The sequence below is a fragment of the Borostomias antarcticus genome, assembly GCF_949987555.1.
Source record: "Borostomias antarcticus genome assembly, chromosome: 8".
Classification (NCBI taxonomy): Eukaryota; Metazoa; Chordata; class Actinopteri; order Stomiiformes; family Stomiidae; genus Borostomias; species Borostomias antarcticus.
The window spans coordinates 13,301,594-13,445,772 of record NC_140241.1 but is presented as its reverse complement, the minus strand read 5'-3'; the positions used below and the strand labels follow the sequence as shown (position 1 = coordinate 13,445,772).

The window sequence follows — 144,179 nt, the reverse complement described above, 5'->3', positions numbered from 1 at the left end:
TTACCGAGATAGATAGGCTACTGTAGGCCTAGATATAGGTGTTCGTAATAATAAAATTACATCCAGATGGAGAAAACATGTGTTTGAGAACAAGGTATATAGCACCTTTCATACAGATAAATTCAGCTCAAAGTGCTTTACAACAGAGTATTTAAATTAAAGAATGTGAAACTTAATGATGCTTCATTCGTAGACTATAGGAGAAAAACACTGAGCCCAGCCTGCTAAATCTACTCAAAGACGCCACCTGGCGGTGGTGCATCACTAAAACGAAATAACACCCGTCTGAAATCCCACGAGATTTCCAACGGGATTTCCCTGCCAAATACCGCGAGGTGAAATGCTGCAGCATGTGACATTTCTAACTTCCCACATCTGTATCTGGCGCAGGGTTGAACAACTTGGGACAGATGACTGTGAGTAGCGATAAATGTACTAACCCACTTAGACAATGTTAACCATTGCTAACGTTAATGGTCTAATGTTAGCTGTTGTTGTAACAGTCTGATTTTGCTATAGGCTATAACGTTATCAGAAACCTTCGTGGTCATTGTGAAAACAAGTAGGTTAGCTAACTCCAATCACTGCTGTCTGCTGCTATAGCTACGCTAACGGTACTGCAAGTTGGCCTCTAGCCTATTACAGAGTGGTCTACAAGTCACGTTAGATCTAGACCATCCAGATTTATCAGGCTACAGTAGGGACCTAATCATAGCTATTCTACACAGTGATCTCCCACACCAAAAAGAGGATTTATGCAGACAGGCTCTTCAACAGGCTCTCGTGCTGTGCTGTCAGCATGTTCGGCTTGCCGTCATTTGATTGTGACGTGCCTGTCAGACCAGAGAAATCTGCAGAAAAATCTAAATATTTGCGGAAAAAAAAAACATTTCGCTTTTGGAACACGGAAATTTAGCGCTTGGTGTGAAGAGACTAATTGAGAAATATGGGTTTTGATTTTATTTTAGTTTTCTTCGCAAGAATATTCGTGTTTGGTGTGAAAATACCTTAATACAGGAATATAGTGTGCATGTAAACGTAGTTATGTTTTTAGAGTGGTGGCAGCTGTTGCTTTGAAAATATTCACACATTTTGTAAACTGCTGGCACTACTAGTTTTGAAAGCTCACACACATATTATACATAAAAACGTTCACACAACTGTGCTGATTCATACAATGTAAGTATCCAAGCTGTGTGACTTACAGTTTCTGAGGTATGACGATTTGTTTGGCAACTGCGCTCCCCATTGAAACATATGGCGAGTGAGTCAGCGAATTCTGTTCTGTGCTTTGGTGCTGCAGAGCTGTGCTGCTGCGCTGTGGTTGCTATGCTGACAGTTCACAGGAGAGAGCTTTAAGAGGCCTTTAACTACTTCTTCATACTTTGTGCTAGAAACTTCATTCACACTTTAAAATGTTCATGGTGTTTAGCTGTTTCCCGGATGTATTCAGATTTTTTATATTTTTTTAAATAGTTTTTTAGTCATTTAACTTTGAATAGTCATTTTTGTACCATAGAAATTGCTGGTGGAATGTTCAGTAACTTGATGTTTTTAGAGTGGTGGCAGCTGTTGCTTTGAAAATATTCACACATTTTGTAAACTGCTGGCACTCTTACAGTTTTACCAGCTCATACACATAGTATACATCAAAATGTTTACACAATTGTGCAGATTCATACAATGTAATTATCTAAGCTGTGCAATTTATAGTTCTTCCGTTATGACCATTTGTTTGACGACCATGCTCACCATTCAAACTAATGGCGCTCCACTCCTAGCTTTTGAGCTGCTAATTCTTAATTTCTACCTGTTTTCTAACCTGTCACCACTCATACAGTTTTCAAGCTAAATGGACATATTGTCCAATGTTCAGCTGGTTCCCAGGATTCCTATGACGTAAATATCTAAGCTGTGACATTTACACTTTTTGAGCTGGAGCTGTCTGAAGCTGGTCATGCTTTCCCATACAAACAATTGTTGGAATGTTCAGTGTCAGTTGTGATTTGAACTTAGGTGCATGCGCAGCCTCCCTTAAAGGTACAGACACCCTTAGGTGCGTTTCCGATATTTCTAAAGTTTCGACAAAGTACAATTGCGACTTGCAGGTGTTTCCATTGAAAGGTGTTTTGCGCAAGAGACGTCATTCCAGTAGTCTAGTTTCCTGACACCACACAATTCACGCAAAGCGCAACCAGGAAGTAAACAAAGCGTTAAGCGTGAACTTTATTTTAGCTTTCCCCCCGGCTCCGCTCTTAAACAGCGCGCGTTTCTCATCTAAGTATCCCTACTAACACACGCAGGTTGCGCAAACGTTCTACATACGGCCGCTATAGGTGACGATTCATCTGCGCCACGTGCGGAAATTACGCGGCCATTAACGGAAACGCGAGATCTGCCGATTAGTAGCCGCTACGTTAGAACGACACGTAATTCAGAAGTTGCGGCCGCGTGCAAAGAACGCACGTGATCACGTGGGCAGGAACTTCCGTTATAAACTCACTTGGCTGACACTAGATTTACAGGTATTTATATGTGACAGCGGCTGGTGATTTGGTCCGCAACTCGGCAAACCCCGAAATGCGCTAGGGGGCAAAATACATAAAAAAACGTTTTTTTTCGTTTTTTGTTTTTTTGTGTATTACCAAAGTTGAAGTTGTGAAGTACCTACTTACTATAACAGACAACAGTTTTAGGTTCACGAAATACGTTTAATTAGTCTGCAAACTAAGCTCGTTTTTAGCTGATTTCGAGCCGGGCTTGGGGGCGGGCAGATCGATTAGCATGATTTGGTTTCATTGGCTATTGCTTCCGGCTGTTGCTTCCGGGTTCTCCGCCCCCACCCTTCCCAAACAACACGCCGGCATTCAGTCCCACGTTCAACCATGGATGCTACAGCTTTTGCTAAAGAGAAGACGGGGATGGCATCCAGGACATGGAAAGAGTTTGAAGAGCAGCTAAAACTCCAGCAGAGCAGGACTCGTTCGTACACGGAGTTTATTCTTGATGACCTGTGATACAGAGATGACTGTAACAAAGCAAGCTGCTACCAAGCGACGAACGACGTCCCAGATTCACACCACCGCCAAGCATTCTGCTCTGCTTTGGGGTAAGCTGATCTTTATACTATCTGTGCTGTTTACATTACATTAACGTTAGTCGTTTAGCAGAAGCTCCTTTCTAAACAAGTGACTCAGTCTAGCTAGCATAACAGGCACTAGCACTAACTAACAAAGGCTAGCTAGCTAACGTTAGCTAACATGCTAGTTAGCTGAGCTAGCCCTTTGTTCCTAAACTAGCCAGCTACCTAGCACAGGGACATGGCTAGTTAGCTGAGCTAGCCCTTTGTTCCTAAACTAGCCAGCTACCTAGCACAGGGACATGGCTAGTTAGCTGAGCTAGCCCTTTGTTCCTAAACTAGCCAGCTACCTAGCACAGGGACATGGCTAGTTAGCTGAGCTAGCCCTTTGTTCCTAAACTAGCCAGCTACCTAGCACAGGGACATGGCTAGTTAGCTGAGCTAGCCCTTTGTTCCTAAACTAGCCAGCTACCTAGCACAGGGACATGGCTAGCTAGTGAGCTATCCCTTTGTTCCTAAACTAGCCAGCTACCTAGCACAGGGACATGGCTAGTTAGCTGAGCTAGCCCTTTGTTCCTAAACTAGCCAGCGTGGTAGCTAATATCTAGCTAGGTAGCTATATTATAGAGAGAAACAGAATGAGAGAGCATGAGAGGTATGGTAGTCTGACACCTTTTTCTTTGTTTTGTTTACAGGATGAGCAAAAACCAGCTCCAGCTTGTAAGGAATTGCAGCTCTCCCTTCATACCAGCCAGCAAGAAGATCACTGCACTACAGCTTTGATTTTGCACAACAGGTGAGAATACGTTCATCCTATCATGCATTAGCTAGTCTATTTAATCAACACATTCTTGTACTATTTTATCTATATGGAGTGCCAGTACTGTGGGCAATAGTTTAATGTATTTTCCTCCTTCTATTCTATTGCAGTTTTGATGCTGAGAGACCTGGCATGGTTGTGGCCAGAGAACACCGTGATGCACCGGCACCGGCGCAAGCCTGATGTCCTGCCCCCCAGAGAAGGTCTTCTTGTGCAAGCCCCACCCGGACTGGACATGGCCAGACAGACGTATCTCTTTGACAAGATCAGAGAGTTCTGTTCTGATGAGGGACGAGACGTCACATGTCCCCCGCCAAACTCCACAGCAGCTCAGAACAAGACTGTCCGCTTGTAGATTCACTGCAGATCATCAGGACGGACAGCACTGCAGGAGAAAGGCCACAGCCTTTCCTGTTTTCCTGTTTGTATACTGAAGCGTTGCTTGTTCTCTTGCACAGACTTGCCCACACTTGCACAGACTGCATTGTTAGAATATTGAATACTGAGCTGAGTACTGTTGTTATTACCTTGAGTATTGAGCTGGGGACTGTTATTACTTTGTTGTACACTTGATCACAATGAACACTATGCACCTTGTCTCTAAAACAGACAACTGACTGTACACTTTAACACTTAGACTGTTGCCTTTTTTTGTACACTCAACTACTTATGCTTGTACTTTATATCATGTATGTGACAATAAAGAACGTTAAATTTGAACTTCATCTCATATTGTTCTTAACTGCATTCACAACACAAGATTAATACTGACTCAAAGAGTGTGGGGTCATCGGTGAGAGAGCACCTCACTTGGCAGCCTCTCAGGTAATACCCCAAGTTGACAGCCACTCTGACAGATAATGACAGATCGTCCAGTGGGGGAGTGGCTGGGGGTGCGGTTACCAGGCTATTGTTCACGCCCATTACCTGGCAGTCAGAGGGGTGAAATGTTGGAGAACTTTGGAGGGAGATTTCTCAGCTAAGTTGATTTGGCAGTACTAGCATTCAAATAAGCATATCTTCTTCAAATATGTTCAGATTTCAATGTATGAGACCTCATTTGAAAGCTTACAATCTGCACTTTCATAATCTGTAAAAAACTGAAAAATGAAAATGCCTAGTTGAGGACCAAATTACCAACGGCGGTCACATATGACTTGGTCTGCACGTCTTTTTCGCACGGTGCAAATATGGTTGCGGCCGTGTGCAAAAAAACGTGGGCAGGAACTTCCGTAATAAACTCACTTGGCTGACACTAGATTTACAGGTATTTATATGACTTGGTCTGCACGTCTTTTTCGCACGGTGCAAATATGGTCACTTACTTACTAAACCCTGACCACTGGCTATATTTAGCATTTGCAGTACCACTGGCTATATTTAGCATTTACCAGTACAAAAACAAATTAATGCTATATGGGGATATAGCAGCAAGCATTATGATACAAACCAATACAAGACTGAACACCATTAAGAGTTTAGAACATTTTATTACACAAAGTACATTACAAATTAAAAGTATACATATTTACAAGGATGAGGTTTACGGTCTGTCACATTACGCATAGCCAGAAAAGCAAAAAAAAAGTATGTACAAGCTCTGGCTAGCAACCCATTATCTGACAATTGCAAAAGTTCTAAAAACAAAAATGAAACAAAGTGCGCATTCTGTGGCAGGCAGACCGGGAACAGACCGTTGTGTCCCACAAAAAAAAGGTTAAAATTTACAAAAACTATTTACAAAAAAGGCATCCATCCTGGCAGGCTGGAAAGGCAGGTTTAGGGAGACGGGCTGGGGGTCACCCACATCTGAATCGAGGGTCTGGGCAGAAGAGGTCATCCTCATCTGAATACTCCACTGTGGTCAGGGCTGGAGCTGCGGTCAGGGGCTGGGCTGGGGAGGTCAGCTGGGCTGGAGCAGATGCCTAAGGACATAATGAAATGGCTGTAAAAGCAAGTCGCATACGTTCATTGGAAGCGTGCCATGTCACTGGATACGAGAAAATTAACTGCCTGACATCGCATACCTTTTTGCATCGAGCAGGGGCATGTTTCAGCATCTCCTGCAGCTGGGCAGACACCTCCGTCACAGTGGTGCTTGGCTTACAGGCCATAACTGCACCTTTTAACCAAAAAGGGAATGGTTTCAATGCACATGGCATGAAGCAAAGACAATGTATTATTTTGCGAAAATATGAACATTCCCTTACGTAATATGACATTGTAGAGGGTCATATTCTTCAGAGGCTTCTTCCCCCTCTTCCCATGGACGCTGTAGACACACCACACTCTGTGTATGGCAATGGCTGACAGCACCCGCCGGACCACATCTGGCAGATCTTTGCCGCCAATGGAACTCAGATATCGTGTCTGCAAAACATAAAGACAATCATTTACTTTTACATTTCCTTAACACTGCAAAAATAAGGAACAAAGTTCTGCCCTGAAGTTACTCACCATCTTCCTTTGATGATCCTTGTCCTTCAGCTGCTCCTCCAAGACCAGCAGCTCCTCCGTTTTAGCAGGGTGCAGGTCATCCAGTACTGCTCCCCGATAGCTGTCTGCAGACTCGCCGGACAGTCTCTGCTCCAGCCTCTGCTCCAGCCTCATCATTGTCTGTGCCATCTCCCTCAGACTCTGCATGACGCTGGAGAACTGCTGACACATCATCCTCTGGAAGTCTGGATATTAAACACAGATGTGGCTATAAGTAATTGTACGGTCCCATAATGGATATTCAACTCAAAGTATATCCCTACATGCAGCATGAAGTAGTTCACAAAATTCAGCATACCAGCATCTGCAGAGCTTGATGGCAACACTGCTGGAGCTGTTGGTCTCACAGGCGATGGCATCAGAGAACTACCTGAAAACCAGAGGATAAAGGGATGAGCAGGAAACTATGGTGTTGGCGGCGTAGTGATTCTGGCATAAGGGGAAGAATCAACTCGACATGAGACATGTCAGACCCTGACCTGGTCTGGCCGGGGTGCTAATCGCTGATGCATGCTGCTCGTGCCTGGACGTCTGAAGGGCTGAAGGGCCTGGGCTCACAGCGCCTTGGCTCAAAGGACCCGGGCGATGAACATCTACTGCCGAGTAGTGAGATGTGAGATAAGTGAATTAGTGAACTGAGTACATGAGTCTTCAGAAAGTCCTGAGTTAACTGTAAGTGTGTAAATATGCATAGACATTTCACCAACACAAACATGCATGGATACCTGCATTGATAACTGGCAGAGCAGGCCTTCCGGCTCTGGCACCTGGCATAGCTGGTCTGGTCTGAGTTCTGCCGACCGGCTGCCTGGGCACTGGAACATATAGTAGAGGTAAATTAGCTCAGATTAGTCAACTCAAGTAGTACTCTTTTGGGACTGTTGAATGCCCTTTATTATATTACCTTCGTCACTGGAGTCATAGCGCGTGTTGCGCTGTCTCTTCCTTGTGTCTTGGGAGTTAATCCATTGATGACTGCTGCTCAAACACCTTCGCCAAGGCACTGGCTACTTCATAATGCTCTGTGTGTTCCTCAGCAGAGACAGAGGTTGTCATGGCTCCTCTTGATGTGCTTGTGGAGGTAGATCTGGGAGGTATAGGAGAATGGGCACTCAGAGCAGGAGAACACCCAAGTCTTGCACAACTCTAACATCACAGCTAGGAGAGCGAATGAGAGAGACCATTAAAAAGGATTATCTCACCTGTAGTACAAGTTCAAATATAGAGTGATTATACGTCATTGTAAATGAGAGCTTACTCTCAATTGATTCACGAGGTTAAATAAAGATTGAATGAATATGTAGCTAGTGGGGGGTTACAACCACACAACTGTGGAGAGAGAATGAGACACTTGGTTCCCTCCTCTACTGGTGTTCATGGCCATGGCAACACACCTGGAATACTCCAACCCTGATTTAAAGGCATAAAAGTGGGGAACACATTCTTGAGACGGTTCCTAAAACTGGAGGGAAAAAAAACGGGAAAATGATCTTCCCTCTCCTCATCACTCACTTCTGCATGGGGCTGAGCTCTACCCTGTCAGCAGTGGCAATACATGGGATAGCGGCTCAGCACACAGGAGAACTGCACAGAGAGGAAGGAGGAGAGAGAAAACCAACAACAAAAAAGGCAAGAAGGGTTAATAACTGAGCGAATCTTGCAAGTTTGCACTACAGGGAAGCAATTGCTCAATTTCCCTGATATTGTGGCGTCACTGGCGTCAGTGATGCGTCTTATGAATCTCACATGTCTACCGCTAACATTAACTCAATATCAATATTCCCATTTGTTTATCCCGTCTATGGAAACGTATGTGCATTTGTACTTACGTGTGCCTGCCTATATTGATGATCAGGTGTTTCTCCACCTAAGGGCTGGCCAGACAGAACCATCAGAGACCATTGGGCTGAGCTGAGGAGAGAGCGACATGTTAGAGTGTAGGTGTGCATATGTATATGGTGCTCTTCTGTTAATACTCATGAGGGCATTCAACTGAACAAGACTCACAGAGCCTGTGGTGCTGTCCCAGGACTGCCCCTGGCCACGCCTGTCCCCGTCTTAGCGCCTCTTCCTGTCCCGCCCACCTGCTTCTTGCTCAGTTCAAACAAGAACTGGGAGGTTGGCAACTGAGAGCATGGGAGGGGAGAGAGGGAGAGAGAGAGAGGGTGGGTGACCCTCTCGTTGGCTGACATGCACACTCCACAGGACCACGTGATTTCTGACACGTTTAGAGGAACAGGGCAACATATCTACCACCCTTCACATTCAGTAATTAAATAGATTTTGCAAGACACTATATTAGTAGTCCACATCATGAGTACCTATTATGCAAAATTTGGATTTAGGTGAGTGAAAACGTAGTACACAATTCTTTACCCGTTTTACAGCATGAGCAACCATTCCAACAGTTAAGAGTAACATGAAATCACATCCCAAAACCACCAAGATGGCTGCTGTAACCAAAAAAGCCAAGATGGCTGCTATAACAAATCCTGCTAGCTAGCCTAGCTCCGTTGTTGGGGCTTCTAGTATTCTGTTAACGTTAACTTCGGAAAAATGAATGCCTAAAAACAAACACATACTAACGGTGTCGTGGGTTAATGCGAAATCAATGAGTAAGCTAATTATCGCATTTTATTCCAAGCGATGAAACAGTACGAACGTGCAGGAGCTCGCGCGAGCCTGCTAGACTTGAGAAGACTCCACCATTGCCCGTAATTAGGAAACAATGGCCCACGACAACACTTCATAAAAGTTATAGTGTACACAACTGAAATATTCTCACGTTGCCAAGCCAACAATATAATTTAAGCTACAATTACACAAAAGCTAAAGTTATAACAATAATTGCGACAGAGTAATTTAACGTAGGCTACTTAGCTAGCCATGATGTACAGAAAAAGGCTAATTGAGCAGAATCACGTTAGCTGGTTAGCTAGTTAGCTAACATTGGAAAGAGAGCATCTCCATATAGATAATCATTACAAAAGGGTAGCTTGCACATAACGTTGGTGTTTTATCTGGGACGATACCAAAATACATAGCTAGCTATGTATACATTGAAATTGAGATACTTACAGGATCTGTGTTGTCGCGAGGACAAAGACAGCGTGTTGGTCTTTCTCAATTGTTTCTGTTTCGAACGGAAGTCGTCGTTTTCTTCTTCTTCGCTGGATTTAGTGGCGGATCGCAAACAACTTTAATGTGCATACAGCCACCTACTGTACCAGAGTGTGTAACTTGTTTGTCTAGTTATTCAATTGTGTCACCTAAGAAAGTAGCCCAATGCCTTGCATTCTTTGTTTTACGTTCACTGCTCAGCGTTCATTGCTCACATTTAGGTTGCAAAATTAGGACTTTATTCATAGGCATATTTTTTATCATTATTTTTATTAGGCCTAGACTGCAAATCTTTAGTGTTTATATTAACTGTAAATGAGAAATTACACACAAAACAGACATGCAGGATTTCTCCTCATTATTACAATTCTGTAACTATATGACTTCAAAATTTATTTTAAAACCTAAGTAAACAAATGTTCTGACCCACTGTGACACATTTCCAATAAAGTCAGATTTGGACTGTTATCCCTACTAACACAGTGGGTTGCAGCAACGTTGCACATAAGTTGTACTTAGGTAAGTTGCAACGTTACCATCAGGCATCTAAGGTCGAAAATAACTTTACCCTCCTAAGTCTAATTAGACTTTTCTGCAACGTTGCAGAAACATTGGCAATATGGGTCCCTGCAACGTTGCAGTGACGTTGGATTAAAGTCCTATTAGGCTAGCATTAGGATTGCAATCGGGCTATCCCGTGACGTCACTGCTTGCTGGTTCACAGTTAAAGTAGGCAGGATTCTTTGCCAAACTGCTCCTGTCTTTTTTTTTTTCTTTTTTTTTTTTCGCTTATATCCTTCATATTGAACTGTATGCTGAGGTTAATAACGCATCTTAGAAAAGTTATTGATTGTATATTTCCCTGTTTGTTATAAATTGAATGCTTTTTCATTAATTAAAAAAAATTCTACTAACTTTTCGGTGTCGACCAAGATATCATTTTTCAAAAGACGTGTCGAGAAAACCCATTCATTCTCTCGGCATTATGGAAAGCTTCCACTAGGGGGCGATGAGATTACTTTCCCTCCCTATGGATGGGTTCGCCGCCTACGTCACAGCAGCCCTACTAACACAGTACGTAAAACTGACGGGACACATTGGTGTAATTGTGGTAACTTTGCGACGTCACCAGCAGCGGACCTAGCTGACACCTAGCTGACACTTGCCTTTTCAGTCGCAAAATAACCAAAATAGCCGTCCTCAAGTACACTGTAAGGGAACGTAGCCGCCACTGCTGCTTAAATCCGTAACTACGATGTAATTAAATAACGTGACAATGTGGTTAGATCACAGTCCCAATCTGACTTTATTGGAAATGTGTCACAGTGGGTCAGAACATTTGTAAATTACTTAGGTTTTAAAATAAATTTTGAAGTCATACAGTTACAGAATTGTAATAATGAGGAGAAATCCTGCATGTCTGTTTTGTGTGTAATTTCTCATTTACAGTTAATATTAACACTAAAGATTTGCAGTCTAGGCCTAATAAAAAGAATGATAAAAAATATGCCTATGAATAAAGTCCTAATTTTGCAACCTAAATGTGAGCAATGAACGCTGAGCATTGAACGTAGAATGCAAGGCATTGGGCTACTTTCTTAGGTGACACAATTGAAGAACTAGACAAACAAGTTACACACTCTGTGCCAGTAGGTGGCTGTATGCACATTAAAGTTGTTTGCGATCCGCCACTAAACCTAGCGAAGGAGAAGAAGAACGAAAACGGTAAACTTCCGCCCCGTTTGAAACGAGGCGAAAGACCAACACGCTTTGTCTCCGCGACAACACAGATCCTGTAAGTATCTCAATTTCAATGTATACATTAGTATGTATACATACATACTATGTATTTTGGTATCGTCCCAGATAAAACACCAACGTTATGTGCAAGCTACCCTATTGTAATGATTATCTATATGCAGATGCTCTCTTTCCAATGTTGGCTAACTAGCTAGCCAGCTAACGTGATTAGCCTTTTTCGGGCATGGTGGAGTCTTCTCAAGTCTAGCAGGCTCGCGCGAGCTCCTGCACGTTCGTACTGTTTCATCGCTTGGAATAAAATGCGATAATTAGCTTACTCATTGATTTCGCATTAACCCACGACACCGTTAGTATGTGTTTGTTTTTTGGCATTCATTTTTCCGAAGTTAACGTTAACAGAATACTAGAAGCCCCAACAACGGAGCTAGGCTAGCTAGCAGGATTTGTTATAGCAGCCATCTTGGCTCATTTTGTTACAGCAGCCATCTTGGTGGATTTCATGTTACTCTTAACTGTTGAAATGGTTGCTCATTCTGTCAAACGGGTAAAGAATTTTGTACTACGTTTTCACTCACATACAAATCCAAATTTTGCATAATAGGTACTCATGATGTGGACTACTAATAGAGGCGCTAAGACGGCCCCAGGCGTGGCCAGGGGCAGTCCTGGGACAGCACCACAGGCTCTGTGAGTCTTGTTCAGTTGAATGCCCTCATGAGTATTAACAGAAGAGCACCATATACATATGCACACATACACTCTAACATGTCGCTCTCTCCTCAGCTCAGCCCAATGGTCTCTGATGGTTCTGTCTGGCCAGCCCTTAGGTGGAGAAACACCTGATCATCAATAAAGGCACACGTAAGTACAAATGCACATACGTTTCCATAGACGGGATAAACAAAAGGGAATATTGATATTGAGTTAATGTTAGCGGTAGACATGTGAGATTCATAAGACGCATCACTGACGCCAGTGACGCCACAATATCAGGGAAATTGAGCAATTGCTTCCCTGTAGTGCAAACTTGCAAGATTCGCTCAGTTATTAACCCTTCTTGCCTTTTTTGTTGTTGGTTTTCTCTCTCCTCCTTCCTCTCTGTGCAGTTCTCCTGTGTGCTGAGCCGCTATCCCATGTATTGCCACTGCTGACAGGGTAGAGCTCAGCCCCATGCAGAAGTGAGTGATGAGGAGAGGGAAGATCATTTTCCCGTTTTTTCCCCCTCCAGTTTTAGGAACCGTCTCAAGAATGTGTTCCCCACTTTTATGCCTTTAAATCAGGGTTGGAGTATTCCAGGTGTGTGGCCATGGCCATGAACACCAGTAGAGGAGGGAACCAAGTGTCTCATTCTCTCTCCACAGTTGTGTGGTTGTAACCCCCCACTAGCTACATATTCATTCAATCTTTATTTAACCTCGTGAATCAATTGAGAGTAAGCTCTCATTTACAATGACGTATAATCACTCTATATTTGAACTTGTACTACAGGTGAGATAATCCTTTTTAATGGTCTCTCTCATTCGCTCTCCTAGCTGTGATGTTAGAGTTGTGCAAGACTTGGGTGTTCTCCTGCTCTGAGTGCCCATTCTCCTATACCTCCCAGATCTACCTCCACAAGCACATCAAGAGGAGCCATGACAACCTCTGTCTGCTGAGGAACACACAGAGCATTATGAAGTAGCCAGTGCCTTGGCGAAGGTGTTTGAGCAGCAGTCATCAATGGATTAACTCCCAAGACACAAGGAAGAGACAGCGCAACACACGCTATGACTCCAGTGACGAAGGTAATATAATAAAGTGCATTCAACAGTCCCAAAAGAGTACTACTTGAGTTGACTAATCTGAGCTAATTTACCTCTACTATATGTTCCAGTGCCCAGGCAGCCGGTCGGCAGAACTCAGACCAGACCAGCTATGCCAGGTGCCAGAGCCGGAAGGCCTGCTCTGCCAGTTATCAATGCAGGTATCCATGCATGTTTGTGTTGGTGAAATGTCTATGCATATTTGCACACTTAGTTAACTCAGGACTTTCGGAAGACTCATGTACTCAGTTCACTAATTCGCTCATCTCACATCTCACTACTCGGCAGTAGATGTTCGTCCCGGGTCCTTTGAGCCAAGGCGCTGTGAGCCCAGGCCCTTCAGCCCTTCAGACGTCCAGGCACAAGCAGCATGCATCAGCGATTAGCACCCCGGCCAGACCAGGTCAGGGTCTGACATGTCTCATGTCGAGTTGATTCTTCCCCTTATGCCAGAATCACTACGCCGCCAGCACCATAGTTTCCTGCTCATCCCTTTATCCTCTGGTTTTCAGGTAGTTCTCTGATGCCATCGCCTGTGAGACCAACAGCTCCAGCAGTGTTGCCATCAAGCTCTGCAGATGCTGGTATGCTGAATTTTGTGAACTACTTCATGCTGCATGTAGGGATATACTTTGAGCTGAATATCCATTATGGGACCGTACAATTACTTATAGCCACATCTGTGTTTAATATCCAGACTTCCAGAGGATGATGTGTCAGCAGTTCTCCAGCGTCATGCAGAGTCTGAGGGAGATGGCACAGACAATGATGAGACTGGAGCAGAGGCTGGAGCAGAGACTGTCCGGCGAGTCTGCAGACAGCTATCGGGGAGCAGTACTGGATGACCTGCACCCTGCTAAAACGGAGGAGGAGCTGCTGGTCTTGGAGGAGCAGCTGAAGGACAAGGATCATCAAAGGAAGATGGTGAGTAACTTCAGGGCAGAACTTTGTTCCTTATTTTTGCAGGGAAGTGTTAAGGAAATGTAAAAGTAAATGATTGTCTTTATGTTTTGCAGACACGATATCTGAGCTTCATGCCATGTGCATTGAAACCATTCCCTTTTTGGTTAAAAGGTGCAGTTATGGCCTGTAAGCCAAGCACCACTGTGACGGAGGTGTCTGCCCAGCTGCAGGAGATGCTGAAACATGCCCCTGCTCGATTCAAAAAGGTATGTGATGTCAGGCAGTTAATTTTCTCGTATCCAGTGACATGGCACGCTTCCAATGAACGTATGCGACTTGCTTTTACAGCCATTTCATTATGTCCTTAGGCATCTGCTCCAGCCCAGCTGACCTCCCCAGCCCAGCCCCTGACCGCAGCTCCAGCCCTGACCACAGTGGAGTATTCAGATGACGATGACCTCTTCTGCCCAGACCCTCGATTCAGATGTGGGTGACCCCCAGCCCGTCTCCCTAAACCTGCCTTTCCAGCCTGCAAGGATGGATGCCTTTTTTGTAAATAGTTTTTGTAAATTTTAACCTTTTTTTTGTGGGATACAACGGTCTGTTCCCGGTCTGCCTGCCACAGAATGCGCACTGTTTCATTTTTGTTTTTAGAACTTTTGCAATTGTCAGATAATGGGTTGCTTTTTTTTGCTTTTCTGGCTATGCGTAATGTGACAGACCGTAAACCTCATCCTTGTAAATATGTATACTTTTAATTTGTAATGTACTTTGTGTAATAAAATGTTCTAAACTGTTAATGGTGTTCAGTCTTATATTGGTTTGTATCATAATGCTTGCTGCTATATCCCCATATAGCATTAATTCGTTTTTGTACTGGTAAATGCTAAATATAGCCAGTGGTACTGCAAATGCTAAATATAGCCAGTGGTCAGTAAGTGACCATATTTGCACCGTGCGAAAAAGACGTGCAGACCAAGTCATATAAATACCTGTAAATCTAGTGTCAGCCAAGTGAGTTTATTACGGAAGTTCCTGCCCACGTTTTTTGCACGCGGCCGCACCGTATTTGCACCGTGCGAAAAAGACGTGCAGACCAAGTCATATAAATACCTGTAAATCTAGTGTCAGCCAAGTGAGTTTATAACGGAGGTTCCTGCCCACGTGATCACGTGCGTTCTTTGCACGCGGCCGCAACTTCTGAATGACGTGTCGTTCTTACGTAGCGTCTACTAAACGGCAGATCTCGCGTTTCCATAAATGGCCGCGTAATTTCCGCACGCGGCGCAGACGAATCGTCACCTATAGCGGCCGTATGTAGAACGTTTGCGCAACCTGCGTGTGTTAGTAGGGAGAGCGAGCACGCAGCCTCTCGGTAAAAAGGAACGAGCGAACGAGGAACGAACTCGCTAGCCACAGTAGCCAGGAGCTCCGTTTCATGTAGCTAATTATGCCTCAAAGCTGCTGTGCTGTGAACTGTACAAACAGAAAAGGACAAGATGATGGCCTCAGATTCTTCAGCATCCCCTTGAGATGTCACCCTTTTCACAGGAACCACCGAAAGCTGTGGTTTAAAGCCATAAAGAGAGCAGATTGGGGACCAACAAACACAGTGTGGTGCGCACTTCATCTCTGGTAAGTTATACCAGTTACCTCGGGGTTTTTTTCTCATCAAATTACATTGATTTGACTGTTGGTTTAGCTATTTATTTGTTTACTTACCGGTAATAATTTAAGTAAACAGAAGTAACTCATAACCTGCACGCTAAACTAAGTTCAGGAATTGGAAGCCCAATGCTAGCTAGCTAACGTTAGCTAATGCTAGCTAGCACGCTACCTAGTGCTAGCTAGCTAAGTCGAGGCCCGAACTTGGCTAACGTTTAGACAATATTGCAAATACTCCGACAAACTATTGCAAACCTTTTTTCTGTTACTGCTGGCTTTGTGTTCGCCGCGAACATTTGCAGAAACATAAGCGAACGGTCTGAGCTGGTAGTTTGTGTTAGTTAACGTTACTCTAAAATGGCCGCTGGATTGAGGGAAATGTGAATTGTTTGTTTGACTGTGCTGAATTTGAGACTCACATTGGGAGCTCGCTCGTGTCAGGCTTTCTAAGGACATCACGAATCTTAGGCTAATTTTACATAGGCAAAGGTGAAGGCGAAGCCAAGATAATGCTTTATATATTTTCCATTTGTCTGGAAAGTGGGAGACTGAGAACAATACCATCCACGAGGTAAGCGGGGTACCATGGACGTTAGCTCGAAACAAAGATGGAGGCAGCTTTGTTTGCCACATTAGTAGTATCGGTGTGTATTGTTGGAGTTCGAGTCAAAAACAGGCGTTCCTGTTAAAACTGCGAGTAGTAACGCGTGATTCACGGGCCTTATACATTTAATCTGTGCACTGCAGTGGCTAATGCCTAAACAAGCTCATGTTACCCACACTGATGATTGACCACCATTGACCGCATCTGTCCTGGGCCGGCAGAGAATCAAAAAAAAAGAATAGTATAGAATAGTGGCGTGTCACTAATTACTTATCGGCTGTAATGACTTGTTGAATTGTTGTTTTAGTCGCTTCTTCCCCTCTGCCTACTTTCCCATAGGGTCCTTATGTGTTTATAAACTTAATATTTTTTTGTTTATTGGGCAGACTATTGCAGTGTGGAGTTTCTGGGGGAGGACACTGTGTCGGTTGTCCCAGTATCCTGGCTCTCCAAAAAGGATGGGGTAAGAACATGTTTGTGTGAACAATGTTTCTGATTGGTGTGCTACTTTTCAATTGTACAGGGAAGCGGGTACTAATGGTTTCACTCACAGTTGCAGATGTGTTCCTGGCCAATGAATGAGTCAGCCAACGGATAAAGAGCTGTGTGGAACCTAACCCTGGCTGGGCGCTCCACAGAGTCCGGGTTTTCCCAAAGTCCACAACTGGTACTGTTTGCATTTTAAGCTATTAAAAAATACTGATGGGGGTGGGGGGAAGATCATGACTCATTATTCTGAGGAAAAAAGGATGGCTGAAATGTATTGATTATGGTACTTTATGCACACAGATCATTACGAAGGTGCCAGGCTCATGGCAAAAGTCTTTGAGCAGCAGTCGTCAATGGACGAGTGCCAAGACGTTCGAAAGAGACGGCGCAACACGCGCTATCACTCCAGTGACGAAGGTAATATACTAAAGTGCATTCAACAGTCCCAAAAGAGTAGTACTTTTGAAATCGAGTAATCTGAGCTAATTTACTGATATTCCACTAGATATTCCAAGCCCCGGGCAGCCATTGGTCCCCACTATGCAGGCCAAAGACCAGGTGCCAGAGTTGAAAGGCCTCTGCCAGCGGTCCAGTACAATCCACGTGTGCTGTACAATCCAGGTATGCATGTTTGTGTTGAAATGAAATGTCTATGCCTACTGCACACTGATAGTTGGACTATTTTTTATTTATTTTGAATACCATTTTACTCATCTTGCAGATTTTCCAAGCTTGTCCCATGTGGGCGAGCGGGGCCCAGGCCCCATGTATAGCACCCCAGCCAGATCATACAGCACCCCAGCCAGACCAGGTAAGAGTGGCATGTACTGCTGTGGTGTCTACCTGTCTTGTCTTTATTTAGTTTCCCTCCAAATGCCAGAAGCCAAAGCCAACACCATAAAGTTTCCTGCTAATCCCTTTAGGTTTTCAGTTAGCTCTGTGATTGGCTTTTTTAGATTGAATACCATTTACTCATCTTGCAGATTTTCCGAGCTCATCCCCTGTGAGCGAAAACCATGCGAGCCCAGGCTTCATGTATAGCACCCCAGCCAGACCAGGTAAGAGTGGCATGTACTGCTGTGGTGTTGTGATGTCTACCTGTTAATGTCTTAATTTATTTTCCTTCAAATGCCAGAAGCCAAAGCATGCTGCCAACACCATACAGTTTCCTGCTAATCCCTTTCCTTTATCCCTTTTGTTTTTCAGTTAGGTCTGTGATGCCGTCGCCCAATAAAACGGCTCCAGCACCATTGACTCCATGTACCCCTCTTCCTAATCGATGCTGCTCTGCAGATGCTGGTACGGGACTACTTCATGTTGCATGCAGGGATATATTTTGAGTTTCATTTAGTTTTATGTCAATGTACTTACAGCCACATCTGTGTTTATCTAGATTTCCAGAGGTCTGTACATCAGCAGTTCTCAAAGATGCGGGAGCAACTCCGTGAGCTTGCACGGACTGTGAGGGAACTGGCCCAGAGCACGCGGCCTGTGGAGTCTGGAGCCCAGGGAGAAGTGCTGGATGTACTGAACCCTGCCCAAACGGACGAGGAGCTGCAGGTCTGTGAGGCCAGGTTGAAGGACCGGGAACATCAGAGGAAGATGATGAGTGTCTGCAGGGCAGAACTTTGTCTTATTTTTGCAGTGCAGGTAAGGGTACAGTAAATGACTGTCTGTGTTTTGCAGACACAATACCTAGGTGCCATTGGTGGCAGAGACTTGGCGGACACAGTCCGGCGGGTGCTGTCAGCTGTAGCCACACATGCGGTGTGGAGCACCTACAGTGTGCACGGGAAGAAGGGGAAGAAGCCACTGAAGAGTATGACACTCTTCAATGTTCTAACACGTAAGAAATGGTTCATATTTTGAATATTTTTTAATACATCGTCTTCGTTCCATGACCGATGTGAATTGAAACCATTACCTTTCTTGATAACTTAAAGGTGCAGTGATGGTCTCCATGCCAAAGGCTACGATGGCGGAGGTGGCCGCCCAGCTGCAGGAGACATTGAAACATGCCCCTGCTAAATGCAGAAGGGTAAGTGATGGTTTCTCCTACCCAGTGACACTGCATGGTTCCAAATATTGTGTACCACTTTTTTGTGCATGTATGTGCGTTGTGTATTTACGGCCATTTCATTGTGTCTTTAGGTATCTGCAGAAGTCCGCCTGAGCACAGCCCATCCAAGAACAGTCCATCTGAGCACTCCCCAGCATTCTGATGAGGAAGACTTCCCTTCCTAGCTGCCCCCCAGCCCATCTGACGCCCACCCGCAGCCCATCTGAGCACAGCCTGCCATTTTTTTGTAAATAACTTTTTTTGTAAATAACTGTTTTTGTATTTTTTTTTTTTTTAATCCTTTTGGTTTTTAAACTTGTTTATCATGTTGCAGGCCAGACATTGTGTACTTTTTTAATAAAATAAATTGTTCTTGACTGAATGGTGTTGTGTCATAACTTTTGTACCATAATTTTGCTTGCTGCATTGACTATGACATTAATAGGCTCTTTGCACAAGCTCCACTACTTCCTGACACTCTACAGGCGTATTTCTTTCCTGTCCTATACTAGTGGATGGAAGTGATTGATCAGGTGTGCTGCACACCGGATTCATCGCTATTGCTATCCAATAGTAAAGGACGGTAAAGAAATATGCCTGTAGAGTTTCAGGAAGTAGTGGAGCTTGTGCAAGGAGCTGATTTGTTTTGTAATGCAAAGTATATATGTAGCCAACGGAAGTGTAATATATAAACGTGTATACAACGTTGCAGCAATATATATATGCAGACACGTTGCAACGTTGCAGCAATATATATATGCAGACAATATATGCAGACACGTTGGACCTGCACGTTGCAGCAACTTGTGTGCAGATACCGCGTTTGCGTTGCATGCACGTTTAACTTGACGTTGAGTGGACCATACAAAAGTCTAAATTGCACGTTTCTGCAACATTGCTGCAACCTGATTGTGTTAGTAGGGATGTAACCACAAGGGCTGATTTGTGGGGTCCGTGGCGTGGATAGTGGCGTGACGGCGAAACTCCGCCCCCTCATGTCATAGCAGGTCGGGGACAGTGTACCCCTCTCCGGGCCACCCTCATTCACTGGTGAGGGAGGGTGGCCCGGAGAGGGGTACACTGTCCCCGACCTGCTATGACATGAGGGGGCGGAGTTTCGCCGTCACGCCACTATCCACGCCACGGACCCCACAAATCAGCCCTTGAGTGGGTTAGAGACACACGGTCTTCGCCGGTGGGTGCATGGAGATTGCCCGGTCCATAGTAGTACAGTAGTTGTTACATACAGCTGCAACAGCTAGCCCAGCTCACATTTTCTCCAGGAAATGTATTTTCTAGTTTTTAATACATTTGCAAAAAATTCTAAACCTTTTCACTTTATCATTATAGATTGATGAGAAAAATGAATTTAATCAATTTTGGAATAAGGCTGTAACTTATCAATGTGGAAAAAGTGAAGGGGTGTGCAGACTTTCCGGTCTACTACTGTTTTGTAATGTTACAAAATGGATCCTTGTGACTTAAACAACCCCATTTCTCATGCTTCTTTACTTAAGAACAGAAATAAGTAGCACCAGGAATTGTCTGTATACATCCACCTTGAGCTGTTCTGAGGGTCCTACAGTTTCTAAAGGTCAAACCACATCAGCTCAGAGTTGGTTTTGAGAATGTGGCATGCGTGCCCAGGCTGCGGAATCTCCCAGGCCTTCTGAGGAAGCTGGAGACAGATGCGTTTCTTAGCCTCACCTGCCACCTGCTGGAGCACACATATACAGCACACATGATGATCATCATGCAGAACAGTTTGTCAGCGAAATCATACACATTGCCTACTGCGCAGTATTGGGACAAAGGTCAACACTATTTCCATGGTTGGCCTTTGGTTGAACATGAATGAAAGTGCTTCATGATGTAGTTGGGTGTATTATGCATGAGTTGATGAATCTGATTGGAACCTGATTCTACTGAGGAGAAGATGTGGCTTCCTTGTCCTCTAATGTATATCATAAAACTGGTTGTATAGAAACTCTATTTTTAGTGACTGGTGAATGGTGTCCAATTTTGTTGTTTAGTAGTTTGTTGTTTAAAATGGTGTGGCAAGGCCTAGTTGTCCCAATCATCATAATGAAATGCACTGAAAACATACGTCATGGAAAGTGTAGGCTATTGATGCCTCTGAGGAACAGCCACATGCTGGGAAATGACTGTTTTCAGGTCAAGTCAGTACAGCAGGTCTACTATACTGAACGGGCATTGTTAGGTGGTCAGAGAAAGAGAGACTGTGCAAAAAATGTCTCTCAATCCCTCTCTTTCTCAGTGTGTGTATAGTCACATCATTGAACAACTGATTACTTAAAAAATGGCCAACAAGAAGCAACACAACTGTCAGTAGCATGAGCTTCAATGAGAAACTAGATATGTAAGTAGACAGGTAACCTAAACGTATTTTGACTACTAGGCTTATCCTTGAACATTTTGACTATTGCTCAGCCGCCTACTTCTCAGTCGAGTCCAGTATTCCCAAAATACTGCGTCATGCCTGTAGTAGCCTACGCCTTAATGACCACTGAGGGGCAGTATAACCCCACCGAGTCGCGCCTGCAAACCGTGATGACAATGAGCAAAAGGGAGACATCCTCAAAACATTTACATGCCTGAAGTAATGTTGTATCAGTGTGTCAGTAAAAATATACTTTAATATATGGGCCATTCCAGAATTGGAGGACATTTTCAGTCCCAGCCATGAAATGTCATATAATATAAACAAAAATATTAAAACATGACATTGTTATGTAATTTATACTTGTCCTGAGACCAAACATAAATATAGTTGTTGAAAAAATTATTCCGAAATATTTTTTTAAATACCTAATAACTCTCATGCACCCCCCAAAACAGCATTTTGCTCTTGCCCCGCCTTCTTGTTGACCAACTTGCATATCAAATATAACATTAAAAATGTTTTAAATTTACCTTTCTTGCTATTATTTTCTTGATCTATGTCTCTTATAATTGTTTTATTATTATTATTATTATTATTAATCAACATATTTTAAATAGTTGTAATAATAAGCTTAAGTTGTGTCCCACAACATACAGGCAACCCTGTTACTTAAACCTATTTAGCCTAGCAGAGGAAGAGAAAAAACTGTGAGTTAGATGTCACACAGGAAATTACATCATCAAGACATTAGGTAAAGAAATGGCAAGACCAAAGGTAAGTCCTCTCTTCGACTTTTCATATTTTTCAAATCTTTTCAGCCTTGATTGACAGTGTCACTCTAACTAATGCAATCCTGTTACTCATATTATTAGAATAAGACAAATATTTTTTTTTATTTTCTTTTTTTATTCATATAACTGTTTGACCTCGACCTTGATGCTAACAAACATTACTCCACTAGCATCTGTTCCTGAGGTAAAAGCTAACATTAGCATGGATTTGCAACCCTGTTACCATAATTTGAGTAACAGGGTTGCGCTAGAGTAATCAATCAATCAATCAATCAATCAATCAATCAATCAATCAATCAAAGCTTTATTTGTATAGCGCATTTCATACCCAGAGGCAACACAATGCGCTTTACAGAGAACAAGGGAGGTGGGCATATGACCCACTCTCTACATATTCCAGAGGGAAGCAAAAAAACAGTAATCACCCGGGGGCCAGATAAGTGAGCTGTAAAAATTCTTCCCTGACCCCTCTCAACAAGGCGATCGAGCAAGCTCCAGGAGTATGTTTGTCTACCGGCTAAGAACATTTATAAAGCAATACATTGCATTGAATTACATTTCAGAGTGAGAGAGGCTAAAAGCATCATAGGAGAAAGAATATTCTACGGACATGCTACATCATCCACAGTAGACACAGGGGTATCTATCGGACTTCGGGAGGTCTGCTGGTGACAGTGGGGCATCCACTGGACCTGGTTAGAAGATAGGAGGGAGAGAGAGAGGCACTAGGGAGAGGGAAGGCAGAGGGAAGGCAGAGCAGGGTTAGTAGCACATAGAGCCATACAGACCACACAGATATTGAAACAGGCAACCTGGGGCAGGCTCCTGGAATATATTTGTCTAATGGCTAAGAACATTTAAAGAACAATAAATAATATTAAATTAAGTTTAAATTAAGTTTTCGGAGCAAGAAAGGCTAAGAGCATCAGGTCCAGTAATAGGGTTGCATAAAATTAAATGTGTATAATCTCATTTTATTTGAAATGAGTGAGTATTCATGGTGAATGTGACTTTATTTACTTAATGGTATAATGATTTACTGAAAAATATTTTAAAATATACTGTTTTCAGGTTCCTGAGTTTTGGTAACAGGGTTGCGCCAAGCATAGCACACAGCAAATAAAACCTCTCATAAAAAGTGAACCTTTGATGCCTGAGCTGGACCAATCACATTTTTTATGTTTTTTTCCCTGTTTTTCTTAAATACATAACAGAAAATGGTAAAAATAAATGGTCAGTTTTTCAAAAGTGTAGATGCCTAATTGTCCTCCAATTCTGAAATGACCCATATTTCATTTAATTCATAATTTCTGACAAATGCTTGTAGGCTTATTTCTTTTTGGCTTTTTTTGTTTTGTTTTAGGATTTCAGAGCTGTTCATTCGTTTGGGCCATTCGTAACAAGAAACTCACGTGACACACCTTCCCCTCTAGAATGTTCTGTGTTCGAAATCCAGAGCGGTTTAAAGATGAAAGTAGGCTAGCTTAGGCTACATGGACCGAAGGATGTTAAATTTGAGACATACATTATTTCGGCCTACCAACACCTCAGAAAGACAGTTCACTCACGTCTGAGACGAACTCTGAAAGGTATGGCGTTCTTCTGTCAGTCTTTAAAGGTGGCTACGGGAGGCTGCAGGCCAGAGGAGACAGCAGGTTTAGGCTAGGCTTCTCTGACCCAGAGACGGGTCACAGTTAGCCTCGTGAGATCTCCAGAGCGAAACTGAATGTGGTCTCCCTAGCTCTGTCTCTCCCTCTATCCTCCTCTCTGGACATCGTCTCTGAGCTACAACAATGGATCATCGTCCAGACAGGAACCAGCTGCTTCAGCAGCTACGGTAAGCAGCTACGATAATATCCTCCCATGCTCATTGGTCCACTGACCATTCTAATCAAGTCACAGAAAACAAGCCCATCGCTCACGTAACAGAGAATGTCAATGTCATTTTATTTATATAGCACCATTCATACAAATCAATGTAGCATAGTGCTTTACATAAAGATGTCATGTTGTTGCCTCAGAGATGGTGTTAATAGGTGCCCATCCACTATATGTCAAAGGTCAAATCCTAGAACATGTGCTTCTGTTTAGGAAGATGACCAGCCTCACCAACTGAACGATTACATCAACTTCTGTCATCCCAGGCACTTTACTGTACATTGGCTTTGTCCAACGGAAAGAACAGACAGTTTGTTTGGGAATGAGAAAAGGAAGCCAAATCCTGACAAAGGCTCTAGGATTACAGCACCAGACCGAACACTGGCACCATGCTCCGCGGCTGGAACAAGCCGTGCCTGTTTGTGTCACGCCATGAGAAACCACTGTGAGGCTGCAGCTTCTTCACATTGTTAGTAGCAGGAGTGATTATTCAGCTCCACTTCCTTCTGCCAGGGTTTGTCCGCCAGAGTTGCTGGCTCCCTATCAGATGCCCGGTGCTCTTATTAGTTTGGATTTAAAATGCTACCTTTCAGCCTGAGTAACGACTAGGCCTACACGGTAGGCAGCCACCACTTTCTCTGTTGTATCTCAGAAAGCCGTTGATACATAAATACACAACCAATTCATTGTTCACTCATTAGACATGGTGAGAATGATCAGACATGGCCTCTGGGAAAGATGCAGAACATTGGGTGGTCATGGTAAACAGGCCACCTGCTCAGTGTAACTGACAGAAAGAAAAACAACTTTCATAATACTTTGCGTGGGAATGTTGGACATAGGTCTACAGTAGCACTTTACAGTTCAACTAGACGACAATAAAATAATGATTTAAACAGTGTCCACTAGCCTTAGCTTGTAAAAAATGTGTTCCATTAAACACCTTTCTCAAGATAACAAGCACACCACACTGAACCATTTCTCTGTAGCTGAGGAGCAAAAGAGAATAGTTTGTTATCTACAGTATATTGTTAGCAGCAGCAGGCCAGTTCCCCGCACGCTCCAATCTCCAGCTAATCTGATGAGCAAGCAGCTACACTATCAAGAAAGAGTCTCTATTTCCAATGTTGAAATTAGCATGGTTAGCAGTCTCTGGACTGTCTGGTGCTGGGCAGCTACAGGGCTAGAGCCTCCGTCACGGTGATGCGGAGCTCGGTCCACAGCAACAAGCACATCACAGTGAGTGCTTAGAGAGAGCGACGCTCGGCTTGGAACAATGGAGCTGTGGAGCAAGCAACATCTCACTGGGAGCTGCAGTTCTGTGATTGACAGAGCATAGAATATTCAACAGGAAAATATATGAGTGGGATAACTGTAAAAATAAACCCACTGACTGCCGGTGGCTCATGTTCTCTCTGGCACGTGTTCCTAGCACGTAGCTCGGGAGGTAGAACACCTCACAGCTAGAAAAGCGCATTGTGTTGCCTCTGGGTATGAAATGCGCTATACAAATAAAGCTTTGATTGATTGATTGATAGAAGGTCTCTGGGCCTTTCGGGCCAGAGTTTGCATGTTCTCCCCGTGTTCGCAAGGGTTTTCTTCCAAGCACCCAGTACAAAAAAACATGCAGAAGAACAGATGCTCTTCAGTCTGGTCCCTGACCAGGACCTGGACTGAGCACTTGGACTTGGTCCCCGGACGCCACTGACGAGGCTGACCACTGCTCCTGGCTGCCCCTGGAGTACGACAGCATGGATGGGAGAAATGTGGAAGACAATTTCCACCGACGACACCTGGAGAAAGCATGTGTGTGTTGTGTTCTGTGTTCACCACTCACACGTGTAGTTACTGTGTAGTTACTGGAAATCGGAAGGTTCCTGGTAAGATTCCAGCTCTGCCCGGCCTGGGCAAGACACTGACTGAACCCCAATGTGCTCTCAATGAGCAGGCTAGCCCCTAGCATGGCAGCTGCCGCCATTGGTCTGTGAATGTTAGCCTGACTTCGCCGGCCTGATCACGTGAGCTTCCATTCTGTTTCCCTCCACATATCAGTCTGATCATACTCCCCTTCAGATTCAGACTGCTCTCGACCTGGCCAATCACAGCCGTTTATCTATTATTGGGCGGGATTTGATACAATGACTGTACCCACTTGATACGATGACTAACCCACGTTTTATAGCTCTGATTGGTTACAGGTCTATCCAGTTGCATCCTGAGGCATTTTGATCTACATCCGTTGATAACACCCCTTGGAAAATGAAAATAAATTCCGCATTTCTAGGCCCTTTGCATTTTTGAATTGGGTCTAAAGTGCATTCTATTTAACAACTATACAACCATATCAAGATTATCATGCATTGGATAAAAATAGATCCCTGGCAAAGAGGCTACCAACAAATCTGTCAGAGGGCAAAGCCACTGACCTTCAGGATGGACGGAGGTTTCTGGCCTCGGATATCAGATTACTGACTCAGGATTGCGCATGGACAGGATTTGGGAGGAGGTGGAGGGACCGTGCCCTGCCCTGTCCTGTCCTATCCTGTCCTGTGCTGCCCTGTGCTGCCCTGTCCTGCTCTGTGCTGCCCTGTCCTGCTCTGTGCTGCCCTGTCCTGTCCAGCCCTGTCCTGTCCTGTCCAGTCCAGCCCTGTCCTGTCCTGTGCTGCCCTGTCCTGCTCTGTCATGCCCTGCCCTGTCCTGTCCTGGGGGTCAGGGTCTATGGGGCGCCACCGGTCATGGTGTGGGGAAGTAAAGGAATCTTTGCCACAGCACCTAGGGGTGGTTGTGTGTGAGGGCAGTATAGAGGGGTGTGTGTGTGTGTTACAGTGCAGAGGGCATTATAGAGGGGTGTGTGTGTGTGTGTGTTACAGTGCAGAGGGCATTATAGAGGGGTGTGTGTGTGTTACAGTACAGAAGGCATTATAGAGGGGTGTGTGTGTGTTACAGTGCAGATGGCATTATAAAGGTGTGTGTGTTACAGTGCAGAGGGCATTATAGAGGGGTGTGTGTGTGTGTTACAGTGCAGAGGGCATTATAGAGGGGTGTGTGTGTGTGTGTGTTACAGTGCAGAGGGCATTATAGAGGTATGTGTGTGTGTTACTCAGCTCACAGCCATCCGAGGTCTTTGAGCAAAGGTCCCAGGCCCCTCTCGCTGCGGTGTGTGACGATAACCAGACCCTGTGTAGCTACTGTCACTGGGCATCCCAGTTTCATGTAGTTGGAATCCAAGTCTCTTAGGTGAGCTTGTGCGACAGTAGAGCTTTCACAGATGTGCCTTGTAAAACCATACATCTACATTAAATGGCTTCATGTTTTTTTCCTCTTTTAAAATAACAGGACATTCATAGTCTGTTGTGCTGTAAGAGAGGGATGTTACGTTTTATTGCGTGTAGCTTTTCTAGGAAAATGCACTCCACTTGTCAGCGCAGATCAGGGCAGTACGCTAGAAACCCAGGGACAAAAATAGATGAATGTGTTTGCCATACTTATCAGCTGTGGGTGCATGTCTGTGTATACATTGGTGTGTGTGTATGTGTACATGGGTGGCTGTGTGTATGCTTGGCTGCTTCTGTTCATGCATGAAGGCAGTGTGTATTGTGTGTAAATTGTGTGTACTTGCACCAAACATGTCTGTTTGAAAGTGTATGAATGTGTGTAATCAGTGCAAGCATTAGAGTACTGTAGCTACTGAGTATGTGTATATTATGTGAACGTACGTATGTGTGTGAACGAACTTCAGCTATTTCCCTAGGTCCTCTCCACCTCTACTGGGTCTGAACACAGTAAACTGATACTGAGGCTTCTGAAACGGCTGGGAAACCCAGACCCTGCTGTTGCTGCCCTTGAACAGTAACACAACGAATGCCCACCATACACTGGAAGACTGCAAGAACATCAAGACGAGGAAAATACTGACTCAGTCCGTCACCTTACACCAAACAATAAAGATGGCGGGATTGTGCTCTGACTAGCAAAACTTTTATTTGATTTTATTTTATTCCGGCATACTCTATCTGTGACAGTGAAATCAGGTGAGAAATTGTTTGGTGTAAGGCCGGCATTAAATGTTCAACCTCCTGCCTGGAAAAACCCTGGACTCAACTAGGACATCAATACTAGATCTACTGTACCTAGGACATCAACACTAGATCCACCTAGATCAACACTAGACCAACCTAGTTCAACACTAGATCAACACTAGTTCCACCGTGGACATCAACACTATATCCACCTAGATCGACACTAGGTCTACCTAGGACATCAACACTAGATCCATCTAGATCACCACTAGATCAACCTAGGACATCAACATTAGATCAACCTAGATCAACACTAGATCTACATAGGACATTAACACTGGATCCACCTAGGACATCAACACTAGATCCACATAGACCAACACTAGATTCACCTAGGTCATCAACACTAGATCCACACTAGATCTACCTATGAGACCAAAACTAGATCCACCTAGGAGATCAAAACTAGATCCACCTAGGAGATCAACATTAGATCCACCTAGATCAACACTAGATCTACATAAGACATCAACACTAGATCCACCTAGATCAACACTAGACCCACCTAGTTCAACACTATATCTACCAAGGACATCAACACTAGATCCACCTAGATCAACACTATATCTACCTAGGAGATCAACAATAGATCCACCTAGATCAATACTAGATCCACTTAGAGAACAACACTAGATCCAACTAGATGAACAGTAGGATATCAACACTAGATCCACCTAGGAGATCAACACTAGATCTACCCAGGAGATCAACACTAGATCCACATAGATCAACACTAGATCAACCTGGGTCAACAGTAGATCCACCTAGATCGATACTAGATCTACCTAGGATACCAGAACTAGATCACCTAGGAGATCAACACTAGATCTACATAGGAGATCAACACTGGATCCACCTAGGAGATCAACACTAGATCTACATAGGAGATCAACACTAGATCCACCTAGATCAACATTGGATCCACCTTTGAGATCAACACTAGATCAACCCTAGATCCACCTAGATCAACACTAGACCCACCTAGTTCAACACTAGATCTACCCAGGTAATTAAAATTAGATCCACCTAGATCAACACTAGACCCACCTAGTTCAACACACTAGATCCACCTAGATCAACACTAGATCTACCTAGGAAATCAACACTAGATCCACCAAGGTCAACACTAGATACACCAAGATCAACACTAGACCCACCTAGGTCAACACTAGATCCACCTAGATCTACATAGGACATCAACACTTGATCCACATAGGACATCAACACCAGATTAACATAGACCAAAACTAGATCCACCTAGGAGATCAGTACTAGATCAACCTAGAAAATCTACTCTAGATCTACTTAGATCAAAACTAGATCCACCTAGGAGACCAGCACTAGATTAAACTATGAGATAAACATTAACTCCACATAGATCAAGACTGGATCCACCTAGGAGATCAATACTAGATCCACTTAAAACACTAGATCCACCTAGGTGTTCAAAACTAGATGCACCTAGGAGATCAACACTAGATCCACCTAGGATATCAACACTAGATCTACAGAGATCAACAGTAGATCCACCTATGATATCAACACTAGCTCCACCTAGATCAACACTGGATCCACTTAGGAGATCAACACTAGATCCACCTAGGAGATCAATACTAGATTCACACAGGAGATCCACACTAGATTCACCCAGGACATCAACACTAGATCTACCTAGATCAACACAAGATCCACCTAGGAGATCAACACTCAATCCACCTAGATCAACACTAAATCCACCTAGATCAACACAACATCCATTTAAAGACCAACACTAGATCCACCTAGGAGATCAGCACTATATCAACCTAGAAAATCTACTCTAGATCTACCTAGACCAAAACTAGATCCACCTAGGAGACCAGCACTAGATTAAACTATGGGATAAACATTAACTCCACATAGATCAAGACTGGATCCACCTAGGAGATCAACACAAGATCTGCCTAGGAAATCAACACTAGATCCACCTAGATCAACACTACATCCACCTATAGACCAATACTAGATCCACCTAGGAGATCAGCACTAGATCCACCTAGGATATCAACACTTACTCCACACAGATCAAGACTGGATCCACCTAGGAGATCAACACAAGATCCACCTAGGAAATCAACACTAGATCCACCTAGATCAATACTAGATCCACTTAGGAGAACAACACTAGATCCACCTAGGTGTTCAAAACTTAGATGCACCTAGGAGATCAACACTAGATCTACAGAGATCAACAGTAGATCCACCTGATATCAACACTAGATTCACCCAGGACATCAACACTAGATCTACCTAGATCAACACTAGATCCACCTAGATTAAGACTACATCCATTTATAGACCAACACTAGATCCACCTAGGAGATCAGTACTAGATCAACCTAGAAAATCTACTCTAGATCTACTTAGATCAAAACTAGATCCACCTAGGAGACCAGCACTAGATTAAACTATGAGATAAACATTAACTCCACATAGATCAAGACTGGATCCATCTAGGAAATCAACACTAGATCCACCTAGATCAACACTACATCCACCTATCGACCAACACTAGATCCACCTAGGAGATCAGCACTAGATCCGGCTAGGATATCAACACTAACTCCACACAGATCAAGGCTGGATCCACCTAGGAGATCAACACAATATCCACCTAGGAAATCAACACTAGATCCACCTAGATCAATACTAGATCCACTTAAAACACTAGATCCACCTAGGAGATCAATACTAGATTCACACAGGATATCCACACTAGATTCACCCAGGACATCAAGACTAGATCTACCTAGATCAACACAAGATCCGACTAGGAGATCAACACTCAATCCACCTAGATCAACACTAAATCCACCTAGATCAACACTACATCCATTTATAGACCAACACACGTTCCACCTAGGAGATCAGCACTATATCAACCTAGAAACTCTACTCTAGATCTACCTAGACCAAAACTAGATCCACCTAGGAGACCAGCACTAGATTAAACTATGGGATAAACATTAACTCCACATCGATTAAGACTGGATCCACCTAGGATATCAACACAAGATCTGCCTAGGAAATCAACACTAGATCCACCTAGATCAACACTACATCCACCTATAGACCAATACTAGATCCACCTAGGAGATCAGCACTAGATCCACCTAGGATATCAACACTAACTCCACACAGATCAAGACTGGATCCACCTAGGAGATCAACACAAGATCCACCTAGGAAATCAACACTAGATCCACCTAGATCAATACTAGATCCACTTAGGAGAACAACACTAGATCCACCTAGGTGTTCAAAACTTAGATGCACCTAGGAGATCAACACTAGATCTACAGAGATCAACAGTAGATCCACCTGATATCAACACTAGATTCACCCAGGACATCAACACTAGATCTACCTAGATCAACACTAGATCCACCTAGATTAACACTACATCCATTTATAGACCAACACTAGATCCACCTAGGAGATCAGTACTAGATCAACCTAGAAAATCTACTCTAGATCTACTTAGATCAACACTAGATCCACCTAGGAGATTAACACTAGATCCATCTAAGAAGATCAACACTAGATCTACCTAGATCAACACTAGATCCACCTAGGAGATCAACACTAGATCCATCTAGGAGATAAACACTAGACCTACCTAGGAGATCAACACGAGATTAATATAGATCAACACTGTTACGGCTCGCATGCCCTCGCCTCCACAACCGCCTCCCTCTCTCCCCTCTGGGCCCGCTCCGCGCTCGGGGCGTCCTACGCGCTCTACCGCACGTCGCATCGGCCCAGGCATGCAACGCTCTGACTCTCCGGAGTTTCCCCCCACTACCGGGCATTCCCCGTCTCCGGCCAGCTCCGCGGACTCGGCAGTCTCCTCCCACTCCGGTGACGAAGAGTCGGATCCCGACATGCCCAGCACATCGGCCCGTGCGCAACGACAAGAACGGCGCGCTCGTCTCCGACGATGACGCGGGCGCGGCCCTACTCACCGGTTTCCAATTCATCATCACCACACCTGTCCCTCGTTCTGCAATCACCTTCAACCCCTACAAGAACCTGGTCTACACTCCACTCATCGCCAGATCTTACCATAACATATGTGATAAAGTATAGCCTAGCCTACGACATTACTTACCTGTATTTTTGTAGTGCTTTTTCTCATTTCCTGCTCGTGATTACCATCACTCACCCTGCCTCTCCTCCTCGTCTCTCCAGTTTCCCGGACCCCCTCTGCTGAGTGTACCAGCTAGCAGAGCCCTCACCCTGCTCCACCTCCCGATCCCTCCGGCTCCCTTGAGCCAAGGACATTTATTATTATTTAGTGGCAGTTTAGTGGCTCCTATTATTTCTATCCTATTATATTTTTTGGCATCCTCTTTTGTGGCTCCCCCTTTGTGTTATCTTATTAAATCGCCCCTCCGGGCTTTACCGTCCCTTGCCTCCTCCTTTCCTGTTGCGCCTGGGTCCCTAACCAAACCATCACAGTAAGATCTGGCCAGTTTGGACCCAGCCAACATGGAGGAGAGACCTGCACCTCCCGGACTACTCCAAGCCCTCCAACAGACCCAAGCTGAGCAACTGCAGCAGGTATCCGCCCAACAGCAAGCCCAGGACGAGCGACTGAGGGGCCTCGCTACTCTGGTCTGCACCCTGTCCGACCAGGTCACCGCGCTCAGTGCCCGCCTGGCTCCGTTCCTGAACCCCACCGCTCCACCAAACCGGGAGCCCCATCTCGCCTCCCCGGCCCCCTACGATGGGACGTTCACCCTCTGCCGGGAGTTCCTCATGCAGTGTGAGTACGTGTTTGATCTCCAGCCAAGTATCTACTCCACTGCGTCTGCTCGTATAGCCTACATCGCCAACCTCACCACGGGACGGGCTCGCCGTTGGGTCATGGCGGGTCGCGAGGGCGCAGCTGCCTACATGCAGGACTATACTGCCTTCGTGACAGAATTCAGGACCGTGTTTGCCCACGAAGTCCATGGACAGGACGCGGACGCTGCTCTCTCCGCCCTCACCCAGGGTTCCAGCTCAGTAGCGGACTACGCCACGGAGTTCCGCATCCTCGCTGCCCGTTGCTCCTGGAACGAGTCTGCACTGTACAGCGCCTTCCGACGGGGCCTGGGGGACGCCATGAAGGACAGCCTGTCTGGAAGAGACAGACCAGCGACCCTGAACCAACTCGTCTTCCTCTCCATAGCCATAGACGAGCGCGACCGGGAACGCAGGCGCGAGCGGGCGCACCAACACCACAGCGCACCCAGACCGTCTCCACCTCCCTCTACCGGTCTCTCTCGGCCTGTCCCGGCCTCCCTCGCCCCCCCAAACACTGCTGGAGAGGAATCCATGCAACTGGGACGGACCCGACTGACCCCTGCAGAGCGTGAGCACCGGAGTCTGAACGGACTGTGCATATACTGCGCTAGCCCAGCGCACGCCGTCGACTCCTGTCCCTCTGCGCCTCCCAAGGCGGCAAAAAGAGTAGGCTCACTCGCCAGGGGGTACCGGGTAAGCCGGCTCATCCATCCCCAATCCCGGACCCTTGCCGCCAGGTTCACTGTCACCCTCGCCTGGCAGGGGCACACGCTCTCCGTCCCTGCCCTCATCGACTCCGGTGCCGACGAGAACTTCGTGGACGTCCAGTTCGCCCACAAAGCGGCGCTCCCTCTCTCCCCTCTGGAGAGGCCCCTCTCGGCTTTTGCCCTGGATGGCCATCCCATGGGCCCCATCACGCACCGGACCCTGCCCCTCACCCTCACAGTCTCGGGTAACCACGTGGAGGACGTCCGCCCCTTCGTCATCCACTCTCCCGACGCTCCATTCATCGTAGGTAGGCCCTGGCTGGAACTCCACACCCCTCATGTCTGCTGGAGCTCGGGGCACATCCTCAGCTGGAGCACCACCTGCCACGCCCGCTGCCTCCGAGCTGCTCAGACCTCCACTCGGGTTGACCGGCCCCGTCCCGCTCCTCCGGACCTCTCCACGGTCCCTTCGATGTACCACGACCTCGGAGAGGCCTTCAGTAAGGAGCGTGCACGCACACTCCCCCCTCATCGACCCTACGACTGCGCCATCGAGCTCCACCCTGGCGCCCCTCTCCCAGCCAGTCGTCTCTACAACCTCTCCCTCCCAGAGAAAGCAGCCATGGACACCTACATCTCCGAGTGCTTGGCCGAGGGTCTCATCCGACCATCTCGATCCCAGGTGGCAGCGGGGTTCTTCTTTGTAAAGAAGAAGGGAGGAGATATGAGGCCTTGCATCGACTACAGGCTGCTCAACAACATCACGGTGAAGAACAAATACCCACTCCCCCTCATGAGCTCCAACTTTGAACCCCTCATCAGTGCCACCATCTTCACCAAGTTGGACCTCAGAAACGCTTATCACCTGGTGCGTATCCGTGAGGGGGACGAATGGAAGACCGCCTTCAAGACCTCCCGTGGCCACTACGAGTACCTCGTCATGCCCTTCGGCCTCACCAACGCCCCCGCCGTCTTCCAGGCCCTTATGAACGACGTGCTAAGGGACATGCTGGACGTGTTTGTGGTCCTCTACCTGGACGACATCCTTGTATTCTCCAGGAGCGCTGAGGAGCACGTCCAACACGTCCGCATGGTCATCCAGCGTCTCCGGGAGAACCGCCTGTACATTAAGGCGGAGAAGTGCACCTTTCACTCCTCGTCAGTGGAGTTCCTGGGGCTCATTGTGGAGGGAGGCCTGACGCGACCCGACCCCCGCAAAATCAAGACCGTGGTCGAATGGCCTCAACCCACTACCCGGAGGCAACTCCAGAGCTTCCTTGGCTTCGCTAACTTTTACCGCCGTTTCATACGGGACTACAGCCGGGTAGCAGCTCCCCTCACCCACCTCACCTCATCCCTGCGTCCGTTCGTCTGGACACCGGCTGCCAGCGCCGCCTTCTCCGCGCTCAAGGAGCGCTTCACCACCGCTCCGGTCCTTCTCCATCCTGACCCCTCCAGGCAGTTCGTGGTTGAGGTGGACGCATCGGACACAGGCATCGGTGCTGTTCTGTCCCAGCGGTCAGTGGAGGACCAGAAGTTGCACCCCTGTGCCTTCCTCTCCCGCCGGTTCACCCCAGCTGAGGTCAATTACGACATCGGGAACAGGGAGTTGTTGGCGGTGGTGGGGGCCTTGGAGGAGTGGCGCCACTGGCTTGAGGGCGCGGAACACACCACCCTCATCTGGTCGGACCACAAGAACCTGACCTTCATCCGGGCGGCCAAGCGCCTCAACTCCCGCCAGGCGCGGTGGTCACAGTTCCTCGGGAGGTTCGATTTTACCCTCACCTTCCGGCCCGGCTCCCGCAACGCCAAGGCCGACGCGCTGTCCCGCCTCCACGCGCCCGAGGCGCCCCCCGCGGAGCCTGAGACCATCCTGCCGGCCTCACGTGTCATAGGGGTGATTACCATGAACATCGAGGCAGTGGTGAGGCAGGCCCAACGCGCCCATCCCAGTCCGGCCAACGTCCCTCCTCGCCGGCTCTTCGTGCCCGACTCGGTCCGGTCCCGGGTGCTCCAGTGGGGCCATGCCAGCCGGTTTGCGTGCCATCCCGGGGTTCACCGCACCCTTTCCTTCCTGAGCCGACGGTTCTGGTGGCCCTCCATGAGGTCCGACGTCCGGGAGTTTGTTGTCGCCTGTCCCGTCTGCTCCCGCAGCAAGGCGTCCCACCAGCCCCCGGCTGGCCTCCTGCGTCCTCTCCCGGTCCCCAGCCGTCCCTGGTCCCACATCGCCCTGGACTTCATCACCGGTCTTCCCCCCTCCAGGGGCAACACGGTCATCCTCACCGTGGTGGACCGGTTCTCCAAGGCGGTCCACCTGGTGGCGCTCCCCAAGCTCCCGTCCTCTGCGGAGACCGCCGAGCTCCTCGTCCAGCACGTCTACCGGCTCCACGGCCTCCCCAGGGACATTGTCTCGGACCGTGGGCCTCAATTCACCTCCCAGGTCTGGAGGGCCTTCTGCAGGGAGATAGGCACCACCATCAGCCTCTCCTCTGGCTACCACCCGCAGACCAACGGCCAGGCCGAACGGGCCAACCAGAGCCTGGAGTCCGCTCTCCGCTGTGTGTCGGCTCTCCACCCCACCTCCGCCCGTTGTCGCCGTGTCTGGAGGGAGGTCCGCAGGGCCCTGCTCCGCTCCAACGAGCGCTCCTGCCGCGGGGCCAACCGCCGCCGCACTCCTGCTCCGGCGTACCGGCCCGGTCAACGAGTCTACCTCTCCACCGCTGACCTTCCGCTCCAGGTCCCCTCCAGGAAGCTGGCTCCGCGCTTCGTTGGGCCCTTCGAGATCGACCGTGTCCTGAACCCAGCTGCGGTACGCCTTAAGCTCCCTGCTTCCATGCGGGTACACCCTGTGTTCCACGTGTCCAAGGTCAAACCTGTCTCCTCGAGTCCCCTCATGCCTTCTGCCCCAGCTCCTCCGCCTCCCCAGATGGTCGACGGGCATCCCCAGTGGACGGTTCGGCGGCTGCTGAAGGTGCGCCGCCGGGGTCGGGGATTCCAATACCTCGCGGATTGGGAGGGGTACGGCCCCGAGGAGTGCAGCTGGATCTCCAGGCAGCTCATCATGGACCCGTCTCTCCTCCGGGACTTCTACCGGGCCCATCCTGACGCCCCCGGTCGGTCGCCAGGTGGCTCCCCTCGGGGGGGGGGGGGGTCCTGTTACGGCTCGCATGCCCTCGCCTCCACAACCGCCTCCCTCTCTCCCCTCTGGGCCCGCTGCGCGCTCGGGGCGTCCTACGCGCTCTACCGCACGTCGCATCGGCCCAGGCATGCAACGCTCTGACTCTCCGGAGTTTCCCCCCACTACCGGGCGTTCCCCGTCTCCGGCCAGCTCCGCGGACTCGGCAGTCTCCTCCCACTCCGGTGACGAAGAGTCGGATCCCGACATGCCCAGCACATCGGCCCGTGCGCAACGACAAGAACGGCGCGCTCGTCTCCGACGATGACGCGGGCGCGGCCCTACTCACCAGTTTCCAATTCATCATCACCACACCTGTCCCTCGTTCTGCAATCACCTTCAACCCCTACAAGAACCTGGTCTACACTCCACTCATCGCCAGATCTTACCATAACATATGTGGTAAAGTATAGCCTAGCCTACGACATTACTTACCTGTATTTTTGTAGTGCTTTTTCTCGTTTCCTGCTCGTGATTACCATCACTCACCCTGCCTCTCCTCCTCGTCTCTCCAGTTTCCCGGACCCCCTCTGCTGAGTGTACCAGCTAGCAGAGCCCTCACCCTGCTCCACCTCCCGATCCCTCCGGGCTCCCTTGAGCCAAGGACATTTATTATTATTTAGTGGCAGTTTAGTGGCTCCTATTATTTCTATCCTATTATATTTTTTGGCATCCTCTTTTGTGGCTCCCCCTTTGTGTTATCTTATTAAATCGCCCCTCCGGGCTTTACCGTCCCTTGCCTCCTCCTTTCCTGTTGCGCCTGGGTCCCTAACCAAACCATCACAAACACTATCCATATAGAAGATCAACACTAGATCCACCTAGGAGATCAACACTAGATCCCACATATGAGACTCACCTAGGTGAACAACACTAGATCCACTAAGGAGATAAACACTAGATCCACCTAGGAGATAAATACTAGATCCACCTAGGCTATCAACACTACATTCATTTAGATCAACACTAGATTCACCCAGGATATCAATACTAGATCCACAGATCAACACTTGATCCACCTAGATTGATACTAGATCTACCTAGGAGACCAAAACTAGATCCACTTTGGAGATCAACACTAGATCCCACCTAGGAGACCCACCTAGGAGAAAAAACACTAGATCCATCTAGGAGATCAACACTAGATCCACCTAGGAGATCAACACTAGATCCACCCAGGACATCAACACTAGATTCACCTAGGAGATCAACACTAGATCCAACCTAAACTCAATTCAATAGACTGACCATGTTTAAATAAGGGATAAATACAACTGCAGGGTGTCAGAATACAGAACTGTAGATACCTGCATTGCAGGTATACTGGGCCTACATTTAAACATCTACTGGGCCTGTATTCTCAAATGTGACCATAACATCATCATAACAGAACAGATGCACCATACCAGCTGTGTGTTTATTCTGAGGGTTTCCAGGAGTTGACAGCTACAGTAAAAGCAAAAGTGCTATTTAATTGGATTTTGTTTTTTACTCGGTCAGTAGAAATGTTTAACAGTTATAAATAAAACAACTGTCACATCACTGAAGTTGATCTATGAGGGTAATTCCATCGAGGCCCATTTAAAACACTGGTGGTGAATAAGACTGAGGTGGCTGTGGTGGTACAGTAGTTCACCAGGGAGGAACGCTTTATGCACTGTAGAGAAAGTGAGCAGCAAACAAATATTAAGAGTATAACTTAACTTTACAGTCCTGTTTCAGCTACAATGTACTTGGTATTTCAAAGAAATGATACAGTATGGTAACAACAGCAACAGTGATTCCAAGGAAATTCAACACAAGGTTATTTATTTAGCAAAATGAATCCCAATGAAAGAAAGGAATTTAGGCCATTTTGTATTTACCAGCTTACCAAGACATTCCTAAATCAAGTACAAAGTATATTTATACAGAGGGAGGTAAAATAAAGCAACCATAAAAATCATAGAAACAACTTGGACAGCCAGAGGTTGAGGAAGAAAACGCCTGTCCTTCTGTTGACAGATTGAGGTACAGCCACACAGAACATCGTTTGAGCAGACTTGAGTTCATCAGCAGGAATGGCTGCATGTATAACTATGAGTTCATCAGCAGGAACAGCATCAGCAGGAATGGCTGCCTGTATAACTTTGAGTTCATCAGCAGGAACAGCATCAGCAGGAATGGCTGCCTGTATAACTATGAGTTCATCAGCAGGAATGGCTGCCTGTATAACTATGAGTTCATCAGCAGGAATGGCTGCCTGTATAACTATGAGTTCATCAGCAGGAATGGCTGCCTGTATAACCGAGTCGCCTCACATGGAGAAGTGACCGTTAATACTGGACATGTTATTTTATGATCACACTGTGGTTATTTCGCTAAGCAGGTTGCTGGTTTGTTTTATAAGACTTGGACTGCCATCCTCGGACCACACGCACACGCACGCACGCACGCACACTCACACAACACACACACACACACACACACACACACACACACACACACCGAGGTTTACATTCTCTATCTGCTCCTCCATCTCCACAGTAACTCCCCAGAGGAGGAGTCAAAGGTCCCTCCTCTTCCACATCACATCTGTACAGTCAACTCAAATAGACACCATGGACAAGCCTTTACAGTTTTTTTCCTTTACAAAATAAATCATATACTATTTTGGCAGACAAGGACATGAACACGTTTATTATTGTAAACAGCTCTTTTTTTTCTTCTGTCTTCCTCAGTCCCTGTTTCCTGTTACATTCACAGCTCCAGATTCGGATTGGTCAGAACCCTTTAAAATTGTGCTTTAGAAACCCTTGGACCAATCAGAGTGCTTCTAGTAGGGTCTCAGCCACAGTCTCTCTGTGGTCAGTCCCTGTGTTAAGTGCTGCAGGTTCACCTGGCCCTCCCAGCTCACCTGGAGGGTACCAGAATGGGTGGGGTCTGAATGAGATAGGGACAGATCAGGGAGTGTGAGTGTGTGTGTGTGTGTGTGTGTGTGTGTGTGTGTGTGTGTGTGTGTGTGTGTGTGTGTAGAGCTGTTGTACAGAGAAAGAAGGGTGTGTATGGCACTATGGTAGAGCAGAAGTGTTTGAGTGGGTTGGCTAGGGAGAATGCGCTGTGAGAACAGCTGGTCTGAGAATGGCACTTAAATTGGAGCTGTGGAGAAAATGTGCTTTTGATAAGAAGTATGGAGCTACAGTTGGTACGTGATACATTAATAAAATTAAATGTGAGTGGACTGGAATGGGAATGGACTCTGTGTGTGTGTGTGTGTGTGTGTGTGTGTGTGTGTGTGTGTGTGCATGGTGTGTATGTATATGTGTGTGTGTGTGCATGGTGTGTATGTATATGTGTGTGCGTGTGCATGATGTGTATGTACATGTGTGTGTATGTGTGTGTGTGTGCATGGTTTGTATGTACTTGTGTGTGTGTGTGCATGGTGTGTATGTATATGTGTGTGTGTGTGTGCATGGTGTGTATGTATATGTGTGTGCATGGTGTGTATGTATATGTGTGTGTGTGTGTGTGTGTGTGTGTGTGTGTGTGTGTGTGTGTGAGTGTGTGTGTGTGTGTGCATGGTGTGTATGTATGTGTGTGTGTGTGTGTGCATGGTGTGTATGTATATGTGTGTGTGTGTGTGCATGGTTTGTATGTATATGTGTGTATGTGTGTGTGTGTGTGCATGGTGTGTATGTATATGTGTGTGTGTGTGTGTGCATGGTGTGTATGTATATGTGTGTGTGTGTGTGTGTGTGTGTGTGTGTGTGTGTGTGTGTGCATGGTGTGTATGTATATGTGTATGTGTGTGTGTGTGCATGGTGTGTATGTATATGTGTATGTGTGTGGCGTTGGACCCAGGATGAGGGTGTTTCCTCTTGGGGGGGGGGGGGTAGTTGAGTTCAGACGTCCTGGTCAGAGAGCTCCTCCTCTGCGCTGGCCTTCTCTGGGATGGCCTCCAGGCTGCGGCGCCCCCTGCTGGAGTCGGAGGCGGCCGGCGCTGTGCAGTCCTTGTGCAGGCCACAGGTGAGCGCGGCGTAGTGGATCTGCTTGAGGTTCTCCTGGACCTCGCTCCGGGCGTGCTTCAGCAGGTCGGCTTGGCCCTGTGGTGGTGGTGGGGGGGGTAGACAGGGGTTGTTATGACAGTCCAGACCGGGGCTTTATAGAAACCTCTGGAGGAGTCTCCTTCCTGTGTATATACACTCTGTCACTATGTCCATACTGCCCTCCCAAGTCCACTGTGTAAGCAGACATAGTAGAAAGGGGTGAGTAGAAAAGCTTGAAGAGCCCATGCTCATATTGAATTTGTGACAGCGAAATGCTGATGTTAAATGTTGATGAATGTTTAGGCCCGATCGATCATACACTGAAATGGGGGCTCAGAAGAAAGAGCTTCCTGTACCACTTCGCCTTCAGCCTCTGTGTGTGCGCTGCCTGCTGGGTAACGTAGTCACCACATGTACACAGCTTCACAACGGTCACAAACCGCTGGACCTGTCTTCATAATCAACCAAGCAACACACTCCCTGGTCCCAACTAAACAGCCCAAGGACAACGTCTCCGCCACAGCCGTGAGACGCCCGCCTCGTCATGTGAGTCAGCATGCGAGAACCACACACAGATATCCGGAAGGTCATCCATCGATGATTACCATCTGGACGGACGCTTTTATTTATTTTTTAATTAACCTTTATTTAACCAGGCAGGCATTTAAGAACAAGTTCTTATTTACAAAGGCGGCCTGGCAAAAAGCAAAAAGCCTCTTGAGGGAAGGGGGGGTTAGGGGGCTGAAAAATAAAACAAGGTTAAATATAAGACAGTTGAAGAAAAACAGCATACATTGACACATCACATTGACGCTGGGGGGGTTATGTGAGCAGCACGGTGAATACCTCAGGCTGAGGGAAAGCAATCAGCAAGACGGCGAATGCTATTTCCCAGGACTAGAGCTATTCCCCAGGACTAGAGCTATTCCCTAGGACTAGAGCCGGCAAATACATCATTTCACTTTCACACAGAGTGTATGTACACAGGAAGGGGACTCATCCAGAGGTTTCTAGAAGGCCCCTGAACCACCGGGCTGATAATCGGCCGTCGTGAACGTCAATGAGCATCCTGAGTGTCGGTGGCCTGAGGTGGTGTGTCGCACATCGTTGGGTACCTGGGGACATTTTCGGGATGAGTTAGGACAACTGGGGCATGTTGAATCGGTCAGTGAGCGGGCATGTCGGGAAAAGAGAGATCACTCTCTTTGGCTTGGCTTTACAGAAGTTACAGGAGTGACCAGCAGTATCCTTTTACCCCCAATATTGAAACACATTACAGCTCCTTGAAAGAACAGACATAGGACCAATATAACATGTAGGCTACAGTAACAGGGTATGGTAGGCATGACTGTAATGTAATGTACTAGGGGCAGGAACCAACCTAATACATCCATGATCCACGAGGAGCTAGCGGGCTCACCTTGAGGATGGTGATGTTCCAGGTGAAGCTCTCCATGGCCTTGTGGGTCTTCCTCCCCCTCAGACCCTCCCTGGCCGCCAGGTCCTGGAGCTTCTCGTGGAACTCCATCGCTGAAGAGAGGAGAGCGTGTTATTTCACAGTTTGAGGGGAGGGGGGGGGCAGTGATATCCAGTTAGTCAAGGTAATCTGCCGAGATTGCCGGTGACGCCTGTGGAGTGTGTGAGGTTGAGACGCCGCTGACAAAAGCTTCTCCGGTTCCTCAGCAGGCCTCCACAAGGAGCAGACTCAGCAGAAGTGCTGCAGGGTGAGGCCACGGCCAATGACAGAACAGCAGGAAGGCCGAGCGTGTCCTGTGTCTTCCTGTTTCGGAGCAGACCGCCTGGTCGCAGGTGCTCTGTTTGTTGAAGACAGAGCACATGACGTCTGGCCTCGAGTGTAGTCGAGAAGTGACAGCACCCCCCCCACGTGACGGTGGAGTCCAGGAGACGTGACGAAGGAGGCGTACAAAGCTGGAGTATGGTGGAGAGAGAGAGAGAGAGGGACACAGAGAGAAGGAGAGAGGAGAGGGAGACAGAGAGAGGGGAGAGATAGAGAGAAATAGAGAGAGGGGAGAGAGGGAGAGAGAGAGGGGAGAGAGAGAGAAATAGAGAGAGGGGAGAGATAGAGAGAAATAGAGAGAGGGGAGAGGGGAGAGGGGAGAGGGAGACAGAGAGAGGGGAGAGAGAGAGACAGAGAGATGGAGATAGAGAAATAGAGAGAGGGGGGAGAGAGGAGAGAGGGAGACAGAGAGTAGAGGGAGACAGAGGGAGAGAGAGAGGAGAGAGGGAGATAGAGGCAGGGGAGACAGAGAAGAGAGGGAGATAGAGGGAGGGGAGACAGAGGAGAGGGAGATAGAGGGATGGGAGACGGAGGAGAGAGGGAGATAGAGGGAGGGGAGACAGAGAAGAGAGGGAGATAGAGGGAGGGGAGACAGAGGAGAGAGGGAGATAGAGGGAGGGGAGACAGAGGAGAGAGGGAGATAGAGGGAGGGAAGACAGAGGAGAGAGGGAGAGAGAGGGAGGGGAGACAGAGAGAGAGAGGGAGTTGGAGAGGTAGAAAGGGCATGGGTCGGCCAACATGACGTCCTCTCAGCATGGATTAACATCAGATCTCTGAGCAGAGAGGAGCTTTGTCTCCTGAGGAGCTCTCTGCCCCGTCCCCTTAACTGGCCTCTCGTGAGGACTAGCCGGGCCTGTCTGCTGGCCTCTCGTGAGGACGAGCCGGGCCTGTCTGCTGGCCTCTCGTGAGGACGAGACGGGCCTGTCTGCTCGCTGCCATGGCTGATCGGTTTTCACCGCGATGTCCTCCCAAAAAAACAGAGTAACATCTTCCCCAGTAGTCTGGTCAACGGGTGCTCTGGTACAGGAAGTAACCTGGCAGAGACGCCACATCAGGCTGTCTGATAGCTATCTCTCTCTCTCTTTCTATCTATCTAGCTCTCTTTCTATCTCTCCCCTTCCATCTCTCTCTCTTTCTATCTATCTCTCTCCCTCTCTCTTTCTATCTCTATCTATCTCTCTATATCTCTCTATCTATCTCTCTCTCTCTCTCTCTCTCTCTCTCCCTCTCAGGTTTGTTGCCATGGCTGGTGTGAGAGTGTGATGTGATTGGTTGTGAGTGTGATGTGATTGGTTGTAAGTGTGTCTGCTGGCCTCTCGTGAGGACGAGCCGGGCCTGTCTGCTCGCTGCCATGGCTGATGGGTTTTCACCGTGATGTCCTCCCAAAAAAACAGAGTAACATCTTCCCCAGTAGTCTGGTCAACGGGTGCTCTGGTACAGGAAGTAACCTGTCAGAGACGCCACATCAGGCTGTCTGATAGCTATCTCTCTCTCTCTTTCTATCTATCTAGCTCTCTTTCTATCTCTCCCCTTCTATCTCTCTCTCTTTCTATCTATCTATCTCTCTCCCTCTCTCTTTCTATCTCTATCTATCTCTCTATATCTCTCTATCTATCTCTATCTCTCTCTCTCTCTCTCCCTCCCTCTCAGGTTTGTTGCCATGGCTGGTGTGAGAGTGTGATGTGATTGGTTGTGAGTGTGATGTGATTGGTTGTAAGTGTGATGTGATTGGTTGTCAATTCGGGAGAGAGTGTGTTATAGGCGGTCCAGGGAGGACGAGCGAGTGAGCGTGTGTCTGTGTGTGTGTCAGAGCACGTGTTCTCTGACGTTGTGCACGGCCAGAAACGCCCTCCCACCCGCCCGGAGGTGGTGAGGTGTAGATACAGAGTCAACGGCATACACAACGACTGTGCTGGAGATCACACACACACACACAGTGGGTGTTGCTTAGCAACGTACTGAGTTGGCGAAAGGAGGCGGAGGAGGAGAGGGGGGGGGTTCATTCCGTCTTCTGACCGAGGTCTTTCAAACTCAATTCCCTGTGAGGCTGTGCTCCCCGGCGGAGCCAGCAGGATGGTCTGTCCGGCCTCTGAGAGCGGCGCGATGATGGCCGCAGCGCGTCACGAGCGAGGACAGGCTGCAGCTGGCCGCCCAACCTACACGCTGGGTCATTCTCTCAGCCTCGTCTGCCCGCAACTCAGGAAAACACTCTGAATAATTGACTTGGACGTGGGCCGCCTCGTCCCCCTGGGGCAGCCGGCTTCCTGTCAGCTAGTGAGGCTAGCGGTGTGTGGTATGAGACGCTGGTGAGGCTAGCGGTGTGTGGTATGAGACGCTGGTGAGGCTAGCGGTGTGTGGTAGCTGGTGAGGCTAGCGGTGTGTGGTATGAGACGCTGGTGAGGCTAGCGGTGTGTGGTATGAGACGCTGGTGAGGCTAGCGGTGTGTGGTAGCTGGTGAGGCTAGCGGGGTGTGGTATGAGACGCTGGTGAGGCTAGCGGTGTGTGGTATGAGACGCTGCATGTGTGAGGGACAGCTAGGGTTTTATTGAAATGGTTCAGAGAGGCAGGAGGCAGGAATCTCCAGGTAACATCCTCCTTCTGAAGGAGTGGAAACACGGCCACTGGGGGGCAGTGTTTGACCCTGATCAACTGAAATTCTAATAACTCTATTAACACGCATGCACACAGACACACCACACACACTGCTCACCTATTAAAATAGTTTATTTTGTGTAGTTCCGCGTTTTGGTTGTCATGAATGGTATCTTGTGTGTTTTTAATGTTGTTACCTCCACCCCAGTGACGGCGTAGGGCGAGAGGTAATGTTTTCGGTGTCGTGTGTGCATGCATTTGTTTGTGTGTTTTTCTGTTTGTGTGTTTTTCTGTTACCCGAGTAGGCGATCTGCTAGTGGGAAAAGAAACACTACTCGGTTAATCTAAAGGCTACAATATGGCCTGTTTGGCCGTGAAAGCACGCATTTCGAGCACCTGTGCCCATTTTCAATTGTTACCAAAGAGGATAGAGCGTTGGCGGCTGCCTGGAGAAAAGCGCTGTATACGGAGTCTTCTTTCGAGCGCTCCGGCTTTTTGAAAACATTGCCAACTCAACTTTTCAGAAAGGTGCTGCCAACGTCACTGCGGCTCTTTCAGGCAACCAATGATCAGATATTAGATAGGGCATGACTCGTCAGCTGTCTGGGGATCCCGGGGGACCCCCCTGCCTGGATATTAAACGGAATATCTGAAAGTGCACCAATCGTAAAAATAATAAATGCAGCCAGCTGTCAGGGGCAGTGATGACTGATTACTAGTTGACTATTGTCTAGCCAGCTAACTGGTTACGTTTTTAAAGCTATATTTATTTACATGGACACAGTTCTTGGGTGCAAAGTTACGTGGTCACGAAATCTAGCAATAATTAGCCCATGGGCTTGCTAATGCTAGCCATGGTTCGGTTTTCCGTACTGTTAAGCATTTTCGGATCAAACTACACCGTGGTTTTGCATAGTGTTAAAGCATTTTATGAATTGAGCCTGTTCGACTTTCAAACCTGTTACAGCGTAGGTAGCCTATGAAAGAACTAGTGAGTATATATATTATGCCACTTCATTTGTTTTGTTTTGACAATTAAACGCTGGTACCGGGTCTCTGATTTTGCCGGGTCTCTGATTTTGTTTATCTGCATACTGTGCATAGTAGGCAGTGGTGTGAGCGGACTTTGTACTCTGGCTCCACGCAGCACTCCCATCATTTTGCGGTAGGCTAATCATGTTGGTAATGAGCCCTGAGGTGGTGCTGAAAAAGACAGCCCCCATGTGCGTATAGCCTACTCCTATAGTTCTATATCGTGGAGCTCCGCCCCACAGGCTTCGCTCCTAGTGGCTTGACCAATCGTAGCTAGCTACGCGCACTGAACAATTTTTACTATGCACGCACCTCGACCAATGGGAGTAAACCGGTGCCTTGCCAGAAAACCCGCGAACCCAGGGTATAAATAGCCTGTCATACCATCAGTTCGGCTCCTTAAAATCTTCAGCTCGCGAAAGAACAATGAAAGAGAAGATTCCTCCGATTAAGAGGATGCCTTCGGCGGCGCTGGCAGCATCAGCGCCCCCGCCGCTACCTTCTTCTTCTTTCCGCTGCCGCTGCCCCAACCCACGGCGGGCAGAAGACCGGCACTCCCTGTGCTTCATCTGCCTGGGGCAGCGTCATGCCACCGAGGGACTGGATCCCCCTCCTGCATGTGGGGAATGCCGTCTGCTTCCTGCGGCGGCTAGGATGGAGCGGGCGGCGTTTTTCTTCAAGCAACAGCCAGAAGATACGCTGGACCGGCTCGACTCCTTCCAGCCCACACCTGCTGTGGATACTACACTCCCGGCGTGCCAGCTGTCACCGCCGGCAGACGCCGTTTCCGTCCCCCTTCAACCCCGACGCCGTCAGTGATGAGGAAGGGGAGGAAGTTTGCCCGGGGCTGGATTCAGAGCTGTCTGGCCCCGAAGATTCTGCCGCGGTTTCCGACGCTGGGGCGTCCACCGCTCCCTCTGCTGCTCTGGGAGACGACCGTGAGTTTCGCCGCGACCTACCGCTTCTCATCGGCAGGGCGGCATCCCTCCTCGGTGTCCAGAGTCCGGAGGATGAGGCGGAAGAGGGGCTTCCGCTCTGGAGTCTGGTACGCTACGGCCAACCCGGTCGGCGTAAACGCCAGCTCCTACCCGCCATGCCTGGCCTGGAGGTCTGGGTCAGGGCGGAATGGGAGAGCCCTATCAACATCAGGGCTCCCCTCAGGGCTCACGCTGCAGCTACTCGAGTCCACGGCTGGAGTGCCTGCTCCCAGGCCGTCTCCCCGCCGCTGGAAGCGGAGCTTGCTGCGGTCCTCGTCCCTGGTTCTTCTGCCTCCAAGAGACCTTCCATGCCTGCGGCCAGGGATAAGACCACCATGGCCTTAGCGGAGAAGAGCTTCGAACTAGCTGCCCAGGCAGTGGCAGCCTGTTCATCCATCGCTCTTCTGGCCTGCTACATATCCAACCTGGTGCTAGACGACAACAACGCTCCAACTGAGTCCCTCAAATCCGAAGTCGCAGATGCGGCGGGAGCCATCAGCAGGCTGGTCACCACCAACGCTTCCTGCCTCGGGGCAGTTATGGCTTCCAGCGTGGTGCAACAGCGCCATCTATGGTTGTCACTCACCGGTCTCAAAGAGGAGAGCAAGGCTGCTCTCATCAACAGCCCCATTTCTACGGAGGGTCTATTCGGCTTGGCCGTTTCCAACCTCCTGGAACAGTGCAAGGCTCGTGACCAGGATGTGGCGGTCCTCTCGCGCCATCTTCACACCCAGAGGGGCTCTCGGGCACCACCATCTCGCCCTCCCGACGGCCGTCCCGCCTCCTCAGGCGCCGCCAGACGCAGGGCTCGAGGTAAGACGGCTGTCTCTCGTCCCGAACGGCACGGTGAGGCTCCGGCTTTGCAGCCGCCGCCCTCCCAGCCTCCATCGATGCAGCCCCGTGTCGCCCCGGCTTGGGGCTCACGGGCACACAAGAGGCAGCCCACGACTACTCCCATCAGACCTCCGGTGCCCAAGTTGCCGCGTAGCTACTGACGGGTTGCGGGGATGTCAGACAGTGTTAAGAGTCCCAGTTCTGCTCTGTGTTCGCGCCCTCCGAGCGAGTTAGCATCGGAGAGTACCCATGTAACTAGGACCGAGTTCAATAAACACGCAGCTGCACTTTATTCAAGTTGTCACGGCTCGGTTTATGGGTTTTCACAGTCTGCATCCCCTGCTAGTCATTCTACTGTTTTCACTCCGGTTCTGAGCCCCGCACGAGCGCTCGGAACCGTAGAGAGAGACGGTACTTTATCCCCCCCATGCGAGCAGCCCAGTCACGCCCCACGCCTCGGTTACGAGCCCCGTGAGAGCGCTCGGAACAGGTGAGACAGCTGATGGTAACTCAGTCAATTCTCTGAGAGGGTCCGGGGGGCGTTACGAAAACTGCGCATGTTTCATGGTCGCGCAGTTCCTCGTATGACCACAAGCCGGCGACATACACCACGCCATCGGTGGGCCCCATGAGAGAGCCTGCACTCGCTAGCTCGGGGTTCACATTTGCACTGCCCCGAGCGACGCTACCCGGTGTGAGTTTCAACGCTTCCTTTTCGGTAGCGGGCCCCGCGAGAATGCCCTTCCCCGTTCAGGGGAACAAGTCGGCGGCTAGCTTTGTGAATGCATCTAGCTCCGCTTGTGCTTAGGGTCACACAGAGCCTACGGGCTCGTGTGTTTCTGTCAATGAGACCTCGCGGTGTGACATGCCTGTTAATGACAGTTCAGCACGTCACCGCTCGGCCAGCATGTCTGCATCTGGGTGCACGTCAAATAACACACCCACTAATAATGACAGTGTGGCCTGTCATCGACGGCACTCGCTGGTCAATGCAAAGAGCTTTGTCCCCTCTGTTTGCTTATCTGCTAAATACAAAGGGCGCTCGCAGTCTGCCTCAAACGGTTTCCCTCGCAGTGTTGGCTGTTCGCCTAGTAAGGCTAAAAACCCCAGCGCGATTCAGCCAGCCTTTTCGAGAGACGTGTCAGTACCGGTTTCGCGGAGGTTTCGCCCAGTGTAGAGGGCTTGATTTCCTCGCAACCGGCTACCGATCTCAGGGGAACAGCCGGGTTTTCACCCGGTGGGTCTTGCTCGTTAGCTTTTAACCCCTCGGTGCCCAGCTCACATTCGCTGCGCGCGCCGGCCCCCCCTCCAGTCAACCTGCAGGTTTCGCGGGAGAGAGGGAGGGGGAAACGGCCTCTCGTTCGGCATAACGCGCGGAGCTCTTCCGCCGTGATGTCTGATGCGGCGCGTTTTCAGCAGGCTGATAACCGGGTGCGGACTTCTGGGCCTCATGTGGTTTCTCCGGAGCCCTTTCGGGGGCGACCCCCCATGGCCCGTGATTCTGATAAATTTCAGTTTTACGGGGGCGGTCAGGGTCGAGGAGGAATATACCCAATTCCTCTCCCACATACCAAGGTTTTCAGCCCAGCCTCTCTCAGACCACTTCCCCACCTGGATGGCGTTATGCTCCCCATCCAGCTGGCTCAGTCGAGTTCTGAGGGAGGGATACTCCATCCAGTTCCGCTGTCCCCCACCTCCTTTCCGGGGCGTGGTGGAGACTGCGGTCTCGTCCCCTGCCCAGGCCATGGCTCTCACGGGAGAGATCACAGAGCTATTGGCCAAAGGGGCAATTACAGTGGTCCCTCCGGAGCAGAGGAATACGGGTTATTATTCCCGCTACTTCCTCGTGCCCAAAAAGACGGGCGGTGTGCGGCCAGTTTTGGACCTGAGCCTCTTCAACAAGTCAGTCTCCAAACTGAAATTCCGCATGCTGACGGTGCGTAAGTTACTGGAGATGTTTCTCCCTGGCGACTTCTGCACCAGCATAGACCTGAAGGATGCTTACTTTCACGTTCCTATTGTGCCACGGCACAGACGGTTCCTGAGGTTCGCTTTTCAGGGCGTGGCTTACGAGTATACCAGACTCCCGTTCGGTTATGCTCTAGCACCGCGGACATTCACGAAATGTCTGGACACAGCTCTTGCGCCGCTGCGCAGACAGGGCGTCAGAGTACTAGCCTACCTCGACGACCTGCTGGTGTTAGCGCCGTCTGCACGGCTGGCGATGGTACATACCGCATGTCTAGTGAGCAACTCACTCGCCTTGGATTTGCCATCAATTGGGAAAAGAGCTCTCCATGGCCCTCACGCCAGGTGACCTATTTAGGTCTCAATCTGGACACGATAGCCATGTCAGCGTCTCTTTCCGTGCCAAGGAGGGGAGCCCTGGAGATTTCTCTCCGGAGGGCTCGCCCATTAGCGACGGTCTCAGCGCATTCTGTCATGCGTCTGCTCGGTCTCATGGCAGCAGCTCATGTGGTGGTCTCCCTCGGCCTGCTTTACATGAGACCGTTTCAGATATGGTTTGCCCAGCTTCGTCTGCATCCTGTGCGTCACAGACGTCGCCGTGTGCGGTTACCCCTGTCACTGTCGACGGGTCTGGCTTATTGGATGGACCGGCGCGTCGTCGCTCGCGGGGTTCCACTGGGCCGAGTGTCAAATTACGTTGTGGTGTTCACAGACGCTTCCCTCGATGGTTGGGGAGGGACTTGCGAGTCCCAGGCCGTCGGGGGAGTGTGGGCCGCGGGAGAGCGGCGCCACATCAACCTCCTGGAGTTAGAGACAGTGTTGCTGGTTCTGCGCCACTTCGCACAGCTGGTGCGCAGCCGCCATGTGCTAGTGAGGTCGGACAACCAGACGACGGTGTCCTATATGAATCGCCAGGGCGGTGTTCGCTCTCAGTCACTTCACCTCCTGGCCGTGGACCTGTGGGTGTGGGCGGCAGCCAACCTCAAGTCCTTGAAAGCCCTTCACATAGCTGGGCGTCTGAATGTCAGGGCCGACCTGATGTCTCGAGGCGGCCCTCGACGGGACGATTGGAGCTTGCACCCCCAGATTGTAAAACTTCTGTGGGCCCGCTTCGGGAGGGCGGAGGTGGACCTGTTCGCGTCGAGAGAGAACGCGAAGTGTCCCCTCTGGTACTCCCTAGCTCCTCAGGACAACCCCCTGCTAGGAACGGACGCTTTCGCTCATGCTCCGTGGCCGGGGGTTCTCTTATACGCATTCCCTCCAACAGCCCTCATTCTGCCGCTGTTGGCCAGGGTGCGGGCAGAGGGGGCATCAGTGATTCTGATAGCCCCGGCTCTCCCCACGGCCAGATGGTACGCGGAAGTGGCGGCGTTGGCATCGGAACAGCCATGGCCCCTTCCGCTGTGGCCGAACGCGTTGTCCCAGGCCAGGGGCGCGATTCGCGTTCCCCCGGTACTGGGCAAGCCATTGGTGGCCTGGCGGCTGAGCGGCGGAGACTGTCCTGCAGAGGGCTGTCTCCAGCCGTAATCAGTACTATCCAGAGCGCCCGTGCTAGCTCCACTGCTAAGCTTTATTCTAGCAAGTGGGCGGCCTTTGCACGCTGGTGCGAAGAGAGAGATTTGCTCCCCGAGTGCTGCTCTGTGGAGGCTATTCTCGAGTTCCTTCAGCACCTTCTGGATCATGAAAGCGGGCTAGCGGCGTCTACTATCCGAGTGTATGCCTCTGCTATCTCCGCCTGTCACGAGGGCTTCGCGAGGACAACGGCCTTCGCACACCCCTTGGTCAGAAGTTTTTTGACGGGGGTTCGGCGCCTACGCCCTGTGAGGAGGGCAACGGCGCCGCAGTGGGATCTTCCTCTGGTGCTGAACGCGCTTTGTGAACCGCCGTTCAAACCCATAGAGGAGGTGTCGCTTAAGTGGCTCTCAATTAAGACCGCTTTGCTCTTAGCTCTTGTCTCAGGCAAGCGGGTCAGTGAATTACGGGCGCTGTCCATACAGCCAGGATGTCTCGTCATCACTGGTGACGCGAGTAAGGCTGTTCTGCAACCGAACCCTTCGTTTGTTCCGAAAGTGGTTCAGAGTGCATTCAGCGCGCTCCCGGTTGAGTTATCGGCCTTCTTCCCTCCGCCACAGGCAAACCAGGAAGAGGCTCGTTTTCATCGGTTGTGCCCAGTACATGCTTTGGCACAGTATGTCCGGCGCACGGCCGGGGTCAGGACCACATCCCAGTTACTAGTCTGTTATGGACCTGGGAAAGTGGGCTCGCCGCTCTCTAAGCAGCGTCTCTCCCACTGGTTGTGCGAGGGCATTACCCACGCCTATGAGGCGGCGGGTCGCCCTCTGCCTGAGACTGTGAGGGCGCACTCCACAAGAGGGGTGGCCGCTTCGGCGGCCCTCTTTGGAGGAGTAGCGGTTGCGGATATTTGTGCGGCAGCCTCTTGGGCTTCGCCTTCGTCTTTTATCCGGTACTATCTCTTGGATATGCCCCCCTCCTCTTTCGCCGCCTCTGTTCTGGGCACGGCGGCTCTGGGCGCACGGTAGGTTTCTGTGTTCCACCTTGGGGGGCTTATCTTATTATGGGTTGAGTCCTGTTCGGGCCGTTTCCATGCGTATTCGCCTCGGGTAGGACTCCCCGCATGCACCTTACCGCCTCTTGTCAAGGGGCGAGTGGGCGGGACTTCGGGTACACACACTTGTGTGTGTGTCTTTGTACTTGGGGAGTGGCCCTCGGCCAGGCTGACCTATGTTGCAGGAATGGGTCCAGCAAGAGTACATTGTGCGGTTCGCTCCGCTCCGCCTATGCCACTAGGAGCGAAGCCTGTGGGGCGGAGCTCCACGATATAGAACGATGGTTACGACTTGTAACCCCAGTTCTATGAGTGGAGCGAAGCCCCACAGGCAAGATTACTTTGCTGAACCCCCTTTGGCTCGCTGAAGATTTCTTTAGGAGCCGAACTGATGGTATGACAGGCTATTTATACCCTGGGTTCGCGGGTTTTCTGGCAAGGCACCGGTTTACTCCCATTGGTCGAGGTGCGTGCATAGTAAAAATTGTTCAGTGCGCGTAGCTAGCTACGATTGGTCAAGCCACCTGTGGGGCTTCGCTCCACTCATAGAACTGGGGTTACAAGTCGTAACCATCGTTTTCCAGCCTGCTATAAATAAATATTGAATGAATAGGCCTATTGTTCAATAAATCTATTTAGTTTTGCCTGGACATTTCTCTGATGAAGACTTGACGCCGAAACATCCATTATTGTCCAATAAATTGGATGGCGGTTCTTATGCTTTTTAGATAACGCTAAAAATGTATTCACTTGTTATCCGGCATAGGCAGTAAAGGCTTGGTTTAATACTTAATTTTGATTAATAAATTAGAGGTCTGGTTGCATATTGTAGGCTTAGAGTGGTGGAAAAAGGTTGATGAACATTTTTGAGTTTTCAGAGTAGCCTAACGATAGGCTTAATAGGCTATGAGCTGGGCAGTGGATCCACATTAAAAGGCAGCGTTTTTCGATTCCGATAGCTTCATGAAAACTTGGTTGTGGGTTATTCAGGGTTAGGGTTAAGTTAGGCACATTCACGCACACACAGACATACACCAGTGTTTGCCATGTCTCTCCTATGATGTTTTTAGTCTCTCTTACTCTGAAAATGTAATTTAATGTTATTTATTGCTTTATAAATGTTCTAAGCCAGTAGACAAACATACTCCAGGAGCTTGCTCGATCGCCTTGAAATGCGCTATACAAATAAAGCTTTGATTGATTGATTGATTGATTGATTGATTGATTGATTCAATCTGATGGTAAGTAATGCATCCAACCACACATCAGCTTTTAAAGATGTTTATTTGCAAGGACATGGAAGAGACATGAAAGCACCTCCACGGTAATGAAGGCGGGAAAAAATGTTTTCCCCTCCGAGGCGGCCGGGGTTAAATGCACTCTGTCTGGACGGTATCTTTTTTTGAGTAATCTTTTTTTGAGTAATCAGTTACTCGAGTAGGATCAGGTTATGTTACTTGGTTTTAAAATTAGTCGAAATTCCCATCCCTACCATTCACCACCATTCATTTTTTGGACCAGGATTACACAAAAACTACCTGACCGATTTTCATGAAACTTGGTGGAGGGGTGTGGCATGGGCCACACTAGAACCCATTACATTTTGGAGCGGATCCACATCACAGGCCGGGTCCACGAATGAAAACAAATCTTAGAACGAGGCCAGCTCCCTGTGTGGGGGAGCTAGAGACACAGGGTTTGGACTGGGGTGTGCAGGGGGGAGAGCCCGGAGTGCACCGCACCGGCTTCCGGCGTCTGCAACCCAAGGGGGGCGCCACAGAGCTGCCCAAACACGGCCGCCCATTCACCTCCAGTCATGTTTTGGACTTAGGGCTGCTTATTCTCCAGGGTCAAAATGCATGGGGCAACTCTGCTTGTGTCCTATGTTGCGAGTCTTGACATTTTGGATACAACGCCTCTGTGTTTCCAGAAGTCTGTAGCTGCCTATCTGAGGCACCATGAAAGCATTCTGGGGGTTAGTTTGATTTTTGTTTACTTTTTCAAGAGCTTTGATGCTCACTTTCATTCTACTTTCTCAGCCATCCTGTAATACCTCAGAGGAAAATCCACAGCCTGGAGATGGATGGTATGTGTAGTGTTGCATGATGCAGAAGCTTACAGTAGCGAATACAGGATTGATCCAGCCTAGCACAGTTCCATATCCATCAAGGCCATTAAGTTTGCTAGCGCACATGTAAAGTGCCACAGCGCGCGTGGTTAATGGCGTGGGCGTGTCAGCGCACGTGGTTAATGGCATGGGCGTGTCAGCGCACGTGGGTAATGGCGTGGGCATGTCGGCAGCCATGAGGCGTTGGAGCTTAATACTAAGGGGAAGTGACGGTGTGAATGGTTCTCTCCAGTTCAAGCGCACCCTCCTACCCTCCCATGCGCCAAGACAATAGCATATTAATATTTTATATGTCATCCATCAGGAAACCAATAAAAATCCAGGCCCTTGTGGCGTGAGCGCCTGCCTTCGTTGCGTTAGGTGCTGGAGAAAGTTGCACATTGATGAATTACATGTCTGTGCAATTTCGATTGAAAATGCAGCCAACATACAATAACGCAGGCATCTAAATTAAATTCTACCCTCATTAAATGTTTGATTTTTGTGCATTGCTGGAAGCCAGCGCACCTAGTATAGTGTCTGTCGGGTTATCACTCCCTTCCTCCCTCCCTCCCAACAATGTTGGCCTGCATCTCTCTGTTGGCACCACAAGAGGCAATAGTCCCAGCACACCAAGATCAAGAAGGACACCAAAACCAACCTGCCAATCTCCACTGCACAAGTAGAGTAGTGGTCAGAGCATTGGACTCCCACCGGGAAGACCGGGGTTCAAGACCCGGTGGGGATGACTTTATGGGACTATACCCTAAACCTCCACATGTTCATCCTTTCACTCCAACCTTTACCCCTTGCCTTATAGGTCAGATCCTGTCCCAACCCCAACCCTTATTATAACCCCAACCCACACTAGGGACTGGAAGAAGGACACCAAAACCAACCCGTTGATCTCCACTGCACAAGTAGAGTAGTGGTCAGAGCATTGGACTCCCACTTGAAAGACCGGGGTTCAAGACCCAGTGGGGATGATTTTTATGCCTTACCTAAATTTCACAAGTAGAGTAGTGGTCAGAGCATTGGACTCCCACGCGGGACATTCTCAGGGATTACTGTCTACTTACTTCACCACCTAAAGGGAAGTGCACACAGCAAGTAATGACTTTTGTCCAGAAACAGAAGTTGAACCAATTGCAGCAAAATAGCTAACGTTACAAGAATCATCAGTGTAACTGCTTTAGCCACTGACCGCTACCATTAATGTGATGGAAGCTGCTGCTAGTTGTTGTGAGCTTATGAGCTAACTGGCTATCCCGTTCTTATTGTGCTGGATTAGCATTGGAACTGATGTGTCCAGGCGACAAGGCCTTTCTTAATTTATCAGACATTATTTCACGTAATTTCAATTCACAGCTATTTCAGTGGCATGACTAGCTTCCGTCCTACCAGTCCTGAACAGAAACAAGCCAGCCACGCACATAAGCCAGGCTGGACCTGGCCTGGTTTCTCTTTCTCGGGATTCTGATGCTGCTTTCTCAATAAAGAATTAGTCTCTGCTAGAACTCGGCGAGGGTCGTCTCAGAAAAGAGGCGACATGTTGTTTTGAGTTGTCCTGGTAACGGGGAAGGAGGAAGCGTTGTAACAGCTCCCAGCGAGGAGAGGAGCGGCCTGATGAGAGTCCCCAGTCACCCTCTCTAGGACTAGACTATGACTCCCCAATCACCCTCTCTAGGATCCTAGACTATGACTCCCCAATCACCCTCTCTAGGATCCTAGACTATGACTCCTTAATCACCCTCTCTAGGACTGGACTATGACTCCCCAATCACCCTCTCTAGGATCCTAGACTATGACTCCCCAATCACCCTCTCTAGGATCCTAGACTATGACTCCTCAATCACCCTCTCTAGGACTAGACTATGACTCCCCAATCACCCTCTCTAGGATCATAGACCATGACTCCTCAATCACCCTCTCTAGGACTAGACTATGACTCCTTAATCACCCTCTCTAGGACTAGACTATGACTCCCCAATCACCCTCTCTAGGATCCTAGACTATGACTCCTCAATCACCCTCACTAGGACTAGACTATGACTCACCAATCACCCTCTCTAGGACTAGACTATGAGTCCTTAATCACCCTCTTTGGATCCTAGACTATGACTCCCCAATCACCCTCTCTAGGACTAGACTATGACTCCCCAATCGCCCTCTCTAGGACTAGACTATGACTCCCCAATCACCCTCTCTAGGATCCTAGACCAGGACTCCTTAATCACCCTCTCTAGGATCATAGACCATGACTCCTCAATCACCCTCTCTAGGATCTTGACTATGACTCCTTAATCACCCTCTCTAGGACTAGACTATGACTCCCCAATCACTCTCTCAAGGACTAGACTATGACTCCCCAATCACCCTCTCTAGGATCCTAGACCAGGACTCCTTAATCACCCTCTCTAGGATCCTAGACCATGACTCCTCAATCACCCTCTCTAGGATCCTAGACCATGGCTCCTCAATCACCCTCTCTAGGATCCTAGACTACAACTCCTTAATCACCCTCTCTAGGATCCTAGATCAATCAGCCCAGCACCTTCCCACCTCACCACAGCAAATGCATTCCAGTCGGCCCTGACCCAGTTAAGGCAACATGTTATGAGAGGCCAGAAGGCCGTCTCACAAAGACGCTCGCCACCGGAGCGAGCAAACAGGCGTTTACCACACACATCTCACAAACAACAACAAACAGGTGTTTACCACGCACATCTCACAAACAACAACAAACAGGCATTTATCACACACACCTCACAAACATGAGCTGCAGTTTCCCCAGGCTAATCGGGCTTTGAGAGGCTAACATGGCTGTGAGAGGCTAACCGTGCTTTGAGAGGACTTTTTTTTTTCTCAACACCCACCCTCCTCCCCTACACACACGCACGCACGCACACACACACACACACACACACACACACACACAAACACACACACACACACACACACACACACACACACACACACACACACACACACACACACACACACACTCTCTGATCTGATAAAGACTTGAAGAAAGCCTAGTGTGAGCTGGTAACAAAGTAATTCATAGCTATTCACCACTATTAAAAAAAAAAAAATACAGCCCATCTTCAAAGTGAAAACACTGATCTCAAAACGAATGAAAAGAGCTGAAGTCTCTTTAATCTTTCCAGCAAATGATTTGTCTTTGATTGGTTATGTCAGGGGCTTGATCAGCACATCGTGTTGCTGCTCTGGTCCACATAAACAGACTATTCCTTGGGCGGCTGGGGCTTTGATGTTGTTTCACGGTGAGTCCTAGATGTTTATCTCTACACCCCATCCCCCTGCCCAGACCACACTGCTATTCTGCTAATTAGAGGAGCTGGGGTTTTAATGCTGGCACACGTGTAGAAAAAGACAGATCACGGTGGTTCAAAGACGAACGGTGCCCGGGTCACTGAAACGAGCATGAATCAAAATGATAATAACTCTTCCTTAGAAAATGTCTGTGGTGCCCATCACAGAGGTGGGGTTGGTTGTATATGAAAGGAGAGAGGACATCTGATGAGATCTGAGGAGGAGGAACACGTTCTAAGGGATCCCCCTCACCCCCCTCCCTTCTGTTGCTCTCTCTTTCTCTCTCTCTCACCTGTTTTCTGGGTCTGCAGTATCCGCTCATAGACGCCGTCCGCGCCCTCCAGCAGGACCTCGCTGGTCTGCAGCATCTGTGAGGTGAGGAGCAACAACTGGTTAGTTCCATCGCAGCTCATCTCCTGCTCCTTTTATGCTGCTAGCCTGGCATCCTGCAGGAAAGAGGCCATCCTCGCTAGCCTGGCATCCTGCAGGAAAGAGGCCATCCTCGCTAGCCTGGCATCCTGCAGTAAAGAGGCCATCCTCGCTAGCCTGGCCTCCTGCAGTAAAGAGGCCATCCTTGCTAGCCTGGCATCCTGCAGTAATGAGGCCATCCTCGCTAGCCTGGCATCCTGCAGTAAAGAGGCCATCCTCGCTAGCCTGGCATCCTGCAGTAAAGAGCCCATCCTCGCTAGCCTGGCATGGCCTCGTTTGCCAAGCGAGCTCCTGTCCTGTGAGGATTGGTTTGTTTTTACAGAAGACAGCGGTGTAGGGTTTAGCATAAGCCATCCAGGGATGGTCATAACCAGAGGGACCTGCATGGTGTAGAATGTCAACCAGGACGTTATAGTAACCGTATGCTACTGTGTATAAGGTTGGAATCCAGGTTGTTTGGTCTGAGACCTTGTGAATTCAAAGGCAGATGTTAGGTAATTACAGTAGTGTGTCTGTTATGAGAACCTGGGGTCTGGTCTTGTTTTCCAGGCATGTCCCAGTCTGATCTACATCTAAACTTAGCTCCTGCATCTCTCGCTGCCGTCACTGAGAGCACCAACGTCCCTCACCTCCTCCACGGTTGCATTTATCCAGGCGGTAGCGTTTTATCACAGACAGGGAAGCCCTGGGAATTAGCTGACGCTTTTAACACCAGAATAAAACACAAATACCATCCCTCCGGAAGGCTGAGCATGGTGGCTCTTTCAGCGGGTTAATGATGCGCGTGTTTACTGTCAGGGAAGCTGGTAAATACCTACGACCCCACTCAGGAGCCACAGTAGACCATCTGGAACCTTCCATCTTATTATCTGGGTGTGCAATTAATGGTTCGTCTGAATGAAATGACGTTCGGTCTAAATCAGTCCCAACTCCTTTTTAAAATATGATTGAAGCTGAGAGGACACAGTGTTTGCTTTCAGTTAGTGCCATGGGTCCAGGGCCTTGATGTCCAGAGCCTCAGTGTAATTGACTTGTACACGACCCCTGACCCCAGAGACCTGCAGAGCACGGCAAGGGGGCGCGGCAGCTGGCAGGCCTCTCTCAGACGGACGCTGGCCAACAACGTGCCTGGGAGATCGATCCCTGCTCTGTGCCAGCTCTCCAGCTGGCCAGAGGGTGAGAGAGGGGACCTCCTTAGTGGCGCGGAGTGTGGTGACAGGAGCTAAGGGGACCAGCGCTGCTGTGACTGTGGCAGGATGTCAGCAATGCGCTCCCAGCGCCCTACTTCCACCTAGATATGTAACGGTCTGAAAATTTCACACCATGATTATAGCAACCAAAATTATCACGGTTATCAGTATTATCGTGGTATTGCTAAAGTATGCAGTAGTTTTTGAAAATGTTCAAAAATTACTGATACATTTCACCAAGTTTTATATTGAAAACCACAAATGGCAAATTAGCAGCACTATGCACTTTTTGTTTGCATAAACAAAATAATGTGTCTTGGAGACTGTTGCTAACTTAGGTTGACACTCGCGATTAATTTGATCTGGTTTCATCATGGTTTATCATTATACCGGTTATCGTCACATCCTTACTTCCACCCAGAGCCTGTTCTCTCTATGCTGTCCTTCCACCCAGAGGCTGGTCTCTCTATGCTGTCCTTCCACCCGGAGGCTGGTCTCTCTATGCTGTCCTTCCACCCAGAGGCTGGTCTCTCTATGCTGTCCTTCCACCCAGCGTGTGTGTTCTGAACCTTGAGAGTACCCTCACTCAGTAGCGGCATGGCATGCTGTTTCCTAACGGGGTAAATACTGGATTAAGGCCATGTCTCAGAAGATTGAGGGTGTGAACACCTCCATGGCAGAACATGGGATATGTAGACAGGTCCGAGAGCGACGCCAGAAGATGCACAGTGTTTGTCAAAGATGGGTAACAAACACAGGTTTACATGGCCCACCCAGTGTGATCTTTGAGTATATGATTAGCAACCCATAGGACAGGGTGGGGGGTTGTGTGTGTGTGTGTGTGTGTGTGTGTGCGTGTGTGTGTGTGTGTGTGTGTGTGTGAGATAGTCCACAGCTGCAGTAGCAGGGCTCGGAGCCATGTTGCAGGCTGTGATTACTCCACTAATGGGTGCAGAGATGACGGGCCTGGTGGCAGACAGCAGCACAGAGGTGTATTTATACCAAACACTGAGGTAAACAGGTCCCAAGGTCACTAAACACTAGTTAGGTTAAGTGGCGTACTTAGTGGTAGCATCACCAAGGGTAGGAGTTCCACCCACGTCTACAGCCACCAAGTGGTAATTCCAAGGTGCATCAACAAGAGGGACTCAGTGACAGACACTGCCTGGTCTCTGAGACCATCCTGGCTGTGTCCTAAGAGAGATACCAGACCTGCTCTCACCACAGTGCTGTTGAGTGAGTGTAGATACACTACCATGCCAAGACACACTTCTATACTATGCACTCCCTCTTCAATATAGAAAACAAAGCAGAGATCAATATCACCTTACCCAAAGGACAATTGCATTCTACTCAGCTCGATGAGAAAAATAAATGTATGACTTATGAGTGAAAGAAAGTATGACCAGTAGAGGCAGGTCCACTAGATCCAGATCCACACAGCTGCTCCTCCATCTGGTTATTTTATCATTCATCCTTTGTTCAGATATCCAGAAAAAACAACAATAACAACACCATTTTGCTCAAATTGCTCGCTGGCATTACGTTAGTTCCTCCGGACAAAATTATCCAGTCAGAGGATTGGGATGCTGTTTTTTTTACTATTAAGAAGGCAGAGTTTCCTCCCGGAGGTGTAGTGGGTTCTGACACCAGATGCCTGGGTCTCCTGCGCTAAATGCACTACTGAAAAACCAGCCCTGCTCACCGCGTGTTTCTACTGTGTTTCTACTGTGTTTCTACTGTGTTAGAGCCATCCCTCGTTCCTCACCCCTCCTCCAGGGTTTCACTGACCCGTCTGAGCCACCGGCCAACCGCGGCGTTTGATTGGCTGCGTTAAATGTCAGTCTGAGGACCAGCGCTCCCATGGCTGGTCACTTTGCACTTTGCCTAGTCTGAGTACCAGGATGTGCTGTAGTACGAGCCTGGAGAGGACATTATAAATGCATTAAGCAAATGACTTTCAGTCCTATGGTAATGGTGTCCAGGTGCAGTGACCACCTGGTCCTCCGCAGTCAATAACAGCCCAACCAACACAGCATGTCATATGTTCACTGAGCTGGAACTGGAGATGTGTCTGACAGAGATAAACAGCTGGGGTCAGATGGAAAAGCCAAAGTGACCAGTTCGGTGGTCTCCCAACCTCTCAGGTCAGGTGTGTGACAATCATTGGGACTTTGACTTTGAAGTACAGTGTGAACATTTTAAGGTGTGAACTACACAACGCACATCGTGAGAAGTGACGATTTGAGAGGACGGATTCAAATGATCCACAAGGTGAGATCATTCAGCCTCCAAACAGCTTCTCTTCTGTCTAGTCGTCTTCATCACAGACAATGAACCGTAGAATAATCAAATATGAGCAATAGACATCAGGAAAGAGGCCTTTATGAAACTCCGCTCCGAATTTATTTCAGTGGACACAATGTGTTAAGAGGAATAGCCTCGATAGCATGCTGTGCATCAGTCCCATGGTCAACATTGATTGTATTATTTACCACAGCCTCTCAGCCATATTACCTAACCCTCTCAGCCATATTACCTAACCCTCTCTGACATGCGTGCCGGCTGGTTGGGCTGCTGGGAGGACATCTGGACACGGTGGAAGTGGCTGTTTGGGGTTGCTATGACACACAGTGTTCTCCTCATAACATAAACAAATAAAATAAAATAGCATGCTTCAATGCCCTTTTCTAAAATTAAAATAAAAAAAAGTACATTTGTAACAAATGTACAGTTAATCTGTATTGAGCATAATCTTCGAGCAGGCAGCAACATTTCATTGTGACTGTACAGCATATATTACATGTGATAAATAAAAACGAATCAAATCAAATAAAAAACTTAAAACGACTCTTATCAACCTATATATCAACCAAAAGCAAGCATTATGAAAGACTTCAGTATTTGGTATGCTCACCATGTCATAGGCAGAGACCACCTTCTTGAGGACTTCCGGTAGCAGACCTTGGGGCTCTAAGCTGGGGTACTGCTCCTTCAGGTTGAACACCAGGAGAGGGCTGTTGTCTGCCCCTGACAGCCGAGAGGACAGGGCCAGGATGCACTGCTTCAAGTTGGCCACCGCCGACAGGCCACAGAGCTCCTTGAAGGGCACGATGGCGTTCTGCAGAGGGAGAAAGTGTGGGTGGTTCCTGATTAAGGACTGTAGGTGGACAAAACTGCGCTTCACACAACAAAGCAAACCCCAGGTGCAAAAAATGACTGGACTCAGGGAAATAATATAAAAGAATGAATGTCTATCATCATTCAGTTTTTCATAACTTCACTGTATTTACATGCGGAAAAAAAAGGCTATTTTGAACCCATTTGGTGTAGTTATTTCATGGTGAATTAAATAGGTATAAGTGTTGTTTTCTAATTTAGTTGAATAGAAAACGGTCTTTATAACTGAAAGGCTGATAAATGGAAAACGACAGGGTTGAAATGTTACAGTAGGTTGTCTTCTCTGAAGAGGATAAAACGTCATTTGATGATGTTATTTGTTAATTACCAAACCATTAATGAGGTCCCTTGAAATACTAAACAACACACCTGGCAAAAACAGCTGAATTAATCTGAGTTTGCTGCTAAATCTTAATCGCACATTCAGGCTAATTATCTACAGATCTGAGATGGTCTAAAAATAGAGCCCCTCTGGGAAGCGCAGCCTGTTCTGCTGTGTATAGGTCTACAGTAGGTGTGCCCTTATAGGAAGTGCGTTTCACTTGTCACCCAGCCGACTTGCATCTTTGTTACTCAAGAGCACTCAAGTAAAACTCCCACTTTCAGTGAACCAACAGTAGCACTTGCATGCAGAAACACACACACACACACACACACACACACACACACACACACAAACACAAGCACATTCCCTATCTAAGGCTAAATTTACTGCATAAACATCCAGGAGAAGAAACCGGGAGAAGGCCCGAGATGTGTTATACTGTAGCCTGAGGGCCAGCAGCTACACAATGACTTCAATGTAAACAAAGCTAGTAAAACCAACCTTGGTACACAATGTGTAATGAAATACCACCTACGGCCAACCACAGAGATCAGAAAGAACTATGCAGGTCCCCACCTCTACTACTACTACTACTACTCCTACTGCTATTACTACTACTACTAATACTACTACTACTGCTACTACTACTTCTCCTACTGCTAATACTACTACTACTAATACTACTGCTACTACTACTACCACCACCACCACTACTACTACTGCTGCTGCTGCTACTACTTCTACTACTACTACTACTACTACTACTACTACTACTACTATGACTACTACTACTACTACTATTACTACTACTACTACAGTACTACTACTACTGCTACTACTACTACTACTGCTGCTGCTACTACTACTGCTACTACTACTGCTGCTACTACTACCACTACTACTACTACTACCACTTCTACTACCACTACTACTACTACTACTACCACCACTACTACTACTACCACCACCACTACTACTACTACTACTACTGCTACTGCTACTACCACTACTACCAGTACTGCTACTACTACTACTAATACTACTGCTGCTGCTACTACTACCACCACTACCACTACTACTACTACCACTACTACTACCACTACTACTACTACCACCACCACCACCACCACCGCCGCTGCTGCTGCTGCTGCTACTTCTACTACTACTCCTACTTACCACCACTACTACTACTACTACTACTACTTTAAAAAACCTTATGGGCTAATAAAAAAGGCAATCAAACGAACATCAAATATTGGCCTAATGGGATTTTCTGTATCATCTAGAACTGATTCTATTGAAAACGTCAGAGTTCAATGTCCTCTCTAATTCATCATGTCTGATAATCTAACAATCTAATATCACAATATTGACAGCCGACAGTCACCACCTTCTAGAATTATTACTGACACACGCCTATAAGCACATCCTGACATATCAGACAAGATATCTCGGATTTACTTTAAAATATTAAAAAGGTCTGCTCAAAAGCTTCTACCTGGATGTCTGGCTATTTCATCCCGTAGCCCACTGCTGTTGGATGGATCTCACCAGACTGACTGTGCTTTGAAGTATGTTGTGCAACACACAGAGATTCGATCTAATTAAATTAAGCTTTGTGGCTTTGTTTTCTCTTGCAAAGTTCAAGTGCCAAGCTATGTTCTCAAGATGCTACAGATACTTTGTCGTAAATCTGTGTGATCTGTGTTTGACTCAGGGTCAGTGTTCTCATATTCTGTCATTTTCTGAGCAAAACATTCCCATGCAGTCAACATGGGAAAATAAACTTGATTCACAAGGCACATCCATGATGAGGCTAAATGAAAATATGCACATTCCATTGCAAAACACGTGGTTCTTTTCTATCAGAGGCTGAGCACAGACAATGTTTTCAGTTCTTACCTGCATGTTTTCTCTGAGGTCAGTGGCCTCTCTGAGAGGCATAGTGGCTGTCTTGAACACCTCGTCTACAGCCTTGATCAACAAGACCCTCATGGTGGCATATTCCCGACCCCTCTTGCCCTTGCGCACTGACAGCCCTCTCTTGTGGGGTTTACCCCCTCCCCTCCGGTTGGTGATGGCCACATGGACAAACAGCCAGGTGTGGGGCAGAACCTCCCCTGTTAGTGACTGAAGCGGTATATGGCGGAATCCAGGCTGCAGACACTCAAAGGGAATCGTGTACTGGCCGATGAACTCGTCGCCGATGTAGTCATCGTCCAGCACCACGAAGCGCACCATGGCTAGCTCAGGGAGATTGATCTGGAACTCGCAGCTTTCATCAAAGATCGGGTTGTCCCCGTTCTGGTTGGCGGTTTTAGTTCTTTGCTCAGCACAATCGGCCGGGATGCCGTGGATCTCCACATAGACGTACGGGTCGATGACATCGCCTTTGGCGCCTGAGCCTTTGGGTTTGGGGAAGTTCTGTCCACTGATGATTTTGATGTGTAAGAGCTGTGGGGACACACCAGGCACTGAGTCTTTAGTGTTGGCACTGAAGTATGATACCTGCTCCCTCATGATGGCCGGACGAAGAACATAACCGCTGTTCCCATTCTGACGGAACCAGCCGATGTTCAGGTCCATCATCAGGCCTGGTGTCTGGTAGTTCATTGCCACAATCTGGCAACCACACTTCCAGAAGTCCTGAGGGTTCATGTTACTGGAGTCAATCCGCATCGGGCTGGGGTAGATCCGAGCCAAAAACTTCTTGTTGTAGTTCACAAAGTCTCCTGGGAAGTCGCTGGCGCAGCGACTGGCGAATACCTCATTGAAGGAGCAAAGCTCCCAGTGCCTCTGGCTTTGGAAGGACGTGGGGAAGTCTTTGAACTCAATTGACTTGCACAGGGTCACCAAGTCAGAGAGGTCTTTTGAGAGTTGGAACTTCTTCAGTGCAACACTTTGTTGTTCCCCCGTCTCAATGGTCATTCTTTGGGACATCTCAGCACCCTCGTCCTCGTCTGTCACCTCACCCTCTGAGCTAGTGCAGCTTGTGCCAAGTTTCTTCCCTTTCAGCAGGATCTGACCCTTCATGTCAGTGGGCGAGGGGAGGTAGCAGTCCTCCAGTTTGGGAGAGTTCATGTGGATCTTATCTCCAAGGATCTTCTTCAGATGCTGGAACATGACCCTCTGCTGCTTTAAGGAGCAGTGGTTTTCCAGACACAATATCAAGGGGAAGTCAGACGCCACAAAGGCGTATTTGTTGATGATGTCAATGACGCTGCGGAAAACTATCTGTGAGGTCATTGTGTGCCCAGTGTAAATGACAGGCTCGTTGTCCGGTCCGTCCCATACATCAAGTTCCACACTACGGCAGCCCATCTTGAGGGCACGGATGTACCCGGTAATGTCAGAGGGGCCTCTAAACTGATCCTCAATGAGATAGGTGTTGTGGGATGCATTGATGTAATAGTGGGACAGAGGCTGGTTCATGTCCTGGCAGACTGTTTTGTGTTCAGGGTCAAAAATATGGCACTCTGGCGACATGAGGTAATTTGTAAACCCATCGAGGGAGAGCCAGCCCTTAGCCTGGCCTTCTTTGGAGGGCTCGTAGCTCTGAATGACCTCCAGGCTGGTGTCTTCACTAACTTGAGCCATACCCTGCTCAGCCTCCAGAAACATCATTAGGTCCTTGGCATCCAGAAACTCCTTGTTGCTAGAGAACTGGACAAGAAGGAAGTATATTTCAGGTCTGGTACAAAGGTCATGAAATACTTCAATGAACTCGTCCTTAGTCACATCACAGCCCATCTTATCTTTAGCTTTGTGGAACTCCTTGAATTTGAGTTCTATCTTAACATTTTTAAGTCCAGGGTTTAGGTTTTTGATTAGTTGCACAGCAGCACATAAACTGATGTGATTGCTATTGTTGACATCAGCGTTTTCAAAAAGTTTACCTAGCCAGGAGGAGCGCAAGTCATTCTGGGTGCTCTCTATCATGTTCAGAGTATGTTTCCCATAGGATATCAGGTACCTAAGCCCAGTTACCCAAATGTTGGCAACATCAGCTGAGTTTGCCACCAAGTCCAAGGACTCATAGTTCTCCCCATAGATGATGGAGAACGCACAGTCTTCCGATATCTGATCGTAAATTCCATTGGTTCTAAAAGTGTCTGTGTTCTTCCCCGTTCGCACCTCCTTAATGGACTTGATGTCGATTTTGGCTTTGTCAGACTCCTTTTTGGAGGGTTCCCACCTGAGGGACTGCATGTCGGCGTCCAGGAGGAAGTACCGGTGGTAGACGCGCGAGTTTGAGCGCACCTTCTTCAGCTCTGAGCCGTCCACCATGGCATTGATGCAGTCGCTGGCGCTGCTGATCTTCTTCTCGGTGGGCATGCTGCTGAACGACACCGTTTTCTTCCTCTCTTTACGCTGCCTCGAGCCATCCTGAGGAAAAGAGACAAAAACATTGTACGATTTAACTTGTAAGAAGGAAGTCCAATCCACTGATCAGGAAGAACTAAGCATGAATTAAGAAAAAGTTGATTAATCTGAGTAAGATATTAATCTCTAAATTAGAGAAACAGCACGTAGGGTTATGTGGGTCAACCATGCACTTCACCGTCTAGCCACCAGAGGGTGCCATCATGGCATTGACATGGCCTCCACGTGGGAAGGTCACAGAGACACGCGGTTTGGGCTGGCAGAAAGGTCTCGACAAACACAGCAATACCAGACATAAACACCAGCTCCCCGTGTGGGGGTGCTAGAGACACAGGGTTTGGACTGGGGTGTGCTGGGCTAGAGCCCCAAGTGCACCGAACTGCCCTCCACCGGCTCTGACCTGAGGAGGGCGCCACAGAGCTGCCCAACCACAGCCGCCCATTCACCTCCATTCATTTGTACTTGAGCTCAGGAGCCAAAATGTTAGTTAGATAAATTGAAATGTTAGTTAGATAAATGTTGTAAATTGATCGATCAATAGACCACGACGGCTCCACAGGCGCTATGTTCTATTAGCTATTAGCTTCAAATTGCAAAAACTTGCAAGACATCAAGGCCCCCACCCTCTACCACTTGGCCTTCAGGTGTGAGGCAGCAAAGGAAGTCCCCTAAGCCCAGTGGGCCCGCCACTGATCCCGCCCCCCCATCTGTGCTCGTCATCGGATCATCCATGGTGCGCCATGTAGTGGTCCCGAAAGCCCGGACCTGCTGCTTCCCAGGAGCTAAGGTCTCGGACATCAGGACTGTTGTCCCATCACTCCTCGCAGATTATCCCCTGGCCTCATCCATTATCATCCATGTCGGAACAAATGACATCAAGCTCCAGCAGTCTGAGCGGCTGAAGGAGGATTTCAAGGCCCTGATCTCCACTGCTCAGGCGTCAGGAAAGACCTGCATCATCTCTGGCCGTTCTCCTCCCCCCGGTATGGTGATGCCAAATATAGTAGGATCCGTCAGCTCCACATCTGGCTGAAAGGCTACTGCTGCCAGTTGAAGCTTCCCTTCATAGATAATTTCACCACTTTCTTGAACCGCTCGGACCTCTTCGCCAGGGACGGCCTTCATCCTAGTAGGTCAGGTGCCCGTCTGCTCAGTATGAATATGGACCTGACGCTGAGATCTTCCAGCGTCTGATGTGGGGTTAGCCCGACCCGTCTCAACCACCCTACTGCCAAACATAAACCTCCTGTACCCGCGGGTCGGGCTACACCAGCTCCATCTCACCAGCACCCCATCACCATAGACCTTGATTCCCTGCCCCTCACTGAGACCTGGCATAGCGACGTTTATATTTCTATAAACTAATTCTGCCCACCTGAATATGCCATTCAGCAAATTATCTCCCACCACACCCCTATTACCATAATGAAACAGTCAGGTGGATCTAATATAAAAAACCTGATATCCGTTCCAGTGAATATACCATCCAGGCCTACTAGTCAGGCGAGCCAGCCCTTTTCTCCGGAAGCTATTTCAATGGCGATTCTAAATGTCAGGTCCCTACCAAGCAAAACTTTTCTCATTAATGATCTTATATGTGAATGTAAATTAGACTGTATGTTCCTAACTGAAACCTGGCTAAATATAAATGGATCAGCAGCCCTCATTGAAGCCTCTCTCTTTTTTCAATCTATCAGAAGTGGGAAAAAAGGTGGAGGAACAGCCACCATAGCTACAGATGCCCTCAGCTGCAGGACCATCTCCTTTGATGATTTCGCCTCTTTTGAATACCGCACTATTGTCCTAAAATGCCAGCCCCCAGTTCTGGCAGTAACCGTGTATAGGCCTCCCAAACAATGCCCTGCCTTCTCTACACAATTTTCAGAACTCCTGTCCATCATCCATACAAATTATGATAAGATTATCATCATTGGAGATTTCAACATACACGTAGACACTGAGGCGGACTCGAAAGCTAGGGACTTTATCAACCTCCTAAACTCCATGGATTTTACCCAACATATCTCTGAGCCAACCCACAACCGCGGCCACACCCTTGATCTAGTTATTACTAAGGGTCTGACTATCACTGTTTTCTCTATTAGTGACCTCGCCCTCTCCGACCATTTCTGTATCTTCTTCACTGCATTGGTTCCTAAAGTCAAAAGTAGTACTGAGCGCTTTATCAAGAAACGTTATCTTACCTCCGCAGTAGCCGATAGTTTTAGAGAAATAATGACCACAAACAATTTATCAACTCCAGAAGTGGGGCCCTTAGGAACTATTGAAGACCTGGCAACCACCTTTAACACCAGAGTAAGGGCAGCCTTAGATTCTGTAGCACCTATTAAACTGAAAAGGATCACAACCAATAATAAAGCCCCATGGCGAAATGAGGAAACATATCAACTAAAGAGAACCTGCAGAAGTTCTGAGCGTATATGGCGAAAAACCAAGCTACAGGTCCACCATGATATTCTCAAAGAACATCTCTCTGCTTTTAATAAAGCAATAAGAAATGCAAGGAAAGACCACTTCTCAAAATTGATATCTATCAACCGAAATAATTCAAGAGTGCTCTTCTCAACCATTGATAGCCTAATAAACCCTGCCGTAAAAACACCTGATAACTGCTCGCTACCTCCAAATGTGAGGAATTTGCAGCTTACTTCAGAGATAAGATTATGAATATTAGGAGGAATATCACTCAGGAAAGGCCATGCATCCCGTTCACAGATCCTCTCCCTCCATGTAATGGACATATGAGCCTGTTTACACTGATGGACACAGAAATGTTGAGAAAAGTAGTATCCAAACTCAAAACCTCCACATGCCTGCTGGATCCAATCCCCACCGATTTTTTCAAAACTATTTTTGACTCTGTATCCTATGACATTTTATCCATTGTTAATGACTCCCTATCTACAGGTGTCTTCCCACCAATACTTAAAACTGCTCTGGTGAGACCCGTACTGAAGAAAAACAACTTAGACACTTCAGTTTTTAGCAATTTTAGACCAATCTCCAACCTTCCCTTTTTGAGTAAAATTCGGGAAAAAATTGTGTTCAAACAGATTAATGATTTCCTAGCTACAAGTTGTACCCTTGACCTTTTCCAGTCCGGCTTCCGTGCCCACCATAGCACAGAGATTGCATTAGTCAAAGTTGTAAATGAGCTCAGAATTAGAGTGCAGCCTTTGATACTATAGATCATGCAATCCTCATCGAAAGACTGGAAAAGTGGGTTGGCCTCTCTGGTCCAGTCCTAAATTGGCTTAAGACCTATCTAACCGGTCGTGATTTCTTCGTTGCCCTCGGTGAATATAGCTCAGGAAAGATCCCTATGACCTGTGGAATGCCCCAAGGATTGATCCTAGGACCTCTACTCTTCAGCCTGTACATGCTGCCCCTTGGCAGTGTCATCAGGAGGCACAATATTAGCTACCATAGCTACGCAGATGATACCCAACTCTATATTTCTGTAACACCCAGTAACTACAGCTAGGTTGACTGCCTTGTCAAGTGTATTACAGATATAAATGTATGGATGTCACATAATTTCCTCCAACTAAACCAGGACAAAACAGAAGTACTGATCATTGGAGAAAAAGCTGAAAGAGAGAAACTAGCTGCACACTTAAAAACTCTGGAAATTGACACCAATTGCCAGGCTAAAAACCTAGGTGTCATACTTGACTCAGATCTTAATTTCGAAAACCACATCAAGAATATTACAAAGACATACTTTTACCACCTAAGGAACATTGCCAAGGTGCAGCCCTTTCTCTCTCAGGCTGACACCGAAAGATTAATGCATGCTTTCATCACAAGCAGGCTGGACTACTGCAATGCTCTACTATCAGGCCTACCAAAGAAAGCAATCTCTAAGCTACAAATGACACAGAATGCTGCAGCACGAGTCCTCACTAAGACTAGACAAAGGGCACACATCACACCAGCGTTAAAATCACTACACTGGTTACCAGTCAACTCTAGAATAGACTTTAAAATACTATTACTAGTCTATAAATCTCTCCACAGTCACTCACCAGAATATATTTCAGACATGCTTGTTAAGTACATGCCAAACAGACCACTTAGATCCTCAGGCACTGAACTTTTAACAGTTCCAAAAGCCAGGACCAAGAAACACGGGGAGGCAGCTTTTAGTTTCTATGCCCCCAACTTCTGGAACACCCTACCGGAGTGCCTAAGAAGGGCCGAAACAACGGAGGTCTTCAAGCGAGACCTCAAGACGTACCTTTTGGACCTAGCCTACAATCACTAGCTAGGACCTTGAGACACAGAAAGGCAGCCTCAAACCTACCTGTGAATCCTCTGTATACATTGGTATTTATCCTGCTATGCAATGTATGTACATCAAGTAATGTACAGAAGCTGGTTATCCTGAAACAGGCTTGTTCTGTTCTGACTGCTGTGTTGCTTCAATGACTCTACTAACCGTTTTCTGTCTCCCCTAGTGCCTCTCTCTCTCCCTCCTATCCTCTAACCAGGTCCAGTGTCAGCTGCGGAGCTGTGGATATCGTAGTATTTAGTACACACACACACACACGTACACACAGACACACATCAGTCCACATCCGGCTTAGGCCTGGACCTGATGCTCTTAGCCTTTCTTGCTTCGAAAATTTAATTTAATGTTATTTATTGTTCTTTAAATGTTCTTAGCCATTAGACAAATATATTCCAGGAGCTTGCCCCAGGTTGCCTGTTTCAATATCTATGTGGTCTGTATGGCTCTATGTGCTACTAACCCTGCTCTGCCTTCCCTCTGCCTTCCCTCTCCCTAGTGCCTCTCTCTCTCCCTCCTATCTTCTTACCAGGTCCAGTGGATGCCCCACTGTCACCAGCAGACCTCCCGAAGTCTGATAGATACCCCTGTGTCTGCTGTAGCATGTCCGTAGAATATTCTCTCTCCTATGATGCTTTTAGCCTCTCTCACTCTGAAATGTAATTTAATGCAACGTATTGCTTAATAAATGTTCTTAGCCGGTAGAAAAACATACTCCTGGAGCTTGCTCGATCGCCTTGTTGAGAGGGGTCAGGGAAGAATTTTTACAGCTCACTTATCTGGCCCCCGGGTGATTACTGTTTTTTTGCTTCCCTCTCGAATATGTAGAGAGTGGGTCATATGCCCACCTCCCTTGTTCTCTGTAAAGCGCATTGTGTTGCCTCTGGGTATGAAATGCGCTATACAAATAAAGCTTTGATTGATTGATTGATTGATTGAACATCAAGACTTCTTTATTTGTATGTAATGTACGTGTACAGTTACAGTGAAATGTCGCTGGCTCCAATATTAATACAGATGAACAATTTACAAATGTACACGTTACAAATACTATATATATATGTATACAGTAACAGATGGGGTTAGATAAGATAAGTTAAGATAACCAACCCAGATAGATTATATACATGCTATATATGGATATGAATGAATAAATAAATAACCTGGGGGGGCATGGGTGTGTTATGTACATGCTATAGCTGTAATAAATAATCCTGGGGGGGTTTAGGTATATTGACTTTTGCATGTGCATGTGGTTATGCTAAGTACACTAGATATTCTATACACTACATGTTCTAGATAATCATTCAGGTGCCGGATGGCTTGTGGGAAGAAGCTCTTTCTGAGCCTCTCCGTGCTCACCATGTGAGTGTGGTATCTCTTCCTGAGCCTCCCCGTGCTCGCCATGTGAGTGAGGTATCTCTTCCTGAGCCTCCCCGTGCTCGCCATGTGAGTGAGGTATCTCTTCTTTACAAACTATGTTTCATTTCCAAAGGAGAACTGGCATAATGTAGCCTATAATGTAGCCTCACTGGCTGGCTGCCTGCTGATGTCACTCTCTGTGGTGATGTGGCTGATGATGTCACTCTCTGTGGTGATGATGTCACTCTCTGTGGTGATGTGGCTGATGATGTCACTCTCTGTGGTGATGTGGCTGATGATGTCACTCTCTGTGGTGATGTGGCTGTAATGTCACTCTCTGTGGTGATGTGGCTGATGATGGCTGGCCTCGATGGTCCAGAGGCACATCCATGTTTACCCTTCATCCCGACCTCAGAGTCCAGAATAAATTAGGCTCTGCACCACTTCTATGGAGTGTGTGAGACTATGTTAAACCCTTGACTCTGGGGATGCAGGGCCCAGTAGAAATGTCACGTTCAGTGAGAGGAACAGCCCAGTGTTCGGGTTGTACTGAGGACGTCCCAGGAGACATGGATACTTGTTTTCATGACTTTCATTATATCATAATACAAAACACTGTGGTGCATTAGGAACCTTTACAGTTACAAATCACGAGATTCAAGTAGGGACACATTGTAGAGGTCACTGTTTACCCATTTCCATCCCCTTTCATCTTTTATTAGACTCTAGACAGCACAAAGCTGAAAGTCAGAGGCTACACTCTAAATAGGAGTCAATGGTGTGAGTAGTCACGTCAAAGATACAGATAGGCTACCATGTATAATGAAATGCTCAAATACTAAAGACTTACTCTTTTCTTAAGAGTGTAGGGTGATACTGGGGTCTAGACGGGGTCTATACAGCTGAGGCTAATCTTATGCAGAGAATAGGTAACATCAAAATTGTAAAATCTGCACTTGGTAATATTAAACAGCAAAGCCATTACCCTGACTCCTCCTGTCACTATGGTGCAAAACACTGGGCTGACCGCGGGAGACATGGGGCTCCCATTACTGCTAATACACTTGAATTGGGATTCAGTCCTGAAAGGTCTAACCTACTGTACATCAATTTAGGGCTGCTCGATTAATCGGATTTCAATCTAGATTAAGATTTGGGCTGTCAACGATCATTAAAACTAAATAATCGCCATAAAACGATTTTGCACAAATAACTGCACCCTACACTGCAGAGCTATACTGTGCTTGACCCCTCCCCCACCCTCCAAAGCCCCAAAACAAACACTTTAGTTCAAAGCGAGACGAGTTGTAAAGCGAGGCGCACGCATGCTCCTCTCGAACAAAACACGACAAGAAGAAGATTATGGCAGCAGAACGAGAGGTGGACAAGAGAGCTAAAACAACGTCAGTGGTGTGGAATACTATGGGTTCGCGGAGACAGATTTGGACCAAGTTGACACGGTGTGTAAAATTTGCTACGCAGTCGTAGCTGCCCCTCAAAGTAGCCCTTCTCAGTCCCGTTGTTGCATTCCGCTCGCTCATGCCAGACAACAGTCCTTTCCCACTCCATTCACTTTGCCGTCAAAATAAATCGGTGTCGGCCTATTTAGGAGAGGCGCTCATATTTACAAGTGTCAGATAAACATGAAACGTCACTTACCTAAGCAAAAGGGTCTATTTTAACAAATGTTGGGTTTTGAAGCCTCGGCGCAACCATTAAAAAACATATTTAGACGCGTTCTGTCTTAGTGAAATTATTTTTCAGAGGTAGTCTTCTTCTGTGGTGGTGGCGGTGCTTTGAAGCTTCTTTATTTATCAGTTTTGGCACTTTTATTAATTTATTTATCAAGGTCAAGGTTCACTATTTGTCTCCCATGGGAGAAATGTAGGCCTATATAATCCAAATAACATTGTTAAAAAGAAAAGCCACGATCAACATTTAATAAATTAATTGTTATCAAAGTCAATAATTTGATTTGTTAAGAAAATTTGTTAAGAAAATGTTAAAACTTTTGATTAAAAAAAAAAATCAATGAATAATCGTGTTAAATAATCATGATCTCAATATCAATCAAAATAATCGTGATTATGATTTTTGCCATAATCGAGCAAACCCTACGTCAACTATGTATAGCTACACTGAGTCCGTCAGCATTCGTATGTAGCTCTACCATAATGTATAGTCAGTAAGAGAATCACACATTTGGATTTTTCTGATCCAAATCTATTAGTAGATTCAGTAAATATTGTCCAACAAAGAGACAACACAAAAAAAGGTTCAAGTAAGGTTGAGGTGCACATGGAGCATGGTGAACTGTACTGATATATTGTTCTGTCCTTTGTCCTTCCTCATTCCCCCTCCGTCTTTCCTGACAACGGTAGACAGGGATTAAGCTTACGTTTGCCAGGTCCACATACAACAGCCAAGACGGTTTCATGCGGTTTCAGAACAAAATGTGATTGTTTTGTGACTGCCAATTTGGAACACTGAAAGTTCTAAAACTGACGTTTTCACGATTGGACCTGTCAAATATTATGGAAATATGGAATAGTATGTGACAAGACAGACATTCTACAACCAGCGTTTGGATGTGGCTGTTGTATGTGGACCTGTCAGAGTGCGTTATGTACATGACATCTCCCAGAACACCCCTGGGGAGGATATCGCCCACACACACACAGTGCCCTCTCCCTGCATGCATGGCATTTCCCCAGGAGCCTCAGCCCTCTCCGTGCCCCAGCAGGCTTTCCCATCACTATCTTTCCAAAGGAGGGACACTTTTCCTTTCAAACACTCTGCACATATCCATCCTCAAACTGAACTCTGGTCACTTTGGCCATCAGTGTCATAACCAAATTGTGGTTACTGTTTTAGATCCATTTTCAGCTACTGGTGTACAATACTACATGTAGCCTAAGCTAGATAATGAGTCCACTTCGTCAACTCCTATGCGAGTTCCGCTGACAACATGTTTGACACTATCAACTTAGCCTTGTTTATCACCACTGAACTCCCATCCCTGATCAGCTACTCTCATTACCCATGTGACCAAACTCTGACCACTTACTGAGAGTAATGGTGCCCATGCACGTCTATGCGCTACACCCTGAGGGGAAAGTCCATCGGAAATTCATTATCAGCGGGTCAAGGGAGAGCTGACGTGCCTTTTCACCGCTAAAAATTGGCGGTTTGAAAGTGAAATTGCTTTCTGAAGTCAAAATGAGTGCCACTGAATATTAAATGAAGAATATCTACAAAGGTTTTGACCATCTGTGCTGTGGCACTCAACTCTGATGAAAGAATATCATCTATTGTATCATGGCCAGCTCACTAAGTCATTCTGCATTTCAAAAGACAAAGCTAGTTTGTCAAGAAGTATCACTTTTGTCAAGAAGAAGCACTTCCCTTTCAGGTTTAAAAAGCAATCCAAAACATGTTATGTAAAAGAGTTGTTTTCAGAAGCAGACAGGGTTTGTTCTTCCCCACAGAGCCTCCAATGTCAGGGTCCAGTGAGTCTATCAGCATGGTGTCTTGAGCGTTACATAACAGCTCATCATAGCCATTTGAGCATCCCACTACTAGAGTTTTGTCAACACATCATAAATAAAACTGTACCATGTGTAAAAAAAGGAAAAATTACTGTTTCATCACTATTTGTTCCTAGACTAAATCAACAATGCAAATCTGGCACACACAAAAAAAAACGCTGAGCTGCAGAGGAAATAGACCATACCCTCGTTAAGTCACGTATAAGGCATCTCCTCAACCAGCTTTTCTTGGAGATAGGAAAACAGTACATACACACTTTGAGATTGTTTCATAATGAAAAGTGCTTTATAAATAAAATGATGTATTATTATTATTATTGTTATTATTTAGAACCAGATGACAGTTCACAGAGATGGTCAATATCTTGTGCCAACACGTTGCATCTGGTGACAGGACTAACTGCTAACACTCCCTGGGTTGCTCTATGGAGTAATGGACTAACACTCCCTGGGTTGCTCTATGGAGTAATGGACTAACACTCGCTGGGTTGCTCTATGGAGTCATGGACTCACACTCCCTGGGTTGCTCTATGGAGTCATGGATGGTGAGGTAATACTGGCTGATCCACCTCTATGCTCCAAACACACCATTTCTCACCCCATCCAAACCGGACCATCTCATACCAACGCCTGAGTTCTGAGCACAGGCTCGACTCTAGGAGGAACACTCAACACTGTCCATCAGCCTAGCCAGTATGGCTGCTAGAGGCCTCATGCAGCTCTTTGGGAAAGAGCTGTAATAGGAAATTCAAATCTGTTTATTCTCTGATCAAGACATTGATCATAGGAATGATAGAGTTCAGATAGAGACTACTATCGATACACAAGGCCCTGATTTCAATGACACTAGCTCCCAGTTGCTTTGATCTCATGGGACCATCCCCTGGGGCCTTCCCCAGCTGGGTGAGATATGGTCTACGGCAGGAACATTCACATGGGATAGAGGGGATCACTCCCCCATCTCAGCTCTGACGTTTGGTCTAATGTTTATTCAAACTGTCGTCTCTTGTGTTATATGCCTTCTGTACTATTCCTTTTGTTTGAATCACATGATTTCCAAAGGCTCCTCTAACGCCCATTCCATGACATCTAATGTTTTTAGCCAATCAGCTTCAATGTCCGGTTTCTGGCCTGAGAGTTTGAATAACATGGTGTGTTCAGAATGTCCATGCTATGCTTTGCTAGAAACCTGCGTTTCTCTCTAAAGGATAAACTAGCTTTGGACTTGCAAAGGTGAACCTCAGCATTTCGACTGCTCATTTTTAATCATTTGATTAATTTCGGTAACGGAGCCTAAATGCATGACTGAAGATAATGCTCATGATCCGCACTAGAATGTGCACTATTTTCCAGGGCAGTTTTCATTTGTGTTGAGGTCTAGGTGTGTCTGCTGGTGCTGTGTTCTTTATTCCTATGGTCAAGGGCCTGACTACAGGCCTGACTTCCTCCTCAGGATTTCCTCTTGCCTTCAGTAAGGACCGACCAGAAAACAATACTGCTCAACCCCCCTGTGTCTGAGCTGGATCCTTTTTATGGTTTCCTGAAAATACTATTTTTGCTTCCTTATATAACAGCAAGTTTTACAACTCTGTTGTGAATGGGACATGTCAACTCTGTTGTGAATGGGACACGTCAACTCTGTTAGGAATGGGACATGCCAACTCTGTTGTGAATGGGACACAATGGGACATGCCAACTCTGTTGTGAATGGGACACATCACCTCTGTTGTGAATGGGACACGTCAACTCTGTTGTGAATGGGACACATCAACTCTGTTGTGAATGGGACACGTCAACCCTTTTGTGAATGGGACACATCACCTCTGTTGAGAATGGGACACCAACTCTGTTGTGAATGGGACACGTCAACTCTGTTGTGAATGGGTCACATCAACTCTGTTGTGAAAGGACACATCAACTCTGTTGTGAATGGGACACATCACCTCTGTTGAGAATGGGACACCAACTCTGTTGTGAATGGGACACGTCAACTCTGTTGTGAATGGGACATGTCACCTCTGTTGGGAATGGGGAGGGCAGGGGAGAACCAGGACACTGCAGTAATGTTAGCCCCTAATGAATCCCCAGTACACAGCGTGAAAGATCCATGTTGAAAGTAATGATGATGGACTTGGTGAGCTGTGTCTAGCTATGGCTGCTAATAGACTTATTTTTAGGTTTTGTCATCCACTGCAGGAGCATAATCTATTAAGATAACTTTCCCCAAGTTTACAGTTTACAGAGTTTTTGGGGCACACTTTGATCTGTTCTCTAGCGAAATGATTAAAGGTTTGTTTAATCCTCCAAAAAGAATGAGAACATGTTGACACAAGGACATACTGTTCTACTAAGCCTTTAAGGACTTCTTGAAGGAGACTTGTAATAGTCAATGATGCAATAACATACGTAATCCCTCTGTTATTGGTGTGCAGATTATTTCTGTCTCCCAACATTCAATCCGTGTGTGTGTGTGTGTTTGCCTGTCCAGCTTCTCAGAGATTCCATAATATAAATCCTCTGATGGAATGTGGCCCCTTTTTATGGCTCAATGAGCAGTTTAGGACTCTGGCTAAATCTGAGGGCTACATCTAAAACAAAAAGTGACAGAGGAGCCGGTGCGTCTGAGAGCATCATCATGAAGACTGGACTGGCCATGGTCACACATCACTGGTACAACACTGTGGTCGTGTAGGTTACTCATTAGGTACCAGACATTACATAATCTCAGTCAAAATGGGAAAAAGGTCTTTAATCTACCATTTCTCTTGTTGGCCCCACCCAGATCTTGTTTTGATCCAAAAATCCTCAAAAAGTGGACTGACACAACAACTTGCACAAGCCAACACTTACATTGAGCTTACAACAAACATATTGCCAGAGCGTGTCTGAAAGAGCCTTATTTAGCCTAGCCTATAACAGAAAGGTGCACGATTTACATTTGAGTCATTTAGCAGATGCTTTTATCCAAAGTGACTTACAGTTATGAGCTAGTGTTGGGGTCAAGTGCCTTGCTCAAGGACTCAACTGTAGGCAATGATTGATGGGAAACCACTTGTCAAGTGGCCTGACCCCATCTCAAACCAGCAGCCCTTCTAGCCGCTGTGCTACCTAGCGCTGTGCTACCTAGTGCCCCACCACAGCAGCATCAGGACAGGTCAATAAAGGCCCTGCAGCAGCCAAATCCTGATTGACTGTTTCACTGACTGATGAACTCCTCACAAGGACAGAGCATGACTTCATGATGGGAACACAGAGACCCTTCCATGCCACGGACACATAGATAAATAGCAATCAATGGATTGGTCACTAGCGTGTAGGGGGCAGCTTAGCAATTTCATTCAACAGAGGCCAACTAATCTTCTGTCACTTCCAATTGTTTGACAAAGAGCAGGATTACATAACAGTGGGATTGATGACAGAGTAAGCATTCAGGAAACATCTGAAACATCTGTGGGAACATGCCTGATCAACATCAACAGTTTTCTGTGAAATATCAATGTTTTAAGCTTACATGATGAAACAATCCTGGACTTAATTTCCACCTTTAAATGCAACCGTGATTTGTGGACATATAGTAGTAAATCTGTCTTATTTATGCCCTTAGTGGTTCAACTGTGCAGTAGAAATACATGACCTACCTTCTCTGGTGAAAATATACAATAATTTACAATCAAGTGGCCAACATGAGCCATAAAACTATTTTCCCATAAGATACACATCCACAACTCCTGATCTTGCTGGCTGATTCTTAGGAGTGAAAGGCTCATTATTGGTTTACTAGATGCTCTAGCTTTGACTGGCAGTCCCTCTCCTGACCTCAACTAGCTCTGTTCTCATCTGGTTGTATTGTTGACAAAATTGATTATTGGTCAGGATTGGCAACGTTGGCTCCTAAGATTGCAGTGCTACTCACCAAGGATAGAGACGTTTCTTTTCCATATTTTGACAATGCTGCTGCTAATAGCAAACATGCTAATGCTTACAATAATTGTATCTTTCCAGAGCCGTTATTGTTGGTCTTTGGTAGTGTTTGAACAGCCTGACTGGCATACAGAATGGCATTTGAGTGTTCTCGACACTAGAGAGCGACCTTTTCAGACAGCTATTGTATGTGGACAGACAAGCAATCAATGGTGCTATCACAAGTGTCTGTGGGAGTTACGCAAGCACAGTCACCAGCCACGTTCCTTATTATCAATGTGAGACGGCACCTTTGGTTCTTGAATGTTAAGTAAAAAAAAAAAAATCAACACATCTATCTTAAATATAACTAGGGCTGCGAGCAGCAGTGAGCGGGCCCTCGCACCCCACGCGTGTCGGAATGTGGCGCCGTTAAAGGGTGTGCTATTTCGGCATCCAGTGCTGAGAGAAACTTCCTGTCACCAGTAGGTGGTTCTCTAAGTGTGACTCAATACCGACGCATAGATGTGTTCAGGACGGTACCTTGATGAAGCATGAGAAATGTTGTGTAAATCAGACAATGTATGTAGGAGTTATGATGACTTCCTGCTTGACCTGTAGGCGGCGCTATAAGTATGACTCAATACTGACCTACAGATGTGTTCAGGACGCAACCTTCATCAAGCGTGAGCAATTTGGGGTAAATTGGATAATGTATGTAGGAGTTATGAGGACTTCCTGTAAGCAGTAGGTGGCACTATAAGTAGGACTCAATGCTGATGCACAGATGTGTTCAGGATGCGACCTTCATCAAGCATGAGCAATTTGGAGTAAATCTGATAATGTATGTAGGAGTTATGAGGACTTCCTGTTTCACCAATAGGTGGCACTATAAGTATGACGCAATACTGACACATAGATGTGTTCAGGACAGAACCGTCATGAAGCGTGAGATATATCGGACAAATTGGATAATGTATGGAGGAGTTATGAGGACTTCGTGTTTTATGGCGAAATGTGAAACTTTGGCGGGGCGTGCACATTCAGCTCTGGTTTTCCGCCCCGAGCCAGAGGGACAACAAAGGACCAGTTGTTGGGTGAGTTACGTAGCAGTTTAATGTGTCTTTGTTTCTTTCGAAATTGTATTCCTTTGTTTATTTCCCGCCATGCGTTTTAACTATACGTTTCCTTTCACCGTTGGCTTTGAATTATAGGTTGTAGGCTATTGTGTTAATTATGAATACCAATACTAGTTCGCTGTCTGGCCCAGCTAAGATAGTTGCGCAAAGGTTTTGGGATGATGCTTGTATGCAGTTTTCGCTATGGGCGAGATATTCTGATTTTCCCCTGTCCGGTACACGATTCTCGAGTTAGCGACTGTTAGAGCTCAGTTACAGGCGTTTGAGATGACTAAGTTAGGAAAGGAGCCTATGAATATTATAGATTGGAATGCATTCAGGAAGTGGGAAATAGTCGCACATGAGTGTTTTTTCAAGTCAGAAAGAAGCGTAGCTGAGGAAGTTAATCAGAGAGATGAATATTCAAAGTCCCTTCCCCCTCCTAGTCATTCCATTTTGAACTCTATCACGCCGACTCGGCACTCAGAGCTCGCACATCCTTCCCAGACTATATCTGTTTCACCCGCTGTTGTAGTTGCCGCCCCGCCTCCCAACTCTGTTTTTCCGCCTGCTCCCAACCAACAACGACCACAGGGCCGGAAAACAGAAATTGAGACAAAACTGACGCATGTTTTCATTGTGGTAAAACTGGTCACTGGATTAGAGACTGTCACAGTTACCGCAAGCTGAATGAAAGGGAAGAGCCTCAGATTTGGGGTCCAGCGCCAACTGCTGGGGTTCCCTTGAACAACCCACAAGGTAGATTTTAACTAGCCAATATAGACCCTTTTTTTTAAGGTAAATAAACAGGACAAGACAGATGTAGCTGAGGATGTCGGGTTTGTGCATGATGGTGGGAGGATAGATAATGTTTGCCAAGGTCTTCACCTAACAACCCAATTATATATTTTTTATGTTTATGTTAAATATCTCATGTTTATAGTTGCTTGAGGCACATTCATCGGGTCTGAGTGGTTTTCTGAGTGTTTTTTACAGACAACTGTCGTTCCGGGAGTGACGGGTGAATGCCGAACCAGGAGACCGGCATGGGACCGGAGGTGGAGATGGAGGTTACCGGCCTGCTTCCCTACAGATGGGCGACACCTGTGGTTCGTGGGATGCAGGGCCAACGCCATGTCACCGACTCACCGTGAGCGACAGATAAGTATGACATAGGGAAGAGACCATTTCGTCCGAAGCGTGCCCAATACTCTGTCCTCAAATGCAGAAGAGGGAAGTTTTAGATAATTGATATTTTGTTAATTGTAAATGAAGCATTTTTGTGTTATTTTATTTGAGTAATGCATTTTTTCCCCCATCTCTGTTTTATCCTGACTTTAGGGAATTTTCGTTTTCACCCTTAGGGGGTGTTGTTTTGTTGAGAAGAGAATGTTTTTATTTAATTTTTTTATTTCATAAAATGGCGAGAGAAATTCTAAGAGTAAAATCCAATTGCCTTGATCACGACTGGGGACTGTTAAAGTAATTCTTACACTGCCCCTGATGTCACTGTAGGCTACTGCAGAGCCTAGATCCCTACTACTGTCCGATTCGGTAAATGGACAAAAGCTAGGTCCCCTTGACAAAATAACATGGACTGACGAGCCCAACTGGCTCTAACGACGCTTAAGGGGAGACACCCCAGGTGAATAGGAAAAAAAAAATCCTTAATAGGTATCACCATCAAACTCCCCCAGTTTGTTAGGTACATTAAGGAGCATCTTTTTTGTATTACAAGTTTTCTGAAATCTTATGGATAAATATGCAAATTAGGCATTATATGCGCTAAATATGCGCTCATTTGCATAATTTCGGGACATCCATTTTTTAAACTGGTTCAAGCCACATTCAAAATTCTTGTTTCATTTTGTTCACATATCCCTATTCAAAACTTTGTTCAAGGGGGATTTTTGATATATCTTTTCTTCACTTCAGAAATCATTAAATACTGTCAACAGTCATAAAAAGACCAATTTTCGCCATGTTTTAGGGATAAACTGTTATATAAATCAGGCTATGAATGAAATTTAAAAAATCCCCCTTGGCCAAGCCCTTCAGAATATGGATTGGAACTAAACTGGAAAGTTAGGTGTATGTAGGTGCTAATCAAGTGGTGGTTTTGATGTCCCTAAGATGAGAAATAACTCATTTTGAGAAAACGGGCTTTGAAAATTTGTATTGTAAAAAACCATACATTTGCATTGTAAACCAATATTTACAAACACAATATCCAATCACATCATTAGTAACAACATTACACAACATCTGAAAACACGTAGAAACTGAAAACTGAATAACACAGCATGTTGTGGATTCAAAATAGTCCAGGAGTAGACATTTTGTATAGAGAAGCAAGACCTGTTTAGTTGGAAGCCCACTCACCACGTCAAGGTACAGCCCACGAGTGGGGTGTTGGTAAGACGAGACTAGAGACGAGACAATGTTAGTAGGGAAGAGAACATTCCCTTTTAGAAAGCTTGTATTATTATTTATTTTGTTAAACAGATCATGGACAAAGATAGACACATTTGACAAAGACATGCATGAGAAAACAGATTATCTAGCTTTTTGTGTTTTTTTAAGCGTTTTACATGGAGAAAACATGAATGAATGAATGAATGAACATGAAGAGTAAGCTGATTCATAAATACACAGGACAAGATGTGGTAAACAATGCAGGGTAAACACCAATAGAAGCTAAATATAGATTGCCAAACAAACAAGTGATATAACCATCGTCAAAAGCAACACCATAGGAGACATCAAGCTACGCCGTCATAGGTCTACAGAGTCACTCCTCAAATGGCACCACACTAGCTATCCACAAAACTGTTCTAGGCAGCTAGTTTGTAGAACCCACTCAGCTGGAGTTCACAAAACTGTTCTAAGCAGCTGGTCTGTAGAACCCACTCAGCTGCAGTCCACAAAACTGTCCTAAAACCACAATATGTTCCTGGTGCGCATGGGGTTGTCATCAGTGAAGCAGACTACCCCATATTGCCGCCTTCATGTTGTCCACTGAACGCTGGTTATTACAATAATTCTCAATAACTGTAATAATTTTGTAACATTTTGCATTTATTGGCAGTCAGCTTACCTACCTCTGGGTCCACATCTGCTTTTGAGAGGGAGACTACTGTGCATATGTATAGGCTTCTGATATTGGCTAGAGAGAGAGAGAGAGAGAGAGAGAGAGAGAAAGAGGGAACATGTTTCAATAGCCTACCTGTCACCCTCTTATGGAGGTAGATTTATATCATAAATACACACGTACGAAAGTATAATACGCAACCGTGTTTTGCTATCCATCCGCACACATCTCTCGAGTCGTGTGTTGTAAAAATAATTCATGCGTGCGTGAACAGATCCACGCGCAAAACCCCCTTGTCATACGTGCATAAACAGATCCACACGCAAGCGTGTTTTGCTATCGACCCGCAAATATCTCTCCATTCGTGAACCGTGTTTTGCTATACACCCGTAAACATCTTTCGATTCGTGCTCAACACCCCTCTTCGTACATATGCAAAGAGAATCCGCACGCAAACACCCCAAACGCTTTGCTTGCAAACTGGCAAGACACGCTTGCTCTGCTTGGATTTACGTATGTATTTTTGAGAGAAACATTTCCCTGTTTGGCCGTCTCGATTCGTAACTCGTAATATTCATTAGCTGATTATAAGGCGCTATCTGATTGGCCGGTGACTGCCAATCATTCGAGGCTGGAAGTGGAGGTTGTTTGAAAAGTTATCAAGGGTACGCCGGTCTGCTGAATAACTTTTGCTAGCCGCTATCTGGTGTGAATGACATTACGTTTGCCATCTTAACATCAACCAGATGATCGGTAGCCTACTGTAACTGGGAAAGACATGTATTGATTTGTGAGTAACGTTGTGTTGTGAGCTGGTTCTCTCTATCTTTACATTAGGCTAACTAACGTCAGCTAAACCTGTCAGAGCTGTCGGCATTGAATAGGATCATGACGTTGAACTAGCTTTGGGAGTATTTTGAATGGGCAATAGCATGTTAACGTTAGCATATTAGCTGACTAGAAAGTCAGCATTACATTCCAGATAATAGTTGATCTTTAAGCTTGATAAGCAATCAGCACCCCCCTGTGTTAGGGTACATTGTGCTAACGCGGTGCCCTCTCCAGTTCCGACTGCTGTCTGTTGAGATAACGCTGCCGACAGATTTCCACCCGGTCTGTCCATTGATAAGGGGTTGTTTTTCTCTGTCTCTTTCGCCTGGAAATATAATTAAAGAAATCTTCACTCAATGATTGTTTGCTTTTTAATTTGGTGTTTGGTGAAAACTCAATTTTTTTGAAGCTGACCGAATATGAAGTTGATCGGATGAAATCTGTAGGAGGAGTTCGTTGAAGTACGAGGCATGGAAATGGTCAAAACAAGGACAAAATGGCACATTAAAAGCAACATGGCTGACTTCCTGTTGGATGTTGGGTATAGCTCCAAGTGACATTTTAGTGTGTCTCGATGAAATACATATGCCCACCGAATTTCGTTCGCCTGAAAGGTGGGGCTCGCCATTTTACATTTTCCAGGGGGCGCTCTTGAGCCGTTTTGCCACGCCCATTTCCGTCACCCATGAATTATCCATTTTTTCACCGGGACTGACGTATCTGCAAAGTTTCATCCGTTTTCATTGATGTTAAGGCCGCCAAAAAGGCATTTCTTTGGGGAGAAGAAGGTAGGAGAAGGAGAAGGTAGAATAATAATCCTTCGAAATTCAATAGGGCCTCGCACCGCCAGTGCTCGGGCCCTAATAATCCTTACTATTTCAATAGGGCCTCGCACCGCCAGTGCTCAGGCCCTAATAATCCTTACTATTTCAATAGGGCCTCGCACCGCCAGTGCTCAGGCCCTCATTAACCATATAAAAAGTGCTATTGAATCAAAAGTGGCAGTGACTTTGGGCTAATTAGTTAGCTAGTTAACCCTCGACAATGAGATTGAATTGTAGGTGTCAAAAAATTAAGGTTGAACATTTAATTTCATCATTGCACTGTATCTATCCTGAGAAAAAGCCTTGACATTCACTGAGCCCTCTTCATGCCTCTCCCTGAGAGCTTCAGCGCTGCTGTGTCCCTGGACTGCTCCAGGCAGGACCTCCTGAGCACAACAACAGGTTATCTCAAACAGGTTTGATTGCTCTAGATTAAATATGTGACAGCGGCTGGTGATCCGCAACTCGGCAAACCCCGAAATGCGCTAGAGGGCAAAATACATAAAAAAACGTTTTTTTTCGTTTTTTGTTTTATTTTGTATTACCAAAGTGGAAGTTGTGAAGAACCCACTTACTATAACAGACAACAGTTTTAGGTTCACGAAATACGTTTAATTAGTCTGCAAACTAAGCTCGTTTTTAGCTGATTTCGAGCCGGGCTTGGGGGCGGGCAGATCGATTAGCATGATTTGGTTTCATTGGCTATTGCTTCCGGGTTCTCCGCCCCCAACCCTTCTCCAACACGCCAGCTTTGTTTACATTCAGTTCCAAGTTTACCATGGATGCTACAGCTTTTGCTAAAGAGAAGACGGGGATGGCATCCAGGACATGGAAAGAGTTTTAAGAGCAGCTAAAACTCCAGCAGAGCAGGACTCGTTCGTACACAGAGTTTTATTCTTGATGACCTGTGATGCAGAGATGACTGTATCAGCAAAGCATGTTGCTACCAAGCGAACGCGAACGAGGTACCAGATTCACACCACCGCCAAGCATTCTGCTTTGCTTTGGGGTAAGCTGATCTTTATACTATCTGTGCTGTTTACATTACATTAACGTTAGTCGTTTAGCAGTAGCTCCTTTCTAAACAAGTGACTAAGTCTAGCTAGCATAAGAAACTAACAAAGGCTAGCTAGCTAACGTTAGCTAACATGCTAGTTAGCTGAGCTAGCCCTTTGTTCCTAAACTAGCCAGCGTGGCAGCTAATATCGAGCTAGGTAGCTATATTATAGAGAGAAACAGAATGAGAGAGCATGAGAGCTATGGTAGTCTGACACCTTTGTTTTTTGTTTTGGTTACAGGATGAGCAAAAAGGTGAGGATTTGCAGCTCTCCCTGGGCCCCTCCATACCAGCCAGCAAGAAGATCACTATGCACTACAGCTTTGATTTTGCACAACAGGTGAGAATACGTTCATCCTATCATGCATTAGCTAGTCTATTTAATCAACACATTCTGGTACTATTTTATCTATATGGAGTGCCAGTACTGTGGGCAATAGTTTAATGTACTTTCTTCCTTCTATTCTATTGCAGTTTTGATGCTGAGAGACCTGGCATGGTTGTGGCCAGAGAACACCGTGATGCACCGGCAGTCGAGTTTCAGCTGCTGCGCAAGCCTGATGTCCTGCCCCCCAGAGAAGGTCTTCTTGTGCAAGCCCCACCCGGACTGGACATGGCCAGACAGACGTATCTCTTTGACAAGATCAGAGAGTTCTGTTCTGATGAGGGACGAGACGTCACATGTCCCCCGCCAAACTCCACAGCAGCTCAGAACAAGACTGTCCGCTTGTAGATTCACTGCAGATCATCAGGACGTACAGCACTGCAGGAGAAAGGCCACAGCCTTTCCTGTTTTCCTGTTTGTATACTGAAGCGTTGCTTGTTCTCTTGCACAGACTTGCCCACACTTGCACAGACTGCATTGTTAGAATATTGAATACTGAGCTGAGTACTGTTGTTATTACCTTGAGTATTGAGCTGGGGACTGTTATTACTTTGTTGTACACTTGATCACAATGAACACTATGCACCTTGTCTATAAAACAGACAACTGACTGTACACTTTAACACTTAGACAGTTGCCTTTTTTTGTACACTTAACTACTTATGCTTGTACTTTATATCATGTATGTGACAATAAAGAACGTTAAATTTGAACTTCATCTTATATTGTTCTTAACTGCATTCACAACACAAGATTAATACTGACTCAGAGTGTGGGGTCATCAGTGAGAGAGCACCTCACTTGGCAGCCACTCTCAGTTAATACCCCAAGTTGACAGCCACTCTGACAGATAATGACAGATAATCGTCCAGTGGGGGAGTGGCTGGGGGAGGGGTTACCAGGCCATTGTTCACGCCCATTACCTGGCAGTCAGAGGTGTGAAAATGTTGGAGAACTTTGGAGGGAGATTTCTCAGCTAAGTTGATTTGGCAGTACTAGCATTCAAATAAGCATATCTTCTTCAAATATGTTCAGATTTCAATGTATGACACCTCATTTGAAAGCTTACAATCTGCACTTTCATAATCTGTAAAAAACTGAAAAATGAAAATGCCTAGTTGAGGACCAAATTACCAGCGGCGGTCACATATTAATCAAGGGACCTTGAGAAAATGTCAACCATGATAGCTGCACATCATGAGCATTTAATTTAGTGTCAAACATTCTGCATTTTCTTATTTCACAGCTTGTGCATCATCTAGGAATGTTCAAATCACGTCTTTTTGGCCCCGATCCAATCCAGTCATTTGATATTGAGTCTCGGCCGATACCGATTACTAAAGCATCAACATTATAGGTTATAGGTTTGAAAAGTAGCCGTGTCCCTGAGTAGAACTGACTATACTGTACTAAAACAATAGGCTATTATAGGAACAGACTACACTATACTAAAACAATAGGCTATTATAGGAACAGGCTATACTATACTAAAACAATAGGCTATTATAGGAACAGACTGATACTATACTAAAACAATAGGCTATTATAGAAGCATACTATACTAAAACATTAGGCTATTATAGGAACAGACTAATACTATACTAAAACAATAGGCTATTATAGAAGCATACTATACAAAAACAATAGGCTATTATAGGAACAGAATGATACTGTACTAAAACAATAGGCTATTATAGGAACAGACTAATACTATACTAAAACAATAGGCTATTATAGGAAGTTTAATACTATACTAAAAGAATAGGCTATTATAGGAACAGACTTATACTACACTAAAACATTAGGCTATTATAGGAACAGACTAATACTATACTAAACCAATAGGCTATTATAGGCGCAGACTATACTATACTAAACCAATAGGCTATTAAAGGCGCAGACTATACTAAACCAATAGGCTATTATAGGAACAGACTACACTATACTAAACCAATAGGCTATTATAGGAACAGACTTACACTTCTACTGAAGCACAGCGTAATTTCAGTGTTCATAGCTGAATGTTTTGGTAGTGGGGGAAACAACTAACAGTAGGCGACCATTAGAGGTGAGCCCTGACCATCTGCTGTGGAGGATGACGGCTGGTCAGAGAAACCAACGCACGCACACAAACAGCCACACTTGCAAATTCATCAGACATCACTGAAGCATGTGGTCTGGTGGAACCACTTTATAAGCAAAGCTTTGGACATGGGTATCCATCGCTAAGATCTCACAGGAACAGCCACAGACACCCTACCTCTGGACATTACGAAACTGTTGAAGGTTGGACACTACAATGACCTTTCTGTGTACAAAGTGAAAATGTATTGGTAATAGGAAAAATGAACTGTGGATAGCACTCCTAGTGGTGGGTTCTGGTACATCTCATAAGACAGACAAACAATTGTGTGGTGGGACAACAAACACTGTTGCCTTACTTGCTGGATCTCAACCAAGAAAAGGCCTTTTGAGAAATTTGGTGACAGAAACATGCAACACTCTGACTGAAGCAGTAATCTTGCAAGCACCCACCATGGCTGAAGGAGCATCTTGTGGTTGGGTGAGGCAAAATGCCGATGTTTGGGTCAACTACGCTATCCGATGCTGAAGAATGGTGCTGTATGTTCTGAATGTGTTAATATTCCCAGCCATTCAGGCAAAATATGCTAAATTGATGCTCTGAGTTTTCTCAAAGGAAGCTGGAATATGCTGGAGCACACTTGTTAAAGAGAAAAAAAGAAAGACAAGAATCCTTAAAAGGGGTCACATTTACTGCACAGACAGACAATACTATTCCCTGTTACTCAAACAACAAACAATATTGTGCAGCATAGGCTACAGTGTATTCTCCACTACTAGGGCATACCTTTGGTGCTGATGACTTGCTGCAATGCTGATGGTCTAACCCACAGTATTCATAGAACACTGAAATATTGCTCAAGCTGAATATGTTGCTTGTTGATAGCCTTGCACATAACAAGATATTGCAAATAATAATTTAATAATAATAATTTAATACACAATATATTGACTTGTAAACCCACCTTTTGTAATGTCGATTCAATGCTTTACTCATCTGCCACAATAATGTAATCTTTTAATTTAAGAATTGTATTATTTAAAATACTTAGTTTTTTTTTCCTGGCAAAAAATGATTAATAGCGATTAATTGCAATAACAGATCATTGTCATAGAATTTACAACTGGCCTCAAGACCTTTCAGATCTCAGCTTTTGTTCTTAAAACCTATTGATCCAGTCCCCTGCCTTTTGCTATTCCAAACACCTGAAACCTTTGTCCTCTCTCTCCTTTTGTAATTCACCACCTCCCTCAACCTTTCACATAGACGGGATGGCCTCCAGGAGGTCCACACACCTAGAAATCTGTCTACTCCAGAATAACCATCCTTTGTCCCTTTGTCTCCAAGAAATTGCCGCCTTTTCTCATGTCACATGTCTCTATTCTCGGCCACGCCTGCCATTTAAAATGACGTACAATGGGTTAGCCAATCACATCCTGGAAGCGCCGTACCTGTGTTTTGCTTGAATATAAGGCAGCGCAAAATCAGGAGGCGGCACTACTTTGGATGAACCACTCATGTGCGTTGTCCGGACGTCCTTGCGCTCGTATGTTTTCTCAATAAACCAGACTTAACCTGTTTGAGCGAATCTTGGTAAATCCTTTTTGACTATATCAGTTAAAATCCATTACATCATGTAATTAATTCGATTTTTTTTTTTTATCGACAGCCCTAATTGTGACCTACCTGGTCTACATATGAAGTGTGATGCTAAATTATTCCATGAGACAATTACTAATAGTGCAGCACTTGTAATGCTAGTTCACTGAAATAGAAACCACATATTTCCCTGTGGTCATTAATTAGAAGATTAAGAGCTCCTACTATCTATCTCTGTGCATAACGGCATTGTGTTTACATTAGCATAATGGACAGCACTTAGGCTGTAAAGCGCTTTACAAAGGCCTCTCATTCACCCATTCATACACATATTCACACACCAATGGCATCAGCAGCCATGCAAGGTGCTAACCTGCTCATTGGGAGCAATTTGGGGTTAGGTGTCTTGCTCTAAGACACTTTAACATGACAGGAGGTGTATAAACATTTGCATGTGGTTATGTTATGTGCAGTAGATATTCTATATACACTAGATGTTCTAGATCAGGGGTGGCCAACCAGTCAGAGACTAAGAGCCACAAAAATTACTGGGGTACCACCCAGAGCCACACTATATATACCAGCGTTTCTCAACCTTTTTTTCAGTCACCGCACCCTTCATAAGTACTTAAGATACCAAGGCACCCCAGTCTAAAATAAAAATAATAACGTTATTGTCCATTAAATATACATTTAAAGTTAATTTATTTAAAATTAATACATACAACAAGATATTTTCTGACATAATATATTTTGGACTGGGTTGGGTTAGGCTGGGCTGGACTGGGCTGGGTTAGGCTGGACTGGACTGGACTGGGCTGGGTTAGGCTGGACTGGGCTGGGCTGGGCTGGGTTAGGCTAGACTGGGCTGGGTTAGGCTGGGCTGGGCTGGGTTAGGCTGGGCTGGACTGGGCTGGGTTAGGTTGGACTGGGCTGGGTTAGACTGGACTGGGCTGGGTTGGGCTGGACTGGGCTAGAGATTTGAGGCTTTGAAATGTCCCAATGATGTCTGGCATATCAGACAGAATGGCTTACCATTACGTTTTATGAAGAAAAAATGACTCTCCCACTCGGGTAAAAAATGTCCTGTGTTCGTCTTCATATTTTCTTATCGCTGCGCATTTATTTCCAGCCATTCTTTGGTTGTGTACAGTAGCCTATAGGCTACGTTAGCTTTTGTCGTAAAAGAGACTGACCCACGCAAAGCAAATTATTTGGTTTACAATTATTTTGTTACCAAGGTGATTTACTACCTATATGATTGGTTTGAAGTGGTACTCACGCGACTTCCTCGCGACCTAGCGAAACGAATCATATATATAGCCTAGATTTTATGACAATTCTGCAATAAACTAAAGTGGGCGGGAAGAAATGCACAGCGAGAGAGAGAGAAACGTTCTTATGGCATGAATTAATAATTTTTTTTAATGAAAGGATGGAAGAGCCGCAAGGCAACTTTTTTAAATGAATGGATGGAGGAGCCGTACATTGACGGGCAAAGAGCCGCATGCGGCTCGCGAGCCGCGGGTTGGCCACCCCTGTTCTAGATTGAGTAATTCAGGAGCGAGATGGCTTGCGGGAAGAAGCTCTTATTGAGCCTCTCTGTGCTCACCATGTGATTGCGGTATCTCTTCCCTGACCGTAGTAGAGTGAACAGTACATTTCCTGGATGGCTGGGGTCTTTCAGGATCCTGTTGGCCTTGGTCAACCCTCCAAGGTACAGTACGTTCGGCCAACAGATCCTAAGAGCTGCTGTTCCCGTACCAGGTGGTGATATTCCCAGTCAGGATGCTCTCGATCATGGATGAGTAGAAGCTCTTTCGAATCAGGTGGGACGCTCTGAATCTCCTCAGTTGTCTGAGGTGGTACAGTCTCTGACATGCTTTCCTTACCACAATGTCTATGTGTGCTGACCATGTCAGGTCCTTGGTGATCTGGACGCCAAGGTACTTGAAGCGGTCCACTCTCTCTATAAGGGACCTGTTGATAATTAGATGGGGGTTGTTCCTCTCCTGCTTCCTCCCAAAGTCCACCAGCATCTCCTTTCTCTTGCTCATGTTCAGATGGAGGTTGTTTTTCTGACACCACTGGGTCAGGAGCCTCACCTCTTCCAGGTGGGCCCTCTCATTGTTGTGGGTGTCGTCGGCAAACTTGACGTTGGTATTGGAGTCAAAGGTGGTTGTATAGTCATGCCGTGTGCAGAGAGTACAGTAGTGAGCACAGCACACAGCCCTGGGGGGCTCCTGTGTTGAGGGTGAGAGAGGATGAGGTGAGGTTGCCTACCTTCACCGCCTGGGGTCAGTCTGACAGGAAGTCCAGGATCCACTTGCAGAGGGTGTCGTTTTGCCCTAGGACCCTGAGCTTGGTGTCGAGTCTGGGTGGGGTTATGGTATTGAAAGCTGAACTGTAGCCAATGAACAGCAGTGTCACATAATCTGACACATTCCCCTTTCTCTTGTCTAGGTGGGATATGTGAACTGTAAGGGTTCTAGTGTGCTGGGCAGTGAGGAGCAGATGTGTTCCTTGACCAGCTTCTCAAAGCACTTCATCACGATTAGTCGAGTTGCCAGCCATATATGTCCTACAGTATATGAGACCCTGCTAAAAGTTATTGTTAAAGGAATAGTAAAGGGAAAATGCATGTTTAGCCCTGTTTTAAGGTTACTTATGATCATATACAATGGTTCAGATCAAAGCGTTGACAAAACTAGCATTTTCGAGAAAGTTGATAATTGCTCTACCACCGTTTTGGTCATATAATGGATGTGGATGGGCATCTTGAAAAATCATTCAAAAACATGTTAAACCCTCGGTTTAAAAGACGAGAAGCTCACCGGGGGTGTAATTGGTGTCCGTTGGTGTTCTGACATCAAATTCACTGAAAGTATTCGTATTTCCAGATGAACTAGAATCTTACTTTATGGCGAATTATATGCCAGAACGCCAACTAACACCTACTGTAGGTGAGTTTCTTGTCTTTGAAATCGAGAGTTTAACATGTTTTTGAATGATTTTTCAAGATGCCCATCCACATCCATTGTATGACCAAAACGGTGGAAGAGCAATTATCAACTTTCTTGAAAATGCTAGCTTTGTCAACGTTTTGATCTGAATCATTGTATATGATCACAAGTTACCCTAAAACAGGGCTAAACATGCATTTTCCCTTTACTATTCCTTTAACTACTGTAAACCTTTTTCCAGAAATGTGTTCTGTGTACCATTGATTTTGGCCAATTTGCAATGTTTCATCTCAATGATTTACAGGGTCATGAAATACCAATTTTTAGGGGTTTTCGAGGGCGGGGAGTTTATTTCTGGAGTTATTTTTTTGGGATATGGGGTCAAAGTCGAGGTCAAATCAGAGGTTAAAAGTCAAATTTGACCATAAATCAGAAAAATGATTGTCCTCTGCAGTCAGGTTCAGTTAGCAGCGAGACGCGGCATGGCTGTCGCAAGTCCACGAGCACAACAAGCCGGTAGAGTGAGCGGTCTTCAATGCTCAGCAAGACCAACTGGTGGCAGGTTCTGCCCAGAAGCCCAAGACACTGGTGGTGTTCAGACCGATGATCAACTCAGCACCTGCTCACCCAGACACCGTTCTGACTACACTTGTGTATCTTCAAAGGACTCTCAATACTTTCGGGATGCAGTACACCCACCTCTCAGTTGACCTCCAGCTGTATCAGACTGCATGCCTAGTCCAATGGAACGACCCTCAGCGCTGGAGCAGCCTCATCCTCCACCCGGGCATGATGCACACTCTTATGAGTTTCCTGGGATGTATAGAGACACTGCAGCAGGCATCTGGTATGGATGTTCTCATGAGCGCACCGTTTGGTGGCATCACCAGCATTATCAATGGGAATGCCTGCCTGGACGGGCATACCGTCTCATCATTGCCGTGTTGCTACAGAGTTTCTACTCGAATGGCGCCAAGACCAGATACCAGGAGCTGAGCAACTACCTGGAGACAGCCAGAGAACACCCGACTGGGAGGCTATGGGTGGACTGCCTTGTCAAGCCTACACTGCTGGCACTCATGTTCCTGCGTGGAGAGTGCAATGGTGACTTCCTTCTTAAGCAGTACTGTCTCAAGGCCATGCTGCCATATTTCTTTGCAGCAGGTCACCACAAGTATGCCCACTACCTGAGCTGGTATATGCAACAGATGTAGCACCTTGCCCAGCGTGCCAAGGAGGACCTCCTGGCAGGCGCGCATGTCTGTCGGCACTCAGATGGTGGGACTGCAGTGCCAGCAGATCAGTATGGTGAGCAAACATATATCAAGCAAGGGAAGGGTGCTCGAGGTATGAAAAGCATTTCGACAAGCGGCGAGCAAGTGGCTGTGTGGGTCAACAGTTTTAGTGTGTGTGCCCACCTCAGCATCGCCATGGAAGATATGTACAGAGGAGAAGAGCAAACACAAGGAGGAAGGAGAGAGAAGAAGGAGTCTGGATGAGGCCGATCGGAGGAAGAGAATCGCAGCAGAGCTGGAGAAGTACACTCACCCCCTCAATGAGCAGCATCCAGGTGTCTATAACATCTGCAATGGCCAAGTGGCGCCCGACACAGTCAACGTTCAGGATGCACTGGCTATCGGGAGTGAACAGAGCAAGCAGTTCTCTGCTTTGCCAAGCAGTGACTTCCACACAACCATAAAGAAAAAGGTCAAATCAAGGGGAAGGCTATCTACGATGTTGAGACACTGTTCAGTCGGCTGTTGGTCTTGGGGCAGCAGCACAGCGTAATTTAAGCGACATCTTCCAGTTTGAGCTGAGTCCAATCCCTACTTGCATCGTTTGCATCGAAGGCTCCACCATCACACCGGCTGTCTCAACAGCGCCAGTTGCTCCCCAAGCACTCCTGGATGTAGTGAGCTGCAGCTGCGCTGCAGAGGGCGAGGCATGCAGCAGTGCACGCTGCAGCTGCAACAGCGCAGGCCTTGCATGGACGGACTACTACAAGGGAGGAGTCGCCTGCTGTAGTCCTTTCACCAGCAAGCAGATGAACATTGAAGACGACAAAGGGGAGCTAAATGAAGATGATGAGTTTTATAGGATTGATCTGATGGCTGGTAATACTGCTGTGCTCAATGTCTCTATAGAGGTCTTAATACTGTGTGCAAGAAGTCTCTGGTTCTGTCTTCATGTCTTATGAACAATTCATTAAAGTGTCTTACGTTGAGCTTTGACCTTCATTTTATAGAATAATATTCTTTCCAGTAAAATGACTCATAAAATAGAGTTGATTTTTCTGATGGTCAAATTTGACCTTGACTTTGACCCTGTATCCAAAATATACCTCCAGAAATGGACTACCCACCCTCAAATGCCCCTAAAAAGAGGTATAACATGACCCTCTAGGTCAATGAGATCAGAAGTTACAAATTGGCCAAGATCCATGGTAGCGGCGGCAGCCATCTTGAATTCTGAGAAATGCTCAAGAGTTCACAAGTAGCAACCAAGCTAATTTAGCTCTCCTAACTATATAGAACACATTTCTGAAAAAGGTTTACAGTAGTTAACATTGCAGGGTCAACATTTTGGCAACTGGACTACATGGAGGTGAAAGCTACCCGGCGGTAGTCATTGAGGCAGGCTGGTCTGGGCTTCTTTGGTACGGGGATGATGAAGGACTTCTTGAAGCATGTAGGGACAATGGACTGCGCCAGGGACAGGTTGAATATCACTGTGAACACAGGATCCAGTTGGTTGGCGCACGCCTCGAGGACCTGCCCTGCGATACCGCCTGGTCCCGCAGCTTTGCTGATGTTCACCTGTTTAAACACCCTTCTGGCGTCATGTTCAGAGAGAATGAGTGCTCTCTTCCCTTACATTCTCCTCCGCCTCAGGTGAGACAGCCGTCCAGCCGTCGTTGGTCTCAAAGCGAACATAGAAAGTGTTGAGGCTGTTCACGAGAGCAGCGTCTACGTCTCCTGAGGAGGATGGAGATCTCTTATAGTCAGTCATGGTGTTTAATCCCTGCCACACACTTCTGAGGTCGCCTTGTTTGAATATGTATTCCATCTTCTCACCGTATTCCCTCTTGGCTCTATGAGTGGAGACAAACTTTTGCCATGTCGAATAATGTTATTTGAGCAGGTCTACTCCTCATAACTACAATCATGTCGAAACTCAACACACAAGCAACTGTAAAGCCAAAGATCAAGAAAGGAATCCGTGTTATATTGTACGAGGCTGCAGGCTGAGTAAGTCCTAGCCTTCTCATTTCAGAGTGCTTATATCTATTATGAATTCAACCGTGTGTAGGCTGTTCACAATGAATTATAATCCTCCCCCCAAAAAGCACAGGGGTATCACTGTTTAAAGGAGCAGACACGTCAGACGAGGCTACAGTGACTGGTGGCAGTAGAGAGGTGGGGGATAAGGCCATACAATAGAGAGATGGGGGGATGAGGCCATACAGTAGAGAGGTGGGGGGATAAGGCCATACAGTAGAGAGGTGTGGGGGATGAGGCTATACAGTAGAGAGGTGGGGCGATGAGGCTATACAGTAGAGAGATGGGGGGGATGAGGCTATACAGTAGAGAGGTGGGGGGATGAGGCTATACAGTAGAGAGGTGGGGGGATGAGGCCATACAGTAGAGAGATGGGGGGGGGTGAGGCTATGCAGTAAAGAGGTGGGGGGATGAGGCCATACAGTAGAGAGATGGGGGGATGAGGCCATACAGTAGAGAGGTGGGGGGATGAGGCCATACAGTAGAGAGGTGTGGGGGATGAGGCTATACAGTAGAGAGGTGGGGGGATGAGGCTATACAGTAGAGAGATGGGGGGGTGAGGCTATACAGTAGAGAGGTGGGGGATGAGGCTATACAGTAGAGAGATGGGGGGGGTGAGGCTATACAGTAGAGAGGTGGGGGGTGAGGCTAAACAGTAGAGAGATGGGGGGGGTGAGGCTATACAGTAGAGAGATGGGGGGGATGAGGCTATACAGTAGAGAGGTGGGGGGGATGAGGCTATACAGTAGAGAGATGGGGGGGGTGAGGCTATGCAGTAGAGAGATAGGGGGGGGTGAGGCTATACAGTAGAGAGATGGGGGGGATGAGGCTATGCAGTAGAGCGGTGGGGGCTATAAGACTATACAGTAGAAAGGTGTGGGCTATAAGGCTATACAGGTTATTTTATGGAGTTCAGAGACCTGCAGCACACCCCATTGAGACTAATGGGAGCTATCCATCTTGGCCTGCTGTCCATTTTGACTTCAACCTGCCTACAATGCCTTGATTCATTAGTAAAAGTGCCCATTGTTCTTCAAAAGTGAAAAACAAAGTAAAAATGATTAGATAGGGACCAACTCGTGAAGGCTGGTGGAGACGTTTTTTATTTTATTTTGTGGTCCGACACTCCCTTATTGAATTTGGGAAATTGGTGGTGAGCCAAAAGCTGATTTGCTGACTGGATAATTTTTGGCATTGGACTGCCTTTTGAAAACGTCTGGAACAGTCAGTTCTAGCAAGACGTGGGGAATTAATCTTTATGCAATAAGAAGTGTGTTGATGTGGAATGTTATTTAATAGGGGGCTGCTCTCGTCCAATCAAAAGCTTGGACAGTTAGAGTGAGAAAGTGAGATACGCATTATAATTTATCCTCCTTCCAATACTTTTCTAAGCTATGCTGACATGAACTCTCTAAAAGAGCAACACCAGTTCCGATACACGGCAGATTAAATAAATAATCGTCCGCTGGATGAGAGCTGGGACAGGTAATTGTGTGGTGAGAGATTACTGGGGGTTCTACACTATGCTTTACAAGGCCGAAATGTCAATATTACCTCCATCAATCTCCAGCCGTAGAGGCCCTCGAAGTGCAACACCTCAAATGTGCCAAGAAGGTGCTATAGAGCTGTGTAGGAAATTAAGGTACCCGAATAACCAAGTCAATGTATGAAATATGCCTCATGTTAAAAGTGACATTTAATTTGGTTCAGTTAGTTAGCCGTCTGGCCTAAGCTAGTCTTCAGTTTTAGGAACAACAAGCCTAACGGACAACCTTGCAACACAGTCAGTGTGAAGAAACAAGGCGTCATTTCCTTCATTGGGTCATCACTCATTGGTTAATACTGAGGCCATCTGACAACATACTGCCTTCTCTCCACAAGAACAGCACAAACATGCGGTTGTGCACAGAGCTAATCAGTTGTAATGAGGAACATGGTGACTGTGCACTTGAGGTTAGAGGGAAAGAAAAGACTGTGACAGAGAAAGACAATACTTGTGTCTGAGCCACAGGATAAAGCCTTGTGTGATTAACTGCTTACTAGCCCATGTCTGCTCTGGAAGAATGGAACTGATTTGACTTCACTGGTGTCTCTTGTCCCAGATGAAAACACCAGCATGTGGAACACATCCAACCTCTTCATGAAAACACTTTGAGAGATCACATAAACTTAAAAAGGGGCGCTCCAAGATTTTGAACATTTATCTTAGTTACACGCTTACTGGGAGTGGAGAAGGAGGCACATAATTCACGCTAGTATCCACAACTCCTCAAAAATGCATTCAATTGGTTTGTTATAGCCTATAAAATACATGATTTCGGTAGTCTATCTGGACATATAGCAACTGCTGGAATCCGAATGCACTGCCAATCTTTTTGTTTTGGATTGCTATGCTCCCCATACATCCCACAAGCATTGTATCTAGATTGTATTATATCACTTCCTTATTGTATTTTGCACTGTCCTGTTTTGTTCTTTCACAATGTAAATTGTCATGCACCAACAGACCAAGGCAAATTCCTCCTAGGTACAAGCCTACTTGGCTAAATACACACCTGAATCTCAATCAACTAATGCTCTCCAGGGCGCAGACAGTCTGAAGAGCCTGTCAGAAACATCTGCATCCTTCTACTACTCTCACAGTAATGGAAGTCAAGCTGAAACACTTCATCTGCAAGTTCAGATTAACACTAGCGTTGTTGTACAGTCTTCAAGCGTGAACTCTCAGTCAACAGTGGAAATTAAATCACTGTGTGTGTGTGTGTGTGTGTGTGTGTGTGTGTGTGTGTGTGTGTGTGTGTGTGTGTGTGTGTGTGTGTGTGTGTGTGTGTGTGTGTGTGCGTGCCTACTCATTAATCAATGTTAGATCATTCAATAGGAGTTTATGTCCTGGCATTTCGTGTAGCAAAAGGCCCAGATGATACCTTTAGACTTTCTATTTACTAGTCAAAACAGCAATGCATGTGGAAGGAAGCTAGCTAGTATAGCCGACATCTCACCGGAGAAAAGAATGAGGGCAGCTGGCATGAAGACCATACCGGCTCCATATACAGACTGCCTCCCGGAGTAAATATGTTTCTAAAAAAGGTGTGCTCAGATGGGCGAGGTTCCTAACATGAGAAAAATATACTGAGCCATATGACATTTAGGCCACAAAGAGATGTATACATGCAAATAAGATAACTCGTTTATCGATGTAAATATGTGAATTATGCTGTAATGTTATACCTTTATAATACTGCTCTTGCGAGGTATTCCAGAATTGGCATCCGATCCAGCCGAAGTGTTATTTGGCGTTTCAAGCCACTGACTGTCAGGTACTGCGCCGGGTCCTGAAGCGACCATGTCTGCCTGCGTGATTCCACAGTCCCCGTTCAGCACCGACACACAGCCCTGCATCTTCCCGGCGGTCTCCTCGCGGGGCACGGCGGCCGGATCCCCGGGATGAGACGGGGACAATTGGCCGTCGTTCTCCCCAAACTCCGCCATAGGCAGTAGGCACTTCTCACACAGACAGACCTGCGAGGCTGTCAGCTCAGCTGCTGGGTATGCGTTTCAATCACAACGTGTTCCTCCAATTTCCTTGAAAAGGCGTATTACCTCCTTATAACATCTGCACGGTCCGTCTCATCGCACCGTTTGCCGGATAATTAACAGCGATGCATAACGTTACTCCGCTGTCTGCCCTGTGAAACACATCGCATTGTTCAACACAGCGAAATGGCACAACTGAGTCCCTCATAGCAGGACTGCAAATGCAATTTTTAAAGACAAATACCAGTTTCATTTTCATCAGTAGACTAACATTAGCCTACTAAATGTTGTAACTGTTGTAATATTGCTTTCTCATTGGTTGGAAAAACATGCAGTTATGCTTTCATCTATAGATGATAGTATTATGAGTTATATGCATTCAGCGTGTGACTATGAAAGCTATCTTCTCAATGCCAGTGTGGACAAGCATCCGGCTGTCAACAAGTAACTACCCAGCTATTTTCAGTGCACCATCGCCCAGCCACGGTGAGTGGTACAACATAAGAATGTATAGCTAGCATACATTAACTTATTATAGTGCTAACCTAGCTAGTCAGGTACAGATATATACATAAGGACACTCGGCTCAGTTGTAAAGTTTACTCCAAATAAAAATGTATCACGATTTCTGTCTGTGTTATCCCACAGCCCCGTACAGTTGACTTACATAAGTTAGGCTACATTCATTCCTATAACTTGACTTGCCTTGTTTGATGCGGTCTCGCTACAAAGAACAGGTCGTGAGGAGGAACTACCAGCTAGCAGCTAGCGTCACCCAAGTTAGTTTAGATAGAACCAGCTAAACTAGGACTATAGTACTGTAGCTGCTGGGCTCAGCTAACGACGTACTAGCCAAGCTAGTGCTAGCTTAGCTAGCTGCATCAGACTGTCTCCACATAGCCTACGGAGGAGTTCACCTCTCTGCGGTAGCCAGCAGCATGTGTTGTGTAGACTAGCTACAGCACAATGTGTGCAAAGGAAAAAAAAGGGGAAAAAAGTGTGCAAAGTACAGCACCTGCATTACCCTAATGAATCAAATAACTGCTCGTCGCTGATTAGCCTACATGTTAATCCGCAAATTCGCCACAAAAGTAATTACATTTGTATGGGGTTATTAGATCTGTTTCAATACTTGTCAATATACACCACATGTTTCACAAATGTTTTTTGGTGATTCACAAATACATTTGTGTGGTTCACAAATAAATTCTCGTTTCACAAATGTTTTCTGGTGATTCACAAATAAATTCTTGTTTCACAAATGTATTTTTGTGGTTCACAAATATATTTCAAACACAAACTTGTATTTACTTGCACCTGAGACACGAACCATTCTGGCGAGAGACACGAACCATGAAACTGCTGACACAAATCAAAATAGATTTTGAAACAAATCTACCGTCAACCCTATGGTAGTTATTTTTCATAATGTTTGCAAATATATTTATGTGATTCACAAATACATTCACAAATACATCAAACTCAAAAACATGTGCACCGCTTGTATTTACTTCCCTACTAACACAGTACGTAAAGGTACCAACAGCGGACCTAGCTGACACCTAGCTGACACTTGCCTTTTCAGCAAAATAACCAAAATAACCGACCTCAAGGAGACTGTAAGGGAACGTAGCCGTCACTGCTGCTTAAATCCGTAACTACGATGTAATTAGATGTAATTAATAACGTGACAATGCTGTTACATTACAGTCCCACCCTGACTTTATTGGAAATGTGTCACAGTGGGTCAGAACATTTGTAAATTACTTAGGTTTTAAAATAAATTTTGAAGTCATACAGTTACAGAATTGTAATAATGAAGAGAAATCCTGCATGTCTGTTTTGTGTGTCTCATTTACAGTTAATATTAACTCTAAAGATTTGCAGTCAAGGCCTAATAAAAATAATGATAAAAAATATGCCTATGAATAAAGTGGGCTACTTTCTTAGGTGACACAATTGAAGAACTAGACAAACAAGTTACACACTCTGGTACAGTAGGTGGCTGTATGCACATTAAAGTTGTTTGCGATCCGCCACTAAACCCAGCGAAGAAGACGACGACGACGGGGTATACTTCCGTTCTGTTTGAAACAGAAACGATTGAGAAAGACCAACACGCCAGTCTCTATCCCCGCGACAACACAGATCCTGTAAGTATCTCAATTTCAATGTATACATAGCTAGCTATGTATTTTGGTATCGTCCCAGATAAAACACCAACGTTATGTGCAAGCTACCCTTTTGTAATGATTATCTATATGCAGATGCTCTCTTTCCAATGTTAGCTAACTACCTAGCCAGCTAACGTGATTAGCCTTTTTCTGTACATCATGGCTAGCTACAGTAAGTAGCCTACGTAAAATTACTCTGTCGCAATGATTGTTATAACTTTCGCTTTTGTGTAATTGTAGCTTAAATTGTAATGTTGGCTTGGCGACTTGAGAATATTTCAGTTGTGTACACTATAACTTTTGTGAAGTGTTGTCGTGGGTCATTGTTTCCTAATTACGGGCAATGGTGGAGTCTTCTCGAGTCTAGCAGACTTGCGCGAGCTCCTGCACGTTCGTACTGTTTCATCGCTTGGAATAAAATGTGATAACTAGAAAGTACATTTCCTGGAGAAAATGTGAGGTGGGCTAGCTGCTGCAGCTGTATGTAACAGCTACTGCTAGAACTACTATGGACCAGGCAATCTCCATGCACCCACCAGCGAAGACCGTGCGTCTCTACCCCACTCAGGGGCTGAGTTGTGGGGTCTGTGGCGTGGATAGTGGCATGGTGGTGAGACTCTGCCCCCTCAGGTCAGAGCTGGTTGAGGACAGTGTACCCCTCTCCGGGCCACCTACCCGCCCTGAAGACCATGTGTCTCTAGCCCAATCAGGGGCTGAGTTGTGGGGCCAGTGGCGTAGATAGTGGCGTGGTGACGAGACTCCGCCCCCTCGGGTCAGAGCCGGTCTAGGACAGCGTACTGCTCCCCGGACCATTCACATGCACCCAACCGTGAAAACTGCGTCTTTAGCCAACTCAGGGTCTGAGATGTGGGGACGGTGGCGTGGATAGTGGCGTGGTGGCGAGACTCCGCCCCCTCAGGTCAGAGGTTGTGGGGGGCAGGTCAGTGATTGCCAGGCCATCCCCATGCACCCCTCATTGGAGACCATGTGTCTATAGCCCACCCCGGGCGGAGCAGTAGCTGTGGAGGTGTTGCAGTAGGTGTTTGTTATAAGTACTGCTAGTACTACTATGAGTTTGCAGCCTGAAAAAGAGTGTCATTCTGAATATTTCTTTGAATATAAGGAAGGAAGAAAGAAAGAAAGAAAGAAAGAAAGAAAGGAAGGAAGGATGGAAGGAAGGAAAGGAAGGAAAGATGGAAGGAAGGAAGGAAAGGAAGGAAGGATGGAAGGAAAGAAAGAAGGAAAGGAAGGATGGAAGGAAGGATGGAAGGAAAAAAAGGAAGGAAGGATGGAAGGAAGGAAGGAAAGAAAGAAAGCAGGAAGGAAGGATGGAAGTAAGGGAAGGAAGGAAGGAAGGATGGAAGGAAGGATGGAAGGAAGGAAGGAAAGGAAAGGAAGGAAGGATCGAAGGAAAGGAAGAAAGAAGGAAGGGAAGGATGGATGGAAGGATGGATGTAAGGAAGGAAGGAAAGAAAGGAGGAAGGAAGGATGGAAGGAAGGAAGGAAAGAAAGAAGGATGGAAGGAAGGGAAGGATGGAAGGAAGGGAAGGAAGGAAGGAAGGAAGGAAGGAAGGAAGGAAGGAAGGAAGGAAGGAAGGAAGGAAGGAAGGAAAGAAAGAAAGAAGGAAGGAAGGAAGGATGGAAGGAAGGGAAGGATGGAAGGAAGGATGGAATGAAGGATGGAAGGAAGGAAGGAAAGAAGGAAGGATGGAAGGAAGGGAAGAATGGAAGGAAGGAAGGAAGGAAGGAAGGAAGGAAGGAAGGAAGGAAGGAAAGAAAGAAAGAAAGAAAGAAGGAAGGGAAGGAAGGATGGAAGGAAGGAAAGAAAGCAGGAAGGATGGAAGGAAGGAAGGATGGAAGGATGGAAGGAAGGAAGGAAAGAAGGAAGGAAGGAAGGAAAGAAAGAAGGAAGGATGGAAGTAAGGAAGAAAAGGAAATGAATGAAGGATCGAAGGAAAGAAAGAAGGAAGGGAAGGAAGGATGGAAGGAAGGATGGAAGGAAGGAAAGAAAGGAGGAAGGAAGGAAAGAAAGGAGGAAGGAAGGAAGGATGGAAGGAAAGAAAGAAGGATGGAAGGAAGGGAAGGATGGATTGATGGAAGGAAGGAAGGAAGGAAGGAAGGAAAGAAGGAAGAATGGAGGGAAGGAAGGATGGAAGGAAGGAAGGATGGAAGGAAAGAAGGATGGAAGGAAGGGATGGAAGGAAGGAACGATGGAAGGAAGGAAGGAAGGAAGGAAGGAAGGAAAGAAAGAAAGAAAGAAAGAAAGAAAGAAAGAAGGAAAGAAAGAAAGAAAGAAAGAAAGAAAGAAAGAAAGAAAGAAAGAAAGAAAGAAAGAAAGAAAGAAAGAAAGAAAGAAAGAAGGAAGGGAAGGATGGAAGGAAGGAAAGCAAGGAAAGAAAGAAAGAAAGCAAGAAGGAAGGAAGGAAGGAAGGAATGGAAGGAAGGATGGAAGGAAGGAAGGATGGAAGGAAGGAAGGAAGGAAGGAAGGAAGGAAGGAAAGAAAGAAGGAAGGATGGAAGGAAGGATGGAAGGAAGGATGGAAGGAAGGGATGGAAGGAAGGAACGATGGAAGGAAGGAAGGAAGGAAGGAAGGAAGGGAAGGAAGGAAGGAAGGAAGGAAGGAAGGAAGGAAAGAAAGAAAGAAAGAAAGAAAGAAAGAAAGAAAGAAAGAAAGAAAGAAAGAAAGAAAGAAAGAAAGAAAGAAAGAAAGAAAGAAAGAAAGAAGGAAGGGAAGGATGGAAGGAAGGAAAGCAAGGAAAGAAAGAAAGAAAGAAAGCAAGAAGGAAGGAAGGAAGGAATGGAAGGAAGGAAGGATGGAAGGATGGAAGGATGGAAGGAAGGAAAGAAGGAAGGAAGGGAAGGAAAGGAAGGATGGAAGGAAGGAAAGGAAGGAAAGATGGAAGGAAGGAAAGGAAGGAAGGAAGGAAGGATGGAAGGAAGGAAAGAAAGAAGGAAGGGAAGGAAGGAAAGAAAGAAAGAAGGAAGGATGGAAGTAAGGGAAGGAAGGAAGGAAGGAAGGAAGGAAGGAAGGAAGGAAGGAAGGAAGGAAGGATGGAAGGAAGGATGGAAGGAAGGAAGGAAGGAAAGGAAAGGAATGAAGGATCGAAGCGAAGGAAGAAAGAAGGAAGGGAAGGAAGGAAGGATGGATGGAAGGATGGATGGAAGGAAGGAAAGAAAGGAGGAAGGAAGGATGGAAGGAAGGAAGGAAAGAGAAGGATGGAAGGAAGGGAAGGAAGGAAGGAAGGAAGGAAGGATGGATGGATGGATGGAAGGAAGGATGGAAGGAAGGAAAGAAAGAAGGAAGGAAGGACGGATGGAAGGAAGGAAGGGAAGGATGGAAGGAAGGAAGGAAAGAAGGAAGGAAGGAAGGAAGGAAGGAAGGAAGGAAGGAAGGAAGGAAGGAAGGAAGGAAGGAAGGAAGAAGGAAGGGAAGGAAGGATGGAAGGAAGGAAGGAAAGAAAGCAGGAAGGAAAGGAAGGATGGAAGGATGGAAGGAAGGAAGGAAGGATGGAAGGATGGAAGGAAGGAAAGAAGGAAAGAAGGAAGGAAGTAAGGAAGGAAAGGAAGGAAGGATGGATGGATGGAAGGAAGGAAGGAAGGAAGGAAGGAAGGAAGGAAGGAAGGAAGGAATGAATATGAATGCTACCACAGTAGTCAATAAAGGGTGCCTGTACAGAGAGCATGCACGTGTCCCCAAATTCAAATCCCAACTGACACTGAGCATCCTCTCATTCACTTCAATGGAAAGGCATGTTGGCTTCAGACAGCTCTCTCTCAAAAAGTATAAAGGTGCCAGCCTAGATTTTGACACCATATGAATCCTGAGAAAATGCTGAACATTTTAGGCTATTATATGTCCGTATAGCTTAAACGCTGTAGGCATGGCGACAAGTTAGAAAAAGAGTAAAAATGCAAAATTAGCAGCTCAAAAGCTAGAGTGTGTTGCCATACGTTTCAATGAGGAGCGCAGTTGCCGAACAAATCGTCATATAGCGAAAACTATAAGTCACACTGCTTAGATACTTACATTGTACGAATCAGCACAGTTGTGTGAATGTTTTGATGTATAATATGTGTGTGAGCTTTCAAGACTGTAGGAGTGCCAGCAGTTTACAAAATGTGTGAATATTTTCAAAGCAACTGCTGCCACCACTCTAAAAACATAAAATTTCTGAACATTCCAAAAGCATTTCAAGCAGTTTCAATAGGACAAAAAAATGTTTTAAAAGTTAAATTTCTTAAAAACTATAAAAAATATCAAAAATCTGAATGGATCCGTTCAAGAGCTGAACGTCATGAACATTTTAAAGTTTGAATGAAGTTTCTAGCACAAAGTATGAAGAACTAGTTAAGGTTCAAAAAAGCGGGGAGAATAATAAGAAAGAAAGAAAGAAAGAAAGAAAGAAAGAAAGAAAGAAAGAAAGAAATAGTGGGAATATCACAAGTTGGGCTAGCTTCTGCAAGCTAGCCCACCTAATTAGCTTACTCATTGATTTCGCATTAACCCACGACACCGTTAGTAGGTGTTCGTTTTTAGGAATTCATTTTTCCGAAGTTAACGTTAACAGAATACTAGAAGCCCCAACAACGGAGCTAGGCTAGCTAGCAGGATTTGTTATAGCAGCCATCTTGGCTTTTTTGGTTACAGCAGCCATCTTGGTGGTTTTGGGATGTGATTTCATGTTACTGTTAACTGTTGAAATGGTTGCTCATGCTGTCAAACGGGTAAAGAATTATGTACTACGTTTTACTCACATACAAATCCAAATTTTGCATAATAGGTACTCATGATGTGGACTACTAATATAGTGTCTTGCAAAATCTATTTAATTACTGATGGTGAAGGGTGGTAGACATGTTGCCCTGTTCCTCTAAACGTGTCAGAAATCACGTGGTCCTGTGGAGTGTGCATGTCAGCCAACGAGAGGGTCACCCACTCTCGCTCTCTCTCCCTCTCTCCCCTCCCATGCTCTCAGTTGCCAACCTCCCAGTTCTTGTTTGAACTGAGCAAGAAGCAGGTGAGCGGGACAGGAAGAGGCGCTAAGACGGGGACAGGCGTGGCCAGGGGCAGTCCTGGGACAGCACCACAGGCTCTGTGAGTCTTGTTCAGTTAAATGCCCTCATGAGTATTAACAGAAGAGCACCATATACATATGCACACACACACTCTAACATGTCGCTCTCTCCTCAGCTCAGCCCAATGGTCTCTGATGGTTCTGTCTGGCCAGCCCTTAGGTGGAGAAACACCTGATCATCAATATAGGCAGGCACACGTAAGTACAAATGCACATACGTTTCCATAGACGGGATAAACAAATGGGAATATTGATATTGAGTTAATGTTAGCGGCAGACATGTGAGATTCATAAGACACATCACTGACGCCACAATATCAGGGAAATTGAGCAATTGCTTCCCTGTAGTGCAAACTTGCAAGATTCGCTCAGTTATTAACCCTTCTTGCCTTTTTTGTTGTTGGTTTTCTCTCTCCTCCTTCCTCTCTGTGCAGTTCTCCTGTGTGCTGAGCCGCTATCCTATGTATTGCCACTGCTGACAGGGTAGAGCTCAGCCCCATGCAGAAGTGAGTGATGAGGAGAGGGAAGAGGAAGATCATTTTCCCGTTTTTTTTTCCTCCAGTTTTAGGAATCGTTACAAGAATGTGTTCCCCACTTTTATGCCTTTAAATCAAGGTTAGAGTATTCCAGGTGTGTGGCCATGGCCATGAACACCAGTAGAGGAGGGAACCAAGTGTCTCATTCTCTGTACACAGTTGTGTGGTTGTTACCCCCCACTAGCTACATATTCATTCAATCTTTATTTAACCTCGTGAATCAATTGAGAGTAAGCTCTCATTTACAATGACGTATAATCACTCTATATTTGAACTTGTACTACAGGTGAGAGAATCGTTTTTAATGGTCTCTCTCATTCGCTCTCCTAGCTGTGATGTTAAAGTTGTGCAAGACTTGGGTGTTCTCCTGCTCTGAGTGCCCATTCTCCTACACCTCCCAGATCTACCTCCACAAGCACACCAATAGGGGCCTTGACAACCTCTGTCTCTGCTGAGGAACACACAGAGCATTATGAAGTAGCCAGTGCCTCGGCGAAGGTGTTTGAGCAGCAGTCGTCAATGGATTAACTCCCAAGACACAAGGAAGAGAGCGCAACACGCGCTATGACTCCAGAGACGAAGGTAATATAATAAAGTGCATTCAACAGTCCCAAAAGAGTACTACTTGAGTTGACTAATCTGAGCTAATTTACCTCTACTATATGTTCCAGTGCCCAGTAGCCGGTCGGCAGAACTCAGACCAGACCAGCTCAATGCAGGTATCCATGCATGTTTGTGTTGGTGAAATGTCTATGCATATTTGCACACTGACAGTTAACTCAGGACTTTTTGAAGACTAATTTACTAATCTCACTAATTTACTCATCTCACTTTACTCAGCAGTAGATGTTCATCACCAGGCCCTTAGAGCTAAGGCGCAGTGAGCGATGGCACTGTGAGCCAGGCCCTTCAGCCCGTCTGAACTCCAGGCACAAGCAGCATCCATCGGAGATTAGCACCCCGGCCAGACCAGATAAGGGTCTGACATGTCTACCTGTTTCATGACTAGTTGATTCTTCCCCTTATGCCAGAAGCCGTACGGCGCCAGCCCCTAGTTTACTGCTAATCCCTTTATCCTTTTTGGTTTTCAGTAAGTCTGTGATGCCATCGCCCGTGAGACCAACAGCTCCAGCAGTATTGCCCTCCACGTCTTTCCGGAGCCCCCCGCTTACCCCTCTGCCATCAAGCTCTGCATGTGCTGGTATGCAGAATTTTGTGAACTACTTCATGTTGCATGCAGGGATATACTTTGAGTTAAATTTCCATTATGTGACAGTACAATTACTTATAGCCACATCTGTGTTAATATCCAGATTGCCAGAGTATGGTGTATCAGCAGTTGTCCAGCTTGACCAGCATGCTTGGTGAGGTCATGCAGAGTCTGAGGGAGCTAGCGCAGAGACTATCCGGGGAGTCTGATGGGGTTGCACGGGGAGCAGTATTGGAGGCACTGGATCCTGCAAAAACGGAGGAGGTCTTGGAGGAGCAGCTGAAGGACAAGGAGCATCAAAGGAAGATGGTGAGTAACTTCAGGGCAGAACTTTGTTCCTTATTTTTGCAGGGAAGTGTAAAAGTAAATGATTGTCTTTATGTTTTGCAGACACGATATCTGAGTTCCATTGGCGGCAAAGATCTGCCAGATGTGGTCCGGTGGGTGCTGTCAGCCATTGCCATACACAGAGTGTGGTGTGTCTACAGCGTCCATGGGAAGAGGCCTTTTGAGAATATGACCCTCTACAATGTCATATTACATAAGGGATTGTTCATATTTTCGCAAAATAATAAATTGTCCTTGCTTCATGCCATGTGCATTGAAACCATTCCCTTTTTGGTTAAAAGGTGCAGTTATGGCCTGTAAGCCAAGTACCACTGTGACGGAGGTTTCTGCCCAGCTGCAGGAGACGCTGAAACATGCCCCTGCTCGATGCAAAAAGGTATGTGATGTCAGTCAGTTAATTTTCTCGTATCCAGTGACATGGCATGCTTCCAATGAACGTATGGGACTTGCGTTTACAGCCATTTCTGTCCTAGTGCATCTGCTCCAGCCCAGCTGACCTCCCCAGCCCAGCCCCAGACCGCAGCTCCAGACCTGACCACAGTGGAGTATTCAGATGAGGATGACCTCTTCTGCCCAGACCCTCGATTCAGATGAGGGTGACCTCCAGCCCAGCCCGTCTCCCTAGACCTCCCTTTCCAGCCCGCCAGGATGGATGCCTTTTTTGTAAATAGTTTTTTTTTTTTTTTTTACCTTTTTTTGTGGGATACAACGGTCTGTTCCCGGTCTGCCTGCCATAGAATGCGCACTTTGTTTCATTTTAGTTTTTAGAACTTTTGCAATTGTCAGATAATGGGTTGCTAGCCAGAGCTTGTACATACTTTTTTTTTTTTCTGGCTATGCGTAATGTGACAGACCGTAAACCTCATCCTTGTAAATATGTATACTTTTAATTTGTTTTTTGCAATGTACTTTGCCTAATAAAATGTTCTAAACTGTTAATGGTGTTCAGTCTCATCTTGGTTTGTATCATAATGCTTGCTGCTATATCCCCATATAGCATGAATTCGTTTTTGTACTGCAAATGCTAAATATAGCCAGTGGTACTGCAAATGCTAAATATAGCCAGTGGTCAGGGTTTAGTAAGTAAGTGACCATATCTGCACCGTGCAAAAAAGACGTGCAGACCAAGTCATATAAATACCTGTAGATCTAGTCTCAGCCAAGTCAGTCTACGACGGTACTTGCTTCTCACGTGTAGATCAAGTGTTAGCCAAGTACGTTTATTACGGAAGTTCCTGCCCACGTGATCACGTGTGTTTTTAGCACGCGACCGCGACTTATGAACGACGTGACATTCTTACGTAGCGGCTACTAATCGGCAGGTCTCGCGTTTCCGTAAATGGCCGCGTAATTTCCGCACGTGGCGCGGATGAATCGTCACCTATAGCGGCCTTATGTAGAACGTTTGCGCAACCTGCGTGTGTTAGTAGGGTTGCACCGCTTGTATTAACTGGCACCTGGGAGACACGAACCAGAAAGCGAATTATGAAACGTTTAGAAAAAATGTACCCTGCCTCATCTCCAGCCAATCAGATTACAAGGCAGCTCCGACCAAACCATGTGCGCGGTCTTGTAAACAGTAAAAGTCTCACTTCGAGGACAGCAAGCGAACGAGAAGATCTGTGAAGAGCTGCGACCAGTGCAAGCTAACAACTTTCAGGTAAGTTCACGAGTACTTTATTGTGCTGGTTCGCCCGACATTGTGTAAGGAAAACTAAAGCCACATTAGCTACCTGAGATCTCTTTCATGCTAACGTTAGCTAGTTAGCTAGTCACGCTACCATCGTGTGTCCGTCGTATACTTTAATGTTATCCGACTTCATAATTCAGTGTTCCCTCGGTGGAATCATGAACGCATTTCCAGGAATTGTAGCTAGCTAACGTTAGCAATTAGCATTATCCAGTCGGAATGAGTTCCCCAAGCTGCTAGCCAGCTTGACGGCAAGTGGCTACAAGAGGGAAATAATTAAAACGGGCAAGTTCGGTAGTCTGAAATACAGCCTGCTCGCTCCGTTCACCGTTTTTTCTCTCTACTTCACAAGTGAAGTGGAAAAGTAACCTAAAGCTCTCTGAACTGAGCGAGTCTGGATTGCGCTACGATCGTTGTTGGTGCAGAGAATATTGTCGTCGTCATTCGTCAGCAACAATCCGATCGTAGCGCAGAGAATGTGAGCCGGAGAATAGCCAGTCTGCGCGCTGGCCTGTGCGCATGCGTGCTGGAGCAAGTGGGGAAAGGCGTGTAAAGATCATATTACAGAGGCTAAAGACCCCGTATTTGAAAACCGAAACAATGCCTCGCGTTGAGGAATCTCAACTGTCGATTCATCCAATCTGATTGATGAAAACAACCGTTTAGCGGCCGAAAATAGATTTTGAGAAACTGCCTTCTCGGTGCCCCGATCACCGTCATTACATGGATATACTGGCTCGCGCTGGATTTTAAATTTCTTCTACAGGCCTCCGAACTACACCAAAGTGATCTCGGTGAGTCAAACTTCTTATAATATGTCGTAAATAAGGTCCTGGTTGTCAAAAACGAGCATTGCCCTTTAAATTACTTGACTGAGTGACTGACCTTAACTTGTCAGTCATAGACCATGGCTAGCCTGCTGCGCTGTGGTAAAAAAAAGAAAAGAAAAGAGGACACTGTTTTATAACATTGCTTGTTTATGCTGTAAAATATAAATGCATTTTTGCTGGGTAGCACTTCATATCATGGTAGGTTCTCCAGTAACACCTGCAAATCTTAGTCTGAACAAGTCAACACACCATCCATTCCTCAACTCCACTCTGCAACCCTGGAGGACAACAGCACAGGTGAGACCACAAGCATGGTGTTCCTCACAGTAAAATGCTTCTAACACCCTTAGAATGAGTGTAAATGTATCAGCTGAGAACTTAGGGGAAATGGTCTTTACGAGTCTAAAATTCAGAGTGCATTGACATCACATCAGCCATACTTGGGCTAGAAGGTGCCCATGTGAAGGTGAATTGAGCATCTACGGTAGTTGTAGAAGATACATTTGACTCCCATTATTTATTTTAATTGTATTGGGAACCTATATGGTGTGATCAAAATGTCCTGTAGCCTACTTCATAAAAAAGGGCAACAAAAAAGACAAGCCTGGGAATCTAAAGTGTGATATGAAAATGTAAGGTCCCTTCCCTAAACTCTGGACTTCATCATCATCATCTTCATCCGCTTATCCAGGGTCGGGTCGCGGAGGCAGCAGCTCCAGCAGGGGGCCCCAGACATCCCTTTCCCTAGCAGCATCAACCAGCTCTGCCTGGGGAATCTTTAGCCGCTCACAGGCCAGTGCGGAGATGTAGTCCCGCCACCTAGTCCTGGGTCTACCCCGCGGCCTCCTCCCAGCCGGACACGCCTGGAACACCTCCCTAGGGAGGCGCCCAGGAGGCATCCTCACTAGATGCCCGAACCACCTCAACTGGCTCCTTTCGACGCAAAGGAGCAGCGGCTCTACTCCGAGTCTCTCCCGGATGACTGAACTTCTCACCCGATCTCTCAGGGAGACCCCAGCCACCCTCCGGAGAAAACTCATTTCGGCCGCTTTTATCCGTTATCTAGTTCTTTCGGTCATGACCCATCCTTCATGACCATAGGTGAGGGTGGGGACGAAGATAGACCGGTAGATCGAGAGCTTTGCCTTTTGGCTCAGCTCTCTTTTCGTCACAACAGTGCGGTAAAGCGACTGCAGAACCGCACCAGCTGCTCCGATTCTCCGGCCAAACTCCCTCTCCATGGTTTCCTCACTCGTGAACAAGAACCCCAGATACTTGAACTCCTTCACTTGGGGTAAGGACTCATTTCCTACTCGGAGCGGACAGGCCACCGGTTTCCTGCTGAGAACCATGGCCTCAGATTTAGAAGTGCTTATTCTCATCCCAGCCGCTTCACACTCAGTTGCGAACCTATCCAGAGAGTGCTGGAGGTCGCAGGCAGCTGATGCCATCAGGACCACATCATCTGCAAAAAGCAGTGACGTGATCCCCAGCTCACCGAACTGCAAACCCACCTCCCCCCGGCTACGCCTCGATATCCTGTCCATGAAAATCACAAACAGGATTGGTGACAAAGCGCAGCCCTGGCGGAGGCCAACACCCACCGGAAAGGAAGACGACTTACTGCCGAGGACCCGGACACAGCTCTCGCTCTGGGTGTACAGGGATTGGATGGCCCTAAGTAGGGACCCCCTCACCCCATACTCCCGCATAACCCTCCACAAGACCTCTCGAGGGACCCGGTCGTAAGCCTTCTCCAAGTCCACAAAACACATGTAGACAGGTTGGGCAAACTCCCAAGACCCCTCCAAGATCCTTGCAAGAGTGAAGAGCTGGTCGGTAGTTCCACGACCAGGACGAAATCCGCATTGTTCCTCTTCGATCTGAGGTTCGACTATCGGCCGGACCCTCCTTTCCAGCACCTTGGAGTAAACTTTCCCTGGGAGGCTGAGTAATGTGATGCCTCTATAATTCGCACACACCCTCTGGTCCCCTTTTTTGAATATTGGGACCACCACCCCAGTCTGCCACTCCTTCGGCACTGACCCAGACTTCCACGCAATGTTACAGAGGCGTGTCAACCAAGACAGCCCCTCTACACCCAGCGCCTTCAGCATTTCTGGATGGATCTCATCAGTCCCTGGGGCTCTGCCACTGTGGAGTTGTTTGACTACCTCAGTGACCTCCTCCAAGGACATTGACGACCCCCATCATCTTCTGGCTCTGCCTCGATCGTAGAGGGTGGATTAGTCGGGTTCAGGAGTTCCTCAAAGTGCTCCTTCCAACGCTCAACAACCTCCTCAGTTGAGGTCAGCAGTGTCCCCTCCTTGCTGTATACAGCTTGGATGGTCCCCCGCTTTCCCTTCCTGAGGTGTCTGATGGTTTTCCAGAAACACTTTGGTGCCGACCGAAAGTCCTTCTCCATGGTTTCTCCGAACTCCTCCCACACCCGCTGCTTTGCCTTGGTCACGGCCGAAGCCGCAGCCCTCCGGGCCAGTCGATACCCTGCATCTGTTTCTGGGGTCTCCCGGGCTAACATAACCCGGAAGGCCTCCTTCTTCAGTCGGACGGCTTCCCTCACCACCGCTGTCCACCACGGTGTCCGAGGGTTACCGCCCCTTGAGGTACCTATGGCCCTCAGGCCACAGCTCCCAGCCGCAGCTTCAGCAATGGAGGCTTTGAACACTGACCACTCATGCTCGATGTCCCCAACCTCCACAGGGATGCCTGAGAAGCTCCGCCGGAGGTGGCAATTGAAATCTCTCCGGACAGGCTCTTCCTCCAGACGTTCCCAGTTCACCCTCACTACACACTTGGGTTTTCCAGGTCTGTCCAGAAGTTTCCCCCGCCATCGAAACCAGCTCACCACCAGATGGTGATCAGTGGACAGCTCTGCCCCTCTCTTTACCCGAGTGTCCAAAACGGATGGCCTCAGATCAGATGATACGATAACGAAATTGATCATCGACCTTCGGCCTAAGGTGTTCTGATGCCAGGTGTACTTGTGGGCATCCTTGTGTTCGAACATGGTGTTTGTTATGGACAAACCGTGACTAGCACAGAAGTCCAACAACAAAACACCACTCGGGTTCAGATCGTGGTGGCCATGCCTCCCAATCACGCTCCTCCAAGTTTCTCCATCATTGCCTACGTGTGCATTGAAGTCCCCCAGTAGGACACTGGAGTCCCCTGCAGGAGTCCCCAAAAGGACTCCACTCAGGGTCTGCAGGAAGGCTGAGTACTCTGAACTGCTGTTCGGTGCATAAGCACAAACCACAGTCAGAGTCCCCCCCCCCACAGTCCTAAGGCGCAGGGAGGCGACCCTCTCATCCACTGGGGTGAACTCCAGCACAGAGGCGCTCAGCTGGGGGCTAGCTAGTATAGCCACACCTGCCTTACGCCTCATACCGTGAGCAACTCCGGAGAAGAACAGGGTCCAACCCCTATCCAGGAGTTTGGTTCCGGCGCCGGTGCTGTGCGTTGAGGTTAGCCCCACCAGGTGTAATTGGTATCGCTCCACCTCCCTCACAAGCTCCGGCTCCTTCCCCCCCAGCGAGGTCACGTTCCATGTCCCCAGAGCCAGCCTTTGCCGCCCGGGTCCGGTCCGTCGGTGCCCCCCGCCTTCACCGCCACCTAGTTGGCAGCGCACCCGACCCCAACAATTCCTCCCGTGGGTGGTGGGTCCACGGGACGATGGAGGAGGAGATGGTGCTTCCACGTTGCTTATTCAGGCTGGGCCCGGCCGGGCTCCGTGGTAAGCCCGGCCACCAGGCGCTCGCATGCGGGCCCTCCGTCTGGGCCTGGCTCCAGACGAGGGCCCCGGGCTTCCTCCGGGCCGGGTCTCTCTTCCTTTTTGGTGTTCTGTCATCAGGGTTTTTTCCTGTAACCCCAGGTAGGGGGGCTAGGGGGTACTACCACTTGCCCAAGGTGGACCCCCAGACTAGTGGAGGGAAGGAGGCGTCTTACTTCTCCATTCTAGTTTTGCAACTAGCCACTGCCGCTGGACTTCAATTAATCCCCTAACAAAATAAGAAACCGAAGCTGAGTGACGGAACCAAAACAAAACGCGCACACTGATTGGTCGGAGCTGCCTTGTAATCTGATTGGCTGGAGATGAGGCAGGGTACATTTTTTCTAAACATTTCATAATTCGCTTTCTGGTTCGTGTCTCCCAGGTGCCAGTAAATACAAGCGCCCAGGTGCCAGTAAATACAAGCGGTGCAAGTAAATACAAGCGTTGCACATGTTTGTGAATTTGAAATATATTTGTGAACCACAAAAATACATTTGTGAAACAATAATTTATTTGTGAATCACACAAATGTATTTGTGAATCACATAAATATATTTGCAAACATTATGAAAAATAACTACCATAGGGTTGACGGTAGATCTGTTTCAAAATCAATTTTGATTTGTGTCAGCAGTTTCATGGTTCGTGTCTCTCTTGCCAGAATGGTTTGTGTCTCAGGTGCAAGTAAATACAAGTTTGTGAGTTTGAAATATATTTGTGAACCACAAATATACATTTGTGAAACAAGAATCTATTTGTGAATCACCAAAAAACATTTGTGAAACAAGAATTTATTTGTGAACCACACAAATGTATTTGTGAATCACCAAAAAACATTTGTGAAACATGTGGTGTATATTGACAAGTATTGTAAGAGATCTAACCCCATACATTTGAGTAGCCTATGAGAAATGTGAAACGAGCCTATGTGCAAGTCTTGCCGAAGCTTTCCATAATTTGCAATCTGCTTTCGATGTTGTACAAAATACCTTGTGCCAACTGAAACTTGTCTTAAATTCTGACAAAACGAAACTCATGGTGTTTAGAAATACACGAAAAATGCCACTGAGCCTACCATTGTCACTTTTCAGGGAAAAGACATCGAGATTGTTTCTTCATATAAGTATCTTGGAATTTTAATTGATGATGGTCTCTCTTTTAAACCACATATTCAGCTCCTAGTGAAGAAGCTGAAGCTGAAATTGGGAAACTTATTCAGAAATAAGTTTTGTTTTTCTTTTGAGGTTAAACGGAGACTTGTTGTTGCTACATCCATGCCTGTGCTTGATTATGGTGATGTTCTGTACATGCATGCTTCCTCTCAGTGCCTCAATGCAATCAATACTGTTTACCATGGTGCTTTGAGATTCATCACAAACTGTAGAAATCGTACTCATCCTTGCACCTTGTATGATCGGGTTGGATGGTCTGCATTGTCTACTCGTAGACTTATTCATTGGTACATCATTATTTATAAGGCAATTCTTGGTCTTGTTCCTTCTTACCTCTGTGCCTACATTATACAAAAAAGTACTGGGAAATACTCCTTAAGATCACAGGACTTCTTGCTGCTGTCTGTTCCCAAAGTCAGAACAGAAAAGGGGAAAATGGCTTTTAGTTATTCGGCTCCTTCTGCCTGGAACATGCTACAAAATGATCTCAAACTTGAGGAGCAGGTCTCAATCGATGTTTTTAAATCCACTATGAAGGTTTTAGAGGTTGATTTAACAGTATGTTCATGTTTTTAACTAGCGTATTGCCATATAGCCAAATCACCAAGTCACATGTGTAAATTGTATTACTGTTGCATCTCTGTGTTTTCTGTTGTATTTTTCGTCTGTAACTATGTGTTTGGATTGCACTGCTGCCCGTCTTGGCCAGGTCTCTCTTGAAAAAGAGATTTTTAATCTCAATGGGACCTTTCCTGGTTAAATAAAGGCTAAATAAAAAAATAAATAAAAAAATACTTTATAATAACTAAAGTTAGCTAGTAGGCTACTGACTATCAGTGTAAAGTTGTTGGCTTCCTCATGACTTCAGATTAGCTCCTGTCTACAAACTCTACCACAATGTTACTGTCAATCAAACTTCACTGCAGCAGTTTGGGTGACAGACAATCATTCTATGCACAGAAGCAATCTGACACATCCTAAAGAACCCATCCCATATGAAACCACAACTGTGGCCTAGAATAAAAATCACACCCAGGTGGTGAAGTAAGCGGTGGAGGGGTTTATGAGCAATCTCTACTGAATCAGGTATTTATGATTGTTTTCAGTTTCATCTTTCAATTTCATTTATCCAGATTTGTCTGTAGTCATCCACAGATTAATGACCAAGTGAAGATCCTCACTGATTTTCTCTGGAAGTCAAAAGCAGTCAACATTTAAATGAAACAGAAAACGTGTATGCATTTAAAATGACCAACTGCCACTAGAGTGTTCTAAACATTTCACTGGGGAGCATTTTCCTTGTGTGCAAAGTACCACCATAGGAGCCAAAAAGGCCAATATCATCCAGCTGCAGCCTGTAAAATGGGTGTTCCCGTTTCAAGGGCGTTCCTGTTTTCACAAACGGGAACGCCCCCAGTGAAACAGGGGCAGGCCAACTGTAAATATTTTTTTTATTTGGCCAATCAGAGGCTTACAATCCTCTTGTCAATCAAAAACTAATTTAGCCTGAAACGGTCCTCACTTTTTATTTGGCTAATCACCTTTCTCTTAGGAGAAGGGTGGGTAACAGGGGCGGGTAGCATTAGCTAAGCTAGTTAACGTTAGCTATCTAACGTAGCTAGCTCGTAGCAGCTAACATTAGCGAAGTCAATGTAGATAGCTAACGCTAACGCTATCTACATTGACTTTGTTTGCTAGTTACGTACCTAGCTAACATAGCTAGCTATCTACATTCACTTTGTTTGCTAGCTAGCTAGCTAACGTAATGCAATTTCTTATGGAGTTAGATTGACTGGATTACATGTCTGTGTGTGAGAGAGAGATCATATTTTCTAATGCAGGTAATTCGTCAACCTCTCTGCTAAAAGCCTTACCAAGACTCCCTTTGTTTGAGTATGTTTGTCTACCGGCTAAGAACATTTATAAAGCAATAAATTACATTAAATTAAATTTTCAGAGTAAGAGAGGCTAAAAACATCATAGGAGAGACATGGCAAACACTGGTGTATGTCTGTGTGTGTGTGAATGTGCCTGGGCCCAGATAGAGGCAGGGGTAGGGGTAGGGAGGGGGTAGGAAAAGGATACGGACCTGGACCCGAGATGGCCATTGAGAATGGAGTTACCCATGTTTTGGGAGTTAATACAGTGTCCCCATTGATCATTTTAAATCCTTCTACTGGATTTGACATGGTGAACAGTTTTCCTGTTGACTACATGCATTGTGTTCTCTTACAGTAGGAGTGAAAAAGCAGTTCTTGGACCTGTGGTTTAAGAGTAGCCTAAGCACCATAACAGTCCTTGGTACATCCAAAGACCAGGTAGACTAGAAGTTGCTGTCTATAAAACCCCCCTCTGATGTGCCAAGTGTGCCAAGAACCGTGCAAGTTGCGCATTAATTGAAGGCTGCAGTGCCGGAGTTGGTTTCTCTTTTACAGTGGGCCTGTACTGCATAATAACATTGAAGCATTGGTTACCGTTGGTTGCTGCTATCTTCCTCTTAAGGGGAGACACTACAGTTGAATAAGATATCCTCATGAATTTTTACCAGTTTAATCTTCACATCAAGAGAAATATTTTTTGTATTACACTTTCTCTCTCAAAAAAAGTTTCGGTATGCAAATTAGGCAATAACTCATTAAATATGTGTACATTTGCATATATTTCGGTACCTACTATCTAAACAATGGAAGTCAGGCTTAAAGTTTTACTTTTGTTTTGACAATATACTAAAAACTTAAATATTTACAGCTGGGTTTGTGAATACAAGCTTATTTTCAAAAGATATTGAAAAAAGACTGCATACACTCATTAAAAATACTTTTTGGGCGTATTTTAAGACAGGAAATGCAACCTAAAATGAAAAGACAACAAGATATTCACAATTCCAGCTGTAAATATCTGCAGAATACATCTGAGAATCAGTATGTAAAGTTTAGTGAATGCACCTGCCCTGGAAGTTGAGATAGCAGGTACGTCAGGTACTAAAAAAACATAATTTTAAGAAATGGCTGATAAAGATAAGCATCATGAATTCAGATGTTCATTTTACAGATAAAACAATTTGAAAAATAGCAGTTTTTAATCAAGTCTCGCCATTTCTCTGTTAATATAGTGATAGTATACATGTAATAGTAGAAGAATATCAAAAAATCTGAAAATTTAAGTTGGGAAGAAAAAACACCATTTTGACTGTAGTGTCTCCCCTTGAAGAGAGAATTTCTCAGTGGGACTTCAGAGAGGCAACATCAAAGATCATGCAGTTTCTAGAGTCAATACTGGGAAATTATGGCTTGTGCCACATGGCGATCTGTTGACCCATATGCCTTCTCTGTCAGGATGCATGGGCCTGTTTGGAGTATGTCAGCATTTTCTTTAGATTTCCAGTAGGAAAAATAATTTCCAATAAGATTCTGAGGTCATAGAAATTCTAATAGGATTTTGAGAATCCTATAGGATAGGGCTGCTCGATTAATCGGATTTTAATCTAGATTAAGATTTGGGCTGTCAACGATCATTAAAACAAAAATAATTAAAACGATTTTGCGCAAATCAAGTGCACCCTACACTGTAAAGCTATACTGTGCTTGACCCCTTCCCCACACCCCAAAGCCCCAAAACAAGAAGAAGATTATGGCAGCAGAAAGAGAGCCGCTAGTGGACAAGAGAGCTAAAACAACGTCAGTGGTGTGGAAACACTATGGGTTCACTGAGACAGATTTAGGCAGACATAGCTGCCCCTCAAAGCAACACGACAAATATTTGTAATCACCTGAAGTCGTCTCACAAAGTGGTCTATGACCAAGCAATAAAAGAGCAAAAGGAGAAAGCCCTCGTCCCTCCTGCTGCCACTGCAAAACAGTCATCTATTCAGGACACCCTTTATAACGCGACCACATATTCCACCAGCTCCCGTAGACATAAAGAAATAACGCAGGCCATCACATTCTTTATCGGTAAAGACCAGTGCCAAATCAACACCGTCAACAACCCCGGATTCAAGAAAATGGTGAATACTTTGGACAAGCGTTACGCCTTGCCATCTCATCACCATTTCAGTAGAGTTGCACTGCCTGCTCTGTATAAAGAGTGCCATGAGGGCGTTGAAAATGATGTGGCTACAGCCGAATATTTTGCCACTACAACGGACCTCTGGTCAGGCCGCACCATGGAGCCGTACATTAGCCTCACACTACATTTTATTGATGCGGATTTCAACATTAAGACGAACTATATATCCATCTTTATTTATCAGTTTTGGCACTTTAATTTATTTATTTATCAAGATCAAGGTTCACTATTTGTCTTGTATGGGAGAAATGTATCTAATCCAAAGAACATTGTTAAAAAGAAAAGCCACTGTCAACATTTAAAGGAGAACGCTCGTTTTTGACAACCTGGACCTTATTTATGGCATATTATAAGACGTTTGACTCACCGAAATAACTTTGGTGTAATTTGGAGGCCTGTAGAAGAAATTTAAAATCCAGCGCGAGTTATGTATATCCATGTAATGGCGGCGGACGGGGCACTGAGAATGCAGCTTCTAAAAAATATTTTTTCTGCCGCGAAACAGTTGTTTTCATCAATCTGTCTTTATGAATCGCTAGTTGTGCTTACATAGAACGAGGGCTTGTTGTGGTTTTTCACATGCCTCTGTAATATGATCTTTAGAAACGTCTTTAGAAATGAAATAGCTTTCCCACTTGCTCCAGCATGCATGCGCACAGCGTGCTGGAGCAATGCTTGCGCGCTGTAGCAAGTGGGGAAGCTATTTCGTTTCTAAAGACGTTTCTACACGTCTTATAATATGCCGTAAATAAGGTCCATGTTGTCAAAAACGAGCATTCTCCTTTAATAAATTAATTGTTATCAACGTCAATGTATAATTTGATTTGTTGAAAAAAAATTCAAACTTTTGATTTAATAAAAAAATCAATGAATAATCGTGTTAAATAATCGTGATCTCAATATCAATCAAAATAATCTTGATAATGATTTTTGCCATAATCGAGCAGCCCTTCTATAGGATTCTATAGGACAATTAAAAGATCCTATAGGATTTTTTGACAAGGTTCCAGTGAGTCAGTCAGTCAGCATTACTACTGGGCCATAGCCAGCACTGGGATGGCCTCAGTGGAGGTCCCAGGTCAGGTATGAGTCTTCCAGTCATTCAACCAGCCAGTAGATATTGTACTCTACTTGTATTTATTTGTTCATACACTAGTATTCCAGCACGGGTTATGTTCTTGAATGCTTCTGGTGACTAGCAGTTCTCTTGACAACTAATTTAATCCCTATCACTGTTTTCAGATCCACATAGGGGAAAACATATGGCTGAGAGGAGGTGTGGAGGAAAATCAATAGCACCACACACACACACACACACACATATTTGCATAACCAACCTTGCACTTTCTACCTTTCTAAACCACAAATAGAAGTTTGAGAACCTGGGATAAATACATCCCGCCTAAGGGGGTTCTAATGTACTGACCTCCCGGCACAGGCATTACCCTGCTGGCAAGGGCCTGTGCTGCCCAGACCAAGCTGCCTTGGTCCTAGCCAAGGAACAAGCAAGTGTTTCAGCTTCACCCCACCTGTGTGCAGCTTATACGATGCTGACTGGCCTGAACTAGTCACCATCTACAGTCCAGCCAAGAGAAGAGATACCCTTGTGCATTTTAAAAAACAAGTGTCATACACATTTGTTTGTCATCATTTGTGCAGCATGTATGCTGTAAGTGTAAAGACATTTTCTCAAGATTTTATTGAATAACTTGCAAACAGGCACAGGTGAACCACAGCCGGTTAGCAGTGGCACAGAACTCCTCCTCCACTGGCCCTTCCAAGACGATCTGCCTGCAGGCCCACCTTCTCAAGACAGTGGACTCTGAGGTCCACTCTGAGGACCGCCACTCTCAGGACAGTGTTGCTACAGTACACCACTCTCAGGACAGTGTAGGAGCTGAACATTGGTCCCAGACAGTAGTAACAATCTTAGTAATACTAGTAGTAGCAATCATAGTAATAGTAACAATAGTAGTAATAATAATAATAATAATAGTAATAGTAGTAATGGTAATAATAGTATTAGTAGTAATATCACACTCACAATCTCAACCGTAAGACACAGACACCACATTGACAACTATTCATTTTATTATTTTAAATAAAGGCTGTTCCAAAAAGAAGATTCTATACATTCCTAACCACACAAAAAGCAAGCAGATGGGAGGCAATGGGAGAGGGGGATGGAGGGTTGAAACAGTTCAGTTGTACAGGGCGGAACTGACATGGATGTCCAGATTGCTCCGTACTTCGGTCATAAAGTATTCCATCTCCTCTCATTTCCATCTCCTCTCTCATTTCAAAATAAAAAAGGAATGGGCCCATTACTGTGTCCATGTACACGTCAATGTCCTCATCCAGATTATAATATAATATATTATAATCATTTCTATAATAATATAATAAGCTTCGCTGAACAGCTCCCTTGTTGCCACAGCCAACATTGCGTCCTCTGGGTTCATGGTCAGGATGCTGGGGAGGCCAACTCTTCCCCTAAAGAGATGTCGGTTGGCCTCCAGCCAGTCACGCCCCAGCCGGACAGCTCTGAACATTGGTGATTCCTTTGTGGAAAATTATGTAATGTAATTAGTCAAGGGATGCTGATTAACAGGGTCAGGAAAAGTAAAATGCATAGAAAAAATAATTCTGCCTGTGTTATGGTTAGGGCTCCTGTGCCCCCTGGACCCTCCTGGACCCTGAGCACCTCCCCTCCCAGTGACTGCCCCTGCACTAACCCCAGAGACTTTTGACCACATTGATTTACATTGTCACTAGGTGCCTCCTTGTGTGTATGGTCTTGTGTTCGTTGTCTTGTCTTCTATGTTGGTTTGTGTCCTCCCAGCCCCAGCTCTAGACACATGTCCCTCACTAGTCCCACGTCCAGTCCCTCTCCACTCCTGGCCCTCTAGCTCCCCCCTCTAGTTTCCCCTAGTTTTCTGCCCAGTCCCATTCCCAGTCCCAGCCTTGTTCCCTGTTCCCTTCCCTTGTGTCCTAGTTTCCTCTGTCCTTGTGTTGGTGTCTTGTTGGAATCCCTCCATGTCCTTGTCTGGGTGATTGTCTGCACCTGTCTCGTTATGTCTTGTTGCACACCTGTATGTTGGTCTCGTTATGTCTTGTTGCACACCTGTATGTTGTTCCTTTCTTTCTTTCTTTCTTTCTTTCTTTCTTTCTTTCTTTCTTTCTTTCTTTCCCAGTTTTTTGGCCCTTAACTACTTCTTTATACTTTGTGCTAGAAACTTCATTCAAACTTTAAAATGTTCATGATGTTTAGCTGTTTCCCGGACTTATTCAGATTTTTGATATTTTTAATAGTTTTTTTAGTAATTTAACTTTTTAAAGTTATTTTTTTACATTTTTTAACAACGTTTAACATAGTGATGTTCGTGCCATTGAAACTGCTGGTGGAATGTTCAGTATCATTATGTTTTTAGAGTGGTGGCAGCTGTTGCTTTGAAAATATTCACACATTTTGTAAACTGCTGGCACTCCTACAGTTTTGACAGCTCACACACATATTATATATATCAAAATGTTCACACAACTGTGCTGATTCGTACAATGTAAGTATCTAAGCTATGTGACTTATAGTTTGCGCTGTATGAAGATTTCTTCAGCAACTGCACTCCCCATTGTCTGTTATGATTACTGTGTTCTGTTGTTGACCTTAGTTGTTTATTGTTTACTGAATGTGTGCAGCACCACTGAGCCCAAGACAAATTTCCCCACGGGGACAATAAAAGTGTATCGTATCGCACCATTGAGACGTATGGCGGTGCACTCTAGCTTTTGAGCTGCTAATTTTACATTTTTACTCTTTTTCTAACTTGTCGCTTTGCATACAGTTTCAACAGCTTATACACATATTATATATCGAAATGTTCACACAACTGTGCTGATTCGTACAATGTAAGTATCTAAGCTGTGTGACTTATAGTTTTCGCTGTATGACGATTTGTTCGGCAACTGCACTCCCCATTGAAATGTATAGCAAGTGAGTCAGCAAATTCTGTGTGTTCTGTGCTTTGGTACTGTAGAGCTGTGCTGCTGCGCTGTGGTTGCTATGGTGACAGTTCACAGGAGAGAGCTTGAAGGTATCTTAAAGAGATTTGCGTTATGACCATTTGTTTGAGGACCATGCTCACCATTCAAACTAATGGCACTCCACTCTAGCTTTTGAGCTGCTAATTCTGAATTCATACCTGTTTTCTAACCTGTCACCACTCCTACAGTTTTTAAGTTAAATTGACATATTATATCTCAAAATGTTCAGCTGGTTCCCAGGATTGCTATGATGTAAACATCTAAGCTGTGACATTTATACCTTTTGAGCTGGAGCTGTCTGAACCTGGTCATGCTTTCCCATGCAAACAAGTGTCAGTTGTGATTTGAATTTGGGTGCATGCGCTTATGCTGTGTTCACACCGGGCATGAATTTTTCCGGCCACGCGGTGAGTTTACATAGAAAGTCGATACAATTTGTGCGAACTGGGCAGCAGGCCACAAGGTCGGCGCGAATCACGCGAACCGCTGCGCAGCGGGCAGGATTCGCCGCATGGCGAATTCGCCAAAAGTAAAAAAAAAAAAAAACTATTGGCGAATTCGGCGCGCGGCAACCCCTTCAGTTGTGTCGCTGGATCCAGCGGGGAGATTCAGGCGAACTGGGCGGCCCGCCGCCCCCGGCTTGAAGACAGCATTAAAGGACACCCTTCTATGACTACTGTAGCATTATATTTCTACCTTCAGATGAATGATACAGATTAGATGTACAGTAGGACCCCACTTATCCGAACCCAACGGGACCGAAGGTCGTTCGTATCTCTGAAATGTCCGGATGACTGAAACTTATGTTAAAATGCACCAAATTCAATAAGTGGTATACTTGTTTCATATAGACTCACAATAGACTGAAATAGACTAAATACCCTTAATTACTTATGAAAATGCATCAAAATTGCAATCAAATAGCCAACTAAACTCATCTAGCCTAGCCTATAATAGACCTACAGTAGCCTATAATAAAATAAACAAATTTCCACTTGAGTGCGTGCTTTGATCAAATACAGTACTTTATTCTCAAATGAGGCGTATGCTGCATCGATAGCCTACTGTATTCGCAGAATAAAATGGTATAGCCTAAAAACAACCCAACATTAGAACAATTAGAGCAAATGATAATCAATAAATAAATAAATGAAATGACAGACAAGTTGTCGTGTCTTAGGCTATTGTAGCCTAAAATAAAATCTCTAAAACAACCGATGTAGGCTAACGTGGCCTAGGCTATAGGCTATTATTTAACAAATACAGTAGGCCTAGTAGGCTAATCTACATGCCCACAACACGTCTGTGTTCCTGAAGTCCATTAACTGGGAACGAAAAATGACTTGATGCTCCTCTGCTTCAGGTTGCTGACGCGCTTTCTGGCTACCAAGGAATGCAGCTCTCGCAGCAGACTCGTTTGCGTTTTGCGCTCGACATTAGAGTAACAAAGAAATGAAACGTGACAGTAGGCTACAGCCTACAGGCAACATGTAGGCTAGGTCTACATACAGTTCTGTTTTTATTCACAGTAGGATACAGTACTGTAATGAAAATCCCACCAGTAACTAGATAGAAAGTGTTTTAAGCCTGTCCGGTAGACCGGGAGGTTCGGATCTCTGATGTTGGGATGAGTGGGGTCCTACTGTAACTCTTAACAATCTGGAGCTCAAGGCTCTCAAGACAGTGGAGATGATTGTAGACTTTAGGAAAAAAACAGCCACACCGCACCACACATGCACGTACGCACGCACACACACAAACACACACACACCTTAAACAATCTGGGGGTTAGTCTCGCCACACACAGTCTTCACTGGTGAGGGCAGGTGGGTAGCCCGGAGAGGGGTACACTGTCCCCAACCTGCTATCTGGGGCGTGTTTCGCCACAAGTTTCGCCATCACGCCACTAACCACGCCACGCGGGTCCGTTGAGTGAGTTAGGCTTTGTTCACACGGCAGTGAAATGTGACCCAAATCCGATCTTTTTGCCTACATGCGACTCAGGTCAGATTTTTTCATGACCGTCTGAACAGCGCAAATCATATGAAATCTGTTTTTTTTTTATCCAACCTGGGTCGCTTTCAGAGGTGGTATTATATCGGATACATGTCTGATGTTTTGCAACGCACCAGACATCTGAACAGTCATGTTGCGTTTAATGCTACTTTTACGTCTCTAGAGCAGTGACTTAAAGCGTTCCACTGTGGTGTGCTTGTGCGGTATAATGTATGTCACAAGACGATCCTCATCCTTCCTTCTTCTCACCCCACAAATCAGCCCCTGAGAGAACTAGAGAAACACAGTCTTCACCGGTGGGTGTAGGTGGATAGCCTGGAGAGGGCACCACCTGCCCCGACCCAATATGACGCGAGGGGGCGGAGTCTCGCCACCACGCCACGGAGCCCACAACTCAGCCCTCGAGTGGACTAGGACACAGGGTCTTCACTGGTGGGGGCAGGTGGGTGGCCCGGAGAGAGGTACACTGTCCACAACCAGCTCTGACCCGTGGGGGCGGAGTCTCGCATCACGCCACTATCCACGCCAAGGATCCCACAACTCAGCCCCTGAGTGGGCTAGAGACCCACGGTCTTCGCCAGTGGGTGCGAGGAGATTGCCCAGAGGTCACTGTACTGCGCTCAATCAGCTCTGACCCAAGCGGGCGTAGTCGCGCCACCACACCACTATCCATGCCATGAACTCCACAACTCAGCCCCTGAGCGGGCTAGAGACACACGGTTTTCACCAGTGGGTGTATGGAGATTGCCCAGAAGTAACTGCAATACACCCGAACCGCTCTGACGCGAGGGGGCGGAGTCTCGCCACCACGCGGCCAATGGGCCTAGGATATAGACAATTAACTACCGGTGTAATGGTGCTGGAGCATCTATCGGGGACCCGCTGTAGGTCCGCTAGCCTTGTGTTATATTCCGCCGGAGGTCCGCCAGCTCGTCCATCGGGGACCCGCTAATTGCAGCAAAATAGCTAACGTTACAGGAATCATCAGTGTTACTGCTTCAGGCACTGACCGCTACCAATTAATGTTATGGAAGCTGCTGATGGTTGTTGTGAGCTCATGAGCTAACTGGCTATCTCGCTCTTATTGTGTAGGATTAGCATTGGAAGCATTGGAACTAATGTTCCAGGCGACAAGACCTATCTTAATTTATGAGACATCACTTCATATCATTTCAATTCACAGTTATTTCAGTGGCATGATTAGCTTCCGTCCTACCAGTCCTGAACAGAAACAAGCCAGCCATGCACATAAGCCAGGCTGGACCTGGCCTGGTTTACATTGACTATCATTTAGCAGACACTTTTAATCCAAAGACTTAGAACAGTAGTGTACCAATCTATGGAATACAACTGAAAAATAAACTTTCTATTCCATTTGTATTCCATTTTCTATTTTATTCTATAATAACTTTAATAATAATCCCCATGGGAGGCAATCTGGGAAGCTGGCCCAAGTAAACACACTTAACCCTAACCCCACATGCATATCATCAACATTAAGATCATTATTTTATTTTTATTAACCAGCAAGCAACAGTAAACAACATGTTTGACCACTGTTTGTATGTGACTTTGCAGATGTGTTTCTAACTGTGCATAGTCACCCTTGTAAAGTGGACAGAGGCTGGATCCAAGCATCGTCCCGCTTTGGGCTTTTGCCCATTCGTCAGTATGGAGCAATGCTACAGTAATTTTGTGAGAGACAGAAAACATTAGCAAACTTCATAACGGAATACTGCATGCTAAATAACATTGACATTATTGAATTCAATGCAGTGATAGCTAGCTAGCTTCCCGGTTCAGTTTTGAATGTGAAATCCCAAATAAATGGTTGAAATTATAATGATGTGCAAGTGTGGTTTTGTCAACTACAGCGCTGTCTGCTAATAGCAAGCTGTGAAGTTGACCGTGATAGCCAGTTATCTCACGAACTCACGACAGCAGCTACCCTAATATTAACAGTAGCTGTTGGTGGCTAAAGCAGTAAGCTAACTTTACATGATGCTTCCTGTATCTATTTTTATGCTGTTGGTTCAACTTCTATTTGATAGCGCTAGCCTGAATGTCCTAGCTAACTAACTCATTATCCAGTCCCTCCAGAAAAACACGATTATGCGATCGCATAATGCATTGCATAATCAGGCAAAAGGCGCAGATTATGCAAGGGTCACATCATTTTAGAAAGAGCGCATTTTCACCACGATAATCACTGAACTCCGTGCAATAAACGTGGTTTTCACCTCATTTGTAGGGTTGCCACCTTCAATGGGGAAAAATAAGGGACACCTTGCCAGCAGTCCCATTCTCACAGAACACAAATAAAGCAGGGGTCTAGGGGTCCTCCCCCATGAGATTATGAGTGTCAGACATTGAATTGCACCAATTTATGTTTAATGCATCAAGTTCAAAGTCCTCTGCTATTCTCATCATGAATTAAGGAAAAAAATAGCCAATAAGAGTAGACTAAACCACAGCTGCATTGATTATATTAAGATCAAATCAATAAACATCAGATCATAGACATGGGCAAAATGTTTGGTCTGATAAACTTGGAAATAGCAAATGACCTGGACGACCACAGAGACCAGACATTGGCATAATGGTTGTTTCTAAGTTTCATCATCACTGTTTTAAGTTTTAAGGCTGCCTTCAATCATGACGCTGGTCTATTACCGTACCTGGTCTAGGCGCTCTCGCATAGGCTATTCATCCCTCCATCTTCATCCGCTTATCCGGGGTCGGGTCGCGGAGGCAGCAGTTCCAGCAGGGGGCCCCAGACATCCCTTTCCCTGGCAGCATCAACCAGCTCTGCCTGGGGAATCTTTGGTCGCTCCCAGGCCAGTGCGGAGATGTAATCCCGCCACCTAGTCCTGGGTCTACCCCGCGGCCTCCTCCCAGCTGGACACACCTGGCACACCTCCATAGGGAGGCGCCCAGGAGGCATCCTCACTAGATGCCCGAACCACCTCAACTGGCTCCTATCGACGCAAAGGTGCAGCGGCTCTACTCCGAGTCTCTCCCGGATGACTAAACTTCTCACCCGATCTCTCAGGGAGACCCCAGCCACCCTCCGGAGAAAACTCATTTCGGCCGCTTGTATCCGTGATCTTGTTCTTTTGGTCATGACCCATCCTTCATGACCATAGGTGAGGGTGGGGACGAAGATAGACCGGTAGATCGAGAGCTTTGCCTTTTGGCTCAGCTCTCTTTTCGTCACAACAGTGCGGTAAAGCGACTGCAGAACCGCACCAGCTGCTCCGATTCTCCGGCCAAGCTCCCTCTCCATGGTTCCCTCACTCGTGAACAAGACCCCCAGATACTTGAACTTCTTCACTTGGGGTAAGTACTCATTTCCTACTTGGAGCGGACAGACCACCGGTTTCCTGCTGAGAACCATGGCCTCAGACTTAGAAGTGCTGATTCTCATCCCAGCCGCTTCACACTCAGTTGCGAACCTATCCAGAGAGTGCTGGAGGTCGCAGGCAGATGATGCCATCAGGACCACATCATCTGCAAATAGTAGCGACGTGATCCCCAGATCACCGAACTGCAAACCCACCTCCGCGCGGCTACGCCTCGATATCCTGTCCATGAAAATCATAAACAGGATTGTTGACAAAGCGCAGCCCTGGTGGAGGCCAACCCCCACCGGAAAGGAAGACGACTTACTGCCGAGGACAGGGACACAGCTCTCGCTCTGAGTGTACAGGGATTGGATGGCCCTAAGTAGGGATCCCCTCACCTCATACTCCCGTATAACCCTCCACAAGACCTCTCAAGGGACCCGGTCGTAAGCCTTCTCCAAGTCCACAAAACACATGTAGACAGGTTGGGGAAATTCCCAAGTCCCATCCAAGATCCTTGCGAGAGTGAAGAGCTGGTCGGTGGTTCCACGGCCAGGACGAAATCCGCATTGTTCCTCTTCGATCTGAGGTTTGACTATCGGCCAGACCCTCCTTTCCAGCACCTTGGAGTACACTTTCCCTGGGAGGCTGAGTAATGTGATGCCTCTATAATTGGCACACACCCTCTGGTCCCCTTTTTTAAATATTGGGACCACCACCACAGTCTGCCACTCCTTTGGCACTGACCCGGACTTCCACACAATGTTAAAGAGGCGTGTCAACACAGCCCCTCAACACCCAGCGCCTTCAGCATTTCTGGGCGGATCTCATCAGTCCCTGGGGCTTTGCCACTGTGGAGTTGTTTGACTACCTCAGCTACCTCCTCCAGGGAAATTGACGATGACCCCCCATCATCTTCCGGCTCTGCCTCGATCGTAGAGGGTGGATTAGTCGGGTTCAGGAGTTCCTCAAAGTGCTCCTTCCAACGCTCAACAACCTCCTCAGTTGAGGTCAGCAGTGTCCCTTCCTTGCTGTATACAGCTTGGATGGTCCCCCGCTTTCCCTTCCTGAGGTGTCTGATGGTCTTCCAGAAACACTTTGGTGCCGACCGAAAGTCCTTCTCCATGGTTTCTCTGAACTCCTCCCACACCCGCTGCTTTGCCTTGGTCACGGCCGAAGCCACAGCCCTCCGGGCCAGTCGATACCATGCAACTGCTTCTGGAGTCCCCCGGGCTAACATATCCCGGAAGGCCTCCTTCTTCAGTCGGACGGCTTCCCTGACCACCGCTGTCCACCACGGTGTCTGAGGGTTACCGCCCCTTGAGGTACCTATGGCCCTCAGGCCGCAGCTCCCAGCCGCAGCTTCAGCAATGGAGGCTTTGAACACCGACCACTCATGCTCGATGTCCCCAACCTCCACAGGGATGCCAGAGAAGCTCTGCCGGAGGTGGTAATTGAAATCTCTCCGGACAGGCTCTACCTCCAGACGTTCCCAGTTCACCATCACTACACGCTTGGTTTTCCAGGTTTGTCAAGAGGTTTTCCCGCCATCGAAACCAGCTCACCACCAGATGGTGATCAGTGGACAGCTCTGCCCCTCTCTTTACCCGAGTGTCCACAACACATGGCCTCAGATTGGCTGATACGATAACAAAATCTATCATCGATCTTCAGCCTAAGGTGTTCTGATGCCAGGTGTACTTGTGGGCATCCTTGTGTTCGCTGGTGGCCAGGCATTTTATTGCAGCAGGGCATGATGTTTGCTCCCTCAAGTTCCAAGGTATTGAAGTTGTCCCTCCACCTAAGAGAGGAGGAAATATTACATTACAGTCATTTTTAGCAGACACTTTTATCCAAAGCGACTAACAATAATTGCATTTAACATAGGAAGAGCCAATGTACTACTACTTGCCAGAACTCACAAGTGCATCTTCCTTCTAAAACAAGTGACTTAGAGCTTTATCTAGTGCTGAAGGCAAAGTGCAAGAATCGCAATCTAAAGTACAGTGCAATATAATATAATACAATAAGTGCTTAGGCGGGAGGATTGTTGTACTACTTCTTGAAGAGATGAGTTTTGAGCCTGCGACGAAAGATGGGCAGCGACTCTGCTGTCCTGACATCAGTGGGCAGTTCATTCCACCACTGCAGGGCCAGGACAGAGAAGAGCCCTGACCGTGTCGATCGACCGCAGGAGCCTCGGAGTGACGGGGCAACCAGTCGCCCTGAGGTAGCAGAGCATAGCGGTTGGAAGGGGGTGTAGGGCTTGACCATGGCCTGGAGGTAGGAGGGGGCTGTTCCTTTCATTGCCCTGTAGGTTAGTGCCAGAGTTTTAAACTGGATGCAAGCCGCTACAGGGAGCCAGTGTAGGGAACGGAGGAGGGAAGTTGTGTGGGAGAATTTGGGGTGGTTGAACACCAGGCGAGCAGCAGCTTTCTAGACAAGTTCCAGAGGTTTAATGGCTGACGCCGGCGCCCCAGCAAGGAGGGAGTTGCAGTAGTCCAGGCGGGAGATGACCAGGGCCTGGATGAATACCTGCGCCGTTTCATTAGTGAGGAAAGGGCGAATCCTCCTGATGTTGTAGAGCATGAATCTGCAGGAACGTGTGACGGATGTGACATGTGCGGAAAATGACAGTTGGTCATCCAGGGTCACATCCAGATTCCTCGCAGTCCGAGTCGGGGTCACCACTGTGTCTTCAATGGTGATGGCCAGGTCCCGGTGCGGGCAGCCCTTCCCCGGGAGGAACAGCAGCTCAGTTTTGTCCAGATTGAGCTTGAGGTGATGTGTCGTCATCTACTCCGAGATGTCAGCTTAGCACCCAGCTATGCGTGTCTCCACTTTTGTATCAGAAGGGGGAAATGACAGGACCAGTTGGGTGTCATCGGCATAGCAGTGATAGGAGAAGCCATGCGAGCGGAGGACAGAGCCCAGAGATGTAGTGTAGAGGGAAAACAGGAGAGGACCCAGGACAGACCCTTGTGGAACCACCGTAGTCAGACTACGCGGTTCCGACGTCGACCCTCTCCATGTCACCTGGTAGGAGCGGCCCGTCAGGTAGGATGCAAACAGGGAGTGTGCAGAGCCAGCGACGCCTTTCTCCTCGAGGGTTGAGAGGAGGATCTGGTGGTCTACCGTATCAAATGCTGCTGACAGGTCTAGGAGTATCAGGACAGAGGAGAGAGAGTTCGCTCTCGCGGCATGGAGTGACTCCGTTACTGCAAGGAGGGCGGTCTCTGTCGAGTGGCCAGCCTTGAACCCGGATTGGTGGGGATCTAGGAGGTCGTTCTGGTGGAGGTACGAAGACAGTTGGTTAAAGATAGCACGTTCAAGAGATCAAACACTATTACAGAAAGAAGCCCGTTGGATCCATGTACTGCAAACTGAGAGCCCGAAAGGCTTAAGGGGAGACACGGTAGGTGAAAACATCGTTTTTCAACGCCCTGGTCAAATTTGAGATTTTGTGCTAGTTTGCTTCCATAACATGTCTTCTTTCATACTAGTGGAAATAAAACATCAAAAATACGCATAAAGATGTTTATTTTACTTCATTTAGTCCGTTTGCGTCTGTAGATTCTTCAGATAATCACCAAAAGTATATATTATTCGAAAGCTCTCTTTCTCGAGCGCGATGTTATCGCAACCAAACCTGATAGTTTCATTTGTATCAGCAACCAATCGTGGAAATACAAAGGCGGGTTTGATGCTAAGCGTGAAATCTCATTGGCTGTTGTTGATTTCTGAGAACGTGATTGGTTCAGCGCGTCATGTGACACGTTTCCATTTCCTGATATCTAATCCAAACAATGCCGTCTGTAAAGCGTTCTAAACGTAATAAGCAACAACGACAACAGTGTTTGCCCGCAAGGTTGAACAGAAAACAAGAGAAACTAAATGGAAAGGTTTACATTTATGAGACACAAAGTGCCTATTCGTGCAAGTTGTCATTAGCCGGTGCTAGCATGTCCAGTGAGCAGCAGGGTAATGAGGCTAGCGTTAGCATGTCCAGTGAGCAGCAGAGAGATGCGGCGCGTTTGAATGAGCTGATAACTGGGTTGATTTGTCCTAATTGTGCAGGGACTGGTCTTAAAATTAACATAGATCCTCAGAATAGTGGGTTCTGTAGTACTTTGCTCTTAGAGTGCAGTCTTTGTGAGAAATGGCTATCGCAAAAGTGTCTACACATCGACTCGGCTTCATGATACAACTAGGAATGATGTTGCATTTGATGTCAATGTGAGGATGGTCCTCTTAGCGCACGAGTTAGGGTTGGGGTATGCAGCTCTCCAAAAGATTAGTAAAGTGTTAGGGATCCCAGGGCTTCATCTGAAAACGTATCAGAAACATGACAAGGGTGACAGGTAGGCTATTGAAACGTGTTCCCTCTTTCTTTCTCTCTCTCTCTCTCTCTCTCTAGCCAATATCAGAAGCCTATACATATGCACAGTAGTCTCCCTCTCTCTACCTGTGGCATTTCTACATGCATCCATAAATTGACCAAATAAACTGTTTTAATTTCAGTTGCTGAAATAGAGAGAGGTCTGGAGTCCTTGCACAGAAGCAGAGAGCAGATTAGGCAGGTATATGCAGATGTGGACCCAGAGGTAGGTAAGCTGACTGCCAATAAATGCAAAATGTTACAAAATTATTACAGTTATTGAGAATTATTACAATAATTCTCAATAACCAGCGTTCAGTGGACAACATGAAGGCGGCAATATGGGGTAGTCTGCTTCACTGATGACAACCCCATGTGCACCAGGAACATATTGTGGTTTTAGGACAGTTTTGTGGACTGCAGCTGAGTGGGTTCTACAAACCAACTGCCTAGAACAGTTTTGTGGACTGCAGCTGAGTGGGTTCTACAAACCAGCTGCCTAGAACAGTTTTGTGGATAGCTAGTGGGGTGCCATCTGAGGAGTAACTCTGTAGACCTATGACGGCGTAGCTTGATGTCTCCTATGGTGTTGCTTTTGACGATGGTTATATCACTTGTTTGTTTGGCAATCTATATTTAGCTTCTATTGGTGTTTACCCTGCATTGTTTACCACATCTTGTCCTGTGTATTTATGAATCAGCTTACTCTTCATGTTCATTCATTCATTCATTCATTCATTCATGTTTTCTCCATGTAAAACGCTTAAAAAAAACACAAAAAGTTAGATAATCGTTTTTTTTTTCCGTCAAATGTGTCTATCTTTGTCCATGATCTGTTTAACAAAATAATACAAGCTTTCTAAAAGGGAATGTTCTCTTCCCTACTAACATTGTCTTGTCTCTAGTCTCGTCTTACTAACATCCCACTCGTGGGCTGTACCTTGACGTGATGAGTGGGCTTCCAACTAAACAGGTCTTGCTTCTCTATACAAAATGTCTACTCCTGGACTATTCTGAATCCACAACATGCTGTGTTATTCAGATTTCAGTTTCTATGTGTTTTCAGATGTTGTGTAATGTTGTTACTAATAATGTGATTGGATATTGTGTTTGTAAATATTGGTTTCCAATGCAAATGTATGTTTTTTTACAATACAAATTTTCAAAATGAATTATTTCTCATCTTTGGGACATCAAAACCACCACTTGAGTAGCACCTACATACACCTAACTTTCCAGTTTTGTTCCAATTCATATTCTGAAGGGTTTGGCCAAGGGGGATGTTTTAAATTTCATTCATAGCCTGATTTATATAACAGTTTATCCCTAAAACATGGCGAAAATTGGTCTTTTTATGACTGTTGACAGTATTTTCTGATTTCTGAAGTGAAGAAAAGAGATATCAAAAATCCCCCTTGGACAAAGTTTTGAATAGGGATATGTGAACAAAATGAAACAAGAATTTTGAATCTGGCTTGAACCAAATGAAAAAATGGATGTCCCGAAATTATGCAAATTAGCGCATATTTAGCGCATATAATGCATAATTTGCATATTAATCCATAAGATTTCAGAAAACTTGTAATACAAAAAAGATGCTCCTTAATGTACCTAACAAACTGGGGGAGTTTGATGGTGATACCTATTAAGGATTTCTTTTTTCCTATTCACCTGGGGTGTCACCCCTTAAATTAAGAACTCGTTCTGAGTTGTTTTCTATAAAACCCATGTGTTAAAAACCTGTCTAGCCTTTATACATTCTGTATGCAATATTATAGATATACTATAAAGTATATTTTTCATGTTTTATTTTTGTTTACTTATTTATTTTTCTTTATTTGCATTGTGCGTATACACGTCTCGGTCTTGCTGTATGAGCAGAATAGTCTACATGTTTTCATGCCTGCTCCTTTAATTCGGCTGATGTTCCCGCCCATGGGTCCTTCTGCACTCAGCGCACCCATGGGTGCTCCACAGGTGCTCTGCATTCTACAATTACAACTGTGTTAATGATTGGTGCCCTTTTTGGGACTTTTGTATATATATGTCCATGTTTCTCATTCACCTCATTGCTGACGAAGGCTCCACACCGAAACGTTCTCTTTCTGCCCATTAAAATGGCAATTTAATATAGCCTACCATGAGTGCCGGTCTCTCCTTTTTTCATTTGAACTTCACCAACCGGGCACCGGGACACTGTTACTCATTCAGGAGTTGTGCGCTTTACCTCTTTTTCTACATCCTTGTGTTCGAACATGGTGTTTGTTATGGAATAACTGTGACTAGCACAGAAGTCCAACAACAAAACACCGTTAGGGTTCAGATCTTGGTGGCCATGCCTCCCAATCACGCTCCTCCAAGTTTCTCCATCATTGCCCACGTGTGCATTGAAGTCCCCCAATAGGACAGTGGAGTCCCCTGCAGGAGCCCCAAATAGGACTCCACTCAGGGTCTGCAGGAAGGCTGAGTACTCTGAACAGCTGTTCGGTGCAGAAGCACAAACCACAGTCAGAGTCCCCCCCCCACACAGTCCTAAGGTGCAGGGAGGCGACCCTCTCGTCCACTGGGGTGAACTCCAGCACAGAGGCACTCAGCTGGGGGCTAGCTAGTATAGCCACACCTGCCTTACGCCTCATACCGTGAGCAACTCCGGAGAAGAACAGGGTCCAACCCCTATCCAGGAGTTTGGTTCCGGTGCCGGTGCTGTGCGTGGAGGTTAGCCCCACCAGGTGTAATTGGTATCGTTCCATCGGGTGGTGGAGTAGATGATGTTTCCACGTAGCTCTTTCAGGCTGGGCCCGGCCGGGCTCCATGGTATGCCCGGCCACCAGGCGCTCGCAGGCGGGCTCTCCGTCTGGGCCTGGCTCCAGACGAGGGCCCTGGGCTTCCTCCGGGCCGGGACTCTCTTCCTCTTTGGTCTTCCATCATGTTTTTTTTTTCCTGTTAACCCAGGTAGGGGGGCTAGGGCGTACTGCCACTTGCCCAAGGTGGACCCCCAGACTAGTGGAGGGAAGGAGGCATCTTACTTTTCCATTCTAGTTCGCACTGAAACTAGCCACTGCATAGGCTATGGTTTTGTTATTTCTCATATCAATCCAAGCATGTGAAGACGTAGTAGTGTAGGCTATATGCATTAGAGTGGGGTGTGCACGAAAATACAGGACAGGTTCTTGCATTTTTAGCATATTCTCGCAATATTCAAAAGTTCCCGCAACTTCAGAAAATCCCAGCTTTACAACGCATAAAATCACATAAAACCCCCGCATATTCCATTGCATAATCAAGGATTTTTGCCTGCATAATTAAGGATTTTTGCCAACATAATCAAGGATTTTTGCCCGCGTTTTTCTGGAGGGACTGATTATCTAGTTAGGCTAGCTAATGTTAGACAAAAACAGCCGACTTGCTAGCTAGCATTATATCTAACCAGTGTTTCTGTCACAATATGAGACAACATTTAATTACGTTAGTGATGTAACAAACATCAGTAATATAGGCTAAATTATAATAAGTAATCAAAAATCTAATCTTTGAAATATAATGAAAGAAAGAGGGACTTACTGACATGACCTTGACATGTTCGTTCGCCACGAGAGCGGGACAATCGATTTAACATTATATATGGGGGGCAAGGAACAGCATTCCTGGTAAAACACTTGGGGGTGTTCCTGTACCATGACAGGAACGCCTACTGCCGCAGCTCGACCCTTCTCGAATAAGGGGGACACCGGGACTTTTTGTCCCCCCACAATGAAAAAGTGTCCCCCGACCCTCATTTTCAATTAAATGTTTTTGGGCGAGAACGCCAACTTAAGGTATAATGGTAGCCTAATAGAACAACCATTATATCAGTTGACTTGTCTCCTTTGCGATCATCAGAACTGTTTAGAAACAACACCACAACTCAAGTTTTCTCCAGGGAGAATAGATGCTAAAAATCCAATTTGGAGTCGAGAAGGCCGAAAGCCAGCATGCCAGTTTGAACCAGACCAGGTCGAGCCTGGCTTATGTGCGTTGGCTGGCTTGTTTCTGTGTGGGACTGGTAGGACGGTAATGTCTGATAAATAAAGATGGGTCTTGTCACCTGTACACATCAGTTCCAATGCTAATCCAGCACAATGAGAGCGGGATAGCCAGTTAGCTCATGGGCTCACAACAACTAGCAGCAGATTCCATATCATTAATGGTAGCGGTCAGTGGCTAAAGCAGTTACACTGATGATACCTGTAATGTTAGCTATTTTGCTGCAATGGGTTAAACTTTTGTTTCTGGATAAAGGTCATGACTTGCTGTTTTGCACTTCCCTTTAGATCAGTGGTTCTTATCCTTGTTGGAGGTACTGAACCCCACCAGTTTTATATGCGCATTCACCGAACCCTTCTTAATTGGAAAAATAAAATATGATTTTTTCAAATTCACAACATAGGTATATTTTACTGGTGCACAAAATGAACCGTGCATCAACATCACTGTGTTCAAAGAACAAAACCATCAAAACATGATTTTCACACAAAAACAAAAACATAATAATGAATATTTACTGAAAATCTGTGTGACTTCTGCTGTTGCCTTTCAGAGACCAGTTCAGAAATGCGCGGCTTCACCTTGGCAAGTGCCACTCTCATGTCATTTTCGCAACAAAGTCTGTTCCTTTTCTTCGTTTTTATGTCCAGCATCCTTGAAAAGGATTGCTCGCAAAGATATGTTGTAACAAACGGTATGAAAATCTCCAGAGCTTTCTTAGCAATAACAGGGTACGTTACCATTTGTTGACACCAAAACGTTGAGAGCGTTGTTGTTCTGAAGAGTTGCTGTTGAACCTGGCTCTGCTGAATTTCAATGATTTCATCGAGGTATTCATCATTGACATCTGTTGTCTTAACACTAAACGTGAACGGCTGTCTCACCCATGCTGGATATGACTCTCTTGTAGGGAAGTATCCGTCGAGAGACTTTGCAAGCTCATCTAAGTGCGTGGCAATTGCTTGCTTCAGTTCCGCGGGTACAGAAATGTCTCAGATTCTTCGATCTTACTCACAGTTGTCCAGCAGGGGAAAGTTTGCGAAGTTATCATTCTCTGTTCGTCGTTTCCATAACGGTAGCTTTTTTTGAAAAGCCTTCAGGTTTTCTTCCGCTTCGATGATGTTGACTCCACCGCCCTGCATCTGTTGATTGAGATGATTGAGAGCTGCGAAGATATCAGCCATGTACGCTAAAATGAGAATGAACTCAGAATTTTTGAAGCAATCTGCATGACAATGTTGGTGCTCTTGCAAAAACAGGGCTAATTCCACACGCACGGCAAAAACACGATTCAGCACCTGTCCCCGGGATAACCACCGAATGGTACAGAAGTACCTCGAATTCAGAGCCCATTTCTTTACACAGCTCACTGAAGATGCAGTGCCTCAGAGCACTATTTCGCACATAGTTCACGCATTCCACTACAATTTTTAATACTTCTGCCAGTTTTGGAGGCAAGGTTTTTGTTGCCAACGCATGCCTGTGCAGAATACAATGCGTAACAATGATGTGTGGTGCATCAGCTTTCACTAGCACACCAAAACCAGACTTTCGTCCCAGCATGACTGGAGCTCCGTCCGAACAAACTGCAGAAACCATATCCCACGAAAGATTGTTGTCTTTGAAGAAGTCATCCACAAGTTTCTTCACATCGGCTGCCTTAGTTGTTGTTGTAAGAGGCTTACAAAATAAAAAATCTTCGTTTATCATGTCGTCTTTCACATAGCGCACGAATACAGCAAGCTGGCTTAGATTGGAAACGTCTGTGGTCTCGTCGAGTTGAAGGCTGAATTTTGCCGGGCTTGAAATCAGATCTGCAACTACTTGAGCCAAGATGTTTTTGCTTATGTCCTCTATTCTGACGCTGATGGTGTCATTTGAAAGAGGAATTTGGGATAACTTGACTTCAGCCTCTTTTCCCAGCATGATATTCGCCATCTTCAACACAGCTGGTTTTATGAGTGTTTCACCAATGGTGTGTGGTTTGCCCTGCCTTGCGATCAGGTAAGCAACTTCGTACGATGCTGTGAGAATCAGTTTGTTGATGAGTACAAAGCCGAGAACAGGCAGAGTAGCCTTTTCATCGAATCTGGCTCTCTTCACCTTGAATTCAGCGAGCGTTGTGTTCTTGTATTTTCCTTCTCCATGCAGCTTAAGGAAGTGTTCTCTTAGTTTTGCCGGTGCTAGACTAGAATTGCTCAACTTGGCATTGCAAATCATGCAGTTAGGACGCTGACTCCCATCATGTTCCGTTATACATGTGAATCCATATTGTACATATTCGTCCGACCACTTTCTTTTTTTGCTCGACATAGTTAGTATGAAGGGATTAAAATATTAAGAAAGAAATCACACAATGTGCCCCTGAGACTGACTCACCGAACCCCTGGGGTTCGATCGAACCCAGGTTAAGAACCACTGCTTTAGATGGTGAATAAGTAGACCCAAGACACAGTGGGTTATTTGGACATCTACTAGGCTCTTGATATTATATTGATATGAAGATATGAAAGTAAAGTATTTGCCCTCAGAAGTAAATTATAATTAAAATGGTTCTTAGCTAAGTAACCTAAGTGTAGGCAGACTTGAAAGGTCAATTGTAATAATATCATGAGTGAACAATTGTAAACATAGTACTCAACAAAATAGGTAATACTCAAGTCTTGATTGAAACTTTTCCTGAATGCTTTATTAAAGGATTAACATGGTGGTTCAATATAACACTTTCCAGGGGCCTCATTTATCAAAGAGCGTGTAAATTCTGGTGTAAAAGAGGGCGTACGACGAAAACGCGGAAAATGCGAAATGTAGCGTACGACGAGAATATTTACACGCTTTTCGGATCTATCAAAAATGTCGTACGCTCCGAAATCCGAGACTGGCGGAGAAGAGAGCGTACGCGCATGCGCCCCGTGTTCCGCCCTCTCCACGCCCAAATTCAACCATATATGGTCAAAACTATGACAGGGCACAACGTGGATACCCCGGAAGGAACCGACATAATATAGCGTGGAGCATTAGGACAGACAAAGACGTTTATGGAAAAACGAGGAAAGAAGAGAAACTTTTCGGAGACGGAGGTGCATGTGCTTGTTGGTGAGGTCCACGCGAGGAAAGAAAATCATCTTCGGAAGGTAAGCTATTTGTACGAGCCTACATTTGTCTGATCGCTCCTACAGTTTAGGTAGCCTACTGTACGTTTCGTGCATCCTGTATGTGGCGTAGGCTACACGGACATGCTGTATTATGTGGCTGTGAGGAAAGCAAACATTCCACACATTCTGTGGTAGACTATGATTGATTCAGGACCAAAAACAGGGAACGATAACACAGATGACCACTTCATAATGTTAGACCACATTATTAAGACTCTCATCTAAATCACCCGGTAAATCACACTTAAGCATTTATTTGGCTGCCAACAGAAAAACATATCAATTGAATATGGCTACACAATAAAATGTTTAATGCATAATCAAGTTAACAGACAAACTCAAAGAAAATGACTGAAATTGTTTCTCCAGACTCTGACGTGGGGTGGGACTCAGAGGAGGGGGAGTCTGCAGTGGTCCTTGACCTGACGGTCGTGCCCCCACCGGTTGCAGCCTCTACATCCAGTGCCACGACCTCCAGTGCCTCCACCTCCAGCGCACCGGCCTCCACCTCCAGTGCCATCTCCAGCGCCTCCGTCTCCACCGCCCACGCCTCCACCTCCGGCTGCCAGCGTCCCTGCCTCAAGGGTCCCTGAGGGCTGGGCTTCCTATCAGACGCTGTGCTGGAGGCTCATGACCCTAGAGGCCCAGAGGGAAATGGCAGAAGGGATTGGGGCAGTTGTGGGGCAGTTGTTCAGCAGTTGGTGGAGGTCACCACACTACACCACCAGAGCCAACAGGACATCCTCACTGCACTTCATTCCCTCACACATGCTGTCACGGACCTCACACTGTCACTCACTACCACACTCACGGACCTCACACAGTCACTCACTACCACACTCAAGGACCTCACACAGTCACTCACTACCACACTCAAGGACCTCACACAGTCACTCACTACCACACTCACGGACCTCACACATTCACTCACAAACGCACTCACACACCTCACACAGTCACCCACCAACAGACAATAAAATGGTAGAAATGTGAACCTTACTTGTTTGTGTCTTCATAGCTGGCGCATGACCTCAGT

At 46.2% G+C, this 144,179-nt stretch overlaps 1 protein-coding gene across 1 annotated transcript; it reads right to left on the bottom strand.

Annotated features, from left to right (window-relative positions):
• Nucleotides 1–40,543: 40,543 nt before the first annotated feature.
• On the bottom strand, nt 40,544–101,244 carry plcl2 (phospholipase C like 2; the record flags this gene model as incomplete). Its single annotated transcript, XM_084442479.1, has 6 exons — nt 40,544–40,744; nt 42,108–42,217; nt 58,190–58,265; nt 62,434–62,637; nt 64,924–67,407; nt 100,984–101,244. The coding sequence occupies 6 exons, from the start codon at nt 101,242–101,244 to the stop codon at nt 40,544–40,546; spliced, it is 3,336 nt and encodes a 1,111-aa protein (XP_084298605.1).
• Between the last annotated feature and the right edge of the window lie 42,935 nt (nt 101,245–144,179).